Source organism: Dermacentor albipictus, unplaced genomic scaffold (genome assembly GCF_038994185.2).
Source record: "Dermacentor albipictus isolate Rhodes 1998 colony unplaced genomic scaffold, USDA_Dalb.pri_finalv2 scaffold_20, whole genome shotgun sequence".
Lineage (NCBI taxonomy): Eukaryota > Metazoa > Arthropoda > Arachnida > Ixodida > Ixodidae > Dermacentor > Dermacentor albipictus.
Genome location: NW_027225574.1, coordinates 6,991,861 through 7,136,039, shown reverse-complemented (window position 1 = coordinate 7,136,039; position 144,179 = coordinate 6,991,861). Strand labels below are relative to the sequence as shown.

General features: G+C 46.6%; 1 protein-coding gene and 2 long non-coding RNA genes across 4 annotated transcripts; 1 reads left to right on the top strand and 2 right to left on the bottom strand.

The window, feature by feature from the left end:
* Positions 1-38,407: 38,407 nt before the first annotated feature.
* Positions 38,408-46,143, bottom strand: LOC139052237 (uncharacterized). Its single transcript, XR_011509802.1, has 4 exons — positions 45,962-46,143; positions 44,376-44,417; positions 41,610-41,814; positions 38,408-38,934 (listed from the first exon to the last, which is right to left on the bottom strand). It is a non-coding gene; the product is annotated as an uncharacterized lncRNA (long non-coding RNA).
* A 19,928-nt stretch (positions 46,144-66,071) lies between these two features.
* Positions 66,072-107,890, bottom strand: LOC139052251 (uncharacterized). Its single transcript, XR_011509803.1, has 2 exons — positions 106,966-107,890; positions 66,072-68,332 (listed from the first exon to the last, which is right to left on the bottom strand). It is a non-coding gene; the product is annotated as an uncharacterized lncRNA (long non-coding RNA).
* Positions 89,191-98,321, top strand: LOC135921916 (uncharacterized). Of its 2 annotated transcripts, XM_065456329.2 has the most exons (5): positions 89,202-89,305; positions 91,565-91,687; positions 92,659-92,727; positions 93,788-93,868; positions 96,205-98,321. In XM_065456329.2, the coding sequence occupies exons 2-5, from the start codon at positions 91,639-91,641 to the stop codon at positions 96,579-96,581; spliced, it is 576 nt and encodes a 191-aa protein (XP_065312401.2). In that variant the 5' UTR covers positions 89,202-89,305; positions 91,565-91,638; the 3' UTR covers positions 96,582-98,321. The 2 variants fall into 2 exon arrangements, 1 of the variants encoding a protein (XP_065312401.2); XR_011509780.1 differs by lacking the exon at positions 91,565-91,687 and having other exon boundaries at positions 89,191-89,305.
* Positions 107,891-144,179: the final 36,289 nt, after the last annotated feature.

The window sequence follows — 144,179 nt, the reverse complement described above, 5'->3', positions numbered from 1 at the left end:
TGCGAGTGTGTGGGTGTGTGCATGCTAAGCAAAAACATGCACGCGACGCTTGCGCGCACGGACGGTTTGGCTCGTGCGGGCGTTTCGCCGATATTTGGCGGCGCGCATTCGGCGGCGGCGTCGGTCGTTAGCTTCTTTTATGCTCAACCGCTCTCCTTTCGGGTTGCCGCGCGCGCTGACCAATCGAGCGAGAGTGAGAAAATTGGAGCCGCGAGCGAGCAGAGAAAAGTTTGCGCGACCACTTTTGGGGTTTCGTCTATGCTGAAGTCGACTTGTTCTTGTGCTCCATTATCAGGTTCTTGTTCTACGTGTATACCTTATATGCGCTTTGGTTTCGGGGTGAAGAAGGCGAGTACCTTCCTCGTCGATTGCCTGCGGGCGTCCGGGAGCCGCAATGCAATCAATTTCACCAGTTGCGTTGCGTGGGGTACTTACAAAACGGCGGCAATCGCACCAGTGGCGGCGCAGCCTGGCCGCGCGCTTTTTAACCAGCGGTGTTATGCGGAGCCCGCAATGAACGACTTTCACCACAATTTGCAGCGCCTGTAGACGGCCGCCATGGTATTTATTGTAATGATGATGATGGTGAGAGAGTGTCCTAGAGCCGCATTTTAGCCTCTGGAGGCCGACAGTTGCACTTTCTTTAACGCGATCAAATTTCAAGTCACAGAACTATACCACAGAAATAATTTAGCCAGATCACCCTGCTGCGTCGCCTGCTCTAACTGCAGCGTTGCCTTCTTCTCTGCAGTTGCAACTTCATTCATGCAGTTGTCCAAGCTTTTTTCTGCGTGATGTGCGCATCTATATGGGTTTTGTTTAAGACCCGAGGCAATGTTCGAAAGAGAGTAGATGACATCAAGGTGGCTGAAGTTTGTTTTCTGGGAGATGAGCAACATGTTTATGCCGCGCGCTAGAGTCAAGCTTTGTGCTGAATTGGTACCTTGCTTTGTCATCTGGTTCATGGTATGCTAATTAAAAGCACGCTCGTGGTATGCTAAGAACATACCAAGAGTATACCATCTCGTTTCGCCAACGCATGGCAAACGCTAAATGCTGAGGTTTTATCTGGCAGATAGAAATTTAAGCATTTTTGCAGCAATGGTAGTCTCGTTTGTTAACCTGGTAGTGCCAAAAGGGCCACATTGTCAACTCTGACTGCCTTCGAGGGCTGCTTTGTTCTCTCTGATTGGCTCAAGATGCTGACATTGCACAACTTACCGATACAGCGAAAATGTGCATCCGCCCAAAAGAGCAGCTCTGGAGTGAAGGTGTTTTTTTCAAGCAATTCCCCGTCGCATTAACTACCAAGGAACTTTTTTTTTCGAGTGCAGTTTCATCCTCATTCGGGAGTGGCTCTGCCGTCCTCTCAGTTTACAGTCGAAGAAACGCTTAGTGAACCGGCTTGTTTGCGAACACGCGGCTAAAGGTCTCAGGTTATGGAATAGCGCATGCAAAAAAACGCAAAAACTTTAGGTAAGAAATACCTTTCTTTTTACTGCGCATGTCGTGTAAGTGAACGGGTTTCTTTGCTCACTTTCCCCAAGCTAGGTGACTTTATAGCGACGTTAAAGAGAGCAAATAGGATGAGCTGTATTTGTAAATTAGGCATCTATATTGCCAAAAAAGCCATCTTCTACGGGAGATCGATAGGCTTGGTAAGCAGGAAATCGCGCAAGAACAATAGATGGGCACTTCTATTTTTTTTTTTGGATGTACACTAAACTTTATCGTATACGATGCTCTTTGACTTTGGTGGAGGTCATGATGGTTAGAAATAAGAAATATTTTACGTCGCCGGGCAGCGCAAGCAAAATGGGGAAACCATGGTATTAACCTGTGTCGAGTGAGTTCTGTCATCGTTTTCATATTAGGCCGTTCGCATGTCATCAACGTTTTTATCAACAACACGGCCAAGCAGTAAACGACATCGGAGTTTAAAAGTTGCGTATATTCAAACAGGACCTGCTAGCGTTTCACACCCAGACATCAACCAGCGGTGCCCCCTGCGATGCAACTCTACACGCAAACAGATGTCAGCAGCCATTACAGCCGACAATGCGTGGAGAGAGGTACAGCTCATGTTGTCAGCAACTGCGAATGCGCCAGAGCTGCCGCACTACCAAACGATAAGCAACATTAATAGAGAAATTTATTACAAAAACATCGATACCACAAAATTTACTCATACTGCGTAGTTTGGTCAGATGTTATATGTGTTGAAAAAATATGGCAGAATCAATCTACGATGATAGTCTAAATTAAATGAGAGCGTGTGCTTTCGCTGGAGACATCGTGTGCTAGTACATTTCCGGCAGAAAAAGCTGCGGTACGCGCACATTTCTGCGAGCTTTCTTTTGGATACAAAAACGGTGTAGGTGTTGTATATTGTATTGGTAATGTTGGTGCTGTTCAAAGTGTTACTCTTGTGTCCTCAGCGACTGGATGAAACAATACTGTCAGAGGTGCAGCCTAGCACAAGTGTTTATGTGGGCGTGTAAAGGCGGTAGAGGGCCAGCCTGTACCCTTCTATGGTCCCCATCATATGGCGCGGCGCTCGAGATGCGCTTTATCCCTGTGGCGTGGGTCCGATGCTCGAACGACCAGTGTCAGGGTAATCGCCATGCTCAGGCAGAGCTGCACGGAGATGCACGATTCAGGCACCTCTTATATATATATATATATATATATATATATATATATATATATATATATATATATATATATATATCAAAACGTTTATTTAAAAGAAAAAAAGTGCAGACAGCGAGTGGGTGTAGCCCCTAGTCCAGGGCCCCACTGGCTTGAGCGGTCCGCCGTGCTTGGTCGAGGAGCGCTAGTTGCATCTCCCGATCCTCGCTGGCGAGCCAAGTCTCCTACTGCTCCCTTCCGGAAAGTTTGCCGGCTATTTTTGGTGTATTAATTTTGGGTGGCCTGTTCTGGCAGTCCCACATAGTGTGGGCGAGAGTTGGCCGGCCTCCGCACCAAGGACAGCGAACGCTGTACAGCGTTGGGTGAATGGCATTTTTCAAATAAAGGTTTGGAAATGTGTGCGTCTGTATTCGGCGCCAGTCATAAGAGTCCTGCCTGGATAGGTCAGGGTGTGGTGGACTGTACTTTTTTCGCTCGCGCCGCTGGTGCTCAAGGATGTCTCGTGGTAAAAAGGGGTTTTCGTCAGAGTGGTCGGCCGCTCGGTTCACAAAAGCATGAGCTGCGCCGTCCGCTCTCTCATTGCCCTCGAGTCCTGCGTGACCCGGGCACCAGATGATCATGTGTTTCTGCGTTAGGTTGGATCCTAATAGGTGAGTGGTGCTGTGTGGTAGCCTCCCGGTGAGGAATAGTCTACATGCGACTTGGGAATCTGCAAGAGTTATCGACGATTGTCCCAGAGCGTCCTCAGTTTTAATAGCTAAGCGATGGCTGAAGCTCCTGCCGTATTCGCAGATGCAACTCTAGCCGTGGCGCAAGTCACAAGCCCTTAATTTGCGGCCGCTCCTACCACTGCGAGGGCGTATTTGTAAGCACCACATCGAGCGACATCTGTGTAGACTGTATCCGGGTTTCCATTGAATTGCTGCATTAACTTTCGAGCTCGAGCACTTCTACGTCCCCGGTGGTATTTTGGACTCCTGTTCTTAGGGATTGGGGCTACTATGATCCTTTCACGAAGGACTCTGGGCAGAGATTCGAGTTCTCCTCCCGCATACTGTGGACGAGTAGGGTAACCCACCGGGCAAAGTAATTTTCTGCCAGAGGAGGTTAAGCTGAGCCGCTCCCGTTGAGATATGTGCGTCGCTGCCCGTTTCTCCTCGTAGTTATTGTGAATCCCGAGGGCCAGCAGGCGTTCAGTAGAGGTTCCCTGTGGTAGGCCGAGAGCCGCTTTGTACGACGCTCTAATTAACGCATCTAGGGCCTTTAGTTCTGTTTTCGTGGGGTCCTGGAAAGGGAGGCTATATGTGAGACGACTTAGCACAAAAGCCTGAACGAGCCGGATCGTCTCTGTTTCCTTTAAACCTTTTCGGTGATAAGTTACTCTACGGATCATACGGGAGATCTGTTTCACCGTAGTCCTAAGAGTTTTAATGGTGTGGTCTACTCGTTTGTTGCTTTGCAGCCACAGTCCGAGGACTCGCATTTTCTGGACCTCCTTTATCTGGCTGTCTCCTAGAAAGAGGCTCACCGGCTCGTGAGTTTGACGGCCTCGACCTCGTATCCTGATAAATTATGATTGATCGGGAGCGCAGCTCATTCCACAGCTGCGAGCGAAGGTTTCAACAATGGTCGCTGCTTCTTGCGGGATTTCTTCTTTTTGTCCTAACGAGCCGCTGGTTGCCCATAGGGTAATATCGTCTGCATATATCGCGTACCCTAGCCCAGGTATGACGTCGAGTGTTTTGGCTAAGCGTCTCATGCCGATATTGAAAAGAAGGGGGGAGAGTATCGCCCCTTGCGGTGTACCTCTATTGGGCATGGGAAAAGGGTCTGAGCGCGTAGTGCCAATGCCTGTTGTCGCGATGCGAGAGGTCAGGAAAGAGCGGGCGTAATCATAGATTCTTTGTCCTCAACCGATGTCACTTAGCTCAGATAAGATAAGTTCATGTGAAATAGTGTCGAATGCGCTTTTTAAATCAAGAGCCAGGACGAGATGTTCCGCACCAACCGTGGTGTTGCATAGAACTTCTTCGCGAAGTAGCAGGAAAACATCTTGTGTCGACAAATGTTGGCGAAAGCCGAATATGTTTGTGGGAAATAGGTTGCGGTCTTCAATGTAAGACGTGAGACGTGTGTGGATCACCTTCTCAAATAATTTGCCAAGACAGGAGGTCAGTGATATCGGGCTGAGATTTTGTAGATCATGAGGGTTTCCTTTTTTCGGAATAAGCACGATTTTGGCCTCCTTCCACTGTTGTGGAACTACGCCCCTCTCCCATATCTGTTCAATAAAATACTGGGTAAGCTGTTGTAGGTGCTCGTCGCTCAGGTTCCGGATCATAGCATTTGTGAGCTGATCTGGTCCTGGAGCAGTATTTCTCTTCGCAGCTTGCGCTGCCGCGAAGCGTTCTGCCTTAGTTATCGGAGCGTCTAGCACCGCGTTTTCTTGCCCTTGGTATGGCAAGGTGCATGGGGGAGTGATTACTGCTCCTACTTACTTCTCTTTAAGCTTAGTGAGGAAGGCCTGATCTGTTCCTGAAAATTCTGCGGCAAGTTTTTGAAGAGTGCGGTTATTGGCCGTTTTTGTTTTTCCTGGTTCCATTATGCTGCGAAGTATCGCCCATGTCTTGGAGATGTGTAACGTTTCGCGAAGTGAGTCGCAAAAGCTCGCCCAACTCGGTGTCTCTAACTGCTGTGCGTAAGCGTTTGCCCGCTCTGATATTTCAGCAATTCTGTGGCGCAGTTTGCGATTAAGTCGCTGTTTTCCCCATCGTTTAGTCAGCCCCCTTCTGGCTTCCCACATATGTAGCAGAATGTTGTCAACTACCGGCGTTTCCGCTGTGAGCGCTAGCCCCTTAGATGTTGCTTTATGAGCGTCTCATATGTGTGTTGCCCACTCTTCAGGGTTCTCAGGTGATATCTCCGGCATGGGGATTTTGCGATAATTTACCCAGTTCGTGATTACCACCTGGCGTTTCCGCTGTGAGCTACCGCCTACCGACACACTGATAATGAAATGGTCACTGCCTAGATTCTCTCCTAGATTGGTCCAGAATACCTCGTTGACATTATTTGTGAATGTGAGAACTGGAAAGGTGTCTGCACTGACGCTGTTGCCTAATCTTACCGGGTTTCGAGGGAGAATGATGAGTTGGAGATCATATGCTTCGGTCGCTCGCTCGAGCTCCCGGCTTTTGAGGGTGTCCGGTAACCCCAGCTGGTGTGAGGAGCATTGAAGTCCTCAAGAAGCAGTAGTCTATCCTGGGTGTCGGAGTGACACAGGACGTACCGAATGATGGCCTCGAAATCGGCCTTCCTTTCTTTAGGTGGGCTATACACGTTCGTGATTATGGTTTTTACCTTGCTACGCTTCTGCGGTAGTATCATTACAATTTGATGGTTGATGCTGCTAGTCGCCAGATAATCTATACTGATTGCTATGTCCTTGAGCACCATCGTCGCGACCTTAGGGTAGTCTGGGTGGGATATCGTGTAGTAGCCAGTCAATCTGACCGGCTTGTTACCGATCTCTTGCAAACAAATAACATCAGGTTTGATTGGCACCGTGTTAATGTATTGTTGTAGAGCTGCCGCCCGTTTGTGGAAGGTGCGGCAGTTCCATTGCCAAATTTCGAGATATTCGTGATGTACTCGCGTTCTACTCGCCATGAATAGTGCTTTCGCTGTCCGAGGTCGATATGGGTCGCGGACGGCGGTGAGATTGAGCGCTGGGGCTAATACTGGCTCGCTCAGGAGCCGCGCTTTTTGCACTGGCCAGATTCATCGACGTAAGTTTTTAGGCTTTGAAATTCTGCGTACATCTGCTGAAAATTTTGCATAGTTTGTAATTGATGCACAACTTGTTGGAGTGTAACCTCCACAGAATTCGGCGTCGTTATAACCTCGAGAGGCGTGCCTGCTGCTTTAGTATGTGCTGTTTTGTTCGTTTCGGTACAGCGACTAGCTTTGAGGGAGGCCAACTCTCGCTTAATTTCTACCAAGCTCTCACGGAGGAGCTTGTTCTCGTTAATGATCTTCCGATATTCGGGATTTTCTGTTATAGGAGCAGTAGGAGAAACGACTCGTGCCCAGCTTTCCGTGTTATCTTGTCGCGCTTGCTTGGTCACAGTGCCGAAAGCCCCCGATTTAGGCGATTATGGTGATTGGTAATGAGGTGGGTTTTTGGGATTGGAGTTCTTTCGAATCCGCGATCTTGACCTGGATCGACGGCGAGTCTCTGATACGTCCGGCGAGGGATCGGATGCGCATTCTCCATCATCGGAACTGAACCAACGTAGGCGTTGAGGTGGCTTCGTTGAGCGGTCCTTCCGGGTAGTCCGTTAAACGCCAGTCCTCGGCGTTCTTTTGCTTTGGTGTTTGAGACGTTTTTTACAACTTCGGTCTTCTGTCATGTGACCCTCCCCACACTCTTGACCCTCTTATATACACTAGCTCACTGTCACCCTTATATACACTGTAACCCTCTTATATACACTAGCTCAGCGAATATTTCTGGTGGTGTTCTGCCGGTCCGGGCACTGGAGCTTCTGGTGTCTCATGCTGTAGGAGTTGGAGGTCGTAGGGGGGAACTTGGGAGGAACTAGGCGTACAGAATTTATTTACATATTTTTACAATTAGAACAAGATACATTCGACAGTCTAGCGGGACTCCCAAATGGGTCACGCAAGACGAAGCATACAGCATACGAGCACGAAGCTCCAAACACGCACCACAGAGCACGAGCACACTGCTCGCGAGCACACCCTAGCAGCCGACAACAGCTGCTTATAAACACTCCGTCCTCCCTAGATCTCTAGGTGAGGGAAAACGGCAGTTCACCGCTAATTCGTAGCGTCCAATGTCATCGTAGTTAACCCGCCTTTTTGGAGGAAGGTTACACACACTTCCACACAGCTTTCACTGCCCCCACCGAGGCCAGACGGGCTTCGCAGAACTCGGGGCTTACGCCTTGAAGGGTGCGTGGGAAGGTGCTGCCAAATACTTTCCTTCGGGAACTCCCCGGCTCACGGCAGACCAGGTCGGCGGTGGCGAGTTCAGTACAAAGCTTGGTTCATCGATCGCGCTCAGTCATAGCGGCGCCGAGGGGGTGTTGACGTGGCACCTCGTGGTCCCTACGAAACGATTCACCGCAGCGGGGGTTGAAGGCTTCCATCGTCTCGTCGGGGAAGCACGCCACGCTCGCAGCTGCAGCGGGCTGAGAAAAGTTCGCATGTCGGCACCTCTGCAGGCCGTTACTAACAGCTCCTCCATGGCCCTGAAAATCTCGACTGACCAGTGCCGACAACCACTGGGCAAGAAGAGAATGGCTAGTGCGCAAGAAGATGGCTTTACTCTCTGCCATCCCTGCGCACTTGGAATGCTTTAAACAGTCTCACAACAACCGGCACAGAAGAGTCGATCCCGGCCACACAATACCACTCAGCGTGCAAACGCCCGGAATCAGCTGTTAACCCACTGGGCTTCCTATCAAAATTTCAATGTAAGCCTCTCAACTTGGAACCACAAATTTTGACCCCGAAATATTGTGCCGCCAAAGCGAGCTTTCACGTTCCCCCTGAGTTTAACCAGGGGTGCTATGCAGGATGCGCTGAGTTTGGTGAAACTCTGGATCTTCACGAGCTTTGGCGACACCCGAAGATGAAAGCACAAATGGCACCGAGACACAGTTTATCTTTCGACAAGCCTTCACTTTCATTGGTTTATCAAGGTTCACTCTGGGTGGCTATCATTCCTTGGTTGTTGCCTTCTGGGCGATCGACAAACTAGGGCTCACGTGATCATACTGTCGTGAAAAGTGTATAGCGCGGGCCCCTTTGCTGGATTTCGGGGAATTTGGGGGGCTCCTTGACGCGGGGGGCAAACCTTTGTGTACAAATGACCTCGACGGCGCCGCGGACAGTGCTGCCGCGCGGCCACCGCCGCACCTGCTGTCACACGTGCACTTGACGCGTCCTCGTCCTACGCTCGGCTGTCAAAAGCCGATTAGTTATGGTCAGAGTGCTTTTGTGTACGGAGTGTTGACGCGACCATTTCTTGACCCCTTGAACTCTGACGCTCATTGGATGATGTCGGCTTGCCTGATTGGTCGGAGTAGCGAAGTAGCCCATTGGTGGAGAGGCCTGCACCTCCCATCGGTCCGCGGGACCCTTGGATGCTGGGGAAACTTATTTAAGGAATAGTTTGGGGTAGTTTGGGAGTGAGCAAGTAGACCGCAGCAGACGGCGTATCTTCACCAGGGGAGACCAGGCCGGTCAGGCAGGCCGGCGACGACGGGTATGACATCGTTCTGTTCGTAAATATTTTTATACAGTGTTAACTTAAAGTAAATCTCAAGTGAATAAACTTAGATATGGAAATGCTACTTCTCGTCGTCGTACCTGTGCATTTGGACTTGCGCTTGCCAGAGCTCATCCCCATTCATTCTCCGTCTCCCTGGTGAGTTGATGCGTCTGATATCTCACGGCTGCGTCACTTCGCTACAATACCGTCGGTGCATGGTCGTGCCTTCTTTCACTTGTTTGTCGTTCCATCGAGTGCATTACATGCACAAGTGAGTTGTAAAACAAATGCATTTAGTACAATATTATTAGTGAGTTTAACATGGTTTAAAATTATTTTAAAGCTTACAAGATGTACACTGAATGTGTATTCGACTAATTTGTAATTTAGTACGCTTTGCATAATATCACGAGGGAACGCTGTGGTGACGTCATCGCATCCATTCACCGGGCGAGCATGGTGGCTAAACATCGAAGAGGCTCAGTGTAAACAAACTCGTACAACGACTTGCAGTGTGCTACGTAGTGATCAGGCCCGACGATGACCACTATTTCTTAAATAGTTTTTTTCCTCCGTGAACAATCTTTCCGTGCACCCCGAAAAACTGCCAATAGCTTCGACGATTTTACAGATCGCAACGCGCACCTACTGTTCACGGCACAATCTTGAAGAAAACCCTTATCCGGTCCTGCATCTGTGAGTGCGCTGAGTTCCTCCACCCTGCGTGACTGCGAGCGTCACGAATATTGCATAGTGTGTGCAAAAGGAAGACAGCCGATATAGCTACGATGCGACAAGGAGGTGGTGCCTATGATGGATCTCGCAACCAACACAGTGAAGGAGACATCGAGAAGCTGCAGATAAGTATATTTCTACTGTTTCATATTTAGCATAATAATAGTGCACGGATTAAGTCACTTTCGTAGTAGCGAACTGAATGTCCAGCAGTTTAAAAAAGGCATTGAGAACCAATGAGTGTTCGTGCTTCTACATGCACGTGGGCCAGCGAAAATATGGAAAAGATAAAGGTAACCTTCACTAACTTGGTGAGATAACAGAAATTCATCAGTGGCATTTAGCCCGCAGAATCTATGGAAGAGTATCTTTATCCAGGTGAAATATCAATATCAGGTACTTATATAAAACAGGAAACATACAAAAATTTCATGGGTTGAACGGCACATGGGAGGCTTTACCGAATACTGATCGCCACGTTTACGATATCCTTGAAAAATCTTTAGAATCATTGCATTCTACCAGTTATGCAAAATGGGACATGACCCTGGAGGTTAACAAAGAAACTTGAGAAGTCAAGGACTGTGCAGAAAGCGAAGCAACAAAAATTGTTGGAGATAGCGTTAAGGCAGGAAGGCAGTGGCGTAGAAAACCGTGGTAACTAATATGCTGGTTGAGATTAAGAAAAAAAATGGAATCGGTGGGCAGGCCATGCACCTCTTCAATCACTTGTTGCCAATTCCTAACAGGTGATTACATAAGTGTGACAGAATGGATGTCAAGGAGAGAGAACTGTCGCCGAGGATGGCAAAAAATTGCGTAATGGGACAAAAATATGATGTTTGTAGTCAAAGGATGCAATCAGCTCGCATAAGACGGAATTGTAGGGAGCGGCATTGGTTTTGCAGTGAACAAAAGTAGGTTTGTGGTGCTGAGAGTAGAGACTCGTGAAGGTGCGAGGACACCTCAGCTGCTGGCACACTAATAAACATTACAATTGGCTCTGAAAAAAGAAACTTGTTATGAAAAATGAAGCAACGTTGTCCCGACAAATAGTTTTATTATGCATACACTAATGCATACACTAAAGCCTTCCACAGTTAAGGGCATTTAGTACCAATAGTGCAACGAGCATTTTTCTTTGTAAATAATGGTTTATATGCGGTTGATTCATTCCAACAATCCACTTTTTTGCAGCAAAAGATTCTGCTGCTGGAGGCACTCAACCACCTGGTGGCAGTAGGCGAGCGCCATGCACGTGCTCTAAAGAGTGTGGCAAGGTTCAGAAGGCTGCTCTGCAACAGTAGCATCAGTGCCCTCACTGATCTCCAGTCGAGCCCCGAGAACACACTTTATAAAGGAACATTCAGTTTATTATATTGTTCATTATTCAAGAGCATGAATAAATTTATTGCAGTAAACATTGTGCTGTGCATATTGGCACGCTTGTAACATGCACTTGATGTCTCTTCAAAATGGGCAAAAACGTAAGACAACCTGTGCCACTCCTTGACCATGTAAATGAAAAAGACACTAATGCAGCATACGCGTCATTGTGCTGTTTGTTCTTTCTATGTGCAAGAATACAGTGGATGTTGATTAGCTACAAGATGAACGGTGTGTGTATTTCACAATGAAAAGACCGGAAACGGCATGACATTAATAATGCTATCACCTATAGACTGTGGATATGAATGCATCACTCCCCGATTTAAACGTGCCATACATGCATGTTCGATACCACATATTCTTTAACAATGTTCACAATGTCATATATTTGCATGTACTAATTTTCACACAGCTTAAGCCCATGCATAGCTCACTTGTGACGTATCCATTTCATAGGCCAAATAATTGTACACTTTGTCGTTTTGTGTTGTATGAAAAGCGGCATCCTCTAGTCGGTTACAACTTCAGAACACAGGAGAGGCCCCACCCAGATGACCAAAGCGCTGCAGGCGATTGCCTCCACGTCTAAAGAAATACTCCCTCTCCAATGAGCGGGTAGTATTCGTGCGTCCGGCGGCACTATGTCATTGTAGAGTGCGTGCCCATTTGTGCCGGCTTGTATTTACCTGCCGTTCAAGTGCACATTCTGCGGCCTCCTAAAGTTGTATCCGACTAGAGAAAAACGTAATGCCTTGCACTGGTTGCATAGACTTTAGCAACTTGATAGCACACAATGATCAGGAACAAAAATCTATAAAGGCATCCAAGCAAAGCTGGCTGGCCACACTTCCATTATGAGCGGCTGTAAAAAGGTCTCGCCAAATATTCCCATGACATCCTTGAAAAAGAGGTGGCGTTTGGCACTTCTTTAGAATAAAAAACAGATTGCAGTGAATGTTGGGTACCACGTTAAAATAAACTGAGCTTGGTTATCTGCACAGCATATGATGGAAGCTTGTGCTTCACATAGGAAACAAACTTCTCTGTCCAATACAATTGTCGAGTTCGGTGCGGTACCTATTATGTCATTACTGTCAACATACAAATTACACTTTTCAAAGGCCATTCATTTCACCATTATTTTTGTATGACGGTTCTTTCAAGCATTGCTTGTATTACATGAGCAGGTGGATTTGAAAGCAAAGCTTTGTTTGCAAACCTTAAGACTTCCATAATTGTGTAGCAAGGCACTGGCATGTTGTCAAATAGCTCACACTTCCTCGGTCCTGCACCAAAGAAGCCCAATGCTCTATTTGAAGTTGGATCGCACAACAATTCGAAGGCACACAAATAAGAGTAACACACATAGCAGAGCGTTCTGCTGTCTTTTTCTCGTCTATGTGTCCCGTCGAATTGTTGTGGAATTCAACTTCAAGCTTCTATACCAATATAACCAGTCTTCACCTCACCAATGCTCTAGTTAAGCCACAATGGCGCACATCTTTGAAATGTCCCAACACGATTTAGCTCCAACAAATGACCACAAGCGTAGAATGTAGCTGCACAGGTCTATGCACGTGCGATATTCTGTACCACTAAACTCGCAGGAATCAAAGGGGCAAGCATTAACCAGCCTTACGGCTGCCGTTACCATCATCATCATGAAACCAATGGAAAGACAGTGCTGCGTTTCAGTAAAGGGAGTGCCGGAGGGAAAGGTGCGACAGTGAGACTTACAATAAAAATAGCGGTTACAAGACATGTTGAATGCCAAAATATGCTGCATATCGCTCATAATACTTTGGCAATGCGGCAAGCTTTTACACGTTTGAGCATGTCACGGTTTGTGTAATCATTGCTCTAAAGCTGTGCAAAAGGTCTATTCGCTCTGCAATTTTTATTTTTATCATGGCGGGTTAAAGACCTACTTTTCATTGGCATCTGCACCACAATTCTCCCTATATGTAATTTTGCCTTGGTGGTTCACGACATCTTCACGCACACCAAGTTCTGCAGAGCATTGGATCTGTATTGTTCTACTGCTGAAGAATTAGGGCCCCATTATGAGACGAAAATATATGATTTGTCCATACAGAATAACGCTGCCCCCTCCCTCCCCCAAAAAGAAAATACACTGAACCACTGGCACATGCACCAACAGAGAACACAGCAAACACTCCTAAGTATTTTCTTCATGCAAGCCAGCACACTAAGATTCTCAATGCATTTTCATTTCGCCATAAATGTATAGGCACAACCGGCTTGGTGTGACATCCGCATCTCGCACAGCAACGAATTGTGCGATGCCTTGCTGTTTCATAGTGCGGCCGATAGATGACGCATGACCAAAATTCAGCGTTATGCATACTAAGTAACTTGTACTATGTACTGAGTAATCTCATGAAAAACCCCAAGTTCTTTATGAGATTAGCATTCACAGGGTACTTCACACAATTTGTGATATCCATTTATCTATTTATGCTTCATTAACCTCTTTCCCCAAAAAGTGAGCCATTTGGAAGGCACCCTTACTCACAAGTAGAACTATCGGCAAAAAGTCAGCAACCAGTGAAAAAGTCAGTATCATAGGCTGCCTCATGTGTGATGTCGGTAACACAAAGCTTATGTCGGCTACACAGAAGTGACAAATTTGGCAATATGGTGTGTCTAGACATTGCTTTAATGCTAATCACAGTAACGCTCACATTGAAGGCGCCTTAATACTTACGTACGCTCCGTCGACACACCCGACTACGTTCGTAATGTTTCCTAGAAGTAAGAAGCGTTGTTTTATAAATGCCCACTCAGTCACAGTCTTCGGGAAAGCCAGCCACGGATTCCGCACTGCCGCATCGATAAGCGCGTCAGAGACATCTCTGATACAGAGGCTCGCAGTAGTTTGATGACGTCCAATGTAACGCTTGGCGCCGACGTTTCCCTGAAAACTCTCAGTCCCGTAGAAACGGAGGGCACAGAAGACTTGCTCTTCGACGGTGAGCGAATGAAGCCCGCCATGGTCTCTCCACAGACGAGAGTCTTCGCCTATATCGTCACACAGCCAGCGCACTGATGACTTCGACAGACGAAAATTACGCTGAAACTCCATGGTGGTCATGTACACGAACGGGTCATTCTGCACGTTATGAGGGCACAACAGGTAACTGAGGAGGAATCGAAGAGGTTTTGAAAGAAATTCTCGAAGGAGAAGCGATAAAAAAATGCGCGAAGGTGTTAGGAATGGCCTGCTGCCGAGGTGGCAACGTGCAAGGTATTTCAGCCCGCTGCACGTGTTTCGATCCACCCGTGGTGGGGGCGCCCTTCAGAGAACCAGCGAGGACAGCGCTAACCAAGCATGATCTTACTTCTAAGAACTGCGGACAACCGGCAGCCACGCGGCAAGGGTCAGCTCAGGGGTGTTCTCGAGGGGAGGTAATTGGCGGAACCTCCCCATGCGCTTTCGGCACACCAGACAATGGACCGCGGCGGAGGCCACTGTGCGGGGTCCGCTCTGGAATTTAGAGGTGCCAGCTAGGGTCGGGCGTGACTACCTGGCTCCGCGACGAATGCGCTGCAAAGGTCGTCTGGCCGCGGAGGGGGCACTGAAACCTGCGTGTGCGTGTGTGTGTTTGTAAAAGGTCCCGCAGAGAGGCGGCTTGTTACGATGACGTCGAACGTTTTGCCTCACCTAGAGATCTAGAGAACACGCAGTGGATATAACCAGCTGTTGGCGGCTAGTGTGTGCTCGTCATCGTGCTCTGTGCTCGTCAATGTACTCGTGAGCTGTGCGCTCGTTTGCTGTATGCTTCATCTTGCGGGCTCCATTTGGGAGTCACGCTAGACTGTGTAAATGCATCCCATGTTCAACTGCAAATACTGCAAATAAATCCTGCTCGCCTAGTCCTGTCGCCCCAAGTTCCTTCGATCGTCCTACAAGCCCGACACCAAATCTTACATCTTAATGGCAGCAGTGAGATCGGCCTACGGCTCATAGATCGGCCTACGACTCGTAGACAGCAACGGCAGCTCACGGACTTTGGCACATTGTGACCGACTGGTATCCTGATCAAGTTGGAGGCGACTTGGGATTGACCACCTCTTGCAACTGACTGGATACGGCGGAGAAGGACTGGTGCATGGTGCTGCTTCAGTGGGTAAGCGTTTGGTTTTGGCTGTAAGATTTACCAGGCTTCGATTTCTCTGTGTTTGTTGATTTGGTTCGCTGGGATCTTTTATTTGTACTCTGATTGGCGCGAGTATCGCAGCAAGTATTGTGTGACAGCAGAGCCAAAGCTTAACGTAGCGACTATGGTCCTAATGTGTTTGACGGGAGCCGACCTGTTGTGGCTGTGTGAAGACCTCGACGTAGAGGTAGAGAAGGACTTTCCGGAAACAGAGATTCGTAAGACCATTTTGCAAAGTGACAATGATTTGGAATTCATAGAACAAATGGGCGAACGAATTGTAAGTAAAAGACAGGAACTGGAATCAATAAGGCAAGAACGCCAAGAGCGTGAGCAAAAACGGCAAAAGCTTGAAATATAAATGGCAACAGTAAAGAAACAGATACAGGATTTGCAGCAGTTAAACGCACGAAGTCAAAAGCGGCTTGAGAAATCTGTAGGCTGGACGCAGCGAAAGTGGGATGAAGCAGATAGCAGATTTTGCTCGAAAGCCGAAAGAAGTAGCAGTACCTGCGAGAGTAGCAGCACATTCGTAGGTGAACGGAAAAAGCGAGCAGCTAACGATGCCTTAGTGGCAGCAGAGGCCGTTAAAGGCCAGTAATGAAAGCGACGAGGTGCTGTGCCAAAAGAGAACTGCAGAGACAGCTAGGCCAGCTGTGAATGAATTGGCACAGTCACCGCGCGTGTGCGTCGCTTCTCATGGTAACGTGGTCGTTAGTGAGGTACAGGATACTGCGGACCCGACAGACGCGAGCACCCATGTCAGGTCAGATCTGCGTGCCGAAGTAAAGTGCCAGATGGCCGATGCAGTTGAGGGTAGTTCTCAGGATTGCGAGCTGCGTAGTTCAAGAGAAGACAACTGCATTGTTCAGGGATCGGTGCAGCTCTCCGCCAGTCTAGGTAGCCAAGAGAGGAATAATTCAAGGATCATTCGGACTGTGTGGGTAAGAGACCGATCCGGGGTGACGAGATGTGTACCGGCCAGCACGAGGCGCCAGAAGGCGACATGAAAGCGAGTTCCAAGAGAAAACGCCGCAGAAAGAACCGCGTTAAAGATAGAAATGCGGTGAGTGATGTAACGCAGCCAAAGTCGGCGACAGGCGCAAAAAGGCAGTGCGCAATAAAAAGAAAGGTGCGGTCGTCGTTGACGATGTTGTCGCATCAAGCACGTTCGAGTCACCGGTCAAAAGGAGACCAAGAAGCATGTTCTGCACGGACGCGGACAAAGGGCACGGGGCAGTTATGTTCCATGTCGGTCCGTCGTTCTTTTCGAAGTTCAGCGTGTAGTGCGAAGGAGCGCAAGGTGGCAGGACGAAACGAGGTGGTAGAAAATCGCGACGCGATCAGTCGAGATCGTGATGAAAGCACGGCGCCAGGACGAAAATTGGCAGAAGGCTGTAACGTCTTGAAGGAGATGATAGTGGGTCAGCCCTTTTGTTGTTCCTCGGTAGCCAGAGTAGCTTTCGAACCGCGACCACCTCGAGTTCGGCTCAAAAGTACGAGTCAATCGTAAACTTTTGAAACGGGAGGCCAAGAGAGCTTCCGTAGAAGGGAAACATGTTGTTTTGTTTTACTTTTGAACATTTTGAAAACTTTCGCAATTTAAGACTAGAAGTTTTTTCAATATGTAAGGTATGAGCTTTATTTTTTTGTTCGAGAAGCTCCGAGATTTGAAAGATGCGTTTCAAGTAAACATTTAGTCTCGCGAGGTGTAAATAATAAGTAGATAGGATTTTTTTTGTGTGTGTGATTAACCTGAAGGTTAAGGTTATCGTTGAGCGGCCTATGGTAACGCGCATGTGTATTAGTTAACTTTCGTTTTTTATGTGTTTTTTTTTAATTTCTAAGGCTAAGCGCGTGGGTTTTCAGTAAGTGCGTGGTTTGCCCTGAGTTTGTAGTTCCATTAGCGCATTTCCTGTGTGGGCGGGGGGAAGCAGAATGTTTATGACTAGGTGGCTCGTGTGTGTTGAGGGCAGCCGTATTCTGACTTCTCTAGTACGCGTGCGTAGAACGAGTTATTAACAGACGCATTTTTTAAAGGGTTCTGCGGAGTGCGTAAGTTGCGCAAGTTTAGTTGCTCGTTTACCGTACGTGTCCTGTATAGACTAAAGGAACAAATGTGAGTAAGCGTTATGAAAACTTTGTGTATGACGCAAGTACGTGTTCGGAAGAGGGACCACAAAGCTAGCGCGATTGTGATTACGTGCCTGTCGATTTGACCAGACTGTTCAGTGGCACCACTAAGTGCGATAAGTACGCCACTGTGATAGGGTAAGAACAGGCTGTTCGGGAACTTAGGCTGCTTAAGTTATGTTTGGGTATTGGTATTTGAGAGCCTTCGGTTTAGTTCTGCGTAAATGTTTGTGCTTGTGCAGCACAACAGTCAGATCTGGTTAAACTCAGGGGGAACGTGAACGCTCGCTTTGGCGGCACAAAATTTGGGGCTCCCAGTTGAGTGGCTTGCATTGAAATTTTGATACGAAGCCTGGTGGGTTAACAGCTGATTCCGGGCGTTTGCATGCTGAGTGGTATCAATTTGCCGGGATCGACTCTTCTGTGCCAGTTGTTGCGAGATGGTTGAAGGCATTCCAAGTGCGCAGAGGTTTCAGAGAGCAAAGCCATCGTCTTGCTCGCCAGCCATTCTCTTCCTGCCCAGCGGTTGCCAGCACTGGCCAGGCGAGATTTTCCGGGTGATGGAGGAGCTGGTAGGAATGGCCTGCCGAGGTGGCAACGTGCAAGTTATTTCAGCCCGCTGCACGTGTTGCGATCCACCCGCGCTGGGGGCGCCCTTCAGAGAACCATCGAGGACAGCGCTAACCAACCATGAACTTACTTCAGAGAACTGCGGACAACCGGCAGCGACGCGGCAAGGCTCAGCTGAGGGGAGTTCTCGAGGGGAGGTAATTGGCGGAACCCCCCCATGCGCTTTCAACACACCAGACAATGGACCACGGTGGAAGCCACTGTGCGGGGTCCGCTCTGGAATTTAGAGGCGCCGGCTGGGGTCGGGCGTGACCATCTGGCTACAGGGACGCAGGACAATGGACACCACGACGATTGCGCTGCAAAGGTCGTCTGCCCACGGAGGGAGCACTGAAACCTGCGTGTGCGTGTGTGTGTTTGTAAAACGGCCCGCAGAGAGGCGGCTTGTTACGATTTCGTCGAACGTTTCGCCTCACCTAGGGATCTAGAGAACACGAAGTGGATATAACCAGCTGTTGTCTGCGGCTAGTGTGTGCTCGTCGTCGTGCTCTGTGCTCGTCAATGTACTCGTGAGCTGTGTGCTCGTTTGCTGTATGCTTCGTTGTGCGGGCTCCATTTGGGAGTCACGCTAGACCGTGTATATGTATCCCACGTTCAAATGTAAATGCTGCAAATAAATCCTGTTCGCCTAGTCCTGTCGCGCCAAGTTCCTCCGATCGTCCTACAAGCCCGACACCAAATCTTACAAAGGATAGCAGAAAAGGCGCGAGGAGGCAGAGGAGAAAGAAAGGCGCGAAGAGAGAGATTATGCTCTTAAAGCGAGAGAACTGGAAATAGAGCAAATTCTAATCAACTCGGCGCGTTCCAGACCCCTTTCCGGTGGAGATAATATGCCTAAAGTGAGAATACAAGGTCTGATGCTACCGTACAGGATAGGCGGTGATATCGCACTTTTTATCGTGAATTTCGAAAGCACGTGTGAAAAGATAGGGCTGGACGAAAGCCTTTGGTCTCAAATACTTCTTTCAATTGTCCCAGGTGAGGCCACGGCAGTCTTCACACGCTTGTCTAAAGAAGACTACGAGAACTATGGAAAGGTAAAAGCCGTGCTCCGCAAATACCGCCTCTCTCCCGAGGCATTTCGACAGCAGTTTCGATAGGCAAAAAGGGGCAGCGACTCGCCCACTGAGTTCGCATACGAGTTAAAGTCAAACTTAAAAGAGTGGCTCAAAAGTGCACAAGTGCATGGTAACCACGACAAGGTGCTTGAATGCATAGCACTGGAGCAGTTTTATCGAATTCTTCCAAAAGAAGTTAGGTTTTGGCTGCAGGACCAGCCCCCAGAGGTTGACATAGAGAAGGCAGCGCAGCTCGCGGAGGAATATTACGCGCACCGAAACTTTCAAGAAACACTGATTCATCAAGATAGGCGACAAAAAAATGACTATTCTGTAAAGCGGTTTTCTCCTCACTTCCCCCTTTCGCCGAATAAGAAATCTTCCACGAGCGACGAATTCAGCAAGAGTATCGACTAAAGCTGAGGTCGCGAGGGAAGGGATAGCAGAGACAGCCAAGTTAGTTGGGGCCGCTAAAGCTAAGGCAGACATAGAACGCGTGTTCGTGGGCCGGAGACCAATTATCTGCTTCCGTTGCAACAAGGCAGACCATATTTCCTCAAATTGCAAGGACCAAATCGCGTTCGCCAGCACTGGCCATTCAGACCAAAATCTGAGGCTGCTCGAGCCATATACGTAGGAGGTCGTGGTAAACGGGAAAATGTGCAGGGCACTTCGCGATTTGGCCGCCACGATGAATGTTACTCATCCGTCCTCTGTTTCTCCCGCAGGCTATACAGGGGAATACAGCTGGATCAGACAAGTCGCAGAACAGCAGAGCGCATGCTTGCCATCTGCTAGGGCAACCGTCGTGGGCGCTTTTGGAAGGTTGCAAACGGAGGCAGCCGTGAGTCCAAGTTTACCCGAACAGTTTTCATATCTTTTTTCGAACAAGTAGGAGCAGCTTTTAGAAAAGGGGGACCGGTCGTTCTCTACCACTCTCGCTTGCATGACATTAACGCGGTCGTGGTCCCGCGCCTCCCAAAGAAACGTGAAAACACATCTTCGAACGAGGAAACTGACAATATAACTTCCTCACAGCGGCAGTCTGGGCTGGGACATACAGCTGATGAAAAGCAGATGACTCAGACTCGTGATGGATCAATTACCGGATAAGTGACAGTGGGGCAGGAGCCTTTCGAGACTCGGGAAAATGGGGCGCCTAGGGCTGAACTGGAAGGTGCACTGCTTAGTCCCGCATATTTTTGCTGGGAGCAGCTTAGTAGGGTTGAACGAGATGCGCTTATCGCGGCACAGAAAAGCGACCGTTCGCTAACTGTGCTGCAGGCTAATGTAAGTGAAGTATTGGCCCGAATAAACATCTCGCTCTACACCAGCTCAGGTCTCAAGTACCGGAAGTATCAGGATTTCAAGGATCGAACATACAACCAACTACTCATGCCAGAAAAGCACTGACCGCAGCTTTTAGAGTTAGCGCATAGGAATGCTTGGGCGGGTCACTTCGGTATCAAGAAGATAAAGGCTAGGCTAGCGCAAGATCTCTATTGGCCAGGATGCTGGAAAGAGGTTGAAACATTTGTTCGGTCATGCGACACTTGTCAGCAAGTTGGTAAACCCAATGACAAGTGACAGAATTTCACTCGGAGCGAGACCGGGCAAAATATAACTTTCTTCGATGGCCTCAGCTGTGTCTTGCCTGCCCGAATGACTGTTAGGAGATGCTTTGCAATCTATTCTTTAACTCTTTATTCTCTTTGAATGTCTCTTCTTTGAGAGTGCTGTTTGTGGAGGTCTGTATCCCGGGCTCTTTATCGGGTGCGTGTTTCGTGTTTAGCACAATAACTCTAATGGTGCTGTTGAGAGCACAGAGGGGGTTAGAGCGTTTGTTTTCATGGAGTTTGGTCTGGCGTTGTGGAGAGCATTGGGAAGGTGCTCCCTTTCACCGAAGTGGTTGGCGTTTATTTTCGGTCCCTCCATGAGTTTTCTCAGATCCAAGCAAAGGCAAGACCAGTGCATGAAAGGCCGGCAAAGCCATTTCTTTAACGCCATCAAGGACGCCACTCAATCAGAACATCACATACGTCGAGCCGCACCGAACAGCTCGACTTATGTATGTATTATCTGGCAACAGGGCGTGCTATTGTGTCATACTACGTGCACCACGTGCATATCAGCGAGGTGACGGGAGCTCCCACTTCGCGAAGAATCAAGAATTCGACACGGGAGGCGACTTCAAGAAGCGCCTACCCATCTCCGCGACGAAACAAGAATTTGACGTGGGTGACGCCAACACCCTGCCCCGCCTGGTTCCTGCCGACGAGGGTAGCCAGAAGGACTAAAAGGGAGAACCGGCCCATTGTAAGAAGAGAGAGTCGCTTCCAGCCACCCAGTCGGTCTGATGCGCTCTTACTGCTACCTGTACGCTATCTTCCACTATCTGTAAGTACTGTACAAAGTTTTTCGTTTCTTGTTCATCTGCGGAAAGAGTCCGTCTCTCTTCCTCCACCCCGAAGTCACAACACTGTATGTTCCAGAAGACACAAATAACGATGTGCTATAGTTCGCTAATTGCAAAGAACGCTCGAGTTTCCAAGCCCTTGATTTTCTGTCAGCACTGAGCTCTTGTTTGCAGTAATTTCTTACTAGCTAGCCGAATTATCTTGAGGCAGCACGCTGACACTACTGATGCCTTCAAATGCGGACTTTTTGGATTAAGACTCTTTGCTTTGCAAGCCTCTTTAAAGGAAAGGTGGCGCTTATAGATTTCTATTTCGAGACGGACCAGTAAGTCTCGGTCACAATGTTCTGTCAACAAGTTCGGTAGAAAGCGTTGTCAAGGGTTCGACGAAAATTCATTTCCTTGCGTAACATGATTTGTGAAGTTACGGTCACTGACCAAGTAACTGATTATCATCACGTTAGAGACGAGACGAATTTTCATTAAACCTTTACATCCTACACAACTAAACACAAGATGCAACCAAGATTTTCCACTTCTTTTCACTCACATCTAGAATAGCCACCTGCGAGTGTCACCGTTTCTACAACCGCACTTGCCAAGGCAGGAGGATTATCCTGAAAAGTCTGCATTTGAAGACATCAGTAGCCTAAGCTTGAGGCCTCAGAATAATTCAGCAAGCTGAGAAGAAATTACTGACAGCACAAGTATGTCAAAAGAAAATGAAAGGCATCAAAGCTGACCCCTTCTTGGCAATGCGCCAACTAACGGGTCATTGTTCAAACTTTTTTGGATGAACAACTTCATGGCAACTTGATGCCTTATGCTAAGGAAACAATAGTGACCCCCCCAGACAGTTGCAAAATAAAAAAAATCATCATCATCATCATCATCATCATCATCCTGGTTACGCCCACTGCAGGGCAAAGGCCTCTCCCATACTTCTCCAACTACCCCAGTCATGTACTAATTGTGGCCATGTCGTCCCTGCAAACTTCTTAATCTCATCCGCCCACCTAACCTTCTGCCTCCCCCTGCTACGCTTCCCGTCCCTTGGCATCCAGTCCGTAACCCTTAATGACCATCGGTTATCTTCCCTGCTCTTTACATGTCCTGCCCATGCCCATTTCATTTTCTTGATTTCAAATAAGATGTCATTAACTCGAGTTTGTTCCCTCACCCAATCTGCTCTTTTCTGATCCCTTAACGTTACATCTATCATTCTTCTTTACATAGCTCCTTGCCTCGTCCTCAACTTAGGTAGAACCCTTTTCGTAAGCCTCCAGGTTTCTGCCCCGTACGTGAGTGCTGGTAAGACACAGCTGTTATACACTTTTCTCTTGAGGGATAATAGCAACCTGCTGTTCATGATCTGAGTAAGCCTGCCAAACGCACCCCAGCCCATCCTTATTCTTCTGAATATTTCAATCTCATGTTCCGGATCCGCGGGCACTACCTGCCCTAAGTAGATGTATTCCCTTACCACTTCCAGTGCCTCGCTGCCTATCGTAAACTGCTGCGTAAAAAAAAAAAACTTTATGCCCTCAGATAAATACGCCCACTCAAAGCATAGAAGTTATGTTTAACATGTCGTCCTACAACTACACTCAACTTAAACCTCCTGTTTTGGGCAAGGAAACAAACATTACCACTGCTGCCTTGCCTGACTCAATGAAAATCATTTACACCGTGATTGGTGCCATTAGTGCCCATTAGTTCCAAAGATGAGGCCCACACCTGGACTTTTAGTGCACTGTACAAATTGCACAAGCATATCCCACAAGCTTGTCTGCCTTAGTGCGAGCGAGAAACCCGTATGGAGCTCCAAAAACCATCAAACAAATTAACGCAAACCCAAACCAACAAACCTAGCTTGTTCAGTCCCGAGAAAAGGAGACTCACGTCGGCTTTTCCTACAATGTTTCTCCCCATGAAAGAAGCTTGCATTGCTGTGTAGGCACGTAAATAATCAAGACGCATGCATCACTACCTATGAAAAAATCATGCAAAAAAGAGTACGTAGGGCACAGAGGTGTTGATGGATATTAATACTACCGTGCAGTAGACACTACGTCAGAAAAACAGGCGAATGTATTAATGACTGGATTTGCAACCATTTTAGCTTGATGCTCAGGTCATTTGGTGGTCACTTGGTAGTGCACAGCTCACTTGTAATATTTTGTGCGAAAACTGGGCAACTGAGGCGATGTATAAGAAGCATAGGGCTGGCGAGATTTGTGAGCCTTTCCTTATACGTGTGACAGGGAATCTGCGAGTTGGCTTCCCCTCCAGAGTATTATCAGATAGCAAGACTGCTTATTTATCATTGCAAAACAAGTGTCATAGTAGCCATGTGCCGTATTCGCTGTTGTGTGAGCAACATGCATTGTCGATTTATAGGTTCTTGCCATTTCACCTCTCGCTTTATATTGCTGTGCAAGCAGTAAAACTGGGTGGTTGTTAGACATAGGGAGGGGGGGGAGGGGTCCTGTCACTTTCTTAGCTTTCTTATGAATTGTGCGTTAAATAGGGCTTTTTTTCTTTGTGAAAATGTGCTACTTTAAGGCATAAACAAGCTCCATGGCAGTTTGCATTTAAGGAGTGTAAGCAGCCTCTGAAAACATGTACATGAGGAATACTGCGAAAAGAGCACGTTAAAAAAAGAGCATGAGAGTATTTATCACCAAGGCCAACCCTTCTGTCTTCTTAAGTATTTCTTCAAACTAAAACTCAAAACTGATATTGAAGTGCAAGGTGTGCATATCATATTACCTTGCCAAATCACAGTGGTGCCTGGATGTTGTGGAACCAACTCGGACGTGATCAGCACTGGTCAGCAACACAGCAGTCTGCTTACACTTCTTCTGCAGGCCCAGCCACACCTGCATTACAACAAGTGAGCTTAGTGTCACAAGAGTATAATATAAAAAGTGACACTATGAACAAAGCAGTACTCGTTAGGTATAAATAGGAACGAAATTCTGATATTCGCCCATTTGTAGGCTTTGGGTAACAAAGCCTGCAAGATAAGAAACATGCAATGTATGGGCCATCTGTGCAAAAACATTTTTCGAAGGTCCCGTTTATTGCTTCCGTCCTCTTCCTTGTGCATAGAAGGCAGTCAACTTAAGTAAACTGGACCAGACTGTCACGTAGCGTAAGCAAAGGTGGTCACTTCTTGGACTATGATATCATAGCACGACGTGCATCCTTACAGTTGTTTTAATGTGTTTTGTAATGCTAGCCACCCTGTAGGCTCTACACTGTAAGTTCACCCATAACCCTAATAGCATTACCCAGTAGGGCTAACTAATAGGTGTCCACAGCAGCACAACTCAGCATATCTATCAAGGAGTTTTCATCATACTTTTACACCTCTCCTCAAATGGCTTCAGCCCAATTTTTGTGAAGACATACAAGCTTGAAGCATCTGCACAAGCTGAATGCACCAGGGCACCATACAAAATACCACAATAGACAGTTTTAGTACTGCGTCATGGCGATACGTACGCAGCACGCAGGTGCTTTGGGGAACGTAGGAGCGCGTGTCGCGTCAGGGCTTTTAGTACTGCGAAATGCCTACATACGTAGGAGGGCGAGCGTTAGACGCCGGGCGCGTCGGAGCGCATTGGCCGCGTCCGCCAGTACGTCGAACCGTCGGTCGAACAAGACGCTGTTGATCTCGGTAACGTGATGTAACAAGTGGGCGCGTTCCCGCTTCATCGAACTATATTTAGGCCTTTAAGAGACTCTACTTTTAATACGGATGAAATACACGAATCATATCGAGAAAAATAGAAACCGTAGTCTTACTTTCTGAGGCTGGCATGGTCATTTGCGACGAACTGCACCAAAGGCAGGTCGAGGCTTTCGCGAAAACAGTACACACTGAACGCTTTCTCAAAAACAAATTTCCTATTTTGGCTATGCATTCCCACCGTGCAGGTTCCGCGAATGGCTTCTGCGCGTTCAGTTCACGCAGCAAAGCCAAATCGTAGGCCATTGAAAAGTACAGCCTTCCGCTGGTCGCCTTTGACACTGCCATTTAGCGAAAATCCTTTGTCTCGCGCTCTCTCTCGAACAAACAAGAACCACGAGCGCAGCACGCAAGGCTCCCTACGTACGCACGCAAGAATCGGATGCGTGCGTACGCAGCGGCCGCGTACGCATCACGCACCGTTCGTGTTGCGTTCTGCACATGCGCACTTTGCAGAACGTACCGATCTTACGTACGCAATGCCGTTACGTACGTTTCGTACGCAGTACTAAAACTGTCTAATATCTTCCTACCCAATTCCATGTTTAATATAAGACTGGCAAGTTCACTATAATGTGTAGAACATATCAACTTGCTCTGGAATCAAGTCATCATCACTTTCATAGATACAAATACGACCAGCATTACTACTGACATATGTGGGAATTTTGTGGACAAGAACACCAATCGCAAGAGCTGAAGTTTGGTCAAGTTGGTAACAGCTCATTTTCATGCTGTTTATAGCGCACACACACCCAAAAATACGCAACAAAGAGAGAGTGACGAAAAACTGTCCTCTTTAACACACTGAGTGTCCCTTACTGGATTTTGCATGCTGCACATTCCATCATTTGCCTGTCCCTTTTCTCTTCAGTATGTGTGCACTGTGAAGAGCATGGAAAGGAACACTGAGAGCATAGACTGCTACAATGGATAGAAAGAACAAGAATCATGCCCTCCGATACGGCGTACTTTTAAGCGATTTAATTTTTAACTAAGATCTTAAGCCTTCCATTGTGCTGCAAAAAGCTTACTCAAGTTGCTGCGCAAGACATAGTTTGCCTTTAGGGAAAATATAGTTACGGTAATTCTATTATTTCGGTAAATTGGTGGTTCTGCAGTATTGTGAAAAGGTGGCATCACTGAAAACTAGCTTAATTTTTTGTAATAAATAAGCTTAGTCCGCTACAGAGATCAGGCTTGATATAAATGTGCCACAGTTAGCACAGTAACTCAATCTTTCCATGACTGTTGAGGTAACAAGGATCGCAAACACATTTCTGACACACTGGAAATGTTTGAAGAAGATGGTGCTTTTCTGTTGCAATAATCTACCAGAGCTTCCGCAAACACAGTATGATATAGTTTACTGTAGGCATTTCAAATAGATGCTTTTTATGGCTTCTTAGTGACTTCGGAAATGAGAAGCAAGTGCAGTGACATGTCTGAGCACCTCGGACACTACTGGTGATTACATGGCCACACAAAACGCTGACATGCAAAATAATTTTTGGGCAGCATTGTCCCATGCCATGTCAGTCAGGCAAATATTTAAAGGGACAATGAAGAGGGGGGAAAATAATTTTCTGAGCTACATTATTAAATTACTCTTCGGCAACACTAGAAGAAGGCTGCATTTAGCAAAAGAGGAGGCTTGGTAAGCTACAAAAGAGATAAGAACGCAATAGAGGTGGTGAAACCACAATAATGTTGCCGCACTTGCTCACCGTCTGCTAAGGCCTAATTAATTTGTTTGTGGCAAATATTGACTTTATAGCCTTCTAAAAGAGACAAATAGTGTACTTTAGCCATTTTTGAGCAAATGTACTGAGCCGCAGCAGCCAAACTACAGTAAAATACCCTGGAATGCATAATGTCTCCCTGACATACCGGCATTGATGTTTTGGCACAACATTTGGTAGAAAATGAAGCTTCGACATTAACGCACTCTCCTATAAGTAACCTCCCATCAGAAAATAAGCACGAAATGAAAGAATACTTGATGCATCTGAACTAACTGAGTGTTTCTCTTTAGTGTTCCTTTAAGGACAAGTCCATAAGCTTATGCAGTGAGATATTTATCCGAACTCATATTGCACACATTCAAACCGCTTATCTTCGGTCTTGCTTAAAGTGCTTTTGTATACAAAACGACACGAAACTGAATAACAGGAGTCACTGTACAGAGAGAAATGAATGGGATTCCCCTAATTTGAAGCACCTGCACAGGCTAAAGAGGAACGTGGCTTCATGGCCTGAATGGAAAGATAAAAATGAAATTAACCTTTGGGTGGGGTATTATGGTGGTACCTCAATATCTTAACACATGCTTATTCAGTATGTACTTATCCGAAAAGCTTATTAATGACATACGCCCCCCTTTGCACTAATGCTGTCTATGCCATCCTGGTGTTAATAGCGCAAAATGTAGACGAGAGACGAGACGAGAAGACGACAGCACAAGCACTGTGGTGTCGCTTGTGGTGTGATCTTCTCGTCTCGTCTCTCGTCTATATTTTGCGCTGTTAGCACCAGGATGGAAAACCAACAAGCCCAAGCTGCTATTCTGTCTATGCCAGAGTGGGCTAAGGCTAAACCTTAGCAAGTCACAACATTTTAACCGTCAAATAAAAGTCCGTTGTGACCTTTGTTTGCCACTTTCAATAGTGTGTAGCTGTTGAAATAGCAACTATAATTATCGTAGGACAGCACGGCTTGAGCATGGCGTGCATAAAACACTTTTGTTCAGTGAGAAGATACATTCTGGTACTCTTTCGGGGATCAGCCTATAGGCTGCTCCCCTAAAGAGTACTAAAAAATGCGAATAATGCATATATGCACTACTCACAACAAGATGAATTGTTTCTGCATTATTCACAAAAAGATACCTTGTTTCTCTGAGAATGCCACAGCCAATTACATATTTCAAAGTGACCATTTTAAAATGCATGCAAAGTACAGCATGGCATTGAGGGTACCGCAAACTACTGAAATTCATATCAGCCAAGTTCAGCAGTCAACACCATAATCAAGCTTCTGAAAGTTGTGCATATTAGCAAGTTGACAGAATAATGAGGAGGAGAAGGTGAGGGAGATGGTTCCACTATAGCATTGTTCAAGCTCTATATCACATCATGTGCAGAAGGGCAAAGAATACCCAGCTTTCTGTTATACTTTCACCTGTTACCACTGCACCAAGTTGACTGACATGCCGAACAAGCAGTTTGCGATACCACGTTACCCTTACAAAAAAATTGTTGAAAGGTTATTGAGATATCATTGTTCAACGTCAACAAATGACCTTGAAAGATCATTGGGGAATTGTTGAAACAGCATTGAGGAAATTGTTGACAAGTGTTGATAATTGGCCCGCGACATTCTGTCGAAACATCATTGTGGCCTCTCAATTTGAAAGATCGTAGGCATATCGTTGAAACTATGGTGTATTTCAATGTTGAAAGCCCATTGAAGCATTGTTGAAGATGTGTTGCCTGTTGATATTGAAAGCTAATTGACGTATTGTTGAAATGTGTCATTTGTCAATGTTGAAAGCCCATTGAAGCATTGTTGAAGCTCAAACTTGAAAGCCCATTGACGTATTGTTGAAATGTGTTGTTTGTCAATGTTGAAAGCCCATTGAAGCATTGTTGAAGATGTGTTGTCTCAAAATTGAAAGCCCATTGATGTGTTGTTGAAATGTGTTGTTCATTAATATTGAAAGCCCATGGAAGAATTGTTGCAGATCTGTTGAACATCAACACAAATTATGTTGAAAGCCCTTTATGCCCCACTGGGTATTTAGCAGTTTAAACCTGCACTTTCCTTAAAATACTGCTGAGCTATGTTGCATATAGTTACCTTTGATGTCACGTTGGTATGTTTGCTGTGAGAGGGCAGGGATAAAATTTAAATACAGGGGTTTTGTATCGCAGGCCTCTGCCACCCTGGGCTCAAAAGCATGCTCCCAGATCGCCTGTAATAAACCATATTGTAAAACTGCTAGCAGTACTGTTATGCCACTTTTTTCAATTGTCAGAGTGGATGGACCTCCACAATATTAAGAGTGCTGAACTGATGCAGACAAAAACCATTTTTCTAGGTGAACTGTTTATTTGTAAACAAACATCTGTGTAAATGTACAACCATTTGTAGTTTGAGCACATCAGAAACTTCTTAAAAACTATTGCACAGTACAAACTTCCTGCAGCTTGACACCATAACAAAACAGAATACTGAAGATGTAGTCTGTGTGGCCCTCAAGTAAAACACATTTCTCAAAAGAAATAAATTTTTAAAAATAAATACCTAAATTAAATGTAGAAGCAGACTGACATGACTGTTAATAAGAGCACTCAAAAATGGCACTTGCTTTCTCTATTTGGGAGCCAGTGGTACTATTACCATGGCACGATTTGCTTGAGCCCACAGCACTCAACTGAGACCTGATATGCAGGGTGGTTATCTTTAAGTTTCATGGAATTTATTAAACACGGACTGTTGCAGCTAACATAATTCTAGATACAGAGTGCCAAACATTATTTGCATGAGAAATCAAGACACCATAGTCAGCTGATTAAGAAAAACTCAGTTCCTAATAAAGCTTTTCAAATTGTAGACGGTAATTTTACAAGGTGTATGCACTTAGAACGAACTTCCAGAATGACACCAGTAACGAGACACATGCCATCAAACTGGCTGTAGAAATGCACTGCTGTAGCACTTACTTTTTTTTAACAGAACGCACTGTTATGCATTGAAGCACAGAAGTAACCGGAATGCCCATGTATTTCTCACATTTATGGAAAAATTTCGCAACTGGTGTCATCCTGGAAATTAATTTCAAGTGAATATGTCTTTCAAAATCACTGGCTACAATTTGCAAACTGAAATATGTGCCGTGATGTGATAAGTGAATTAATAAATTTATGAGAATCAGTTTAATGTTTCCATTTCTTGTGCTAGTAATGTCCACCTCTGAATAATCCAGCTCAAGAAAAAAAATTATGCTACCTGGCACAGACAACTTAAAGATCTGTAAAACTGAAAAAGGATCACTGTACAATCCTTATTTGTTGCTTGAATGGTATGTGCCAATTTCGGTAAACGTTACATACTTCTGAAACATGGCAATCACAATAAGTGATGCTGATGGGAGCAATTTATTATGCTGCATTGCTGTTGCATGATCCAGTTGTGTTTTCCGCCATGATAACGTTCCTGCGCAGGTCATTCCATATCAAGCGACTTATTCATATTAACTACTTCAGATTTTTATATGAAAAAAAAACAGCTATTAGTGATGTGCTGGAATCAAAGTTACTCCTTGTGAGAGTTCCATTACAATTTTATTCACTGCCACAAAAAAATAACGAAAGAATTCAGAAAAAGATATGGTTTCATGCAAACATGAAAGGCACATCATGCCATTACCAGAGATCTTTCGTTGCATTTTAAATTGAAGCCGACTTATACCTATTAATTTTACTCATGTATTTTAGAAAGCAATAAGTTATTTTTACAAAGTTATGTCAAATGCAGTTTTTATTGAACTCTGACAATGGCACAGATGCACTTGCAGGTGTGCGATTCCATGCCGAATCGACCAGCGTTTTTTTGACAGCACACATATAGCTGAAACATTACTATATGTTTACTAGAGTTCAAAACTCGTTACCCACTTTTATTTATTTTTGCCAGATATTTTGTAGCACTTTGGTGACAGTTTAGTTTTCCTGCTCAGCTGAGCTAGAGGACATCAATCAACATTCTTCTTCAAATGCACATTGTATTGATCGAGGCCTTCAAATGGTGTGTGTGGAAATACGGTGAAGTGATGCAACTGCCAAAATAGCCAATTTTTTAAATATTTGAATACTTCAATTGCTTTCGGCACCGGCAAAAATGAGTCAAATTATTCCAATCCGTTAGTTTTTTTTTTTCGTAACGAAAATTCACAGGACAGAAATTAAATACAGAATGGTAGCCCAGGTGACATAGTATAGCAAAAAAATGTGAAGCTTTGAAGGTTCAGCTAATCGCCTGTAAAAAAAAAAACAAATTTTAATCTTTTGCAAGAAGCTTCATGTTGAAGAAAAAAACAGCTTTCATGGTTGGCCAAAAAGTATGTGATACATTATTGGATAGCTCTACATGTCTGCTATGCATGTGTGACGTTAAAAAAGGCATTATTTTTAAATGCGAGAAATTCTTTTTTGAAATTTTGTCAGCACCGACTTTTCTCGGATGTGCGCACTGCTTGCCGGCTGGGAATGCAGACCACAAAGCTGGCTTCGTCTCCACACAGATGACAGAGAAGCGGTGTTAGTGTCTGCATTTTATTGCCAAGGGACACATGCTCTAACGCAACGAGGCTTGTGTTTGGTGTGGGCCAGGTAAACCATACAGCCATTACACATAAAATATCAATACGAGGTCTGTTAGAAAAGTATCCGACCTTTGGCTGAAGAAAAAAAAACTGGGATAACTGGAGCGTTGGAAACCTAATCACTCTCAAAGTCGTCTCCTTGGGACTCCAGCCACTTCTCCCAGCGGTGCTGCCATTGTTAGAAGCATTCCGAGAAGGCCTCTTTCCGAATGGAGTTTAGCTCAGCTGTCGTTGCAGCCATAATGTCTTCTCTTGTCTGCAATTGTGCTTCTTTCAATGGCCTCTTGATTTTGGGAAATAGCCAGAAGCCGCAGGCGGCCATATAAGGAGAGTAAGGAGCCTGTCGAACTACAGGAGTCTGGTTTTTCGCCAAGAGTCTGAATCAAGTGCGAGAAAAACATTGTCGTGATGGATGCGCCAATTTCCTGTTGACAACTTTGGTATCTTGCGCCACACAGCATCACATAGGCCATGGAGGACATCCCTGTAGTAGTTAGTCTTTAGTGATTGTTTGACCCTGTGGTGCGTACCCGTGGTGTACCACACTGCGGGAGTCAAAGAAAGCAGTCAGCAACACTTTAACGTTGATGCGCACTTAGCGGTCTTTGGTTGATGCGCACTTAGCGGCAGCCACCGGCACGCACGACAAGTGAAATCTACTCTGTATATTTACAGGTTGATCGTCTTTACTAATAAGGATTAGACTCTTTTTTGTTGCCGACCCTGCCGCTGCTGCCACGAGTACATTGTTTTCCTGAAGTGTATTTGCCTTTGCACCGCACGACATGTCGAGATGTTGTACATGCCGCTCGCTTGTGCCTGAAAATGTGCCCTCTGCCAGCTGCTGTGAATGTAAGTTTAGTTTTCATTTTGGCGATTGTTCTGGTATAACCGAAGAGGTGTGGCAAACAAAACGTGTGAAAAAAAACTGGAAGTGCAATACATGCAAACATGGCCACACTGTGGAAGATGGAAGTGAGAAGCTTAGTGCAGAAAAGGAAGTGTTAACACGTTTGCTCAAAATTGAGGCTAAACTTGACGCTCTCCAAACCTTGCCCAAAATAATTAATGAATTAGAAGCCTCAGTGCAGCTTATCTCAGATAAGTTTGACGAATTTCAAAACCGGCTGACTGATCAAGAAAAAAACACCAAAGAACTTTGCCAGCGTATAGACAAACTTGAGAAGGCGGACTCGGCAAATGAAATTGCTCACCTAAAGCGTGAAGTCGAAAGCTTAGAGTGGCGAAGTCGCCGCTTAAATCTTGAAATACATGGCGTCTCTGAGTCCGTCGATGAGGACCTACTAGAAAAGATAAACGAAGTGGCTACCAAACTGAATGTACCGCATGTAACAAGGAAGGATATAGCTGCCGTGCATAGGCTGCCAGCGAAGGCCGACAAAACGCCTGCTATTATCACTCGCTTTTTGAGGCAAGAGGACCGTGACACTTGGCTGGCAAACAGACATTTGCTGCAAAAAGAGAAAAGCTTGTTTATCTGCGAAAATATCACGCGGCTCTCCCGCACATTGCTAACCTCGACAAAAGAATGGGCAAAAAAGAATGGCTACGCATACGTTTGGCATGCTAACGGAAAAGTTCTGCTGCGGAAGCAGACCGGCGACCCCGCTTTCGTCATTCGCAGTGAGCAAGATTTTATCAACTTGCAGTAACGTGCTCTTGTAGCACCCACGATGTGGGCGTTCTTTGTGTTCTTTAGTGCAAGATGATGCACTCATGTTTTGACCTTCCTTGTGAACCTGCTTTCTTAAAAAAAGACACACTTTCTTTGTTTCATCTTAACGCTAGGAGCTTAAAAACTAAACTTGATGAGGTAGACTTATTCCTAAATGACCTTAACTATTCTTTTGACATTCTTTGTTTCACTGAAACGTGGTTTTCCTCTGATGATGAGTGTGCTTTTCTTGATGGTTACGACTGCATATCCGTATGTCGCGCTTTCAAACGTGGTGGTGGTAGTGCGATGTATATTCGCTCACACTTCAAGTACAATGCACTCACAGAATATAATATTATAAATGAAAACATTGAATGTGTCGTTGTACAACTTTATGACATCCTGCTAGGAGTGTTTTATCGCCCGCCATCTGGATCCTTGAACCATTTCTTGAACTGTATGGAAGAACTGTTTGAACTAAGTCTTGAGTTAAAACTACAGTGTGCTTTTGTTGGCGATTTTAATCTCAATGTTTCATCAGATACCTCCGGCTATTCGCGCCTACAAGAGCAGTTTGTGTCATACGCGTGCTGTAACTTAATAGATATGCCAACTAGGATTACTCCTACCTCTCAAAGTATTTTAGACCTTTGCATTACAAGCTTTCCGCCTGACGTTGTCAAATCGGGTGTATTGAAGTGCGATTTAAGTGACCATTTGCCAATCTACTGCATTTTACCTCACAAAAGGCCTAATTCAAATAAGCAACCAGTTTTTATCCGCCATTACTCTGAAAAAAATATCAGCAAATTCAAATATCTTCTCTCAAATCAAAGGTGGGACTCCATTTTAATGGATACAGATGCAAATAAAGCGTACGAGGCTTTTCTTTCCTGCTTTATGGCTGCATACGAGAAGTGTTTTCCCCTCGAGCCATGGGTAAAACGAAAAAAGATAAGGAAGCCTTGGATCACTCATGAACTGCACATGAGAATCAAACAAAAAAACAGGCTGTTTGAAAATTTCCTGAATACCAAGCATGAAAATGACTTTACACTGTTTAAAAAAGTTCGAAACAAATTAAATGCAGATATTAGAAAATCAAGATTTGAATACTACATAACAAAGTTTGCAGACATTACGGGTAACTCACGGCTAATGTGGCAAACCGTGAGGGAGGTACTCTCGAAAAATTTCCAGCACAAAAAGGTTCCGTATCAAAACGACGCTATGACTGACAACGAAGTCGCAAATTTATTTAATGACCATTTCATTGCAGTCGGATCATGCGATGGGAATTCAGTTGATTCACCGTGCGAGCAGTTCATTGCATCAAACGCCGCAAACACATTGTTTTTAGCACCCACTGACGAACGTGAAGTGCTAGATATTATTCTGACACTAAAAAATGGCTGTGCTCCAGGAGCAGATGAAATTAAACCGAAACCTCTAAAGGCTGTAGGTGAAATAATCAGTTGTCCGCTCTCTCACATTTGCAACATTATTTTATCTACAGGCGTTTTTCCGCAGAAAATGAAACTGGCCAAAGTGACTGTTGTGCACAAGGGTGGCCCAGCGAACGAACTAACAAATTATAGGCCTATATCAGTACTACCAGTATTTGCAAAGGTAGCCGAACAGGTTATAAACAAAAGATTCGTCCGTTTTCTCACCGCGCAAAATATTATAGCCGATGAGCAATTTGGCTTTAGGAAAGATAGATCAGCCGAAACCGCACTCCTCGGGATAAAGGAAAAAATTCTAAACAACATTGAAGAAAAGGCACACACCCTGGGAATTTTCCTCGACTTCAGAAAGGCATTCGACTGTGTTCAGCACGATGTTCTAATAAGAAAGCTTCCACTTTACGGATTCCGTGGCGTGTCGTTGACCTTAATTGAGAGCTATTTAACGTCAAGAGAGCAATTTACTGTCATAAATGCTGCAGCCTCACACGTAAAAACAATAAAATATGGTGTGCCTCAGGGATCTATTCTCGGACCTGTACTCTTTATTTTATACCTGAATGATATTGTGAATATACCAGGCAGCGAAAACCTAGTGTTGTACGCTGATGACACTAATGTCTTTTTCTCAGGTAGTGACCCCTACGCGCTCGAAAGAAAGGCTAACTATTGGTTGACCGGCTTGAGTACATGGTTAAAACTAAACAAGATGCAATTAAATGCTAGTAAGACCAAATACATTCTCTTCAGAGCAAAAGGTGTAAAAGCTCCTGACAACCTAAACTTAAACTTTGAAAACACTCAGCTGAAACAGTGCTCGCAAATTCGTTTTCTAGGTGTACTGTTTCAAGAAAATCTCTCTTGGAATTCGCATGTTGATCAGCTTCGAAGTGATCTTTGTCGGGCGGTTGGCATTTTAAACAAATTGAGATATCTCCCGGCGTCCATAAAGCGGCAAATATACTATTCATTAATACATTCCCGTTTAAGCTACTGTTCCCTTGTATGGTTAACGACGACACAAACAAATCGAGATTCCCTCTTTGCAATTCAAAAGCGGGCGTTACGAGCTATTGGGAAAATACAGTTATTGCGCAGCTGCTGGCCCTTGTTTAGGTCTTATGGAATACTAGAAATAAGTAAACTGCACACATACAAATTATGTCTGGAAATATTACGCCAGTACAAACTAGACAAAAAAACCTTCGAAACCACCTATCACACTAAACTTAGCACATACGAACTTAGGAAACAATGTATGGAAACACCTCGTGTACGCACTAATTACGGTTTTCAGAGGTTAGGATGGCAAATTCCTGACTTAATTAATCAATACCCTATTATTCTGGATACTGTACGCAGCACTCCCTCTATACGTAAATACAAAATGTTAATTAAAGCAATGCTCATAAATGAACCTTAAAGGTGAAAACTGAACGTATACCTATCACTAGTGTGTTTGTAAATACTGCTATGGTCGAATTGTGCTTTGAAGTATGCTGTTTTGTTTTTCCGCCGAAAGCCTGTGTTTTTGTAAGGATGTCTTATGCATTGTGTAAAAAATATTGAATGTGTGTTCTATTATGTAATGCTCTTTCTTGATTTTTGTAACCTGTGGTGCCGCCTGTCATCCGGGTGGCGTGGCCTCGTCAGGCAAAGTATGCCTTTTGCCACGTCACCCTGGACAACCTTTTCGTTGTCTTAAATAAATTCTGAATGAATGAAATGAATGAATGGTTGGTGACGTGGAATGCTTCCACTGTAATGACTGGGATTTGGTTTCCCGGTCATAAACATACATCCAAGACTTGTCACCAGTGATTATGGTGTTCGTGAAGTTGAGGTCACTGTTTGTGGAATCCAGCATGTCTGTGAGACTTCAACACGAAGTTGCTTTTGCTCGACCATGAGCAGCTTGGGAACGAATTTCGGGGCAAATCTCTTCATGGCCAAATCTTCGGTGATAATGGAATGTGGATAAAATGTGCTGATGCCCACCTCTTCCACAATTTCTTGGATAGTCACACGACGGTCCCGCATCACCACAGGGTTCACTTAGGCAATGACCTGGTCATTTCGGCATATTGATGGCCGACTGGAGCGTGGCTCGCTCTCCACCGATGCGTGGTTGTCTTTAAACTGGTTGTACCACTCCTTAATCTGTGTGCTGCTCATAGCGCAGTCACCGAAAGCAGTCTGAATCTTCCGAATGGTTTCCACGTGGCTGTCGCCCAGTTTCTGGCAAAATTTGACGCAGTAGCACTGCTCCAGTCGCTCCGCCATTTTCCTTGCAATAAAAAAACGACGAGAGCACTGTGTACTACCTCATTCAAATGCTGCGTCCCAGCAATTCACGCTATTGGCAGGCAGGAAAAAATTCGTGCATGCGCGAAAAGGTTCAAGGGTGGCTGATGAAAACGCGCTTGTTTCATATTCATCAGGTGTCTGCAAAAAAAAGTCAAATACTTTTCTAACAGACCTCGTACGTATTAATATGCGAGGGAATCCTGCAGTGTTAAAAGATATCTTTCATGCAGTTTACAAAAAGAAATATCGGCTATTATGTAGACAGTAAATCCAGGAAGAGCGCTGATATTGTTCATACAAAGCATTTTAAAGGGCATGTCGCACTGCAATGCAACACAGAGGGAGCAGGACACTTCGTGCCCTGCTCCCTGGAGCCCAATGATGATGCAAGTAGAAAACACCTTTATAATTAAGACTGAAAACCTACATAAGTGTGAACAAATTCTTGTGGTGTTGTTTGCTACCACTGTTTCAGAGCCAGAACGTGTTCACCTATAAAAGTCATATTTGCCTTGTTCAGTCTGATGTGGTCAGACACCACTGGCGACCACTTTTTGCATTCATGTTAAAAAAATACAAGTTGAGACTGCAGCTGTAGCGCTTGACGTCACCTGCCTTCGCAATGATAAAAAAGGCAGTCAGTTTGTTGAGTAGTTTTTGTGGCTAATTATATTAACAATCTTTCCTTGCTAGCTGACATGGCTTCATATATTTATGCTATATTTATGCTGTATGTGTGATCCACAAATGAACATTACAGAAAATAATTTATTGCACTTAAAGAATACCTTTTTGTTACTTGTCACATGCATAGCAGACATGTAGGGCTGTGTAACGATGGGCGACATACTTTTGTGCCAACCTCCAAAGTTAATTTTTTACCTTCAACACGAAGCTTCTTGCAAAAAATTGGAACTTTAAGTTTTTTTAGCTGATCAACTGAACCTACAAGGCTTGAAATATTTTGCAGCTATCCCAAGTCAACCAGTCTGATTTTATATTTATTTTGTGCCTTCTGTATTTCCCTACATTAGAAGAAAATTCAAACTTTGCAAATTTTGGCAGTCACACCACTTGTCTCTTGACATGAACATCATCTGAATATCTGGATCATACAATTTCCCTTTCAAAAGAAACGTGTATCAGTGCCTTCTAGCTTAGCTGGGCAAGAACAATAAATTTTTGCCAAAATTCAAAAAAATTTTTGCGAAGGAAAATAAATGGGGAGCAAGAGTTCGGAGTTTCAACTATATCTGTGATGGTCAAAAAAACGCTGGTTGGTTGCCCTGGAATGACTCAAGTGTATGTATGAAAGCAAATTTTCTCAAAAATTTTCTTATTGTACCTACTCAAAATCAAGCAAACTTGAAATGCTTTGCCATAGTGGAACAGTTCTTGACAAAATTGGGTGGTTTGGCATGAAATGACTTAAGATACTTAAAAAATATATTAATAAGGAAACACTATCCTTACTGGAACCATATCAAAAACTAACATAAAAATGTAGTGAACTATAACAAAGCACAGCACTTGTATTCTGGATTAAGCAATCCAATGTGGGCTTCTCAGGAGACTTGCATAATTAGCATAAATAAAATTAACATAAAAATGTCAAGGCATAGAAAGGCACAACATTTGTATGCTCATTTGAGAAATCCAAATTGAGCCCTTCACGAGACTAACATAAAACATAAAAATGTCGAGAGTTACAAAAGCACAACACTTGTGTTTTGGTTTGAGCTGTCCAACTTGGGCTCTTGAGAGGCTATTGGTCCCATGCGAGAAGCGAGGCCAGAGTTCTTTACATAGGGCATGTTGGTACCAGGAAACTTGTGACACGTGAAGCCTGCAACAACAAGCCAGAACAAGTTTTAAAAAGCAACTTCTACATGCAAAAGAATGGCATGCAATATGCCCTTGTTATAATGAAATTGAATTATGTATTTGTGTAGCTTAATTCCAACTTTCCACGGGTACAGCTTTGCAGCATGACCATTTAAATTGATTCTGTGTGGCACGGGACTCCACTAAGTGTCAAATGCAAGAAAGGGCAAAGAGGAACAAAACACTGTAGCAAAATAACTTTACGAATATCCTCAATGTCGAAGATGTGAACTTTGCTTGCTGAGAAACAAAATGGTGAAAAAAATTCATGTTGTTCATAAATAAACCTGAACTGACAATTAAATTATTTCTTGTAACTTTCATAATTAAAATGTGCAGCATTTAACTGTGCTTTTCCATGCTCCAAATACAATACTGTCATGTCACTACAATTGAGTGTAGCTTCATTTGAAGTTAGGTTTCCTGAGTTCACATGCAATCGGAATGTACTTCTCGCCTTACAATGACTTAGGACTTTCTACATTAAAGAAGACACTGCTTACAGCAAAGTATGTTTTCTGCCTCAACGATTGAATTACTGTTATAATGAGGATTCCATGTAGTTGTGCACCAAGCTGCTTAGCATGAAACATGCAGAATGTGACAGATACGAAGAAATGCTGTCTTTTAAGAGCCATATGCCATAGGACTGACTTCTTTAACCCTTTTAGGGTTTACTGCCGTACATCTGTGGCTGTGACGGAACGTTCTGAAAAAATTTGCCGTTTCAGAACAAAGTGTTGCCTAGCATCCCACTGGAGGTGCTGCAACCTTCCGAGGCTTCTAGAAAATATTCTTAAAGTGCTGTCGCTCCATGGGTTTCTCCAAAACTGATTTTCACTTAGCTCCTTGGTGTCTGTCATTGCAGTAATTTGGGAGTGTTGCCACAAGTTTTTGTAAGTTTCATTACACAAAAAAATTATGCTGCTTTATCCTGCATAAAAAAATAAAACATCTAAAACTGCAAATACTGAAATGGTATTGCCACTTCATCATTATTTAAAAATATTATTTACCACTTCATTTTCTCGGAACGTCACTCTGAAGAACTTAAATCTGCAATAAAAATATTAAGAGTGCACGAAAAGTGATTTTTGAGGCTGAACCGAATAATGCTAGAAGCAAATCAAATAATGGATAGCTTCTGAATAATGAACAGCTGATATCACAATTAATGTAAGATGAGGCTCACAACCTAGTATTTTTAATGTTTGCAAGTTTCTGTCATTGTTATGTTATGAAGAGCTGTTTATTAAAAGCACAAATGTAGCAGCAAAAGGTTTCCTCACATGCACAGGACTCTTCAGTAAGCATAAATGATTGCTGTACAGCCTCTAAAGTACAGCTACTTAAGTAATGTAGCCTGGTCTGCTATTCTTACAAGTTCTTACGTTTTATGTCTATACTATGTTATTGGACGTGAAAATTTACCGTACTTTGGCTCAAATTTCATGTTTTATTGGTGTTTCGAAATATTAGAATACTCACATTTACAAATAGTGACCATTCAAAGACTAAATTGAATAGGACACTATTCAATTCGAAAGTTTTGAGCATTTGCAAACCACAAAAAATATTAACTCCTAAATTAGAGAGGCATATTTCTCCCCAAAATGTGACCCTCAACGGGCTAAACAAGAGCGACAGAAAAGCCCATTCATCTTTTTGATTATTTTAAGCCCATAATCTACTTGGCAATGGTTCATAATAACCCTGTTAACAGGTAGGTGAAGTAAGGAAGCAGGAATCAATTCTAACAATTTCAGAATGGGAGTAGTGGACATGTCTGATGGACTGTAAGAAGCTTTATACATTAGGCCCCAAGAGCCTATTTTCAATTTATTGAAGTATATGGGGAAAAGCCTCATAAATATTTTTTTTCATATCTTAGAATACAAAGTGATAAAGTGTGCGTTAATAAATACCAGTCACAGGTTAAGTGCTTAGAATGAGTAAGCGCCCACTAAACGTAGTACTGTTGACAGCAATGCTTGCAACTCTGTCCATGTTGTTTCTTTGATTGAAACAACCAAAAGAAAATTGCCACACCACTCAGGTTCCCTCTGCTAAAAGGCTGCTGTCTGGCATCACATGGACCTCCTTCAATATAGGAGCAACCTTAATTCGATGTGGTCTGTTAAAATTGGTGAATCTACTGTTTCACATCTCAGAACCTGGAGAGCTGTTTTGATTTCTGCAATTTGGTGAACGTGCTCCTGCTCGAGCTGAGCAGTAACCACACTTGAGCATAGCTTCTCCGCAATTCGTGTATTAGAATAACACTTTCAGGCTAATTAAACATGTCGTCCATGCCAATAGATTTGGAGTGTGCTTCACAGACAACTATTCCTTGCAATGACAGCCATGTAGCACTGCTAATGCGCCAATGCAGCTCATGTTATGTGGTGGAGCCACTAAAAACTTTCAGCAGTGAAGGCAGCTTTCAAATTTTAGAAGCATTTGTGTATGGCGGCATTACGCACTTATGATCACATGAACAGTCATTCCAAATAGTAGGCTATCGTAGCACACAACTGCACACACTTGAAAGTCGTTTGTTATGCCAATGGCAAGTTCATAATTTTAGAAAAAAATGTGAATGTAAAAATGCAACCAGAAAGGATATATGGTACTTGCCTATAACAGCACTGACCCTGGTGGGGTCAAGAGCCCTTTTTGCCCCTTGGTGTTATTTCCAAAGGCCAAATGGCCCATGAGCTCCTCCTCTGTGAACACATGGTGAAGCAAGGCCCTTGCAAACTTTCCTGGTCCACCATGGCAGGCCATGGTAAGCTGTGCCAGGATAACCTTCTCAATGTGCACTCCTTCAACCTATGTGAACCTGCACGTTTAAGTAAATGTTAGCAAAACAGTTTTAAGCCTTTCAAGCACATTCACACAACAGCCCTACTGCAAATAAATTAAAAAAGTACCTGTTGCAAATCTAGAACGCTAAACTGGACTTCTTACAAGCTTCTTATGCTGTCCGGATGCCACGTTTCAGAAGAACAATCCAGCACAAACAAGAATAATAAACCAAAGTATCCAAACATCTAGTACTTGAAAAAGGGGAGTACCAGCGAAACACAAATGACACGCACACAAGGAAACGGCATTAGACACGGACTCCCTGTCTAACGCCTCTTCCGTGTGTGCACGTCCTTTGTTTTGCTGGTACCCCCCTTTTTCAAGTTCATCATGCACCAACTGGCCCAAGAGCTTGAGCTAATGCACATCTAGTACTATTTATTGTGATTACCATTCTTAGGATACTTCATATTTTCAGGTCTCTATTTTCCCATCCATTTGTGTCAATAGGTAGCCCATGGTCTAATGGGGAGATTGGGCTGCTATGTTGAGGGAAGAGTTCAAAATCAACCGTCAGAACAGCTTGGGTGACTGGTTATGCGACCCTGGGCATATGCCACTTTTCAATGAATCTCTTTCCCGCTATCTTGGGCAACTGCTGCTGCTTGTGTTGGCAAGCAGCATTAGGAGCTCGAAGAGGGACATGATTGTCGATCATTACTAAGATTACCACTACACATCATGTTCACTTGCTGTGCTCCAGATGTAATGTGTGAGGATTCCACTCCACTGTATGAAATGTACATAAGTTGCAAGGACAGTATGTGCCAACCGCCACCTCAATTAAATTAATCGACTCGCAAAGCACAGGCTGCACAAGATCACGGAGTGAACTCAGAAGTTTGTGGACAGTCAGTTGATGTCCATGTCAGGGACTTCTAGGGAGACTCGGTCATTTCCTCGATGTGCATCATCGTGCCGTCACACATTGTATTACAATTCTGTCTGTCTTGTTGTACCACCGTTCTAATAGTCATCACGTATCACCACAATTCAATATATAAATAGACACTTATATCTACTGTTTATTTAATCTTTATGGAGATTACTTTGAGCATGAGTTTTTGCAGAGATCATGAATTCTACAGCTTAAAGGAGCACTAAAGAAATATAAATTAATTAAATTCTGGCATTTTAAGTGCCAAAATGACAATCTGATGTTTAGGCACGCCATAGTGGGGAACTCTGGACTAATTTTTACTAAATTAGGCTGCAAGGTACCTGGGCAGTTTTGTATTTACCCTCCATCAAAATGCGGTTGTTTGATCCTGTGACCTCGTGCTTAGCGGAGCTGTGCCAACACCCCTAAGCAACTACGGCATGAAAGCACTATAGAGAAAAATTATTTTAGATGTATCTGTACATTACCTTCCTACAATTCAAGAGATTCACTCATACCGTAACAAGAGGCCGAGTAAACTGTAAAAGCAGCAAGAGGAAAGATTGGTGGCAGTGCTGCCTTGAAGTTACCACACCCGCTTGCTGTGACGTCATGGATTTAGATGACGTCTGTTCAGGTGTAGCAATTTTTTTTACAAATAAAGATGTTCTTCATCATATTCCAAAAACCCAAATAAAAAGCGTCAGGAACATTTACAGAACCAATACAACCAAAGTATGAAAAAATACTTGGAATCCATGATGTGACAATGAGGTGTCAGCACGAAGATTTTGGGGCGATACTCAGAAAATTACACTTTGAGTTTTATTTTCTCTAATAATCAAGCAACTACCAAGAAATTTACAGTAGTTATTTAAGACGATGCTTTATTTAAAATTCATTTAGGGTGTCATTAGTGTCCCCTTAATACAAAACAAGGAATGCACTTGGCTGCGTAATAGGTTAACATGCATCACTGGTTCTCATTAAGGTAGGATTATCAGTATAGCAAAGGGCATGCACTGGCTGCTCCAGAGGGGAGCCCTTCCACTTCCCCTCAACCTTCCAATTTCCAATTTATGAGCAGTGATGCAATTTCTGTATCTTAACAAGACATAATGCCAAGATAGAGCATGTGGTGACCGGCACTTCGCACCATCCAGCTCGGCATCAATCTTTTTGGAATTTGGCCCTTGAAATGCAGAAAGCCCCGATCATTGCTCATTCTTCAGCCAACTTTCTCGAAGGGTGCTGCTGTTCTGGTTTGATACATCTAGCAGTGCACTGCTGTATGACATAGGCCATTATACCTTCGTTCTGGTAAAACTATAAAGATGTTCACTCATGTAGACCACTAATGTCCACACTAAGTTTCATATCAGGCATATACACTGAAAAAGACACATTCTGCGTTTAATATGTTCACAAGTGACACTGAATTCACTCCCAGTCCCGGTGCAGTTGTTAAGTCTTTCAGCTGAGTGCTTAAAGGCACCATGTCTCCTAATGAAGGCACTCTGCACCAATTGATCACTGGAGCAAATGCCTTGCAGTTGCATCAGCAATGTTTTTTTCCTGCTTCCTGCAATACATTTTCACGGCATCACTGTATTTGATCATGGTGACGCTACAGAATGGATGACCAAAGAATTCACCTTTAGCGTGCCAGCTGGGGCGTCTCCCAGCTCACTTTGAATCTGAAAAAAGATGTCAGTATTAAAACATGAAGCCACGATGCAGCAAAAGCGACAATCAAAAGAGCTACATGGACCATTAGGCTGACATAAATGGACAGATACAAATGACTAGTCATCGAATACACGAAAGTGTGGCTGCTCTTGCCAATGGCAGTGTGAGCTTGTCAAATAATTTATTTCACATTCCTCTACTTATATTAAAAATTATTTCCACGCATCTACTTAACTGTTATGGCCACATATTAAAGGCAGTTCCTTCATATAAGGCCCCAGTGTTACATTCTTTTACTCCCCGTCTACCTGATGCTACTGAAGTTTTGCTTACACTCAAAGAAAGAATTTCACAGACCTGCTCTTTCGACAAAAAACATTATTCCAAGCTTGTGGCAAAGCGTCGTCATTTAGTTCACAACGATGCGCTCCGCTTTCAATCTGCTCACTGTGTAGTGCTCGGATTCAAAGCAAAAATGGCTTTTCGACATAACTAGCTACTTCTATGGTCACAAGAAACAATGCTAATTATTGATGTTTATGTTGCCGATAACATATACATGCCGCCTCGAAACACAGTGGGACGACAAGGCAGATATGCCAGGCATTTATCTCGTTCCTTTACTGATTTTAAAACTTTGTTACATCAATCAGTTACTAAAGTGCGAAAAGCTGAAATTTCACGCTGTTACATTTCTTTAATGTTCTATCCCAGTAAAGTAGGACCTGGAGTGCCATGAAATCTGCCTTTCCGTGAATGCTGAGCACCTACGCGAAGCCGTTTGGGCGAAGCACTCGATGGCACCGAACGGAGAAGATAAAAAAAGAAAGTTGAATGCGCGCTAACAGGTGGAAAACAAAACACACGCGGTTGGCAAGGCGTGTAACTCGGTGATTTCGCAGCACTCTGTGGCATCACCCCTATTGTATGTCACGTATCGCATAGAATCGCGTGTACACACTTGAAATTTTTTATTATTGCGAGACAGCCTCCTCTGTGTTTTCCGGTCGCGCGAACGTCGGCCGCACGGCGTGACAGATAGTGGCGTTGAAGCACCGCGGTGTCACTCGATCCTGAAGGGAACACCGCAACAGAATACATTTTCGCTGATCCCACCGCCCCCCCCCCCTTTGTTGCTACAGCTCACTCACACGCCTTGTACTAGCGTGGCGCAAACGAAATATCTTCGATTACAGTACAGATCGGATGGTTTCAGGTCGCATTGTTATGCGCTCATTAATAAGGCTAACTCAATCGGTGCTCGAACACCGTATTAGAAATCATGGCGTACAACAGCCCTGTTTTAGCTGGCACCACATAGCTGCCTTACGTCACCACTAGCGGAGAGTAAAGTTAAACCAGGACAAAGCTCCACGTTATATATCACAAATCTAGTGCTGTACAACCAATTCTCGCAACGGAAGGATAGTGCTAGGAATGAAAACTAGAAAAGAGGCCCGCGGAAAACACGCACAGGCGCTGAACTCATTTCCGGGCTCCCGTACACCGCTTCGCAATGGACGAACAAGGGGAATTCGAAACATCAACTCACCTTTGATGACGCTGAATCGGAGGCGATCATGGCGATCTTCGAGGCAACAAGCCCATAAAAAGCGAGCAACACGCAGGAATATTCCAAAGATGTCACAGCGAAGCACACAAAGAACGCAGAAAAGCAGGAAGCTTTCAAGCGAACAGCGTACACGAACTCGCCGGAATGCTCCAAGCATCAACACCGCAAACGCGCAATCATACATGTACACTCATACAAATACACGCTTATATTATCATAAATTGTACTATTTGATAACAAATTCTGTCATGTCATGTTATTACAGAACAATTGTTGTGCTTTGCATGTGTATGAAAGTTTTTTGCTTCACTTCTTTGATGAACTACTTTCTTTGGCGCAGTAACGCGGTGCACCGGCCGGAGCTAATGGAGTGCGCTGGAAAAGGCGCCAAATTCAAACGTCGCAAACGCCGTGCTAATTTGTGCGCGCACAGTTTTCGTCGTTTGGATTTAAAAAAAAAGTAATGCGTGCCGCAACCATGCGAACTGAACTACTGACCAGAAAAGTACAGAAACGTCGCTGTTTGTGCTTCTTATTTCGACGTCACAGCAAACTGCAGGCGGTCTGTCGTCCCATTCTTTTAAACATTTGTGTGTGTGCTTCTGCGCTGTGCGATTTGTCACCGAGAACGTATAGCAGCGCAGATTCTGCTTGGTGGCCGAGCAGATTCCCAACACATTCGCCAGCACCCCGTCTACGTCACAGAAAAGAATGTGGCCTCCATGTGAAATATGAGCACGATGACATACATATCAGCCAAGCTTTTCGTTTCGTTCTGTGCGTGCTAACGGGTAACATCTAAGCGATACGCACTCTGTAAAAACGATGTTCACTCCTTTATCCGCCGCACCCGCCGTGGTGGCATAGTGGCCTGAGGTGTTGCGCTAATAACCCGAGTGCTTGGGATCTAATGCCGCTCGGGGCGGCTACATTTCGATGGAGGTGAAATGCAAGAACGTCCGTGTACTGTGCGTTCGGTGCAGGTTAAAGGACCCCAGATGGTGAAAATAAATATGGAGTTTCTTACTACGGTGCGGCTCATAATCAAAGCGTGGATCTGGCACGTCAAACCCCAGACTTGAATTTTGTTAACGTTCTCCGCCACCTTGACCATATTTAACATGGAGGCATGCAATGCCGTTTCCTAACACACAGCCAGGGCACTGCCCCCTTATAATGGATGCCGATGGAAATGCAGGATGCGTCCAATCATCGGTTGTTTGTCACTGCTAGTAGAGACGTTTGTCTTCTCAAACTGCATATATATATATGCAGGGTGTTTCTTCCTGCTAACTTTAGGCCGAGTGTAAACTCTATGCATTCTATGACGACGCGACCAAATGCATGTTGCTCCCTTTGGTATGTAGCGTGTCGCGCTATTTCTGTGTTTTGCTTAATTAGCTAATTAGTCAAGGATAATTAACCAACTTCTGAAGCAAGGAAGTTAGGAAAAAAATTCCAATTAGCAAGTTGCAGAGCAGTTGGCAACACGTACGAATAAACCGTTTCTGTCTTTCTGTGTGTTAAGCATTAGTGTTTTTCAGCTTACTGCGTATGCTCGCGAAATACAAAAAGCACCACATGACATGCCCGCCTGCGAGTCGTGATTGCACTGCTCCTAAGCCTTCCGCGCACAAACGAAAACATACCATTTAACCGGTGTGAACACTCGTCTGCTTATCGCCATCATGAACCGCAGCGAGGGAAGCACGTCGCTGGCGTCAATTATAATACCTCAGCCAACGCCTTCGTCACTGCCCCGTCGCCTTTTAAGCGGCAGCACACCCTGCTCGATGGTATGCTCGTTTGAGAGCGCTGCAAGCACGGCGCGCAAGCGGGTATGTCAGGTGATATTTTTTGTATTTCGCGGGCATCCGCAGTAAGCTGAAAAACAATAACACTTAATAGATAGAAAGTTAGAAATGGCCTAATCGGACGTTTTACAAAGTGCTCTAGAACTTTCTAATTGGAATTTTTCGCCTAACTTTGTTCCTTCAGAATGGCTAATTTTCTTGACTAATTAACTACTTAGGAAAAATACAAGAATAGCGTAACACATACAAGAGTGAGCAACATGCATTTGGTCACATCGTCTTATGGTGCATCGGCATATTTTTAAACTCTGAGTAAAGTTAGCTGAAACACGTGTATATACATCTATGGTTCAAGTAACGTGAAACAACACCCTGTATATATGCAATGGTGACAAGTGATCAGTAAAGCAACATATATATGCAAAAAACGCACACATACGTATGTTCGTGTGTTTTTCACATATACTTCGAAACTCAATATTGCTCGTGACTCAATCTTATTCAACAATAAGTTAACAACATTTAGTAAACGACTTTATTGTTGAAAACTACTCAACAATGGTTCAATACTCAATACTATTCAACACTATGTCAAGAGAATTTAGTCAACGACTTTATTGTTGAAAATTACTCAACATTGGCTCAATAATAGTCAATACTATTCAACAATATATCAACAGAATTTAGTCAACGACTTTATTGTTGGAAACTACTCAACAATGGCTCAATAATACTCAATACTATTCAATGATATATCAAAAGAATTTAGTCAACGACTTTATTGTTGAAAACTACTCAACAATGGTTCAATATAACTCAACACTATTCAACAATATACCAACAGAATTTAGTCAACGACTTTTTTGTTGTGAACTGCCCAACAACTTTACTGTTGAATTATTGCTCTGTGGTTTCAATATTTGTTGAGGTATTGTTGAAAGGCTATTGAGTCAACAATTCGTCAACAATACGCCAACAACATTTCAACAGTCATTTTCATAAGGGTATTACAACCTGCAACTGCTGCGACATCAGAGATCAGCTTCAAGCCTGACGCTAAGCTGTACTAGGGACACATAATCAACTGGCTACATTACAATCTAAAGCAAAAGTGTTGAATATTTTTTGCCACACCTGCCAGCCTGTGCTCTTTATATATTGCAAAAATCCCAGACAGAAATCCTATGTTGGAAAGACAGCACGTACTTTCTTAAAGCTTTCTCTTAGCACCCACATTTTTCTTTGCATACCTTATTAATCATTATTTACTTTGACATGCTGTACTCAAGCAGCACACTTGGAACAGCAGAAACTAACATGTTTTTAGATCAGCGAGTTTTTCTAAGTGCTTTTGTTGCTGCCAATTTGGCCTACTTCTTGAATGTATCCTAATAAACTTAACTAACGCAAGTGCCCCTCTGACATTTTCGTTAGGGATTTTTCATTGCTACCAATTAAGAAAGCAGCATAAGTGCCATGACTATTTTTACGTGCATTTTCGCAATCCCATGCCACTCCATCTCTCAACAGCTTTAAAACATCTTCACCCATAGAACTTCATTCTCATTACTTAATGGAACATTAGTAAAATTGTAGAATGAGCAAGAATTTGTAAATTGCACGAATGATTCGGGAAATTTGGCAGGTAGCAAATACACGAACAGAACCTAGAATACATAAGTGGCCGTGACCGTTTTGTACACACCTTGTCACAGCAAGCACATTGATGATTTGTCATGCTGTTCAGGTTGCATTAGTGCCGCAGACTCCTATGTGGTGCAGAGATGCCTTCATCTCAGGAAATTGTGACATCCCTAAACAATAAGAAAGGTTCAGCTTATTGTAATCACTGCTGAAACTGCAAACTTGTGATTAAACAACATCGCGTAAAATTGACAAAAGCTCTCGTACAGCCAGCTACATGAAGCTGCATCCGCTTAAAGAAATTAAATATCTCATTCTTACATCAGGCGGTTAGTCAACGTGTCAGAGGCACGAAAATACACAGACCACTAAACACAAGAAATACAGGTTGCCTTGACGACAATCAATCAGCAGAAAAATTTGCATACAAGCTAAAATATTCTCACGAGTCGGCGCATCGGGTGCCGTCGCGCGTTGATGTTATCTGCGAAAACAACACATCAATGTACTTCCAGAAATGTCTGTACGATTTCTGGACCGAATGTTTTTCGGTCCAAGCGACTGTCAGCCTTCATTTTTACACGACTTCTTCGTTCAATGCAACCGCTATGTGTACGCAGCACACTTACATGCGAAAGATTTCACAGAGCATACGGGATTAAGCGCAAGCAAAGAGCAAGGCTCGCGCGGTGATTGAGCGCAAACGAACGAAATCTAAACGTGCGGAATCGAGGCGATCAAGCCCTTATTAAGCTCTCTTGACCTATTTTCTTGGAGCGCTCATTTGAAATTAAAGGACAAAATTTAGCAGTTCGGGTCCTTCTTTCGTTTTTCGCCGTAGTCAGGCACAGCAGGTTTTATTTCCGCGTGTATGCAGATATTTTTTCACCTCACGAATGCCGCGGCGGCGCGGTTTAGCGTGGGCGCCGTCTGCTACAGGAACTTCCTAGATGGCGCGCGCGGCAGATGTCGCTACCATAGAGTTTCCTACAAAAATTACAAGAGGGAACTCTGGCGCTAGTGTCTACGAGAGCTGCAATGGGAGCGGTTGTCCCAGTATGGGAATTACATGGATATGCGTAAACTTCGTCCTTTTGGCTTCAAATACGGCTTTGTGACTTTGTAAACTCGTCATTTTCAACAGTGTATTGCGTAATAAATAATTATGTAAACATCATTAAAATTGACCGACGGCAGGACTCGAACAGGGACCCTAGCACAGAAGCCTGATGTTGAAACCATTAAGCCACGAACGCATGTATCGACAAGCGAATGAAACGCCCTTATGAATTTATCGCAGGCATGCCAGTGCCTTGAGACGCTTGGCGCGTTTCGATTTCGCCACCTGGACGAGCTCAATCGTTGCAATTAATAGCAGTTGCACGCGTTCCCGGTGTCTTCTGTACTACGAAGAATATAGATTGCGCTGAAATATACGACAATAAGATTTATATAGCGTAATATACAAAGCCACAAGAACGTCTGAATTAATTAATTATGGGGTTTTACGTACGAAAACCACTTTCTGATTATGAGGCACGCCGTAGTGGAGGGCTCCGGAAATTTCGACCACCTGGGGTTCTTTACGTGCACCTAAATCTAAGCGCACGGGTGTTTTCGCATTTCGCCCACATCGAAATGCGGCCGCCATGGCCGCGATTCGATCCCGCGACCTCGTGCTCTGCAGCCCAACACCATATCCACTGAGCAACCACCGCCGGGTGAAGAACGTCTGAATCCACAAGCACGGAGATCAGACAAATCCATGTACTTCCCATCATTCCCATGGTAGGACAATGATTGCAGCGCCAGAGTTCCCTCCAGTAATTTTTGTTGGAAACTCTATGGTCGCTACCTTGAAAATTATAGACGGACCTCAGTCACAACAACGTTTATAGATTCTTTTGAAGTACCTCAACTCCTCTCCTCGCCTACGCGCACCGAGAGGCCCGCTGCCGTTCCCGCCGCCACAGCGATGCCATCGACCTCCAGGCCAAGCGTACGAGCGTCGTCTGCTATTGCCTGGCGCAGTTATGGTTGTTTGTCGCGGCACTCGGCATTGACATGGTGCTCGCTGAATAAAGCAGCCGTTATTTCTTTCTGTTGTTCTTTAAGCAGAAGTATAATATTCTATAGAAACCATACTTGAGTGTGCACGTCCGAAGAAAGGAATGAGAGGAAAAAAGTGGTCCTACAAGCCGAAGTGCTCACGCAATATTGACGCTCGGTGACCCACACGTCGCCGGTACTGGCATCTCCGTAAGCGCAGAAATCCGACCGGACGCAAAAGGCCTCAGCCGCCGCCACGTCCGCGAGGACAGTGACAAGGCACACACAATGAGAAAATAAAATCGGCTACACCACAAGAAGCGCAAACACCCGTCACTAGCGTACACACGTAAGTCGAACAGTGCCGCTCACTTGGCGCAGATATCGACCGCGGCACGCTCACAGTCCAAGGAACAAGTCGCGCTCTGCTCGAAAGGAAGAGTCGTGCAGATGAGAAAGTAGCAATAAGTCTCAGTCCGAAATGAGGGGAAATGACGTCATTTCCTTACAATAGAGGATGGGTTTCTTCGATTTTCCATTTCTGCCCGCGGGCTGCCAGAGCCAGCAAGAGCGTCTTCGTTTTTCTCGGGTTGCTCTGCCCACCGCGCAACGCACTTCCGCCGGGCGTTCGTTTTGCTCGCGCTGGATGGTTCTGGCTACCCGCGGGCTGCCAGAACCTGCCAGGACGATTTTGGTCTGGCTGCTCTCTGGGAGTTCTCTGGCTAGCAGACGACTAAAAGAGGCGATGGGCGCTCGCCGCCATCTTTGCGGGGACTTCACGGATTGCAAAGCGGGCGCTTGGGGACTTAAGTTTACCTCGCTCAGGGAAATGTCTACGGTCATCTTCGGATTTCCTTACTTGTAGCGTTATCTTCTTTAAGGGCTTACGCTCCGTTCCGCATTGCGAAGCGGTGTGATACCAGCAGTGGTGAACCGTTTGAAGCCTTCGTGTGTTTGTGTGTGTGTGTGTCCCCTGAAGGCTTATTCGCGGCGGTGATCAGCGCGCTGCGCTCTCATGCGTGCGTGTTATCTGCATTGTGTTTCACGCAAGTTATAGACGCTCATTCACACATTGCGGTACATTTTGGGTTCATCTTTCTCTGGTGGCCTTCCTTTTCTCATATATATGGCGCATTATATGTATAAATCTCCTTTTTCAACGGTTAGCGAAGGCTTTGCAGCTAGCCCGTGTTCGCGCCGTCTCTGTCGTATGCTTAGGTGGCAGCTCGAAACCTATATGTGTTAAACTGCAGGCCGTCGATCTGAGAATGCACTGGTTGCACTCGATACATTAGACACACGTACATTGGCTTATTCTTATGATCGCGACCAATGTGTGAAACGTTTCGCGGGTCACAGGCGGCGTGCATTTTCATGCGCCAGCCGCGTCCCCAGCTCCTTAGGGTCAAAATGAGAAGCACAATCAGCCACACCAAACTTTCTGAAATTGAAGCGAAAGCAGGTCGGCACGAAATTTTATGCATATGAGACGTACCCGATAACCTGCTTTTTCATATCTTGTGATGACATGACGCCAACTCGTCAATGTCACCGGTGGGCGACGTGATCGCTGCGAGCAAGGATCCTCGAGATATCGCCTTCGAGCATACAAGCATACAGGCCATCTGTTGCGCTGCTCAAGGTGAGGTTGCGAGGTTGCCCAAGTGCGCGTCCTGCGCCGAGTCGCGCGAAAGTGATCGTATCCCTGAATGCAACTGTACATGTTGAAGCTGGCAACGCATAAATGGACTGACTACGCCCAGCGCGCGCCGGCCTCGCCAGGCGCTGTCATGCTGGTAGCATGTTTACCTTTGGCCAGCTGTACCGGCGTTAGATTTTGCAAACTTTGGGCAGGGCGTATTTGCAATTGCTAGTAGGTACAGAGGGGCGTGGCATATGCGGAGACCATGAATGTTTGCGCGCATACGCGAGTAAGTGCGGGTGCGAGAGAGGAAATGTGGGGACTTTTGCTCCTTGAAAATACTACTCTGGCTAGGTACTACGAAGGAGTTTCTTGGGGCGCGTTGTATGTGCTTGTTCCTAGGCGCGCCGGCAGAAGTCGTGGGGCGCGGTAGTGCTGAACTTAGCATGGCAAGTTGGCAGTTCGACGCATTTATATCTATTCTGTCATGTTTAATGAAAACAACGTGTCATTATTTCACATTATTGGCGGCGAATCCAGGACACCAAAGCGGCAACGGGGGCATCAAAGCCAGAAGCCGGACTGGCCCGTAGGTCGGGGCTCGCAGAGGCCTGCGCGTGCCAGGGTATATAAGATTGGCTGTCCGCTATTGCGGACAGCCAATTTTTTATGCGAACACCCCCTGGCACGCTTCGGCCTCCGCAGCCTCAACCCACTGGCCACCCTGCTTCCAGCTTTGATCTCCCCGCGACCGCTTGGGAGCCCCGGAGATCCTGCACCGCCTGCTTTAATATAACCCCAGGTGCACTCCTGAGGCCTCCGTTGGTCGGTTACATGTACCCTCCTGGAGCAGTGCTTGTAAAAAAGCCGATCTATCGTCGCGACGGAAAAGGCGACCCGCCGCTTATGCAACGCCATTAAGAACATTAGGTACTTTTAGCGTGTCCGGTATTCGGGCAAGCACGGGCAGTTTTCCGGTTTAGCGGGGGCGTCAAGGTGAGCGGCCCGATTGGTGACGCCAGCTGGTGGCGCAAAGCTCAACCACACAAACACAGAGCTAATTACTGTATTCTGCTTAGCTGCTGGGTTAAATTTTTGACAGTGGCGTAATCGTGTTCACAATTACGCCGCTGCCAAGAATTTGCACGAGTGGCGAAGCAGGATATGGTGAGTTACTGCAGTTTTAGCTATGCGTTTGTCTGGTTGAGCTCTACAACACCAGGCAGCTTCACCGCTCACGTTTACGCCCCGACCATCCGGTAATCCGCCCAAACCGCTCCCGTTTACTGGAATAGCGTACAAGCTAAAAGTCTCTATTGCCCGTTCAGACACAGCGACCACCAAGCGGCGTTTCCGCCAGCTGCCACACTGCGCGGGCAGCCAGCGGCGCAGCCTAAACAAACTCGCTCCGCATTGCCGGCATGTCTAGGGGACAAACGAATAAAACGCGCGCGAAGTCTCCTCCGTAGTGCTTGTGCTGAGTCATATATTGAAGGAGCAAAAGCCCCCAGATTTTCTCTCTCGCGCCCGCTCTTAGTCGCGCATGCGCTGAAACGTCGAGAGCCATAAAAAGGGACACGTACTTCTGTACTTACTAGCAATTGTAAAAACGCGTTCCGCTAACCGTGATCGCATGGGTAGCGTGGGTAGTAGAGGCGTATTATTTCCATGTTTTGCGTGTTTTAGGCGGCCTGTTTCTACAACTTTGCTGACATTGCTTTCAACAGCGAGGACACCAACCTGCACACACAGAATTTAAACCAATGTTTTGAACTTTCTCGTGAACGATGGCTTGCACGAGGGCAACTGAAAAAAATGCTAGCATCAAGGCTGCGTGAACAGAAAGCTCCTGTCGCCGTCGCATCCAGTTCACGCAAAACGATTCGTGCCATGTCCTCTGACGGCGACGAATGCTGCTGTGCGACCGCATACGTCGACGCTGCGGCAGTATTGGGAAGTCTGGTGAATAGTTGCACGACGCATCGGTTTCGGCCTGCTCGGATTGTCGGCAATCTTTGATGATGCCATCAACTGGGGAGCAGCTTTTCCACGTGAGCAGATTAAAAGCACGCTTGAGCATGTGCGCGACCTTCTCACCTTCTATTATGTCGTGGCCGGCTTAACCCCAAAACAGCCGCACATCCTGGATGTACGAGAGAGAGGACTCCGTAGGGATTGGCCAGGGCAAGCCAGTTCATGCTTTGTGGTAATTTTACGGCCGGCTGGATTGCCAAGCAACTCCGTTAACTTCTCTTTGCATTGGTCCCAGCTGCTTAGCTCCTCTTCTTGGTTTTCCTTCCACACTTTTGCCGTGCCACTTAGGCAGAACAACTGGTTAGCTAGCCTAAGTAATGGGTCCCGTCTGTTGATTCCACTCACGCGTTCCTACATAGCTACCCGCTCTTCAACGTTGGCGCCATCATTCCCGCAGAAAGTTCTGGATCCTTGGATTGAACAACCACAACGGAAGGCGACAGCGACGTGGCTGGTGACGGTGACGATGGAGGCGGCAACGACGTGGATGCCGCGTGCTCACCGTTATTCATGGTGATTATGGTGATGCGACGTCCACTGCGGAGTTCCGTTTCCTGCCGTACTACCCAGTATATCAACCAATATAGTACGGGGATGTTGGGAGTATAGACACACTGTATTTACAATATTGACACGTGTACTTATCTTTATCGGGCGACCACGTTTCGCCGCCTAACAAATGTAATCGCACAGCGCGGGACGCGCCTGCATGTATCAGAAGTTTCTGGAAAGTTATCGATGCTTCTACCCGGCTGTCTGTTGTCGCCGAACCTTGTGCTATCAGATTTTATCGCGTGACGCGAATGGTGTAGAACTTTGTGGAAGGCACGCGGGTCCCAACGATTAGTCTGGAACATTCGACGACTGTTGTATAAAAGCCGACGCGCTTGACCCGCTGATCAGATTTTCGACGATCGCCGAGCGTGTTCGCCGCTATCGTTGTGCTATAAGTGTAGCCTGTTTTGTGGGCACAGGTTAACCCAATAAAAGTTAGTTTTCTTGTTCACAGTATTGCTACTGTGTTATTAAACGTCACCACCACGTGACATCTGGTGGAGGTGCTTGTGCGTTCATGTACCGAACGCCCCCGCGAAGCCGCGATCTAAGCCCGAAGCCCGAGGAAAAAACCGACATCGTCCAAGACCAGTGTGCTAGCCGCAGACTGCAAAGACTGCCCCCAGAGCACGGACTTCTGCTAGAAACGACAAGGAAGATAGTGGTCAAGACAACCCAAATGGCTGCCCCAGTGTCCCCGTTATCCTACAGCAACCTCGGGACCCACCAACCTTCCATGGAGCAGCAACTGAAGACCCGGAATCCTGGCTGGAGACGTACGAGCGAATCGCGACTTTCAACAACTGGGACTCCGAGGACAAGTTGCGGCATGTATACTTCGCCCTTGAAGACGCCGCCAGAACGTGGTTCGAGAACAGGGAGTCGACATTGACAACATGGGACCTGTTCCGTACCGGCTTCCTACGCCCCTTTACAGGCGTCGTGCGCAAGGAAAGGGCTGAAGCTATGCTGGACGCCCGAGTACTGCTAAATAACGAGAACGTTGCCATCTTTACGGAAGAAATGAGCCGTCTCTTCCGCCACGCCGAACCGAGTATGCCCGAGGAGAAGAAAGTCCGGCTACTTATGCGTGGTGTGAAGGAAGAACTTTTCGGCGCAATGATACGAAGTCCACCGACGACCGTAGAAGAATTCCTTCGCGAGGCCACCAGCATCGAGAAGACACTCGAAATGCGGAACCGGCACTTCAACCACCGCACGAGCTCTACAAACTACGCAGGAATTCAGTCACTGGCCGCCGACGACCTGCGCGAGACTATCCGAGCGGTCGTGCGGGAGCCTCAAGTGACTTCGATTGCCGACGCCGTGCGTGAGGAGCTCCAAGAACAACTTGGAGCAGCCCCTGAATCGCCGCAACCTCAGCCGCAAGCGATGACATACGCCGCTGTAGCCCGCCGTCATGTTCCCCCTCCGCGCCCACGGCTGGGCCCAGTGACGACACAGTTCCGTCGTCCACCACCACCCCCGCCGCCAGCACGCCAACCCGTCAAGCCATGCGGCATTCCAAGGAAGACTGATGTTTGGCGGGCCCCCGACCACCGCGCGCTCTGCTACCACTGCGGAGAAGCCGGCCATGTGTACCGCCGATGCCCATACCGAGAGATGGGGCTGCGAGGTTTCGCCGTTAACGCGCCGCGGCCACAGATTGGCGAACGACCTCGCGATATCGTCGACTACTTCGCCGCCACTCAATGGAGCCCTCCACGACCTTCGCGTTCGCCATCACCAGGCCGCTACCTGTCGCCGCAGCGCCGACCATACACTGGCCCAGCCCGGGGCCGGTCCGTCAGCCCATATCCGGAAAACTAAAAGCAGCAACCGATGGAGGTGCGGTTGCTGTTCGTCGAACTGACGAAGATCCGCCGACGAAGACGCCGAATAGACTACTTCGACGACACAATGACACGCCGCCGTTCCGACGAAATGTGGAAGCAAAGAGTACGACGACGAAAGGCAACTTAACGACGCAACGTTCTAGCTTCAGTTCATCACGACGCAGCCGTGATCCGACGCCAAGACCTAATTGCAATGCCAGACAAAGAACCACCGACCTCGATGTGCTTCTCGACGGCCACGCAGTCACCGCTTTAGTGGACACAGGAGCCGATTACTCCGTCATGAGTGGACCCATCGCCGCTCAGTTGAAGAAAGTTAAAACTGCATGGGAAGGCCCTCAAATTCGGACCGCTGGAGGACACCTCATCACGCCGACTGGAATCTGCACGGCAAGAATAACCATTCATGACCGGACTTACCCTGCTACCTTCGTTATCCTCCAACAGTGTTCACGAGACGTCATTCTCGGTATGGACACCCTGAACCAACATGGCGCTATCATCGACCTGAAGTCGAAGTCAATAACGCTGTCGGAAGATAAAGCGATACCGCCGGGGAGCCTTCGTAGTCACCGCGCCTTGAGTGTGCTCGAAGATCAAGTAAGCATCCCGCCTCGCTCCAGCGTTGTTATTTCGGTCGGCACTGAAATGCCCGCTGACGTAGAAGTTGTCATCGAAGGCAACCAACGTCTACTGCTAGACCGTGAAATTTGCGTCGCAAGAGGGATCGCTCGACTGCATGGAGGGAAAACTGAAGTGTTGCTGACAAACTTCAGCCAGGAGTTCAAGCACATCAACAGCGGCATGACGATCGCGTATATCGAGGAAATTCTGGAAACCAGTAATGCGTTTGTCCTCTGGGACTCCACCGCATCTACCCCGACGATCATGGTTCCCGAACCAGACTACGACATTATTCCAAGTCTCCCCGTGATTAAGCAACAGCAGCTCAGAAGTCTGCTCCGACGATACAAAGGCTGCTTTTCGACGTCATCGAGGATTCGATAAACACCAGTCGCCAAGCATCGCATAATCACCGAGGAGTACACTCGACCACTCCGCCAGAGCCCTTACCGAGTTTCGCCGCGAGAACGCGAAGCTATACGACAACAAGTCGACGAAATGCTGCGCGACGACATCATCCAGCCGTCGAAAAGCCCGTGGGCATCCCCTGTTGTCCTGGTGAAGAAAAAGGATGGAACCCTACGTTTCTGCGTCGATTATCGTCGTCTGAACAAGATCACGAAGAAGGACGTATACCCCCTCCCACGGATAGACGACGCATTGGATCGGCTCTGCAACGCTAAATACTTCTCCTCGATGGACCTCAAGTCTGGCTATTGGCAAATAGAAGTCAACGAAAAAGACCGCGAAAAGGCCGCCTTCATCACTCCAGACGGCCTCTACGAGTTCAAGGTTATGCCATTTGGACTGTGCTCGGCACCTGCAACGTTCCAGCGCGTGATGGACACGGTTTTAGCAGGATTGAAGTGGCAGACCTGTCTCGTTTACTTGGATGACGTCGTTGTATTCGCCCGAAATTTCGACGATCACCTTGGCGGCTTGGCACAGTACTAGAGGCCATCAAGTCATCAGGGCTCACTCTGAAGCCAGAAAAGTGCCGCTTCGCTTACGATGAGCTTCTTTTCCTAGGCCACGTCATCAGCAAGTCTGGAGTCCGCCCTGACCAGCAGAAGACAGCTGCCATCGCAAAGTTCCCGCAGCCCACCGACAAGAAGGCAGTGCGCAGATTTCTTGGCAGGTGTGCCTACTAAAGGTGATTTGTCAAGGACCTTTCGCGCATCGCTGAGCCGCGGACACAGCTAACTAAATGTGACGTCGAGTTCAAGTGGGAAACGCCGCAGGCCGACGCATTTCAAGAACTAAAACGACGTATGCAGTCGCCGCCCGTACTTGTGCACTTCGACGAACACGCCGATACCGAAATCCACACTGACGCCAGTAGCCTAGGCATCGGTGCCGTCCTAGTCCAGAGAAAAGATGGACATGAACACGTGATAGCTTACGCTAGCCGGTCGTTGTCAAAAGCGGAAGGCAATTATTCTACAACCGAAAAAGAATGCTTCGCCATCGTTTGGGCTACAGCGAAATTTCACCCTTACCTATATGGCAGGCCATTCAAAGTGGTCAGCGACCATCACGCGTTGTGTTGGCTAGCTAACTTAAAGGACCCTTCAGGACGGCTGGCACGGTGGAGCCTCAGACTACAAGAATACGACATCACTGTAACATACAAACCTGGACGAAAACACTCAGATGCTGATTGCCTATCAAGTGCCCCCATTGACCCGCCGCCGCAACATGACGAGGATGACAACGCCTTCCTTGGAATAATAAGCGCGGAAGACTTCGCCGAAAAGCAGCGAGGAGAGCCGGAGCTAAAAGCCCTGGTCGAGTATTTGGAAGGGCACACCGACGTTGTCCCTAGGACACTTAAGCGTGGATTGTCTTCGTTCACGCTACAAAACAACCTGCTCGTGAAGAAGAACTTCTCACCAGTCCGCGCCAGCTACCTTCTTGTTGTACCGTCAGCGCTGCGTCCAGAAATACTGCACGCCCTACACAACGATCCAACCGCTGGGCACCTCGGATTCTCCCGGACGCTGTCGAGAATACAGGAAAGGTATTACTGGCCGCGTCTGACCGCCGACGTCGCCCATTACGTCAAGACATGCCGAGAGTGTCAGCGACGCAAGACACCACCGACAAGGCCAGCAGGATTATTACAGCCGATCGAACCTCCTCGCCGACCATTCCAGCAGATTGGGATGGATTTGTTGGAGCCGTTTCCGATGTCAACATCCGGGAATAAGTGGATCGTCGTGGCGACGGTCTATCTCACCCGCTCTGCTGAAACTAAAGCTCTACCAAAAGGCAGCGCAGCCGAAGTGGCGAAATTTTTCGTCGAGAACATCCTGCTGCGACATGGGGCCCCAGAAGTCCTCATCACCGACAGAGGAACGGCTTTTACAGCAGAGCTCGTCCAAGCCATTCTGCAGTACAGCCAGACAAGGCACAGGAGGACAACTGCCTACCATCCGCAGACGAATGGCCTCACGGAACGGCTGAATAAGACCCTCGCCGACATGCTGGCAATGTACGTCGACGTCGAACACAAGACCTGGGATGCCGTCCTGCCGTCCTGCCGTACGTAACATTCGCTTACAACACGGCGGTGCAAAAAACAATACGGATCACGCTGTTTAAGCTGGTTTACGGCAGGAACCCGACGACGACGCTCGACGCCATGCTGCCCCACGTCACTGACGAAGAGAACGTTGACGTCGCTAGCTATCTACAGCGCGCCGAGGAAGCCGCACAGCTCGCCCGCCTACGGATCAAGAATCAACAAAGGACTGACAGCCGACACTACAACCTCCGACGACGCTTCGTCGAATACCAGCCCGGCGACCGTGTTTGGGTTTGGACACCGATACACCGACGAGGACTGAGTGAGAAACTATTGCGCCGCTATTTCAGACCCTACAAGGTCATTCGACGTATTGGTGCGCTGGACTATGAGGTCGTGCCAGACGGAATTTCGCATTCGCAGCAGCGCCGCGTACGATCTGTAGTGGTCCACGTGGTGCGTCTGAAACCCTTTTACGGACGCTGACGAACTTCCTTATTTTTGTTTACTTTGCTACAGGTGTTTTTCTTTATTACTGTCATTTGTATGCAGCATCGGGTCGATGCTTTTTAAGAGGGGGGTATTGACACGTGTACTTATCTTTATCGGGCGACCACGTTTCGCCGCCTAACAAATGTAATCGCACAGCGCGGGACGCGCCTGCATCTATCCGAAGTTTCTGGAAAGTTATCGATGCTTCTAACCGGCTGTCTGTTGTCGCCGAACCTTATGCTATCAGATTTCATCGCGTGACGCGAATCGTGCAGAACTTTGTGGAAGGCACGCAGGTCCCAACGATTAGTCTGGAACATTCGACGACTGTTGTATAAATGCCGACGCGCTTGACCCGCTGATCAGATTTTCGGCGATCGCCGAGCGTGTTCGCCGCTATCGTTGCGCTATAAGTGTAGCCTGTTTTGTGGGCACAGGTTCGCCCAATAAAAGTTAGTTGTCTTGTTCACAGTATTGCTACTGTGTTATTCAACGTCACCACCACGTGACAATATATATACAAGGAGTCAATGTGGTTAAGATGGCCGACCAGTAGCAGTAGATCTGCTTCCTTTTCCTTCTTTTTCCTTCCGTCGCAAGATTATATATATATATATATATATATATATATATATATATATATATATATATATATATATATATATATATAAATATATATATATATATATATATATATGCAGGGCAGCCGAGGGGGCTAAATTTTTGCTAAGCATGACCGTATCCTCGTTTGCTTCATTTGGTGATGTATATATGTAAGGCTGAAATGTGCAATGTGTGACAATAGCATTTTCTCTCTCAACTATGCGCGGTGCTATTCAGCATGCTCCCGATTTCTAAAGAGAATGACAACCAATGTTATGGAGCATATTTTCTTTTATGCGATGGAGAGATTACCGTGCAGAATGCCCAATTTGGAGCAGTAACGAAGAAAATTCTGCGGAATAGCATTATTAGAATATTAAAATTTTTATGGATGGTGCAAACAATAGTAACGCCATGATGGAAGAATAGAGAGAAAAGCCGACCACGATTCCGGCCGCAGCCGTAAAAAATCATCCCCTGTTTACAAATGCAGCCTTGACGCGGTTCTCCATTTTCGAATTGAATTGCTCGATTAGTTCGCCGATAATATATGCGTCGTTGCGCCATTTTCTCTCAATCTCTTCTTGTACATTCCAAGTCCAACCCTTAAACAAATTCTGTGAAGATTTCAAGAGAGAAAGGGTGCTTTTATTCATGTTCTTTTATCCACGGTGCTACTATGGGGAGCACGTGATAGTAAATGCGAGTCGTGTTCGTATCGCAGTGCAATTGCGCCTCTTCAGCAGAACGACCATAGGACAAGTCAAGCAAACTTACATGCGTGTACAATTAAAACAACTTATACAGGCTGCCACGAAATTAGATGCGCCGTGGTTCTGCTACACTGGTTTGCAAACGTGAACTTTCTCTACATTAAGATACAAACGGATATAAATTACAAAGAATGGGTCTCTTTGAGCAAGAAGTAAGTTGCACCTAGTAACAGCTAAGTTCCCGTACACAGGTTCACAGCCATTCAGGGTGACGGGGTGGGGCATCCCGGGCACGTGCATCCTCCCCATAATTCATAATTTGCCCACTTACATGCATAAGACTACAGCCAATTGATAGAACTGACTCCAATGACTTTCCTACTTTTTAGCGCATATATATGTACATATAAAGAGTATTGATTGGGGCGACCTCGAAGTTTGGCGAAAGCGAATGGTTGCAATTTTTAAATTTCGAAGTCGTGTTACGAATCGCAGGCGAAGTGTTACCTCTGCTAGCGAAAACGCCGCACCGTCAGCTGTTAACACGCGGGTACTTTCTACCAAGAGCTGCAACTTCACGCTGCCGGTGATTCTTCGCGTTAGAGGTTGAGGGCGCCTAACGATTTTTTATACATCCTACTTTATGGCCGTCTTGCATTCCCGCTATCTATCGATGTGCATTGGTTTATGCACCGTGTCTCTTTTGAAGATGAAAGGCAAGACCTCTGCACAGCTCTCAATCAGCTAGATGGAAAGCCGTTCACCTTGAAGAAGATCTTGGGACCATGGCCTCGCATATCGCACCTACAAAAGCCCACAATAGCGCTGCTGCAATATTTGGAAGATACCGGATTGAGTCAGCGTCTGTGATCCGGACTGAGTGACCGACTGATATCCCCAGTGGACTTTTTCTTATTTTAACCTTTCCGTCCCCCTTTCCAACGTGTAGGGTAGCCAACCGGGCTCCGTCCTGGTTAACCTCCCTACCTTTCATTTATCATTTTCTCTCTCTCACTCTCTCTCCCCAAATGAACCCACCCTGCTCTACGTTAAACGCACAATTGACGCAATGATCTTTGAACTAAAGTGATACCTCAACAGTTTCCTGTTTTTTTGCTAGAACCAACCGTGCAAGCCATATAACAGTACAAATTAGGTGCCTGCGTATAGAGGGCCACTCTACACATGTGGTCATCTGACCGATGTGTTCAGTTAGCGCGCTTTACCGAAAATGTAACTAGAAAACGTGAAAAATGTACTGAGGAACGTTTTAAGGAAGTACGTTGTACGACCATGCAATTCCTTCCGACACTTATGTTCCGGCAAAATTATGTTCTGCCACTCCCAAGCGTACTAGCTGCGGAGCGTGCTATTCACTTATAGCCACAGCTGATTCAGTTAAATGACGCAGATAGTCTTAATGCGAAAGCATGTCAAGCTGCCGACAACCATGCCTCTTTGTGATGCAGATTGCAAAACAAAATGATTGCAAACCTGCAACCAGAGCGTTCTAGGCGATTGTGCGAAGGGAAATAATTAGCATGCCTCTCTAATAAAATAATTTGAATCTATTAAAATACAATTGGAATGGCCTGCTAATAAAGGATGTTGTTCCACGAATAAAAAAATAATAATATGCGGCTTTACGTGCCAAAACCACTTTCAGATTATGATGCACGCCGTACTGGAAGACTGGAAATTTCAACCACCTGGGTTTTTTTTTAACGAGCACCTAAACCCAAGTACACGGATGATTTCGCCCCACATTGAAATGCAGCCTCCATGGCCGGGATGCCATCCTGCGACTTTGTGCTCAGCAGCCCAACACCATAGCCACTGTGCAAATACGGCGGGTTCCCACGAATTCACGCCGCAAATATGTTTCGCATTCTTCCACTATAAGTGCAGTTGTCGCACCGATACGCGGCCTTCTCTCTCTTTTCGCCTCCGCTAGCGCGCTGGACGCTACACAGCCCAGGGGTCAAAGCCTCGGCCACAACTTCAGTGGCGCGGTGGCGAAAGGACTCGTCGCGGCACAACGTGGCTGCCCTCGTAGACTACGCTACGCAGCACGCCACTGCATCTCGGAGACCACGCGCAGCACACGCACGTACGCGCAGTGCAAAAATGAGAGGATTTTCCGGTCTTTCTGAAATCGTATATATATATATATATATATATATATATATATATATATATATATATATATATATATATATATATATATATATATATATATATATATATATATATCTGTATGTCTCGTTTATTTAACTCACAATTAGTCATTAGGCATTGCTGAGAATGCGACCAGGATCACGAAATTAGCCTTCGAGCACTGTTGGGTCAGTTACTTCCGAGGGCGTAGCATGACGGGCTTGCGGAAGCGGGAGCAAGCGATTTTTCCCTTTGGTTGACAATACTTTGATTGGAAGTTCCCTGCTGTATGCGGTGGATTAATATTCACTCACATGTTTCCAGCGGCATCTACGACAGATCGGCAACCTTTTCTTACAATATTCAAAAAATATTTCAGTGCCCCTTGACGGCCCATATATTTACTTACTCTTCGCCATGCTCATTATTTGGAAATGATGGAATGACAGATAACGAATCTCATTTTTTGGGCGTGCTGAACGGCATCCAAACAATACTCTCGATTTTTTTTGTAGCGTCGCTTTGACGGCATCAAAAGAGAGCTTGAGAAGTGGCCCATCTAATAACAGACGCTGTGGTTTCGGCATTTACTTCGACGTGCCTTGATGAAGTGCTGCGTTTGTTTCCACGCATGATGCCTCAGTTCAAAATCACTTCGCTGGCCAGCGGCGTACCTACACTTCGCTGACCAGCGGCGTACCGACACAACAGGTAGGCGAGCGGGGCGCAGTTTACTGGGGAAGAGGAGAGAGTGGGGGACGGGGCAGGTGGGAAAGTTGCAAAATAACTCAAAAAGTTCAAGGGCGGGGGAGGGTGCAGGTTCATGGTTACGTCACTTCCACAGCACACATGGAGCGACCTGGGAAAGCTGTACACAACTATACGCTTTTACAACTAAATGTGTGATTTTGGCATGCCGTGTGGCTTTGATAGTATTCATCATGCGTGTCTGCACCGGGTTCGTCTAAACGTGGCCAATACAGAATGCTTGCATAAAATCCAGCGCCTCGTGTCGTAGGTGGGCCCACGTGCAACGTATTAGAGGACAGCGCACTTAATCTGCCATTGCAGCCTTTTCACACTACGAAGGACTATATTAAGCTCCGCACTGAATGCACCCGAGATACTTCATCTTTAGCTACAATATTACGTTAGATCATGAGCTTTCTGGGAGACATTGGAGTCAACAACATATCTTAATTCTGTATGTTCTGTGTGGGTCACTTTATTTATCGTCATATTTAGGTGGAATTGCATTGTCGTTTGGCAAACCTCTCTAGTTATCATTAGAGCTCCTCTATCTTTTTAAATTTTTCGTATCTGTATTGATACATGCATGTCGAAGAAACAATACGAACTATTGAAGAAACAATGACATATTAAAGACTTCTATAGTCAGAGACATTTATTGCATTAAGGCTTCGAGTTGCAGGCTAAATAAACAAGAAGAGAAGTGCTGCGCACGATCCATGTCTACCATTCTAGCCACCTTCGGGCGGCTGGTCTTCCATGCCCTGTAAAGCATCCTCCTCTAGCATTGCAACGTCTGCCTCCATTTGATCCAGAATGCTTTGATCCAGAATGTCCTCTCTATCCAGCCTGTGTTTCAGGTCTTCGATAAGAGCCTCAATTTTATCCATTTCTGATTTATGCCGTTCCAAAACTTTTTGCTGCTGTTTAAGTTGCGATTCAGCGGCCTTTAAAGCACGCATCTCATTCTCCTGACTTGGAAGCAAAGCATGTAAGGACGCTTGTCCCTTCCTAAAAATGATGTTTGCCTTCAACTGTGACTCAAAGTCAGCCTCCTCCTGGTTGTACACTGCTTCTTTATAATATTCTGTTGGCTCCTCCGTCGCATTGTACTGGAGTAGTAGCGATTTCAGCCTTTGCTCCTCCTCTTGCTGCCATGCTGTCTGCATCTGTTCAATGGAGTCCAGTCGAACACTACGATGCTTTTCGATGGTGTTTATCACCTTACCCTGCCCCTGTTGCTTTTTCACTGACTCAAAGCTTTCACTGAAGCTATTGCGGCTTGCCTCAAGACCAAACTCATGCAACTCCTTCGAACTTATAAGTCCTTCATCGCATGACCATGAATAAGCCCCAAGCTGGTTACTGTGGGCAGTTTCGAGCTCTCTTATCTTCAAAGGGCCACTTTCATTTAGCTCGGTTATAACTGATTCAGTTAGCTCATCATTGGGCCGCTTTATTTCTTCCATGGCGATACTGCATTCGTCGGCTAAAGCAGGGGTTTGTCTCAACGCTTCTATGAACTTCTCGTGTTGTGAGAGTTCGGAAAAACAGAATACACAGTTTTCTCCGCGTGAGTAACGAATTTGAACTGATGATCTGGCATCAGATGGCCTGAGATGCACATTCATCATGTATGTGTCCCTAGTTCTCGGGTCATGAGGGTCACCTAGCCGTTTCGTCTCTTTTATGCAGGCCTTAGTTCTAGCGCTGACTCGCGCTGCACCGCTCTTAGGGCGTGCGCCAGCTACGGCACCCAGAGAGCTCGATGGGGCTGCAACGGTTGCACTCTTCCTGGTATTAGAGGGCACTGCGCGTGCACCAAGATCAAGCGCGGGAATTTGCGTCGAAGATTGAGCAACTTCCACGACCGGATAGCGGATAATCGCGAAATCTTCTACCACAGTCGAGGCTCCTGGATTATGGCCATTAATTGTAGCGAAGCGCTCCGTTGCATCATTCACGTTTCTGCACGGGGTATCTGCGTTTGATTCGGGTAACTCCTCGGTGTAAGCTTCAGGAGCTTGCGAAAAACTTGACCGTACGACTTCCTGTTTCTGCGAGTCATGGGTAAGAAACGTATCAGAGTGCAACAGCTGTTCCGAGTATTCTTGAAGATGGGCTTCATTGCTCTTGGCTGGGCTCTCTGGTGTCTCTTTCGCTGTATTGCTGACGTTTTCCTTTGTGTCAGGAATAAAAAGTGCACCCGTGTCGTCCAAACAATCTTTCTCCGAGACACCAGCTATGGCATTTGATACGGGTTTCTTGACGTCAGTATGGAAGAAGCAGTTCTTTCGTGGCAGCTGCTTATGTATGACTTCCCCAGTAATGCAGCAATGGCTGGGACCCATGGCCCTTTCAGAGCTTTTGTTGATGGGCGAAGCAATTGGATAGATTTTGTCGGACAGTGTCGGTGTCCACGAAAAACAACTTCCATTATGCATACGAGGCTCACGCGTTGCTTGTTGGATCGGCAAAGGTTCAGTGGCGACCACGTGGAAACACTGCAGCTTTTCGTGACAGCTACCACTTGCAGACTCTGATATCTTTGATTCAGGCATTTCCGTGTTGCCGTAATGCTGCCTATTCGCGTCAAACGCATCCTCTAGCTGTGATGGGACTAGGCGCACAGGTGATATCTCGCGGTCATTGACGCTTATTTGCTCTTGCTCAATGTAGCTACGGATGGGCATGTCAGTCACGACCTTTGCTTCAGACATTTCCGTGTTGTCGTAATGCTGCCTAGTCGTGTACCACACGCCCTCTAGCTGCGGTGAAACTAGGCGCACACATGACATCTCACCGTCATGGACGCTTAGTTGCTCTTGCTGAATGTTGCTACGGGTAGGCATGTCAGTCACGACCTTATATTCAAACCCAATTTTTTCCTCTCTCACCCTCCCGGTGTTGTTCATCCCACTGATGTCGTCTGAGTGTTGAGTTATCAAAATATTACCGTCTTCTTGGTCACTTAGCCCTCCAAAAACCGGCGACATTGATGATTCTGAAGTTGGGGCATCCGTGCTGACCGACTTGAGAAAAGAGAAAGTTACCTGCTCTTCAGCTGAACATTGATAGGCAACAGCACTGTCTAAGCCAATAGAGCGTCGTCGCTGTCGTAGAGCGTACTTTATCCCATTCGCCATTGCAGACTTGCCAATGTTCACCTGGGAAGAGTAGCACTCGCCGCTTCGTTCCTCGTTTCCCGTCTCGGTAGCCTCGCGATTGGACGTGGCAATCCGGGGAGACTTGTCATGTCCCCCGTATTTCTTGCCTTTAGAAAAGTGGACGAGTCGTTCCCACAGGCTCTTTTCGTCGTCCAGGGCTGACACACATTTGGCTTTGCTTGTTCCTTCAACATTCGCGAAGCTGGACGACATGCGTATTTCTGTAGACTTCACTATGCTGGAAAGCTGTGATGCGTCGGGTAGCGACGCCCGCCGTTCAAGGGCTCGTCGTGGTCCGTCGCTGCCCTCGATGCATTTGGAAGACAGATGTGGCGAGTCCGGGCTCCATTTAGTGGCCATGATCGTTTTGCACGAACAAGCTTGGCTCAAGCCACAATTACTACACACAGGCTGAGCGATCGGCTGAAGCTATCTTCTAGCGATGGCACGGCCTCGTGATCCACGTACAGTCCATGGTACGGCACTTCGGAATTCCAAGGCCTAGGACACCATAGGGGTGGCGATGATGATGATCCTCATCCCCAGCGCGCACCCACTTTAGGGCGATAGGCCAGGATTTCGCGGTAGGAAGTAGCAGTACAAAATTAGTAGTTAGGTGAGGAGAAACGGAAAAATGAAAAAGAAGAGAGAGGAATAATTTTATGCCCCTGAGCTGTTCGACTAATCGAAAAAACATCTATTAGAAACGTAATAATGAAGGCGACATTAAAGACAGCATCATTAAAGAATTTGAAAAAAAATTTTCAATAAATTTATTAGAGAGCAGGGAAGGAGAGTAACGCTAAAAACGTGGCATGGTAAGCGTTTTGTTTCGCCTGAAAAAATGAATGGAGCGCAATGAACATTTCTGGTGTTTTCTTCGTCGTTCTATGAAGGCGCAGAACACCCTCTGGCAGCGGGGAATAGCATGCACAGAAATAAATTTTTGATTTTATTTTTTAGGGCTGTTCGTTCAAAATCGCGACAAAACATACCTCACTAATTTTATTAAACCAAAGAAGATCCAGGAGCCATTAAGACTGTTCGTGATGAGCAGCAGGGTAACTTAAAGGCGGAATGCAACGTAATTCCATGTTTGTTATATTGCTTAAAAATCTGCAGTATATTCTACACATGGAACCTCCGTAAAATTGAAGGAGTCGCATGCCTCTAATTGCTCATTGACGCCCTTTGAATGCCACCTCAGCCGATGAATCAAGCACCCGGTGGACAGCGAATATAACGCCTATAGCAGAAGATGCCCCTGAAATATCGCCACTGGTGGTGCCCAATTTAAGACGCCATGCCAAGCCACCCGCCCTTGTTTTTTAGCGTTCATTGTTTGGCTGCATTTTCGGCGAAAATTAAGGCCGGAATCGCTGTTGAGTTTTAGTACTAAATCCTTTCATTTTAGAGAAGTTTTTGTGATGGGTCACTACGTAGTTCAAGATCAAAACACTATACGGAGGCGGCTCTATTACCTACTATGTGAAGCTATGCTAACTACACGTAACAATGGGTACGCTGAAGATAGCATGAAAATTTCGACCACGCAATTAGTATAGCTTCAAATAACGTAGAAGCAGCCTCCATGCAAAATTTTGTGTTTTAAGTGGGTATCGCTCTGTCAAGTATAGCTTGCAAAAATATGTTTCATACTGAAACAAACAAATAATTGGTGGATCCCATGTATATGCGGCGGTCGCTACCAAAATCTTTGGTGCGTTGCGCAACGTCACCTTTTCATTATTCTTGGCAAATGTTAGGTCTCGGGTCGTTACTCTTTAGCGCCGTGCCTACTCTCGTCTGAGTGCCTGGGACTATGACGAGCGTGAGGCCTGATTCTTGCGAATCGCTTTATAGGTCCGTTCCATTTGGTCTGGTAAATAAATATCCCCACGTCTTCCTTAGGTCATTAAACTCTCCTCCTATAACTACCTTATTTTCTCCAGCTAGTATTAGTGTTTCGTGGAATAGGTTTTTGAATTTGTGTTCGTGTAGCGTGGGGTTGCTATAAATGTTGAGAATAAATGGGCCACGTCCCGTCTGCTTTTGCGGGATGAGTTCCAATAGAATGTTGTCAATGTGCGTTATGCCGGGGTTGTGTTGCACGCACGCTATCTTTCTTTTTACCAGCGTGGTTAATGCCCTCGTCTCCCCTTAGGCATAGCCAAAAGATCTGTATACTACAAATTTTCGGATCCCATGTGTTACCTGCAAAATGATAACGTCCGGTGTATTCGTCTCTATAAAATACTGCTGCAAAACTGGACTTTTGTTTTCGTAACTTCTATAATTCTATTGCCATATCCTGAGCCCTTTTTTAGCGCACCTCATTTCGGGTGCGACCATGGGAGGGAGACGGGATGTTGGAGGGAAGATGACCTAACGTAATTATGTGGTTGTGAAGTGGGTTGGGGCTTACAGGGGTTACACGTCAAAAAAGGGCCGAATAGATGCGAAGAACGACAAATCAAATTAGTAGACTGGGAACTATTTCGTGGAACGCGACAGACGACACAATAACGTTGCATCACACAGAGAACAATGAAATAAAGAGTTAAGCGATGACGTCAAAATTGACACAAAATAGCACCAACTGACTCACTTGCAGAAATGCGACAGCAGACTTCTCTACCTGTGGGAAGCTAAGCAGTCACAGCAGAATAGATTTAGAGGTCATGAGCATAACAGGAAGAAAGTCCTTAGCGCACCTCTACAAAAAAGAAACATTCTAAAGAATTGACCATTCAACAATGGGCCGAGATGTGTAATTCCATAAATGGCCAATTAGGCACCGGCAAAACCTGGCACATGCTCAGGTACTTGCTTGACCATGAGAATAACAAGAAAAAACACAGGCAAGCCATTAATAACTTAACACACCCACATGAAGGCACAGAAGAGGAATTTCTCAAATAATTATAGCAGAAAAACTTAACACAGGCATTCCCCTTCAGCCATCCTTGCTACAACGGGAATATAAACGCAAAATTAGACGACGAACTCATGGAGGCAGAAATACGCGCGTCCCTACAAACGTTCAACCCCTAATCAGCAGGAGACCCACCCCGTATAACCAACAGGACTCTCGGGAAGCTCGATGATGAATCAATCGCCAGACTAACAGAATACTTAAACGAGTGCTGGATAAATGGAGAAGTACCAGCTCAATGTAAGAAAGCAACGATAACGCTCTTTTCAAAACGTGGTAAAAAGCTTGAGATCGACAACCTCAGACCAATCTCCGTAACATCCTGAGTGGCAAAATTAATGGAACATGTAATTATAAACAGAGTGAGTGAGTGAGTGAGTGAGTGGCGAAACTTTGTTCTGAACGCCTGCAGAACGGTTAGCCTTCCCCTGTTAGGGAGGCGTTACCGTGACGCGGCCATGACGTCTTCGCGGCGTGTGGCGCCTCTACTTCGGCCGCGGCCGCACTATTCCCTTTGGTCGACCGCGCCTGCCCCTCCTTTGGGGTGGCAGCCTCGCTCCGGTTTCGCTCGGTCGTTGCCTTTCGAGGGCCGCCGAGATCTGCTGGACGGCCTGGGTTTGAACATCTTGGTCATAGCATCTCGTTGCGGCCTCGAGCCGCGGCGGGATCGTTGTTAGTGTTGCAGCTTCATGCGGATTCTTAGCACAGTCCCAAAGGATGTGAGCTGCAGTGGCTCTTTCCTTTCGGCACACACAACACAGATCACTTTCATAAACACTTGGACACACGTGCCTCATCAGCACCGGGGTGAATAACGACCCCGTTTGAAGTTGTCGGTATAAAACCGCCTCCTTACGGGTCAAGCCCGGATGAGGTGGCGGCATATTCCTTCGCTCTAGTCGGTACCATTTCACAATTTCATTGTACGAAGTCATTTTGTCCTTGGTTTCCCACCACCACGACGGGTCGGCTGTAGTAGCAGCGGCACGTAGATAATTTCTTAGAGGATAATGGCATATACCCAGATACAATGATAGGATTTCGCAAACTCTTTTCGACACAAGATGCGAGGCTTCAGCTTAAGCATCAGATAATCGAATATAAAACGCTTTCTACAAGGGCCATCTGGGGCATTGATCTTAAATAGGCTTTCGATAATGCCAATCGCACAACCATATTGGAAAACATCGAACGAATAGGACTAGGGCAATGGAAGTGTAACTACATCAAGAGCTTCCTATCAGATAGGAAACCATCACCTCCGTCGGAGGGCTCACGTCTTCTGTGATCGACATGGGACGAGGCGGAACGCCGAAACATTAAACTCTCCGAAACATTAAATCGCATAGACTCTGACTCACGCAATCTACGCGGATGATATAACTATCTGGGTCTATCATGGCAGCGACAGATCAATAGAACGACTCCCAACTGCTTAGTGCAGTACAGGACCACCTCACAGGAACAGGCCTCACATGATCTGCAGAGAAATGCGAACGTCTCTTATACAGCCCCACACCTAAGGGCAGCCCTTCCAAAGGATACGACAGAAACGTGGTTCATGAGGAAATCAAGCTACAAACCAAGAACGGGTGCAATATCCCAATAGTCAGCAAGCTGAAAATGCTTGGTCTAGTAATAAAGACCAAAGGTACAAATGGGGACGCCATAAAGAAATTAGAAACAAAGCTAAAGAACACCATGAGAATAATCAAACGGATTAATAAGAAGCACCAGGATATGAAGGAAGAAAGTATTATACGGCTGATACAATTATTCGTAATCAGTCGGACCACATACATAGCAGCCTTCCACAAGTTGGTTGCAACTGAAACGAGTGAAATTAACCTGGTAAAGAAGGCATACAAACTAGCACTGGGGATTCCCTTCAGTATGAGCAAAGATCTCTTTCTAACGTTCGGACTCCACAACACACAGCAAGAAAACCCAACAAACATCTCAGGCGGAATGACTAACCAAACTCAAAACGGGATGGCATATACTAAGCAAGCTAGGAATGAATTACCACTATTTATACCGGGAAAGAGGACGATAACGAGAGAAATTCGTGACAAACGCCTAATGTCAAATATACCCGAGAACATGCATCCAGGTTAGAACGAGGGCAGACGCATGAGTAGAGCAGTGAAAATGATACGAAACTATGGGTCAGACGACAGAGTAACCTTCGCATGCGCGGGTGAATAGCCACACAGAAATAAATACCTGGGAGTAGTAATAGGATACACCCAATAACCCTCTGCAAGCTTGTCAAGTAATATCAAACATTCTGACACAGCAGAGAAGGTAGCCATTGCACTAGCATTTGTCTCCACGAATGATCAATACATCCTTAGTGATTCTCAGACGTGCATTAGAGGTTATGCAAAAGGTGGGATCCCTTCTGAGGCGTGGCACATCATCAAAAGGAACGAACAAAAATTATCGAACGCACAGAAGAACGGCAGTCAATTGCTCTGGTTCCCTGCGCATACGACCATAAGCATTCTCGCATTCAACCCCAAAAGAGATAGCACACCGCGAAGCTCTTTGTCCTACTTGTCGAGCTGAGCAAAGGGTGGCTTCCATCGGCCAGGGGAACGTGGAGGAGGAGCTCTTGAGAGAACGATAGATTAACAAGATTGAGCGATATTACCAAATTTTATTAATATCGGAGGTGAGTATTACCACCGCCTCACACTAAACTGAACAGATCTGAATCCTTTGCTTAGAGGCGATTACAAACAGAAACTTATACGAGTCCCGAGCAATTAAAAGCGCCTGCGGCAGAAAGGATATTCCACATCAGCCGCCAAGGTTTGTGAGTAGCGGCGCTGGCTAACACACCGAAGGTTAGTTCCAGCAGTAAGACATGAATACCCAAGAAGGTTAAGTGGATGGGAAGATAGTGCCGCGGTAGCTCCAATGATTAAAGCATCCCACGCATAAAGTGAAGAAGTGGTATGGTTCGCCACCCGTGGCCTGTTCTTTTTTCCTCCATTTTATTCGTCAATAATTTATAATTTCTGAAATTCCATTAGTAAGTACAAGTCATTTCCCCTATGTTGTCCTTGGTGTCTTCTCTTGGCTTCTCATCATATCATTACTAAAAAGCAGGCCCCTTGGTTAATCCCCTTTGTTCTCTAAGCCTTATTGTACTCACGTATCTTTTTAATTTCGCAACCGGAGTGCCTATGAGGCATTCGGATATTTAGCCGCAATAATTTGTGAGCAGAGATAAACCGACCATATACAATGAAATTGCGCAGCACTTTTGTCTCGGCAGGAGGGTTTCCCCTTCCACACAAGAAGTTAAATAGAGCACAGGCATTGATCCTCAGATTATTGCAAACAGGCACGTATCCCAGCCCGGCTTTATTCCACAAAATTTATCCCGACACTTATGCCACTAGTTCTTGCAGGCACTGTAATGACATCGCTAGCCTAGACCATATGCTCTGGCGTTGCCCCTCGTTTCGAGGCACAGAACAAATTAACTAATGAGGGCAAGCGGCTCTCCACTATCAAGAGCCCCAATGGCGGGGCGCAGCTATGGGCTGTCCAGAGGGCCCAGGATGCGGCGGTCGGGCATGGCTTTACTGTGCCAGCGTGGGAGCGGCCCGCAGCCTGCTGAGTCGCGTACCTCAGGACCTCCATTAAAGTTTTACATTCATCTATTATAGTCGTAAAAATATGCAATGTCGCTTATGGTATCAGTATCGCTGCTGAGAATTAGGGCAAGAGCATTCAGGTCACGTGTAGGATGGTTAACAATTTAGAAAGGTTTAGGTCCAAGGTCTTATTTAGAAAGTTACTTGATGTGGTGTTAGCGGTAGATAAACTAGGCAAATACATATTTGGTAAGTTGAAGTCAACAGAGTGATTTATGTGCTAGCACGGGTATTGAAAGATAGCCGTTTTCATACTATGGCGGAGATTGCCAACAACGCAATGACAGTGGTGCGGTGGACGGTAATATACATCAATAAGTAACTTTGTCGAAGATGAGACAAGGGCCGTCCAGACAATTTCATTGGTGAAACTGTGTCGGGTACAAATGTTTCGACGTTTTTTTTTTTTTTTCAACGACTATCGAAACGCCTCCGCGTTTATTTCTTGAGCGGGTTGATTGATTGATTGATTGAAAACATCTTTATTTACAGGATATTCGTAGAACTCGTGGGTGGGCCGCCTATTCCGGTAGCCCACTGGTTACTGCTGCTGCGCTGGCCCTCTCCACCAGCCAGTGCTGACGGTCAGGATCATCGCTGAGCAGAATAGCCTCCCACTGCTCTTTTGAGGGATTTGGAATGGGGTCAACTATGGGATTAAACTGGCAAGCCCACACCATGTGGTAGAGGTTAGCTACCGCTCCACAGTGCGGGCATTGCGGGGAGTATAGTGTAGGGTACCACTGGTGTAACTTAGCTGGCGTTGGGTATGTATTAGTTTGTAGCCTCCTAAGAGTGTTCTCTTGCAACTTATTGAGGGATTTATGTGGTGTCGGGTACTCCTTCCTGGCTGTTCTGTATGGTGCGAGAATGTCCGCATACAGTGCTAAAGCAGTTAGGTCCCAGCACTCTTCACGGTCATCAGGGGGAGACGCCCGGTATAGAAGAGCTCGGGCATGCCTGTGAGCGGCTTCGTTTCCTCCTGGTAGTTCCAGGTGACCGGGAAACCAGATGACTGAGGCTTGGCTGGGTGGATGCTTAGTCAGCAATGACAACCCTGACCTGTGAATTAATCCATTATTGAGGTTGCGACAGGCGTTCTGGGAGTCAGTGAGCACATCGGCGTTGGGGTTAGATGCTATAGCTAATGCAATAGCTGCTTCCTCTGCGTGAGTGGGGTTGGAAGTTTTCATCGAGGCGCAATTCACCATCGATCCTGAAGGCGTTGAGACCACAATAGTCATCACTCCATTCTTTGGCCCTGCGGCGTCCACATAAAGGGTGTTAGGTTGCTCGTCCCATTTCTTCTGCAGGGCTTCCCCTCTTGCTTTTCTTCTTTCGATGTTATATACGGGATGCATGTTCCGCGGAATGGGGTACACGTTGATGCGTCTCCTCACATCACGTGGTACCTCTTCCCTTTGGTCTATCGTATAGGGCAGATTAATATGGATCTTTTCGAGCAGATCTCTACCTGGTTTTGTGAGTGCGAGCCTATTGAGTTGTGAGAGGCATTGTGCTTCCCACATCTCTTTCAGGGTATTATGTACTCCTAGAGCCATGAGCTTTGCCGTTGGCGTGGAGTTTGGTAGCCCCAGTGCCGTCTTGTAGGCCTTCCGGATCAGCGTCTCCAACTTTTCTATTTCCGACTTGGAGAGGTTAAGAAATGCCGTCCCGTACATTATCCGAGAAATCACGAAAGCCTGCACTAAGCGGATGGCGTCTTTTTCCTTCATGCCATGGTGCTTATTTCTAATACGATGCATCATCCGGAGGATTTGCTCGGTGGATGTTGTAAGCTTCTTCACAGTGGTGGTGTTCTGTCGCCCCTGCGGGATATACAGCCCTAGGATCTTGATCTCCGTGGGTTTCGGTACTGAGTGGTTGTCTATATACACCGTGATGTTCTGCGCCAGGGGTGTCCTCGGGTTCTTCAGGATGAGCAACTCGGACTTTTCCGGCGCACACTGGAGGCCTCTTTCTCTTGCGTACTGGTCCACCGTGTCCGCTGCTGCTTGAAGACGCTCCTCGATCTCGGCGTCACTGCCCGAGTTGCACCAGACAGTGATATCATCCGCATACAATGTGTGTTTGATACCCGGGATTTCGGAGAGAAGGCGTGGGAGATCTTTCATAGCCAAATTGAACAAAAGGGGTGACAGTACCGCCCCTTGCGGAGTTCCTTTCGGGCCTAGAGTGATGGGATCAGATTTTATTCCACCGAAGTTTATAGTGGCTTGCCTTGCTGATAAGAAGTTTTTGACATAGTTGTAGGTTCTGGCGCCACAGTTGGTGTCGGCGAGGCTTTGAAGAATATTTTTATGCAGAACGTTGTCAAACGCTCCTTTCAAATCAAGTGCCAGGATGGCCCTTGTCTGTGACTTGGGGGGTGTCTCAAGGAGATCCTTGTACAGGTACAAGAGGGCGTCCTGGGTCGATAGGTGAGGGCGAAAGCCGAATTGAGTGTTAGGTAGGAGGTTGTTCTCTTCTAAGTATCTACTGAGTCTCGTGTTAATGACCCTCTCTATGAGCTTGCCCAAACACGAGGTCAGCGATATCGGTCTTAGATTATCCAGTTTAAGGGGTTTGTTCGGCTTTGGAATGAACCGAACCTCGGCCGTCTTCCAGGATATTGGTAGCGTTCCTGTAGCCCAATGCTGCTCGTTGAAGCATTCCACCAGCGAGGTGATGGTGTCATCGCTGAGGTTAAATAAGAGCTTAGCTGTTATTTGATCTGGACCTGGAGCTGCATTTTTTCTCATGGCCGCTATTTCTGCTTTGATCTCTTCCTTCGTGAGTGGGATGTCCAGCTTCGCATTCGGCAGCCCAGAATACTCCGGTTGTTCCACGACTGGGTCCGTGCACAGATACCTGGTCTTGAGCTTTTCCATCAACTCTGTGTCCGTACCCGGGATGGTGTGTACAATCTTCGTGAGCCTGTCTTTAGTGGCCGACTTGCTGCTGCTGGGGTCGATTAGGACACGCAGGAGCTTCCAAGTCTTTGACACACCTAGCTTCCCCTGAATACCATCGCAGAGCGTATTCCAGTTCTGTCTAGCCAAGGATATGGCGTAGGATTCTGCCTTTTTGTTTATCTCGTCTATTTTTTTCCTGAGTTTGCGGTTAAGCCGTTGTCTTCGCCATCTCTTTGTCAATGAGTGTCTTGCTTCCCATAAATGCAGAAGGTGCGGATCGACCGCTGGGCAATCTTCTGTCGTGCAGACCTCTTTCGTAAAGGCTTTCAAAGCTTGCACCTCACCTTTAACCCATTCCTCTAGGTTTGTAATAGAGTTTGCAGTAGATGCCCGGGCCTGTCTCCACCTGTCCCAGTTCGTAAGTCTTGCGACACCTATTTTGCGTTTGCACGCGTTTGTGCTTATCTCCAGAGAGAGGATGAAGTGATCGCTTCCCAGGTGCTGTTCGGTATTCTTCCAAATCGCGCTGTTTATATTCTTGGTGAACGTCAGGTCCGGACACGTGTCTCTACTAACACTGTTTCCCAGCCTCGTAGGGTAAGTGGGATCGGTGAGGATCGATAGCCCTTCTTGCGTCACCACTTCTTCCAGTTTTCTGCCCTTTGGTGTCGCCGCCGGGTAGCCCCATGAAGGGTGCGGTGCGTTGAAGTCGCCCCCAATCACGCAGGGGGCATGGCCCGCTAAGCTCAGAAATTTCTTTATGAGGGAACCCAATCTTGCGTGCCTGTCTTTGGGAGGGCTGTAAACATTCAATACATGCGTGCTTGTCGCTCCTCTTTGGAGAGGAAGAATAGTAATGTAGCAGTGCGCAATATCCGGCTCGAAAGGGTCGTGCAGTATGGCAGTGTATAGTTTGTGCACTAACGTGGCAGTTAACTGGTCTTGCTGATAAGTCACATAGCTTTGGAGTTTGATAGGTATTAGGTGGGGTTCTTGAATTAGGATAGCTGCCGGTGGGTCAGATTCCTGAGATAGTAGGAGATTAAGAACCGCCTGCTTTCTCCTGTAGCCCCGGCAGTTCCACTGCCAGATCTTTATTCTAGGTTTGGCTGGCATGGTGAGTCTGTATCGGAGGGCTCGTCCACTTGCACTGTACGAGCGAATTTGGACTTATGTCTTTTATCCGCATGTTCCTTCCGAAGTGCAGAAATTGCCGTCTCCGTGTACCGTCTGTTGTTTGCAATCTGCTCTCGAATTTCTTGGAATTGGGCGTTCACGTAAATTGGAAAGGCTCGAAACTCCTCCTTGAAGGATCGGAGTTCTTCGATAATTTGTTGGTAGACCTCGCCTAAAGCAGGCTGGGAGCTAGGTGCCTGCTATGTTTGGCTTTGAGGAGTCGGCTGAGTTACCGGCGTTATTGCATTAGTAGTGGCTCGCTTAAGCTCTTGGTTTTGGATTGTTAAAGCGCTGACTTGTTTTTTAAGACTTTCTATCTCTTTTTTGAGTGCTGCCAACTGCGTGTTATTATGGGGCGGGGAGGACGAGGCGAGGGGAGGCCACTCTGCAAAGCTCACCTTCGAATCTGAGAGCTGACCCGAGGACGTCTTCTTCAGCGCCCCGGTGGTCTTCGTGTGGTTCTCCTTCCCTTGTTCTTTACCCGCCTCCACGTGACTGGCGTTCTGGTTGGAGCCGGTTGCCCGGCGTCTCGAGCTCGAACGGCCGCGAGAGGTGGAACGAGAGTGGGAGACTGATGACGACGCTCCTCGCCATCGCTGTTCAGGTTGCTTCTTCTGCCTTGGCCTGCTCCTACCTTCTTCAAGTTCCGTTGTTGATGCCGCGTTTGAAGACGTGGCACTGGCGTTCTTGTTCAGTGGTCTGTGGAATTTCTCCTTGCAGTCCCTTGAATAAGTCTTGTGCGGACCCTTGCACAGCGCGCAAACGGGTGCGCACTCGTGCGTCTCATCTGGACTCGGCGTTCCGCAGTTCTGGCAAGCAGCTCCCTTGGGTTTCGGGCAGACGTCTGCTCGGTGACCTGGCATTCCACAGTTGATGCAAGCCGCCCTCGTTTTCCGGTAGATGTAGCAGCGGCGCTCTGACCACCCGTAGTTGACCGTGAATGGAACTTTCTGGCCGGCGAAGACGATGACTGCCGACGTAGTCTTGCCCAGACGGCGCGCTCCCAGGATTGTATGGCTGGGTGAGGAGACGTCTTGGAAGATAGAGTCATCACCTACTTCAGGCTTGATATTATGTATTACACCCCTGCAAACATCCTCTGGCAAGGCAACGTAGGCGGTGACTGTTATACTCTTGCCGTCGAGGTGCAGACTATTAAGCTTGGCGAGGCGGAACGCATCGTCCTCACAGTGAGTACATATCATTATAATGTTCTGCTGGCTAACAACGCGCAGAGTTGGCTTTTCTTGTAGCGGTGTGTCAAGGGCCGCTTGGATCCCTAATTCGAGATCGAAGGAGCGTGGAGCCACAGATTGCAGATCCACCGTGGTTTTAGGTCGGATGATGACCTTGTATGGAAAATTCTTTAAACTCGGTAGACGCGGAGGTCTCGGTGCGGGAGGCTCTCGGCGTTCTTTCCGCTCCGGCTCTTGCTTGGGAGCTGTCGATTTAGCTTGCGCCGCTCTTTCGTTGTTGCGCCGGGACCATATGTTCCAGCCATGGCTGTTGTCTTCCTTCGGGAGATCCTGCGGGGGCATCAGCTGCTGCTGGGATGTTGGTACATGGCTGAAGTCCATCTCCGTCGGGTCGTAGCCTCTTAGGGAATTCATAGTAGTCGCGGTAGTCATGAGTGAAGCGGGAGCACTCGCCGGCGAACGTCGTTAGACCCAGCGTTGCGCGAACGCCATGCCGCGCATTCGCGGGCGCACCTGCGTCTCTGCTGCGGTGATGCACCCAAACCACTCGGCCGTTAGGGTTAGCGCTCTTCGCGTGGTGCTGAGAAGTCACACAGTCTTTACCGCCGAGAATATGGCACTCACAGGTTCACTGGTGGTATTAGGCGGTGCCAGGCGTTGAAGGGAACCCGTGAATGGTAAATATACGGTGATCCAATGTTGTAATCCGCCGCAATCGAAGATTGTCAACGGAGCCCAAGCATCGAACGTCCGCTCTTGACGAACGCTTGCAGCGCCCCCTTCTTGAGCGGGCATGACGATTGTGGTGAAACAGAACAACGACGACGGCGATAACGACAGTGACTACCTGTGCAGCGCTTCGCAGGCAAAAAGAAAGCACGAGGTAGTGGTGGCAGGGAAAGAAAAGACAAAGAGGAGGTAGTAGCTCGAGCACAGTGTGAGCAGGAAAAGCTAGACTCTACGGCCCTATCATATCTGTTTTGCCAACATCAGCTGATGTCACCGCGGCTAGGCACACCAATTTCTCAAAACTCTGCAATATCTATGCTAACGCCGTCTTCTGAATTCCACCATGTTGGCTTCCCATGGAACGATAATCGGTGTCCTTCAACGTAATTGGAAGTTTCTTTTACAAAATTGAGATAACGTATATCTCCTCAAAATGTTTACTTACACAGGTCTGGTTCCGCTATGTCCCCTCTATATTCTTTTTGCAGTGCACCTGAAACTATTGAACATTATTTTCTCTCGTGCCACGCCTTCCTAAGATAGAGAAGACTATTACAATACTCATTCATCAATCTTCGGCTATGGATAACCCCGCCAACCATTCTTTCTTCTGGGGCAACTTTATTCTGCTTTTCTTGCAGTTTACAATTTTATTAGAGAGAGAAAAAGGGTACCTTGCTCAATGCCTATAATTATGGAATATTTTTATTATTTATGTTATTTACGTTAACTTATTTTATAAAATTCTTGACAATATATTCAGTAAACTTCTAAATTTCAGCTCTATAGTCCCAGGAACCACAATTAAAATCTAGTTTCGCATTACTTCTAAGGATACAGAAAACCGCCTGCGTTGTGGCCAAACCCCTCTTGTGGGTACACGCCGCTGGTTAGGATAAAAGGCAAGACAAGACAACGCTAGGCTCTACAGCACTTCAGCGCAGGTGGACGTTGCCGAAATGAGCCCCGCGAGCGGAGAGGAAGCGGCGACCGCAGAGACCGCGACTACGGCAACGACGCATATCCCGTGAGAAGGAGAGCTGACGGCCATTTTGGCCGCAATTTTCCAAATTAATGAAAGGCTAGGCAAAATGGGCGCCTTACTCGAGGCTGTCCAGAGAAAGCCTCAGATGCGATCGGTGAAGCACAAGCGCTTAGCACCAAAAGTAGCCTCAACATCGGCGAGGAAGCGCTTCGCGTCCCTGAAAAAGGAGCGGTCCGAAAATATCAAAGGCGCGATTGCGAAAAGGCGCAATCGACTCGGGACGGCCGGAAAGGATGATGCAGAAGCCAAGTGAGAAGCACAAGAAGAAAACCGGGGGGGATACCACCGTAATTTACTAATGAAACTGCCGCGGGAGTCACAACAAAAAAGCGGAACTATTATTACACATTGACGGGCAAGAAAACAAGCCCGATGTAATTGCTTTGCAAGAAACAAACGGGAAACCAAGACTCCCGGGGTACGTCACTTACACGGACCCCACGGAGAACGGAACGGCGGTGCTCTTCCGCAGCAACGTGGTGGCAACTCAACATGTCACGGCGCAGGGTGGGTGCGGGCGCACGCTGGTTGCAATTCATGCGAGAGAAATTATCAGCTCGGGCAATTTATTTGTAATGAGCGCGTACTGCTGGCCGTCACAACGGCAGTACGAATTTGACCGCATCGTGAACCAGGCGAAAGGGTTGGCGGGCACCAGACAGCTCCTGATCCTCGGCGACTTTAACGCCCCTCACACAACGTGGGGCTATAAGTTTCAGTCCAAGAGAGGCAAAACATTGGCCAAAGCAATGGAGGATCACGAGATGGCCCTCCTGAACGAGCCGGACTTAACCACCAGGAGAGGCAACAGTGCCGCGAGGGACACCACGCCAGACCTGTCGTTGTTATCAGGCACGCTAGACGTCTCCTGGAGAAGCGAAGAAGTGGACTTGGGGTCTGACCACAGCGTGATCGGCATCACGATCCGAGGCTTCCGATATAGGGCTGTGCTGGGGACGGCGCGGATCACGGATTGGGACAAGATGAGAAAGTTTACCCAAGAACAAGAAGAGGCGTCCAAGGTAGAATCGGGACAAGCTGAAACACAAAGGACCTACACCGAATGGGTGAGGGACCAGAAGAAGGCCCTCGTTAAATTTACCCAAGAAATCGCAACGACGTCGCAGACACCGTACGTGGACGCCAGACTGACCCACATGTGAGCGGCCCGACACTCGTTAACGCGGCGGTGGAAACGTTAAACACACAACAGAAAGCTGGCCAAGCGCATAGCAGTCTTGAACAAAGAGATCACCGAGCACGCGGCCAACCTATGTAAGGAAAATTGGCCGAAGGCCTGCGACGGCCTACAGGGCAAGCTTTCGACGTGGAAGACGTGTTGTCTCTTGAGGCATCTCATCGACCCGCTGAGTACAAAATCTGCGACCAATCGCAGCCTCACCAAAGTATTGAACCCGTACAAGGGAGACGGCCGCAGACTCCTGGAAGACCTGAAGGCCAAGTACTTAAAGACAGAGAAGGGCCAGTACCCGGTGCCCGAGAGGTACGAAGGACCCGACAACGAAGAACTGGACCGGCCGTTTACCATGGCGGCACTGTGGACAGCGATAGATGACAGTAACAAGAGAAGTGCACCCGGCAGGGATGCCATAACTTACAAATTACTCGGTAACATGAGCGGTACAGGGGCCAGGGGCCTCCTAGAGCACATTAACGACGACTGCGAGAGCTCGCAGTTGCCGAAGGAATGAAAGGACGCCGAGGTCCGCTTCATTCCAAAGCCCGGCAATGCCCTCACGATAGACAACATGCAGCCCATATCCCTCATATCCTGCGTGGGGAAGGTGATGGAGCGCAAGGTCCTTCGACGGCTGCAGAAGCACCTCGAAGAAACCGATCAGATGCCAGAGACGATGTACGGCTTCAGGCAGCATCTCAGCACCCAAGACGTGATGATCCAACTCCACGAACTGGTCGTCAAGCCGGCAACGATGCACGCGCGGCGCGGGATACTCGCTCTCGACTTGAAGGGAGCGTTTGACGTGTCCCACGCAAGCGTGTTGCAGAATCCAAACAAAACTCGGTGTTTGGATTCTGCAATCAGCCACACCAAACTTTCTCAAATCGAAGCCAAAGTAGGTCGGCACGAAATTTTATGCGTATGAGACGTACTCGATAACCTGCTTTTTAATATCTTGTGATGACACAAGGCCAACTCGTCAATGTCACCCGTGGGCGACGTGATCGCTGCGAGCAAGGATCCTCGAGATATCGCTTTCGAGCATACAATCACTTACGCGTGATATCGCGTCTTGTAATCCACCGCGTCGGAGGCCATCTGTTGCGCTGCTCAAGGTGAGGTTGCGAGGTTGCATAAGTGCGCGTCCTGCGCCGAGTCGCGCGAAAGTGATCGTATCCCTGAATGCAACTGTACATGTTCAAGCTGGCAACGCATAAATGGACTGACTACGCCCAGCGCGCGCCGGCCTCGCCAGGCGCTGTCATGCTGGTAGCATGTTTACCTTTGGCCAGCTGTACCGGCGTTAGATTTTGCAAACTTCGGGCAGGTTCGGGTTGTCTTGGGATCCCAGCGCAAGTGACTTCCTATCAGAACCGGAACTAGATGGGTGCAAGCGGGCTGCCAGAACTCCGAAAATCGAAGAGGCCCGATGTTTACTTTGCTGCCTGTGGTTTCGGTAACGTATTTCCTATTGCGAGTAGTTACAGCGGGGCGTGGCACATGCGGAGACCATGAATGTTTGCGCGCATGCGCAAGTAAGTGCGGGTGCGAGAGGAAGCATGCCAGGGTGTAAAAGATCGGTAAAAAGAGAGCCAATTTTTTATGCGAACACCCCCTGGCACGCTTCGGCCTCCGCAGCCTCAACCCACTGGACACCCTGTTTCCAGCTTTGATCTCCCCGGGACCGCTTGGGAGCACCGGAGATCCTGCACCGCCTGCTTTAATATAACCCCAGGTGCACTCCTGAGGCCTCCGTTGGTCGGTTACATGTACCTCCTGGAGCAGTGCTTGTAAAAAAGCCGATCTATCGTCGCGACGGAAAAAGCGACCCGCCACTTATGCAACGTCATTAAGAACATTAGGGACTTTTAGTGTGTCCGGTATTCGGGCAAGCGCGGGCGGTTTTCTGGTTTAGCGGGGGCGTCAAGGTGAGCGGCCCGATCGGTGGCGCCAGCTGGTGGCGCAAAGCTCAACCACACAAACACAGAGCTAATTACTGTATTCTGCTTAGCTGCTGGGGTAAATTTTCGACAGAGGCCTAATCGTGTTCACAATTACGCCGCTGCCAAAAATTTGCACGAGTGGCAAAGCAGGATATGGTGAGTTACTGCAGTTTTAGCTATGCGTTTGTCTGGTTGAGCTCTACAACCCCAGGCGGCTTCACCGTTCACGTTTACGCCATGACCATCCGGTAATCCGCCCAAACCGCTCCCGTTTACCGGAATAGCGTACAAGCTAAAAGTCTCTATTGCCCGTTCAGACACAGCGACCACCAAGCGGCGTTTCCGCCAGCTGCCACACTGCGCGGGCAGCCAGCGGCACAGGCTAAACAAACTCGCTCCGCAATGCCGGCATGTCTAGGGGACAAACGAATAAAACGTGCGCTAAGTATCCTCCGTAGTGCTTAGGCTGAGTCATATATTGAAGGAGCAAAAGCCGCCAGATTTTCTCTCTCGCGCCCGCTCTTAGTCGCGCATGCGCTGAAACGTCGAGAGCCATAAAAAGGGCCACGTACTGCTTTACTTACTACCAATTGTAAAAACGCGTTCCGGTAACCGCGATCGCATGGGTAGCGCGGGTAGTAGAGGCGTATTATTTCCATGTTTTACGTGTTTTAAGCGGCCTGTTTCAGCAACTTTGCTGACATTGCTTTCAACAGCGAGGACACCAACCTGCACATGCAGAATTTAAACCAATGTTTTGAACTTTCTCGTGAACGATGGCTTGTACGAGGGGAACTGAAAAAAAGGCTAGCATCAAGGCTGCGTGAACAGAAAGCTCCTGTCGCCGTCGCATCCAGTTCACGCAAAGCGATTCGTGCCACGTCCTCTGATGGCGACGATTGCTGTTGTACGGGCTGATATTCACACGTCGACGCTGCGGCAGTATTGGGAAGTCTGGTGAATAGTTGCACGACGCATCGGTTTCGGCCTGCTTGGATTGTCGGCACTCTTTGATGATGCCATCACCTGTGGAGCAGCTTTTGCACGTGAGCAGATTAAATGCACCGTTAGCAATTCCCTTGAGCATGTGCGCGACCTTCTCACCTTCTATTATGTCGTGGCCGGCTTAACCCCAAAACAGCCGCACATCCTGGATGTACGAGAGAGAGGACTCCGTAGGGATTGGCCAGAGCGAGCCAGTTCATGCTTTGTGGTAATTTTACGGCCGCCTGGATAGCCAAGCAACTCTGTTAACTTCCCTTTGCATTGGTCCCAGCTGGTTAGCTCCTCTTCGTGGTTTTCGTTCCACACCTTTGCCGTGCCACTTAGGCAGAACAACTGGTTAGCTAGCATGAGTATGGGGTCCCGTCTGTTGATTCCACTCACGCGTTCCTACATAGCTACCCGCTCTTCAACGTTGGCGCCATCAGTCCCGCAGAAAGTTCTGGATCCTTGGGTTGAACAACCACAACGGAAGGGAACAGCGACGTGGCTGGTGATGGGGACGATGGAGGCGGCAACGATGTGGATGCCGCATGCTCACCGTTATTCATGGTGGGGATGGTGATGCGGCGTCCACTGCGGAGCTCCGTATCCCGCCGTAGTACCCAGCACCTCAACCAATATATTACGGGGATGTTGGGTGTATAGACACACTGTATTTACAATATATATACAAGGAGGAGTCAATGTGGTTAAGATGGCTGACCAGTAGCAGTAGCCAGCGTCTGGCGATCTTCTTCCTTTCCCTTCTTTTTCCTTCCGTCACAATATATATATATATATATATATATATATATATATATATATATATATATATATATATATATATATATGCAGGGCAGCCGAGGGCGCTAAATGTTTGCTAAGCATGACCATAACCTCGTTTGCTTTATTTGGTGATGTATATAGGTAAGGCTGAAATGTGCAATGTGTGACAATAGCATTTTCTCTCTCAACTATACGCGGTGCTAGTAAGCATGCTCCCAATTTCTAAAGAGCATGACAATCAATTTGATGGAGCATATTTTCTTTTATGCTATGGAGAGATTACCGTGCAGAGTGCCCAATTTGGAGCAATAGCGACGAAAACTTTGTGGAATAGCATTAGTAGAATATTTAAATTTTTGTGGACGGTCCAAACTATAGTAACGCCATGCTGGAAGAAAAGAGAGAAAAGCCGACCACGATTCCGGTCGCAGCCGTAAAAAATCATCCCCTGTTTACAAATGCAGCCTTGACGCGGTTCTCCATTTTCGAATTGAATTGCTCGATTAGTTCGCCGATAATATATGCGTCGTTGCGCCATTTTCTCTCAATCTCTTCTTGTACATTCCAAGTACAACCCTTAAACAAGTTCTGTGAAGATTTCAAGAGTGAAAGGATGCTTTTATTCATGTTCTTTTATCCACGGTGCTGCTATGGGGAGCACGTGATAGTAAATGCGAGTCGTGTTCGTATCGCAGTGCAATTGCGCCTCTTCAGCAGAACGACCATAGGACAAGTCAAGCAAACTTACATGCGTGTACAATTAAAACAACTTATACAGGCTGCCACGAAATTAGATGCGCCGTGTTTCTGCTACACTGGTTTACAAACGTGAACTTTTTCTACATTAAGATATAAACGGATATAAATTACAACGAATGGGTCTCTTTGAGCAAGAAGTAAGTTGCACCTAGTAACAGCTAAGTTCCCGTACACAGGTTCACAGCCATTCAGGGTGACGGGGTGGGGCATCCCGGGCACTTGCCTACTCCCCCTAATTCATAATTTGCCCACTTACATGCATAAGACTACAGCCAATTGTTAGAACTGACTACAATGTCTTTCCTACTTTTTAGCGCATATATATGTACATGTAAAGAGTATTGCTTCGGGCGACCTCGTATTTTGGCGAAAGCGAATGTTTGCAATTTTTAAATTTCGAAGTCGTGTTACGATTCGCAGGCGAAGTGTTACCTCCGCTAGCGAAAACGCCGCACCGTCAGCTGTTAACACGCGGGTACTTTCTACCAAGAGCTGCAACTTCACGCTGTCAGTGATTCTTCGCGTTAGAGGTTGAGGGTGCCTAACGATTAATTATACATCCTACTTTATGGCCGTCTTGCATTCCCGCTATCCTCTATCGATGTGCATTCGTTCATGCACCGTGTCTCTTTTGAAGATGAAAGGCAAGACCTCTGCACAGCTCTCAATGCGCTAGACGGAAAGCCGTTCACCTTGAAGAAGATGTTGGGACCATGGCCTCGCATATCGTGCCTACAAAAGCCCACAAAAGCGCTGCTGCGATATTTGAAAGATACCGGACTGAGTCAGCGTCTGTGATCCGTACACTCTAAAAACTAGGAAGGGTATCGCAGGAGTGAAGCGGCCGGTTCACTCTTCAAAGCGTCGTTTTACTCTCGCAAAATGTCGAGGAGAGTGAAATGCATTGTTCACTCTCTCACCAAGGAGAGAGTGAAATGTGCTTTTCACTCTCCCCTTCAGAGAGAGAGAGTAGTTCTACTCTTGCGGCAGTAGAGAACAAAACGTAGCGTAATCTTCTGCTTCAACTGTAGGTGGCTGGCCCCGAACATGGCAATGTATCATTCATGCGCGCTCGCTGAGCAAAGAACACATCGTTTTACTCCTAAGAGAACAGGCCGCTGCAGTTCAAAGGAATGCGTAGCGAGCGCTCTACTTTTTCACTCGGAGTTCTCCACCGCGCGCGCGCGCGCTCAAGGTCGCGGAACAACACAGCACCGGAGAAAGGTGATCCGTACAGCGAGCAGTACAGCGACGCAGGCCTGCAGCCAGGGGAGATCGTGTATCAGCGATCTCGCGTTGCCACGAAAACACGACAGTCGTTCGTCATGCCTTGGATATAACAACAAATCCTCCACGGTAAGTGAATTCTAACTTAGGTGCACATTCTCCGTATATGTCATGTTATCGCCAGGAAGTCGTCGGTGCGCTTAGCCGACGCGATTGACAAAGGACTAGGCATACGCGCTGTGTCTCTCGATGTCAATCGAAAAAGCCAGTCGTGGCGATAACTGCATGTGATTTTATCACTTTGCCGTTGTCCGTAAGAGCTTTAAAGATCGCAAACGCTGCCAGAACTATGGTATGTTCAATAAGACGCCAGGCAAGAGGACGCTTAAAATGGTTCGTTCACCAGCCCGTGATTCAGAGCCTATGCGGAGCGTGATTAGCGTGCGTTTTGTGTGTTTGAAGTTATTCAGTTTGGCAGTCTGCTGTGTACGGAACGCTGTTGAATTAAGGAATCACATAACAAAAGGCGTCGTTTTGCTGGCAGCGTGCTTTTTTTCTAAATAAACCGCGCGCTTGACGGTGTTTCGCGCAGGGGGAATCTGCGACCACTGAAGTTACGTGCAGCACCAGTGCTAGTTAGAAACTTTGCCGCAGGCATTCAGCTGCATGCTGCAAGAGGTCAGTTAGGCGCGTTATCTTGAACTTTCTGAAAACGCATGAGGAATCCATGTTTTATGCTGAAAAAAGTATAAACCCCATATATAAGCGATCTTGCGCGCGGCAGCTACAAGCGACGCGATGGAGATGGCTGTCGCGTTCGCTCGTCGCCTACAAGTCGTACTCCGTGCGAGCGACGATATTGAGCGACGCCTCCCCGGTGTTGCCGGCATGAGGGCTGCAATCACGCGTGACGCGTGCTTTAGTAATTTACGTTGATGTATTTTACTATAAAAGTAGCATAAAATATTTGCGGAAGTCTTGCCGTAGGTTCTTATCCTTGCACGTATAAAAACTGAATTATTCGCTCGTTCCGCGTGACAATCGGTAGTATTTGAGCGATGTACATACATCCAGTTCCGGCTTCGCGCTATTGGCTAGTCGCTCATAGCACTTTCGGGCGACGAGCGACGATTTCTAGATTTCCAGAACCGAGCCATCTGTTCAAGCGACGGCCCGTTTTGTCGCTCGAAGCCGTCGCTCGTCGCCGTCGCGCACTAAATCGCTCTCAGTGTTTATCCCTAAGACTGAACTGTTTTTGCTCATGTATTGAAATGGTGTGATTATAGGTAGGTCTGGTTTTGTCTCCTGTTGCGGTTTTCGTGCCCGGTGCGAAACTGAAAGGATGCTTATGTCTACGAACTCGGTGAATTGTCGAGCAGCTAGTTATGCATCGGCATTGAATATAAAGGCTGCTGTGTGGAATTACAATTGCAAGGGTGCTTTGCATACGCTTGTTGTTTTCGACATGCCTGTGCATTTGCTAATATGAGTTGGCGTGTCAGAGTTATGTCATATGAATAGCTAAATCAGCCTTCCTCTGGGGGTTACAAGTGTAATGTGTGTATTTTGCTATTGCATGGCAGATCAAAATGTGTTTATCGCTTGAATATTTTTAGTAGAGAAATAATATCAAAATAAAATGTTGCTTTGATTCCGTGTTACCAGTCTGTCGTACACAGAACAACAGGTTGGTGTAATAAACTAATAACTGCGGTTTAACTGCAACTTTTACATGCCTTCAAGAATCTAAAATGCTAAATTTCAAACTGCAGCAGTAGTCGGGTCTGTCAAAAATGAACTCCATTGCGCACCTCATACATGAAAATAAGTTCATGCCTTTTAGTAAGTTTAGATGCAGGCTGCAGTGAGCTTTCTATTTAGTATTGAAATGTGGGTAAGCTTGCCATAATAAGCCTTGTTGCCCTTTTTTATAGGCACATCCATATATCCATTGAACTGAAGGACAATATTTTCATCCCTACTGAGCATCATGTTTGCAGCTATAATCCTCAAATTATGGCTTCAGCAGTGGCACAACCAGGGATGGTGCGGGGGGCACACTGGGCACGTGCTTAAGATGTGTCACAAGTGGTGTTTGCGATACACCAGACTCATGACAGACCTATGATGTCTGAGAATGACCAATATTCTATTCATTAGCAGGGGTATTCTAACATTCGTGCCAAATGAGGATGAACTGTCCGTTATTTCTTGTTTGTTTAAATCTAAAATTGAAGTTAATTTAGCAGTTGACTGTTGCAGTCATTTGGATGTTTTGCATGCATTTCACTAAGAGCTAAGACTTTCTTTTATTGCCATGGCCTTGACTGTCTTGACGTTGTTTTGCACCATGCCCTTGTGTCGACTTTTGCATACAATATTTTTCAGGCACCCGCTTTATATAACGCAAGAAAGCAGCTGCAAGGACAGGAGGATGTGAAAGAGCCAGTGCAGAGGAGCCAATGCCAAAAAATCAAAACGCATTGGCATGCAATTTGGACAAGAAAACTAGTATGTGGATATATTGGGTGTACCATTTGACCAAATGTAAACAAAATCAAGATACAGTATGTTACACCAAGATGAAAATTCTTACGTGCTCCAGGCAGTCATCTTAACATGGTATATTTATGTAATGTCTCCGATTGGAAAGTCAAATCAAGTATGCTCTCTGGAGACAAACACATAGCAGCAAGTGTCATTGAAAGGTTAGAAATGTGTTTTAAAAAAGCTGATTAGTTCTGAGAAGTGACTGCTTTTTGTCTTGCCTCTCAACAGATACATCCATATGATAAAAAAATAGTGGTACAATGAAATTGCATATTTGCTTAGTGACATGATACATACTTGCAGTGAGCACGGTGACTGTGTTTACTATAAAAAAGAACAGCCCATGCTTGGTTAGGTTAGGCCCACTACAACATGCAGGCATGGGTGATTGGCACTTTTTTTTTATTTCTGTGTCGTGAGGTTTATTTACGTGCGTATAGGTGCAATGGCACGCAGTATGGCTAGTACAAAAAAAGGGGGGGGGGGCTCAGATATATGTAGCTCACTGTACACGACACAGGGCAAAGGAAATCCGTGTTCAGCAACTATGTTAAATGCCATGTACGTAAATTTTACAACGCTACTCATTCGAAGCACGCACAGGTGCATATTGAAGAAAAGTTTTCCAGGGTACATAATTTAGTGCGTCATTTACACTAATTTTGCTCTAACCACAAGACATAATGATTTGAATATACTGCACGGAAAAACCTAGAGCGAATTAAATTGTGTGTCAGCTTCGTGTGTATACATAAAGTCATTCCTATGCATTAGGTTTTTCGCGTAATGCATTACCTGTTGACAGCCTATCTTATCATGTGTACTCTGTTTACATTACAGTTGTTTATTAGTTTACTCATTTGTTTTGCAACTTATGAAATGCCGGTGTATATGTATTTTCAACATTTGACATAACCCTGTATGTTTTGTAGGGACAACCCAGGACGTGCATTTCTCAGCACCCAGTCAACTGCCAGAAGTGACTCGAACACAGGCCACCAGTAATGGACATCAGTTGCAATTTCACATTATGAAGTTGGCTGCTGCCTTGTACTGAGGCTTTTTTTTTAATGAGATGGTGGTGTCGTTCTAATGTACATTTTGACCACAAAGGTGCGATCATGTCTCACAGAGGCATATATGGTTGCTATTCTCTGCGAGTGACGTGTTCTCGTGTTCGTGAAGCATTTGTGTTTGGCAGTATTGTCGCCCAATGAATCAGATATAAACACTGTAACTCGTCACTGCCGGCAAGTAGTTGCGAGAAACACAATATATTATGACGCTGTAAAGTTATCTCATTAATTCGAAGGAAAATTTTCCAGCGGGAAAAAAGGTTGCTATTCCAGATAAACATGTCTTTTTCTCACAAGGTATTTAACCAAACTGTGGGTGCGCGAAATTCGTGACTTATGAATAGATTTTAATTCATCCTTTAGTAATGCTTCTAAAAGAGACTAGAAATAGCATGTGACTACCTCTCCAATCAGCAGATCATACACTTAGAGTCATAAGTGGTAGTTCCATGCAGTCTCGCACTCTATATAACCTTTCCTTTTAGCACCATTGGAACTGGCGGCTGCGTTTTCAGAAGGAGGAGTGCACTTGGCACTGTATATGTATGTGTGAAGTCGGTTTTCTTTGTATGTGTTGGTTCACTGATACAAACAGTGCAAAAATCAGTTGTACCATGAGGCTGACGACGCCTTCTGCTGCTAGAAATGCGGCACTTCATATTTTACAGTACTGCATGACATTTAAATCAAAGCTAGCACATAAAATGATAAAAAAAACTAACCGCTGTTATAGCTAGTTTCCTCAAAGAAAGCTTGTCCTTTACGGGCTGTGTTAATCTGAGCTCTCCACCGATGTTTCAGTAGTGAATCCCTTAGTGAGTGAGAGATTGGGGGAATTAATTGTGTTATTCTTTAAATGGTGTCCTAATTATGTGTATTTGTTCCAACAAAGTTGTCTAGATTACTTTATTGTGTAGTGGAAAGCTTATGAAACCATAAGCAACTAGTGAGTTACTAACATGCATATGCATTTGTCACTATACAGGTGGCACTCGGCTGTACCACTGCAGTGCTGTGGAAATTGCCAGCACCAGCGGCTTTGCAACAGCTGTTTCACAGCATGTCGGTATGTGCTAATTTATGGTTATGTTGGGATGGGTTAGTATTATGGACTACTGCTACTCTGTATTGTGACAGATCCATATGATAAGTGATGTAATGGGCACAGTGAAAACCTGTGAATGTTTTACTATGGTAAATAAAAAGGCTCTCTTTTTCGTCACTGGAGCAGGGAAGAAGAGCATGCAGGCACTCCTGAATGTATATATATTTCAAAACATGAGAGAGACATATATATATATATATATATATATATATATATATATATATATATACACATACAATTAAACTAAAGGCAGGGACATTCCATCTTTCATTTTGAATTGACTTGTACAGCGCAAAAATACAACACTGACCACAGAGAAGCCCACATGTTAACAGGTTTGATACACACAATAATTCAACAGATTTGATACTTCAGGTGTGCTATTTTACGCCAGGGGAAGGGAAAGGGGACAAAACCAGAAAAAAGTGGAGTGGAAAAGAAAGGAATCGTGCCAAAAAGCATGAGAAACATCGTGCAGCCAGGATCGCCAGCAGGACATCTGAAAAGCACTCTGATAAAATTACATACAGGGCAACCTTACCTATTGTTTGTTTCAATCAACTCAGATCACATGCAGCCATTACTGCAATCAAGTTGTTTCCTTATGTCATGAGGGAATGATGTGGGCCCAAAAAACTGTTTAGAGCTGAAGGATTATGTTCCATGCTAGCCTCATTACCTGCTTTTTATCATATTGTTATCAGCTGCTTATGTTAGGGACAAAAAGTAAGAGTACGAGGTCTTTCCTGATTCGCCATTCCACACAACATGTCTTTGTGACTATATGTACATGCAGATGATCCATAGATGAAAAATATTCAGTAGAGTAGAATCTCATTACAAGATACACTTGGTTGTAAGAGACATATGAAAATGGTTTGGTTGGTTTTTCGATGTTTGCCACGTTAACAACACTGTACACAAGAGACACCTTTGTTACTAACGACTTTTTAAGTATTCACTACTTCGAAGGCACACAACCCAGACACATTCACTTCATGCACCTTGTGTGCTCTGAAGGGCGTAAAGATCACGCAATCCTCACACAAGTCAATTGCGCATGTCTCTTTAGCATGGACTAGAAAAGGAAGGCAACGAGGACAGTGCAGGGCAGAAAGTGTCGACAGTTGAAGCTGACGAGCGTCTAAGAGCACCTCAAAGGCACTGCGAGCAACAAGGCTTGCAAAGTGAAGTGTTTAACTTCCAGAAGTTAGGAAGGAAGCTAACACAATCTACAGTCACTAAAAAGCTGTGAATGTCTTCTTTAAAGGGCCCCTAAGCCACCGAGGTTGAAATTTATTTGCGGTGTTGCAGTTGTACATGTTAAGGCAACGAACACGTAGCCATGAGAGTTTTTCGAAACGGTGCAGTAATAGTGGAGCTACGTGTTTGATTATCAAAAAGTAGTCCCCGCTCATTTTACTCTTTCATCTGGTACACGCCATCTGGATAGTACCGTCTTTTCCTCGCCTAGTACACCTCCAAATGTTACGGGACAGGCCATCACCAACGAGCTCTGTTGCTGCCGCGCAGGCCCGTCGTCCTGCGAGGGGTGGCGCTAATGACCTCGCCAATACAATGGAACTGTATGGTGACTCTAGTTGAAGAGCCTCATAGGGAGACCCTTCTGTTGGCATTTCTGTTCTTTGCCCCCATTGGCTGCCCACAATGGCATCGCGAGCAACGCGACGAGGAAGGAGTGTGTTTTTGCTTGCAGGCCTTGCCGGCAGTCGTACACTTTCGTTCGACCAATCGACAGCACCGGAAACTGGTGAATCATCAGAGACAGCCTGGTGATGTCAGGACAAACTGGGGGGTGCAGGATAGGTCCAGAGAGGCGCACGGAGTCGTTTTCTTCATATTGTGGTGCTCCCACAGTGCTACGCACTGTGGCATTTGCCATCGTCAATTGTGACGGCATTCTGATTTTGATGCGCGTGTTTACTTGAAATGTTCAAAAAATGTCGAGAAGTGGTTTAGGGGCCCTTTAAGCCACCCTGAGCAATTATTCCTTCAGATATATCTAAACATACTTTAGTGATGATGTATAATAAAGTGATCTAGTCTGGCTCCTCAGTGTTTTAAAATTTTTGGTATTGAGAGACATGTTTCCCGTGCCTCTTGAGTATCTCTTCTGAGGCTTAACTGTAATGTACACACACAATTGTGTAACTCCTCCTGCAAGTATATTCATTAAGCCTGGTCACTGATGTGCAAAGCTTGTGGTTAAGTTTTGATGTCCGTACGTTTTAGAGCTATGTTTATTAATTCATGCTGTTATTGGTTCTTCGATGCAGGAGACAATGCCTACGAAATTATTGGCCCTGATGACGAGAGCCCTCAAGGGGCAAATGACATCTCTGTTGCAGAAGTGAGCCCGATACCACCTGAAGTTACCATGACAGGTGGCACGGCAGCAATAGATACAGAGACGGCCATGTCTACTGCAGCTGCAACAGTGTACGAGGCAAGCAGCAGTGTGTCAGCATCAGCAGCAGTGTCAGAAGGAACCGCACCAGGCCTGGTAGAGCAACATGTGTGCTATCACTGTGACTTTTTTTGTAGTGCATACAACTCATTTGCTCAACATACGAAAGCTTTTCACCACGACTGTGAGCCATTGTTCTTGTGCAGCAAGTGCAAAGTGTGCAACAAGCATCACTTTAAGATATGAAAACATATTACAGTTGTTGCCTCCCCAGCAAGCCCACATAGCGACAACAATGTGGAACACATGGTGGGACACACCTCTTCCCCATTAGAAGATAGTAGAGACTGTCAGTGTTGTTGTTAGATTAACTGGTCTTTGTAGGCAACTAGAAGGACAACACAGGTGTCATAAGATTGTTGTTTATGTTGTCATTGAAGAGGTAAAAAAGAAGTTTGATGCAGCTGAAGTGCCAACTGATATTGAGCAAATCGAGAACAAGCACCTGAAAAAGCAACACTATCGAAATTTGGGTATCTGTGCCGCCGACTCTGGTAAGGATGGCATAGGACAGAAGTGTGATGAAAATCACATAGACACTGCTGTTCCATCACTGGTCACAGTGAGCAGTGACTTGTAGGGCAAGAGAGTCAACTGAAACGAACATTATGGCATAGTGTCATGCTCCCATGTGACCACTTTCCATGTTATTTTGCATGATACAGCTCAACCTCCAGAAACGAGACTGCAACTTGTCTGTAAAAAAGCTTTCACAAAAAATTATAACACTATTAACACAGCAGTATCTTCTTTTTTTGTGGGTTCGAGGTACCCGGGTGTCCATTAATGCAAAAATTGCGGAAAAAAAGAACATGTGTCGTACTTGCACCTTTTTAACACGTACGAGGGGGACAGAACTTTTCTAGTCATGCATCTTCATCATAGTATCAAGTTTTTAAATGCCTTTTATAATTATTATTACCAGTTATATCTGAGTGCATTGTATGCATTTAGCAGGTGTAAAATCAGGTCAGTTGGATCAGATGCCTTATCTGCAAGGGAGCCCTATATTCAAGAAATTGGAATTAATATAGGTACGTTAGAGACGCAGTCTTTCAGCACTTTATTGCGTGTGGTTTAAGCATTGCTCAATACTTTTGTGGATGGCAGTTTCAACCGGCACAGCACTGCGCTTTGTCACGGTCATGTATCTTCAAAGCGGTGTTTACCATTTGTGTTGATCTGTTTGTGTATTCATAGAGCAAGTTCTTAATTTATTTTTCTCCGCATTCTTGTGCTTGTACTAAGCTTGTATAAGGCAGGTACAAAATGGGCGTCACTATAACGAACTGTTCTGTTGAGCTTACACTTGCAAATAATAGTGTTGAGATGGCCGCACTTCTATGCAGGTGCACCGATAGCTTTGTGTATGTTCTCATGTTTGTATAAAGCTTATATAAGCTAGTTACAAAATGTATGTCACTAAACATTGTGATATTCTTTGAAGAACTGCTTGGTTGGTTTTACACTTGTGAATTAGTATTGAGGCGGTGGTATTTCTATGTAGGCCCACTCCTAGCTTTCTGTGTGCTCACGTGTTCGTATTAAGCTTTTACAAGGGAGTTACAGCATGTACGTCACTAAGAGCTGTGATATTTTTAAAGAACTGCTTTGTTGGTTTTACACCTGTGAGTAATAGTACTCGGGTGGCACTAGTCATGTGTGGGTACACAGGGACCATTTGTATACATTATGCTCATGTAAAGCAGTTACAAAGTGTATGTCACTAATCACTGTGATATTTGTTGAAGAATTGCTGTGATGGTTTTACACTTGTGAATAATAGTGGTCAGGATACAGTACTTGCGATGTATAGTTGAATTTATACAGTGCCAAGACATGGGCTGTATACGTACCAAAAGAAATGTCTGTCATTATATTGTTGTGATTATTACTGCTTGGATTTTATTAAACTCTAATAACATTTTTTCTTGTATCTATTGAGGTATGGCAATTTGTCATGCAACCAAACTGATGACCTGAACTTGTGCATACAAATAAACAGCTAATTTAAGAGTATACTGCTCATATTCTGCGAAACCAGTTTAACAAATCTTGTACTACAATGCTGAAAAAATGACAGAGCTGACAGGGATTTACAGAAAGAGTTCTGCACTGGCTGAAGGACTGCCCCACACTGGAGTTGGTAATGTTGCGTTTATTGGAGTAGAACAGTAAGTGAGCTTCTGTTAAAAATGTGACAGTCAATGCAGAAACATAAGGCAGACGAGCAGATGTGGCACATTTTTTTCAGGGCCCTCCATGCCTACTACTGCATTTCTAGTCTTCCTGTGCTCTTCGTATAAGCCCCTGTTCAGCCAAGGTTTTTACTCCATGACAGTTGTTCTACTGGGTTCGTAGCAATATTGAAGAAAAAAATGCAATGGTTTTCAAGAACTTTCGAGGCCCCGACACAGTAACTTCAAGGACCTCGTGCGATTTTTTTAGTAGTTTGGACAGGCGATAACTTGTTCAACAACATCGTTAATTTTAATGCAAACAAAAGAATACAAAACAAATTGCAATTCACTGATTTCAAAAATTTGAAAGACTGCTAATTTGCCTTTCACCGCCCATCACTAAATGCACACAAGGAAGCATTTCAAGAAAGCGCTCAGTTTTTCTGCAATAGCACAATTAACTACTTGGACCTGCAACATTTGCAGTTTTTGAATACTGTTTGGTTTGAGAGTGTATGGGATGTCATCTGTTGCCTCAGCTTTTCACCACCAAATAAGCAATAGTCATTTGTAATTTCCTTTTATTGTGTCTGTAGCTCTCAATTTACTCATCACGGCTTTTCTTTGAATGCCTCAACTGTTGAGCTTCCTGCTTCTGCTCCTCCAAGTACATTTGTCGCCGGTTCCATGTGCCTAAAACTGGTATCTGCAGCTCCTTTGTAATTTCAACTTTAAGGATGTCGCTTTCCTTCTATTACCTCCACAGACAATTCTCTGTGACATGCGAAGAGTGTCACAGAAGGGAAAAAATAACACTTGGCAATGTCTGCTATGTCTAGCCAAGTGTACAAATTTAAGGACTTTCCAGTACTTCTAAAAATTCCAGGGTTTTCAATGCCTTGAAAATGGCATTTTAGAAATAAAGGGTTTTCAAGGATCGCTACAAACGCTGGTTTCTAGCACCTAAATAATTTTACAAGCTTATTTTGGCATGGAGTTCGGAAATTCATGCTTTTTAGCTAACGCTGCACTATCTCTGTACATTGAAGCCACGAGAGCGCAACCATTTTGGAGTAAAGAAAAATACTGAAAGCTTTTAATACCACTCTTTTTCTATGGAGCTTCCTATTGCCTAGTTAGGTTTACGAATGTGCCTGGTTTTGGTGGGCGTTTCTTCGACATTTTCTGTGAGAAGTAGATGACTAACCCCCGTATTCAGAAATGTATATTAATACAAAGCTCATGCTTGACTTTATATAAACGACGCCTGGTGCGAACGTCCCCCAGACGCTCACTGCCTTTCTTTTGGTGCGTTCACGACTTGCGTCATTTAGATCAAGTCAAGCATGGGCTTCAAGTTATGATGCATTTCTGAATATGGGGGTAAGCGTGCGCAATTCCGGGCAGCGCATTGTGCCACTGACACTGAGAGGAAACGGGGAAAACAAAGTTAACGCCCTATACTCCTAAACTTTAGCCTACCTGTGGTGTGCGTGTATCGTGGAAGAAAAAACAGCGCAAACACCAGGACGAAAAAAAGCATCAACCACACCAGCGCTTCGTGGTGTTGTCCATATTTTTGCGTCGTCCTTGTGTTGCGCTGTTTCTTCTAAAATGCTCAACCAACTAGCCGGCAAGTCTATCCTGTGCATATATATTGAACACACGTATGAATGTAGATGGTCTTCGAAGCTTTTAGAACGAGCACTGCCACAGGATACGAGCAGTGCACGCGTAACAAGTGGACACATCAGTCATGTAAACATGCGTGCCAATGCATGTGACGCGGCTATCGGCATAAGCAGTCTCCAAATGCTGGAATACATGCTCTTCAAAACGCTAACGATCCGCTGCTAATGCAGGACAACAGCTCACAGCGGACTGAACCAAACTCTAAACTAATGCACTTGAAAAGAACGCCTACACGGCACTGTGAGGCACGTCGAAATGCCTGGTACTGGCGTCGCAGTTGACCACATACGAATGGAACTGGCGGAAAAAATAAACAGAAATGCTCACCAGTATACGCGCGACTTAAATTCACATACGTGGATGGTTGGCACGATACTTTGTATCCGCGTATTTTCGGAGAACATATAATGCATGAACTGGAAAAGCACTCGATCGTGAGCTGAACGGCACATTTGTTATTTTCCTGGGGTGACGACAAGCCGTGAATAGTTCTCACCTCGTCGTCTACGTTGTATTCCTCCGTTAGTCGTAGCAAGGAATGGAAATGATGCAAACGCAAACGTATTCCAGTACACAACAGCACAGCACACTGCAGAGAAACTCCACCCACTGCAGCCGATTCCTCAAATACATTTGTTGTGTATATAAGATCTAAAACAACACGACTTAGCGTGGTGGCTCTGTGGTGTAATGGTTAGGATGTGCGCTTTCAATTGTATAGATGCGAGTGTATGCGGGTTCGAATCCACGTGATGTATAGAGCAATATGGTTCTCCAGATAAGTGTGTGATTCCCTCGACTACTGTGTTCTAATTAGACCATGTGTCTCCTGATTGTGAAATATGCGAAGATATTTGCGGATTGAATGTGCATTGGCTTTTTTTTCTCCGCAGTGGCGTTCGGGAGACGCATAGGCCGATTCCGAGCAGTGACGACTCATGGTAGGCAGCAAATAGCCAGGAAAAATGACTTTAAAATCCTGCATAACATTGCTCACGCCTATTCTGAAGGCCGCTTGGAATTGGGCCACTGAGTCTGAGGAAGCCGCCTAGGGAACAGTGTATCAGCGACCCTAATTTGATCTGATTTCCTGCCTGCATGCGTGGCCAGGACTTCGCTAAGAAGGTATTGGGAAGAGTACTAGCACTCTGTTTGGGGGAGGAGAAGTACTCGGTCTGGTGGAGTGCCATTACCCTTACGGTGAGAGTATTACCACTCTGCGGAAGAGTACTAGCACTCCCTGTGGGAAGAGTATTATCACTCTGCAGAAGAGTACTAGCAATCCCTCGCGGTGGAGTAACAAAACTCTGTCAACAGGAGTTGACCTACTCTCTCTCAAAGAGGGTCGATCTACTCTCGAAAAGAGAGTGAAATATGGGACAAGCCGCTACTCCCTCAAAGGGAGTGCCCGGCACTCTCTTAGTTTTTAGAGTGTACTGAGTGAAAGACTGATATCCCCAGTGGACATTTTCTTATTTTAATCTTTCCGTCCCCCTTTCCCAAGTGTAGGGTAGCCAACCGGGCTCAGTCCTTGTCCGATACGCGGCCTTCTTCGGTCTCAGTCCGATTCGCGCCCCTCTCTCTCTTTTCGCCTCCGCTAGCGCGCTGGACGCTACACAGCCAAGGGGGCAAAGCCTCGGCCACAACTTCAGTGTCGCGGTGGCGAAACGACTCGTCGTGGCACAACGTGGCTGCCCTCGTAGACTACGCTACGCAGCACGCCACTGCATCTCGGAGACCACGCGCAGCACACGCACGTACGCGCAGTGCACGTGCATGTTTCCGGTCCTTCTGAAATCCGGTCTTTCCGGTCTTTCTGAAATCGTATATATATATATATATATATATATATATATATATATATATATGTCTCGTTTATTTAATTCACAATTAGTCATTAGGCAGTGCTGAGAATGCCACCAGGATCACGCATTTAGCCTTCTAGCACTGTTGGGTCAGTTACTTCCGAGCACGTAGCATGACGGGCTTGCGGAAGCGGGAGCAAGCGATTTTTACCTTTGGTTGACAATACTTTGATTATAAGTTCCCTGCTGTATGCGGTGGAAGAATATTTGACTCATGTTTACAGCGGCATCTACGACAGATCGGCAACCTTTTCTTACTATTGGCCTCGAGCTCCACCACTGGAAAAGCTGGCGCCACCGTCGGCGTGACGTGCTAGGAGGGATCACGTGGACATAGCGGCCGCGTCGGCTGCTTCGGGCGCGCCGAAGCGAGCTGAAAACGAGTTTAAATTCCCTCGTACGCTGCGGTTTTCATTTAGTGGCGAAATTTTCCCGCTTCGAGTGTCTCCTTTACAACGCTTGAAAGCACTACAATAGGTAGTGGCTGCCTTTGAAGGCGCGCAACATGGTAGGCTACTGCTCGGTGCCGCAGGGCCGGACGCACGTAACGGAGGCCGGTGTCGGCCTTATTCACACGTAGCCGCAGGACAAGAAACTGTGTGAAGCTTGGCTCGCGAAACATAAAACCGGCAGTCATCGGCTACAACTCGGGTATGCAGCAAGCACAGACGCGAGGAAGATTTCTGCTACGGCGCCCGGTCTGCGATGTTCTCAAAACGCGCACTGAGACGCTCGCCTGAGTCCGCTGCCCGACTAATGTCATGACGGCTTGGTCTATGAACTTGTCGATACTATAGATACTGCCAAGTTCAGTGGAGTGGAAAGGCAGCGGTGAGAAGCACATTTAAAGAAAGCATGGCACATGGTCATGTTTGTGTTGTGAATTAATACACTGGATTACAAAAAAGGAGCAGCGGGAAATTGCACGCTGAGAACACCGATAAACATACAGTGCGACGCAACTCGAGAAATAGTATTGAAAGGTCAAAGAATTTAGAAGAAAAAAAAGATTGCATCGTCGCGACGGCACATCACAGTCCCCGTAGGCGTCGAAGTCTCTACAATGAAATTATTTTTGAACAGCTCTGATAGCGCCCACGCAACAATGGTTGCCTGTGTACTGTCAAATGCTCATATTCTGCGGGCTAAAGCTCATGGCACGGTGCGAAAACGCGCGCGCGGAGAAAGCGAAACAGTGCGCGGACAAGCATGCAGACGCGTAGTCGGTCGCTGCGAATCTGCGCGATCGCTGCATTGAGGCTTCATTCTATTACGCTCCATTTAGTTATACAAACACTATAAGAACATATTTCACATAGTTTGCTCTCGGCGTTTACCTACCTTTCACGCAAGAAGCCGGTTCGGGAGACTCCATCGCGGCGACCGCGCGCAGTGGCGTTCACTGTACGTATTCGGTAAAGAGATAGCGGCTGTAAACGATTGTGTGCTTTCAGCTTGCCCAAGATTATTATTTAGACAGTAAGAAACTTCTCTCGTTTCGAAAGTACTTACAAAAATGTCCGGGAGAGCTCGCGCGTGGTGTTTTCAGTGAGCGCTGACAGCAAAACCTATGAGGAGCGCGTCACGTGATCCCTCATACTACGGCATCGAGGCGCTTCCGATAGAGGGCGACTCCGTAACTCCTCGCCGCCAATATTCAAAAAATATTTCAGTGCCCCTCGACGGCCCATATATTTACCTACTCTTCGCCTTGCTCATTATTTGGAAATGATGGAATGACAGATAACGAATCTCATTTTTTGGGCGTGCTGAACGGCATCCAAACACTGCTCTCAATTTTTTTTTTTTGTAGCGTCGCTTTGACTGCATCAAAAAAGAGCTTGAGAAGTGGCCCATCTATATAATAGACGCTGTGGTTTCGGCATTAACTTCGACGGAGCCTTGATGAAGTGCTGTGTTTGTTTCCACGCATGATGCCTCAGTTCAGAATCACTTCGCTGGCCAGTGGCGTACCTACACTTCGCTGACCAGCGGCGTACCTACACAACAGGTAGGCGAGCGGGGCGCAGTTAACTGGGGAAGAGGAGAGAGAGGGGGAAGGGGAAGGTGGGAAAGTTGCAAAATAACTAAAAAAGTTCAAGGGCGGGGGAGGGTACAGGTTCATGGTTACGTCACTTCCACAGCACACATTGAGCGACGTGGGAAAGCTGTACCAACTATTCGCTTTTACAACTAAATGTGTGATTTTGGCATGCCGTGTGGCTTTGATACTATTCATCATGCGTGTCTCCACCGGGTTCGTCTAAACGTGGCCAATACAGAATCCTTGCATAAAATCCAGCGCCTCGTGTCGTAGGTGGGCCCACGTGCAACGTATTAGAGGACAGCGCACTTAATCTTCCATTGCAGCCTTTTCACACTACGAAGGACTATATTTAGCTCCGCACTGAATGCACCCGAGATACTTCATCTTTAGCTACTATATTACCTTACATCATGAGCTTTCTGGGAGACATTGGAGTCAACAACATATCTTAATTCTGTATGTTCTGTGTGGGTCAATTTATTTATCGTCATATTTAGGTGGAATTCCATTGTCGTTTGGCAAACCTCTCTAGTTATCATTAGAGCACCTCTATCTTTTTAACTTTTTCGTATCTGTTTTGATACGTGCATGTCGAAGAAACAATACGAACTATTGAAGAAACAATGACATATTAAAGACTTCTACACTCAGAGACATTTATTGCATTAAGGCTTCGAGTTGCAGGCTAAATACACAAGAAGAGAAGTGCTCCGCACAATCCATGTCTAACATTCTAGCCACCTTCGGGCGACTGGTCTTCCACGCCCTGTAAAGCGTCCTCCTCTAGCATTGCAACGTCTGCCTCCATTTGATCTATAGCATTGTCCTCTCTATCCAGCCTCTGTTTGAGGTCTTCGATAACGACCTCAATTTTTGCCATTTCTGATTTATGCCGTTCCAAAACTTTTTGCTTCTGTTTAAGTTGCGATGCAGCCGCCTTTAAAGCACGCATCTCAATCTCCTGACTTGGAAGCAAAGCATGTAAGGACGCTTGTCCCTTCTTAAACATGATGTTTGCCTTCAACTGTGACTCAAAGTCAGCCTCCTCCTGGTTGTACACTGCTTCTTGATAATATTCTGTTGGCTCCTCCGTCGCATTGTACTGCAGTAGTAGCGATTTGAGCCTTTGCTCCTCCTCTTGCTGCCATGCTGTCTGCATCTGTTCAATGGAGTCCAGTCGAACACTACGATGTTTTTCGATGGTGTTTATCACCTTACCCTGCCCCTGTTCCTTTTTCAGTGACTCAAAGCTTTCACTGAAGCTATTGCGGCTTGCCTCAAGACCAAACTCATGCAAATCCTTCGAACTTATAAGTCCTTCATCGCATGACCATGAATAAGCCCCAAGCTGGTTACTGTGGGCAGTTTCGAGCTCTCTTATCTTCAAAGGGCCACTTTCATTTAGCTCGGTTATAACTGATTCAGTTAGCTCATCATTGGGCCGCTTTATTTCTTCCATGGCGATACTGCATTCGTCGGCTAAAGCAGGGGTTTGTCTCAACGCTTCTATGAACTTCTCGTGTTGTGACAGTTCGGAAAAACGGAATGCACAGTTTCCTCCGCGTGAGTAACGAATTTGAACTGATGATCTGGCATCAGATGGCCTGAGATGCACATTCATCCTGTATGTGTCCCTACTTCTCGGGTCGCGAGGGTCACCTAGCCATTTCGTCTCTTTTATGCAGGCCTTAGTTCTAGCGCTGCCTCGCGCTGTACCGCTCTTAGGGCGTGCGCCAGCTCCGGCACCCAGAGAGCTCGATGGGGCTGCAACGGTTGCACTCTTCCTGGTATTAGAGGGCGCTGCGCGTGCAGCAAGATCAAGCGCGGGAATTTGAGTCGAAGATTGAGCTACTTCCACGACCGGATAGCGGATAATCGCGAAATCTTCTACCGCAGTCGACGCTCCTGGATTATGGCCCTTAATTGTAGCGAAGCGCTCCGTTGCATCATTCACGTTTCTGCACGGGGTATCTGCGTTCGATTCAGGTAACTCCTCGATGTAAGCTTCAGGAGCTTGCGAAAAACTTGACTGTATGACTTCCTGTTTCAGCGAGTCATGGGTAAGAAATGTATCAGAGTGCAACAGCTGTTCAGAGTATTCTTGAAGAGGGGCTTCATTGCTCTTCGCTGGGCTCTCTGGTGTCTCTTTCGCTGTATTGCTGACGTTTTCGTTTGTGTCAGGAATAAAAAGTGCACCCGTGTCGTCCAAACAGTCTTTCTCCAAAACACCAGCTTTGACATTTGATACGGGTTTCTTGACGTCAGTATGGAAGAAGCAGTTCGTTCGTGGCAGTGGCTTATGTAAGGTTTCCCCAGTAATGCAGCAATGGCTGGGAGCCATGGCCCTTTCAGAGCTTTTGTTGATGGGCGAAGCAATTGGATAGATTTTGTTGGACGGTGTCGGTGTCCACGAAAAACAACTTCCATTATGCATACGAGGCTCACGCGCTGCTTGTTGGATCCGCAAAGGTTCAGTGGCGACCTCGTGGAAACACTGCACCTTTTCGTGACAGCTACCACTTGCAGACTCTGATATCTTTGATTCAGGCATTTCCGTGTTGCCGTAATGCTGCCTATTCGCGTCAAACGCATCCTCTAGCTGTGATGGGACTAGGCGCACAGGTGATATCTCGTGGTCATTGACGCTTATTTGCTCTTGCTCAATGTAGCTACGGATGGGCATGTCAGTCACGACCTTTGCTTCAGACATTTCCGTGTTGTCGTAATGCTGCCTAGTCGTGTACCACACGCCCTCTAGCTGCGGTGAAACTAGGCGCACACGTGACATCTCACCGTCATGGACGCTTAGTTGCTCTTCCTGAATGTTGCTACGGGTAGGCATGTCAGTCACGACCTTATATTCAAATCCAATTTTTTCCTCTCTCACCCTCCCGGTGTTGTTCATCCCACTGATGTCGTCTGAGTGTTGAGTTATCAAAATATTACCGTCTTCTTGGTCACTTAGCCCTCCAAAAACCTCACAGACTTGGTAAACTTGATTCGGCGACATTGATGATTCTGAAGTTGGGGCATCCGTGCTGACCGACTTGAGAAAAGAGAAAGTTACCTGCTCTTCAGCTGAACATTGATAGGCAACAGCACTGTCTAAGCCAATAGAGCGTCGTCGCTCTCGTAGAGCGTACTTTATCCCATTCTCCATTGCAGACTTGCCAATGTTCACCTGGGAAGAGTAGCACTCGCCGCTTCGTTCCTCGTTCCCCGTCTCGGTAGCATCGCGAGTGAACGTGGCAATCTGGGGAGACTTGTCATGTCCCCCGTATTTCTTGCCTTTAGAAAAGCGGACGAGTCGTGCCCACAGGCTCTTTTCGCCGTCCAGGGCTGACACACATTTGGCTTTGCTGGTTCCTTCAGCATTCGCGAAGCTGGACGACATGCGTATTTCTGTAGACTTCACTATGCTGGAAAGCTGTGATGCGTCGGGTAGCGACGCCTGTCGTTCAAGGGGTCGTCGTGGTCCGTCGCTGCCCTCGATGCTTTTGGAAGACAGATGTGACGAGTCCGGGCTCCATTTAGTGGCCATGATCGCTTTCCACGAACAAGCTTGGCTCAAGCCACAATTACTACACACAGGCTGAGCGATCGGCTGAAGCTATGTTCTTGCGATGGCACGGCCTCGTGAGCCAGGTACAGTCCATGGTACGGCACTTCAGAATTCCAAGGACTAGGACACCATAGGGGTGGCGATGATGATGATCCTCATCCCCAGCGCGCACCCACTTTAGGGCGATAGGCCAGGATTTCGCGGCAGGAGGTAGCAGTACAGAATTAGTAGTTAGGTGAGGAGAAACGGAAAAATGAAAAGAAGAGAGAGGAATAATTTTATGCCGTTGAGCTGTTCAACTAATTGAAAAAATCTATTAGAAACGTAATAATGAAGGCGACATTAAAGACAGCATCATTATAGAATTTGAAAAAAATTTTCAATTAATTTATTAGAGAGCAGGGAAGGAGAGTAACGCTAAAAACGTGGCATGGTAAGCGTTTTGTTTTGCCTGAAAAATTGAATGGAGCGCAATGAACATTACTTGTGTTTTCTTCGTCGTTTTATGCAGGTGCAGGACACCCTCTGGGAGCGCGGAATAGCATGCACAGAAATAAATCTTTCATTTTATTTTTTAGGGCTGTTCGTCCAAATTCGCGACAAAACATACCTCACTATATAATTTTATTAAACCAAAGAAGATCCAGGAGCCATTAAGACTGTTTGTGATGAGCAGCAGGGTAACTTAAAGGCGGAATGCAACGTATTTCCACGTTTGTTATAGTGCTTAAAAATCTGCAGTATATTCTACACATGGAACCTCCGTAGAATTGAAGGAGTCGCATGCCTCTAATTGCTCATTGACGCCCTTTAAATGTCACCTCAGCCGCTGAATCAAGCACCCGGTTGACAGCGAATATAACGCCTATAGCAGAAGATGCCCCTGAAATATCGCCACTGGTGGTGCCCAATTTAAGACGCCATGCCCAGGCACCCGCCCCGCCCTTGTTTTTTAGCGTTCGTTGTTTGGCTGCATTTTCGGCGAAAAGTAAGGCCGGAATCGCTGTTGAGTTTGAGTACTAAATCCTTTCATTTTAGAGAAGTTTATGTGATGGGTCACTACGTAGTTCAATATCAAAACACTATAGAGAGGCGGCTCTATTACCTACTATGTGAAACTATGCTAACTACGCGTAACAATGGGTACGCTGAAGATAGCATGAAAATTTCGACCACGCAATTAGTATAGCTTCAAATAACGTAGAAGCAGCCTCCATGCAAAATTTTGCGTTTTAAGTGGGTATGGCTCTGTCAAGTATAGCTTGCAAAAATATGTTTCATACTGAAACAAACAAATAATTGGTGGATCCCATGTATATGCGGCGGTCGCTACCAAAATCTTTGGTGCGTTGCGCAACGTCACCTTTTCATTATTCTTGGCAAATGTTAGGTCTCGGGTCGTCACTCTTTAGCGCCGTGCCTACTCTCGTCTGAGTGCCTGGGACTATGACGAGCGTGAGGCCTGATTCTTGCGAATCACTTTATAGGTCCGTTCCGTTTGGTCTGGTATATAAATATCCCCACGTCTTGCTTAGGCCATTAAACTCTCCTCCTATAACTACCCTATTTTGTCCAGCTAGTATTAGTGTTTCGTGGAATAGGTTTTTGAATTTGTGTTCGTGTAGCGTGGGGTTACTATAAATGTTGAGAATAAATAAGCCACGTCCCGTCTGCTTTTGCGGGATGAGTTCCAATAGAATGTTGTCAATGTGCGTTATGCCGGGGTTGTGTTGCACGCACGTTATCTTTCTTTTTACCAGCGTGGTTAATACCCTCGTCTCCCCTTCGGCATAGCCAAAAGATCTGTATCCTACAAATTTTGGGATCCCGTGTGTTTCCTGCAAAATTATAACGTCCGGTGTATTCTTCTCCATAAAATACTGCTGCAAAACTGGACTTTTGTTTTCGCAACTTCTACAGATCTATTGCCATATTCTGAGCCCTTTTTTAGCGCACCTCATTTCGGGTGCGACCATGGGAGGGAGACGGGATGTTGGAGGGAAGATGACCTAACGTAATTATGTGGTTGTGAAGTGGGTTGGGGCTTACAGGGGTTACACGTCAAAACATGGCCGAATAGATGAGAAGAACGACAAATTAAATTAGTAGACTGGGAACTATTTCGTAGAACGCGAGAGACGACACAATAACGCTGCATCAGACAGAGAACGATGAAATAAGGAGTTAAGCGATGACGTCAAAATTGACACAAAATAGCACCAACTGACTCTCACTTGCAGAAATGCGACAGCAGACTTCTCCACCTGTGGGAAGCTAAGCAGTCACAGCAGAATAGATTTAGAGGTCATGAGCATAACAGGAAGAAAGCCCATAGCGCACCTCTACAAAAAACAAACATTCTAAAGAATTGACCATTCAACAATGGGCAGAGATGTGTAATTCCATAAATGGCCATATAAACACCGGCTAACCTGGCACATGCTCAGGTACTTGTTTGACCATGAGAATAACAAGAAAAAACACAGGCAAGCCATTAATAACTTAACACACCCACATGAAGGCACAGAAGAGGAATTTCTCAAATAATTATAGCAGAAAAACTTAACACAGGCATTCCCCTTCAGCCATCCTTGCTACAACGGGAATATAAACGCAAAATTAGACGACGAACTCATGGAGGCAGAAATACGCGCGTCCCTACAAACGTTCAACCCCTAATCAGCAGGAGACCCACCCCGTATAACCAACAGGACTCTCGGGAATCCCGATGATGAATCGATCGCCAGACTAACAGAATACATAAACGAGTGCTGGATAAATGGAGAAGTACCAGCTCAATGTAAGAAAGCAACGATAACGCTCATTTCAAAACGTGGTGAAAAGCTTGAGATCGACAACCTCAGGCCAATCTCCATAACATCCTGAGTCAGAAAATTAATGGAACAGGTAATTATAAACAGAGTAGATAATTTCTTAGAGGATAATGACATATACCCAGATACAATGATAGGATTTCGCAAACTCTTTTCGACACAAGATGCGATGCTTCAGCTTAAGCATCAGATAATCGAATATAAAACGCGTTCTACAAGGGCCATCTGGGGCATTGATCTTAAATAGGCTTTTGATAATGCCAACCGCAAAACCATATTGGAAAACATCGAACGAATAGGACTAGGGCAATGGAAGTGTAACAAATCAAGAGCTTGCTATCAGACAGGAAACCATCATCTCTGTCGGAGGGCTTACGTCGTCTGTGATCGACATGGGGCGAGGCGGAACGCCGCAAGGCGCTGTCATCTCCCCGACGCTGTTTAATCTAGTCTTGAAGTTACTCCCCGAAACATTAAATCGCATAGACTCTGACTCACGCAATCTACGCGGATGATATAACTATCTGGGTCTATCATGGCAGCGACAGATCAATAGAACGACTCCCAAGTGCTTAGTACAGTAGAGGAACAGGCCTCACATGATCAGCAGAGAAATGCGAACGTCTCTTATACAGCCCCACACCTAAGGGCAGCCCTTCCAAAGGATACGACAGAAACGTGGTTCATGAGGAAATCAAGCTACAAACCAAGAACGGGTGCAATATCCCAATAGTCAGCAACCTCAAAATGCTTGGTCTAGTAATACAGACCAAAGGTACAAATGGGGACGCCATAAAGAAATTAGACACAAAGCTAAAGAACACCATGAGATTAATCAAACGGATTAATAACAAGCACCAGGATATGAAGGAAGAAAGTATTATACGGCTGATACAATTATTTGTAATCAGTCGGACCACATACATAGCAGCCTTCCACAAGTTGGTTGCAACTGAAACGAGTAAAATTAACCTGGTAAAAGAAGGCATACAAACTAGCACTGGGGATTCCCTTCAGTATGAGCAAAGATCTCTTTCTAAAGTTAGGACTTCACAACACACAGCAAGAAAGCCCAACAAACATCTCAGGCGGAATGACTAACCAAACTCAAAACGGGATGGCATATACTAAGCAAGCTAGGATTGAATTACCACTATTTATACCGGGAAAGAGGACGATAACGAGATAAATTCGTGACAAACGCTCAATGTCAAATATACCCGAGAACATGTATCCAGGTTAGAACGAGGGCAGACGCATGAGTAGAGCAGTGAAAATGATACGAAACTATGGGTCAGACGACAGAGTAACCTTCGCATGCGCGGGTGAATAGCCACACAGAAATAAATACCTGGGAGTAGTAATAGGATACACCCAATAACCCTCTGCAAGCTTGTCAGGCCAAACATTCTGACACAGCAGAGAAGGTAGCCATTGCACTAGAATTTGTCTCCACGAATGATCAATACATCCTTACTGATTCTCAGACGTGCATTAAAGGTTATGCAAAAGGTGGGATCTCTCCTGAGGCGTGGCACATCATCAAAAGGAACGAACAAAAATTATCGAACGCACAGAAGAACGGCAGTCAATTGCTCTGGTTCCCTGCGCATACGACCATAAGCATTCTCGCATTCAACCCCAAAAGAGATAGCACACCGCGAAGCTCTTTGTCCTACTTGTCGAGCTGAGCAAAGGGTGGCTTCCATCGGCCAGGGGAACGTGGAGGAGGAGCTCTTGAGAGAACGATAGATTAACAAGATTGAGCGATATTACCAAATTTTATTAATATCGGAGGTGAGTATTACCACCGCCTCACACTAAACTGAACAGAACTGAGTGCGCTACTTGGAGGCGACTACAAACAGACACTTATACAAGTCCCATGCAATTAAAAGCGCCTATGGCAGAAAGGATGTTCCACATCAGGCGCCAAGGTTCGTGAGTAGTGGCGCTGGCTAACACACTGAAGGTTAGTTCCAGCAGTAAGACATGAATACCCAAGAAGGTTAAGTGGATGGGAAAATAGTGCCGCGGTAGCTCCAATGATTAAAGCATCCCACGCGTAAAGTGAAGAAGTGGTATGGTTCGCCACCCGTGGCCTGTTCTTTTTTCCTCCATTTTATTCGTCAATAATTTATAATTTCTGAAATTCCATTAGTAAGTACAAGTCATTTATCCTATGTTGTCCTTGGTGTCTTCTCTTGGCTTCTCATCATATCATTACTAAAAAGCAGGCCCCTTGGTTAATCCCCTTTGTTCTCTAAGCCTTATTGTACTCACGTATCTTTTTAATTTCGCAACCGGAGTGCCTATGAGGCATTCGGATATTTAGCCGCAATAATTTGTGAGCAGAGTTCTACCGACCATATACAATGAAATTGCGCAGCACTTTTGTCTCGGCAGGAGGGTTTCCCCTTCCACACAAGAAGTTAAATAGAGCACAGGCATTGATCCTCAGATTATTGCAAACAGGCTCGTATCCCAGCCCGGCTTTATTCCACAAAATTTATCCCGACACTTATGCCACTAGTTCTTGCAGGCACTGTAATGACATCGCTAGCCTAGACCATATGCTCTGGCGTTGCCCCTCGTTTCGAGGCACAGAACAAATTAACTAATGAGGGCAAGCGGCTCTCCACTATCAAGAGCCCCAATGCCGGGGCGCAGCTATGGGCTGTCCAGAGGGCCCAGGATGCGGCGGTCGGGCATGGCTTTACTGTGCCAGCGTGGGAGCGGCCCGCAGCGCGCTGAGTCGCGTACCTCAGGACCTCCATTAAAGTTTTACATTCATCTATTATAGTCAGGAAAATATGCAATGTCGCTTATGGTATCAGTATCGCTGCTGAGAATTAGGGCAAGAGCATTCAGGTCACATGTAGGATGGTTAACAATTTAGAAAGGTTTAGGTCCAAGGTCTTATTTAGAAAGTTACTTGATGTGGTGTTAGCGGTAGATAAACTAGGCAAATACATATTTGGTAAGTTGAAGTCAACAAAGTGATTTATGTGCTAGCACGGGTATTGAAAGATAGCCGTTTTCATACTATGGCGGAGATTGCCAACAACGCAATGACAGTGGTGCGGTGGACGGTAATATACATCAATAAGTAACTTTGTCGAAGATGAGACAAGGGCCGTCCAGACAATTTCATTGGTGAAACTGTGTCGGGTACAAATGTTTCGACGTTTTTTTTTTTTTTCAACGACTACCGAAACGCCTCCGCGTTTATTTCTTGAGCGGGCATGACGATTGTGGTGAAACAGAACAACGACGACGGCGATAACGACAGTGACTACCTGTGCAGCGCTTCGCGGGCAAAAAGAAAGCACGAGGTAGTGGTGGCAGGGAAAGAAAAGACAAAGAGGAGGTAGCAGCTCGAGCACAGTGTGAGCAGGAAAAGCTAGACTCTACGGCCCTATCATATCTGTTTTGCCAACATCAGCTGATGTTACCGCGGCTAGGCACACCAATTTCTCAAAACTCTGCAATATCTATGCTAACGCCGTCTTCTGAATTCCACCATATTGGCTTCCCATGGAACGATAATCGGTGTCCTTCAAGGTAATTGGAAGTTTCTTTTACAAAATTGAGATAACGTATATCTCCTCAAAATGTTTACTTACACAGGTCTGGTTTCGCTATGTCCCCTCTATATTCTTTTTGCAGTGCACCTGAAACTATTGAACATTATTTTCTCTCGTGCCACGCCTTCCTAAGATAGAGAAGACTATTACAATACTCATTCATCAAACTTGGGCTATGGATAACCTGGCCAACCATTCTGTCTTCTGGGGCAACTTTCGTCTGCTTTTCTTGCAGTTTACAATTTTATTAGAGAGACAAAAAGGGTACCTTGCTCAATTCCTAAAATTACGAATTATTTGTATTATTTCATTTATTTACGTTAACCTATTTTATCAAAATTCTTGACAATATATTCAGTAAACTTCTAAATTACAGCTCTATAGTCCCAGGAACCACTATTAAAATCTAGTTTCGCAAAAGTTCTAAGGATACAGAAAACCGCCTGCGTTGTGGCCAATCCCCCCTTGTGGGTACGCGCCACTGGTTAGGATAAAAGGCAAGACAAGACAACGCTAGGCTCTACAGCACTTCAGCGCAGGTGGACGTTGCCGAAATGAGCCCCGCGAGCGGAGAGGAAGCGGCGACCGCAGAGACCGCGACTACGGCAACGACGCATATCCCGTGAGAAGGAGAGCTGACGGCCATTTTGGCCGCAATTTTCCAAATTAATGAAAGGCTAGGCAAAATGGGCGCCTTACTCGAGGCTGTCCAGAGAAAGCCTCAGATGCGATCGGTGAAGCACAAGCGCTTAGCACCAAAAGTAGCCTCAACATCGGCGAGGAAGCGCTTCGCGTCCCTGAAAAAGGAGCGGTCCGAAAATATCAAAGGCGCGATTGCGAAAAGGCGCAATCGACTCGGGACGGCCGGAAAGGATGATGCAGAAGCCAAGTGAGAAGCACAAGAAGAAAACCGGGGGGGATACCACCGTAATTTACTAATGAAACTGCCGCGGGAGTCACAACAAAAAAGCGGAACTATTATTACACATTGACGGGCAAGAAAACAAGCCCGATGTAATTGCTTTGCAAGAAACAAACGGGAAACCAAGACTCCCGGGGTATGTCACTTACACGGACCCCACGGAGAACGGAACGGCGGTGCTCTTCCGCAGCAACGTGGTGGCAACTCAACATGTCACGGCGCAAGGTGGGTGCGGGCGCACGCTGGTTGCAATTCATGCGAGAGAAATTATCAGCTCGGGCAATTTATTTGTAATGAGCGCGTACTGCTGGCCGTCACAACGGCAGTACGAATTTGACCGCATCGTGAACCAGGCGAAAGGGTTGGCGGGCACCAGACAGCTCCTGATCCTCGGCGACTTTAACGCCCCTCACACAACGTGGGGCTATAAGTTTCAGTCCAAGAGAGGCAAAACATTGGCCAAAGCAATGGAGGATCACGAGATGGCCCTCCTGAACGAGCCGGACTTAACCACCAGGAGAGGCAACAGTGCCGCGAGGGACACCACGCCAGACCTGTCGTTGTTATCAGGCACGCTAGACGTCTCCTGGAGAAGCGAAGAAGTGGACTTGGGGTCTGACCACAGCGTGATCGGCATCACGATCCGAGGCTTCCGATATAGGGCTGTGCTGGGGACGGCGCGGATCACGGATTGGGACAAGATGAGAAAGTTTACCCAAGAACAAGAAGAGGCGTCCAAGGTAGAATCGGGACAAGCTGAAACACAAAGGACCTACACCGAATGGGTGAGGGACCAGAAGAAGGCCCTCGTTAAATTTACCCAAGAAATCGCAACGACGTCGCAGACACCGTACGTGGACGCCAGACTGACCCACATGTGAGCGGCCCGACACTCGTTAACGCGGCGGTGGAAACGTTAAACACACAACAGAAAGCTGGCCAAGCGCATAGCAGTCTTGAACAAAGAGATCACCGAGCACGCGGCCAACCTATGTAAGGAAAATTGGCCGAAGGCCTGCGACGGCCTACAGGGCAAGCTTTCGACGTGGAAGACGTGTTGTCTCTTGAGGCATCTCATCGACCCGCTGAGTACAAAAACTGCGACCAATCGCAGCCTCACCAAAGTATTGAACCCGTACAAGGGAGACGGCCGCAGACTCCTGGAAGACCTGAAGGCCAAGTACTTAAAGACAGAGAAGGGCCAGTACCCGGTGCCCGAGAGGTACGAAGGACCCGACAACGAAGAACTGGACCGGCCGTTTACCATGGCGGCACTGTGGACAGCGATAGATGACAGTAACAAGAGAAGTGCACCCGGCAGGGATGCCATAACTTACAAATTACTCGGTAACATGAGCGGTACAGGGGCCAGGGGCCTCCTAGAGCACATTAACGACGACTGCGAGAGCTCGCAGTTGCCGAAGGAATGAAAGGACGCCGAGGTCCGCTTCATTCCAAAGCCCGGCAATGCCCTCACGATAGACAACATGCAGCCCATATCCCTCATATCCTGCGTGGGGAAGGTGATGGAGCGCAAGGTCCTTCGACGGCTGCAGAAGCACCTCGAAGAAACCGATCAGATGCCAGAGACGATGTACGGCTTCAGGCAGCATCTCAGCACCCAAGACGTGATGATCCAACTCCACGAACTGGTCGTCAAGCCGGCAACGATGCACGCGCGGCGCGGGATACTCGCTCTCGACTTGAAGGGAGCGTTTGACGTGTCCCACGCAAGCGTGTTGCAGAATCCAAACAAAACTCGGTGTTTGGATTCTGCAATCAGCCACACCAAACTTTCTCAAATCGAAGCCAAAGTAGGTCGGCACGAAATTATATGCGTATGAGACGTACTCGATAACCTGCTTTTTAATATCTTGTGATGACACAAGGCCAACTCGTCAATGTCACCGGTGGGCGACGTGATGGCTGCGAGCAAGGATCCTCGAGATATCGCTTTCGAGCATACAATCACTTACGCGTGATATCGCGTCTTGTAATCCACCGCGTCGGAGGCCATCTGTTGCGCTGCTCAAGGTGAGGTTGCGAGGTTGCCCAAGTGCGCGTCCTGCGCCGAGTCGCGCGAAAGTGATCGTATCCCTGAATGCAACTGTACATGTTGAAGCTGGCAACGCATAAATGGACTGACTACGCCCAGCGCGCGCCGGCCTCGCCAGGCGCTGTCATGCTGGTAGCATGTTTACCTTTGGCCAGCTGTACCGGCGTTAGATTTTGCAAACTTCGGGCAGGTTCGGGTTGTCTTGGGATCCCAGCGCACGTGACTTCCTATCAGAACCGGAACTAGCTGGGTGCAAGCGGGCTGCCAGAACTCCGAAAATCGAAGAGGCCCGATGTTTACTTTGCTGCCTGTGGTTTCGGTAACGTATTTCCAATTGCGAGTAGTTACAGCGGGGCGTGGCACATGCGGAGACCATGAATGTTTGCGCGCATGCGCAAGTAAGTGCGGGTGCGAGAGGAAGCATGCCAGGGTGTAAAAGATCGGTAAAAAGAGAGCCAATTTTTTATGCGAACACCCCCTGGAACGCTTCGGCCTCCACAGCCTCAATCAACTGGCCACCCTGCTTCCAGCTTTGATCTCCCCGCAACCGCTTGGGAGCCCCGGAGATCCTGCACCGCCTGCTTTAATATAACCCCAGGTGCACTCCTGAGGCCTCCGTTGGTCGGTTACATGTACCCTCCTGGAGCAGTGCTTGTAAAAAAGCCGATCTATCGTCGCGACGGAAAAAGCGACCCGCCACTTATGCAACGTCATTAGGAACATTAGGGACTTTTACCGTGTCCGGTATTCGGGCAAGCACGGGCGGTTTACCGGTTTAGCGGGGGCGTCAAGATGAGCGGCCCGATCGGCGGCGCCAGCTGGTGGCGCAAAGCTCAACCACACAAACACAGAGTAAATTACTCTATTCTGCTTAGCTGCTGGGGTACATTTTCGACAGTGGCGTAATCGTGTTCACAGTTACGCCGCTGCCAAAAATTTGCACGAGTGGCGAAGCAGGATATGGTGAGTTACTGCAGTTTTAACTATGCGTTTGTCTGGTTGAGCTGTACAACACCAGGCGGCTTCTCCGCTCACGTTTACGCCCCGACCATCCGGTAATCCGCCCAAACCGCTCCCGTTTACCGGAATAGCGTACAAGTTAAAAGTCTATTGCCCGTTCACACACAGCGACCACCAAGCGGCGTTCCCACCAGCTGCCACACTGCGCGGGCAGCCAGCGGCGCAGCCTAAACAAACTCGCTCCGCAATGCCGGCATGTCTAGGGGACAAACGAATAAAACGTGCGCTAAGTATCCTCCGTAGTGCTTAGGCTGAGTCACATATTGAAGGAGCAAAAGCCGCCAGATTTTCTCTCTCGCGCCCGCTCTTAGTCGCGCATGCGCTGAAACGTCGAGAGCCATAAAAAGGGCCACGTACTGCTTTACTTACTACCAATTGTAAAAACGCGTTCCGGTAACCGCGATCGCATGGGTAGCGCGGGTAGTAGAGGCGTATTATTTCCATGTTTTACGTGTTTTAAGCGGCCTGTTTCAGCAACTTTGCTGACATTGCTTTCAACAGCGAGGACACCAACCTGCACATACAGAATTTAAACCAATGTTTTGAACTTTCTCGTGAACGATGGCTTGTACGAGGGGAACTGAAAAAAAGGCTAGCATCAAGGCTGCGTCAACAGAAAGCTCCTGTCGCCGTCGCATCCAGTTCACGCAAAACGATTCGTGCCACGTCCTCTGATGGCGACGAATGGTGCTGTGCGGGCTGATATTCATACGTCGACGCTGCGGCAGTATTGGGAAGTCTGGTGAATAGTTGCACGACGCATCGGTTTCGCCTGCTTGGATTGTCGGCACCCTTTGATGATGCCATCAACTGTGGAGCAGCTTTTGCACGTGAGCAGATTAAATGCACGGTTAGCAATTCCCTTGAGCATGTGCGTGACCTTCTCACCTTCTAGTATGTCGTGGCCGGCTTAACCCCAAAACAGCCGCACATCCTGGATGTACGAGACAGAGGACTCCGTAGGGATTGGCCAGGGCAAGCCAGTTCATGCTTTGTGGTAATTTTACGGCCGGCTGGAGAGCCAAGCAACTCTGCTAACTTCTCTTTGCATTGGTCCCAGCTGGTTAGCTGCTCTTCGTGGTTTTCGTTCCACACCTTCGCCGTGCCACTTAGGCAGAACAACTGGTTAGCTAGCATAAGTATAGGGTCCCGTCTGTTGATTCCACTCACGCGTTCCTACATAGCTACCCGCTCTTCAACGTTGGCGCCATCAGTCCCGCAGAAAGTTCTGGATCCTTGGGTTCAACAACCACAACGGAAGGGGACAGCGACGTGGCGTGTGACGGTGTCGATGGAGGCGGCAACGACGTGGATGCCGCGTGCTCACCGTTATTTATGGTGGGGTTGGTGATGCGACGTCCACTGCGGAGCTCCGTATCCTGCCGTAGTACCCAGCATCTCAACCTATATATTACGGGGATGTTGGAAGCATAGACACACTGTATTTACAATATATATACAAGCAGCCAATGTGGTTAAGATGGCTGACCAGTAGCAGTAGGCAGCGTCTGGCGATCTTCTTCCTTTCCCTTCTTTTTCCTTCCGTCACAATATATATATATATATATATATATATATATATATATATATATATATATATATATATATATATATATATATATATATTGCTACGGCATGAGCCGGGCGAGGAGAAGAAGAAGAAGACGTTAGCGTGTGCATGCGTGTGCAGCCTCGGGACGCCATCTTTACTTCGCCATCAATCTCGGTCCTTAAATAAAGCCTGTTTAACTTTAACCGTAACAGTTTTGTGGTGGAGGTGCGGGGTACTTCGACCAAGACGACGGAGCTGCTGCAGCAAGTACCACGCCGGAGCCGACGCCTTGCTCGACTGCCCCCAACACCACTTGAGATCCCGATGTCCCACAGCGGTGACCAACAACCTTCTCTGGCAGCTCCAGTGCGAACAACCGGCGCCTGGATGCATCAGATGGAGCCCCGCCCTTTCTCAGGAAAATTCGGCGAGGACGTGGAGGAATGGCTCACCCACTACAAGCGTGTGAGCAAGTACAACGGCTGGAATTCCACGGCTCAGCTCGACAATGTGGTTCTGTTCCTCACAGACACTGCGCTAGTGTGGTTCGAGAACCATGAAGATATCTGCACAACGTGGGACAGCTTCGTGACTCACCTTACCGAATGCTTCGGCGATTCCACCACGAAGAGGAAGCGGGCGGAGCAGACATTGCTGCAGCGCGCTCAAGTCCCAGGTGAGACCTGTACCACGTACATTGAAGCAATCCTGAATCTTTGCAGAACGGTCAATCCTCGAATTTCCGAAGAGGACAAGGTTGGACACCTTCTCAAAGGCATAGCCGAGGATGTGTACAATTATTTAATCGGCAAGGAGAGTCTCGCCTCGGTCGCCGACCTCATCAAGCATTGCCGCACATTTGAGGCCTTGAAGCTGCGCCGTATCACGCCTAAGTTCGGCAGGTTAGCAAATGTCGCAACGGTGGCAAGCGTTGAAGACAATGACTACAGTTTTCAATTTGACCTTGCGGCAACGATAAGGCAAATTGTTCGCCAAGAACTTGAAAGACACAACAAAGGGGCGGATGTCGAACAGCTTGGGTGGGCTCCCAACCAACCTCAAGAACATGCATCTGCTGTGTCCGCATTGTCTGCCATGCCAGGCGTTGCAGAGTGTCGAGTCGATCAGCTGCGACAGCACCGGCGTACCTTTCCCGACGACGTGACGCACGATCAACGAACTCGTCGAGCTACCACCACGAATCGGAATTCGGAAGATCGCATTTATTATTCGCAGCGTCTCAGGGTTGACCCCGAGGCTTACAACGTCGGTCGCGCATCGCCTGTGTGTTACAGCTGTGGCGCCTCAGGGCACATTGCTCGTTTTTGTCGCCGGCGCCGACAGACAAGATATGGCCCACCACCAACTTGGCCTAATTTTGAACGTGACAGTTATGACGACCGTTGGCCGACAGACCCTGATGGTGCAAACACCACAGGCGCGCCACCCCGGAATACCTTCCGCCAATATAGTAGAAGGAGTGGCTCGCCAGCTTCGGACCGCAGCCTGACGCCCCCAACCAGTCGCCCACGCCGTTCACCGTCACCACGGCGACGTGCTGCGTCACCTCCGCCGTCGGGAAACTAGCCGGCGCGACCGATGGAGGTAAGGTCGCCGGACCGTCTGCGTCTCTGCGAAATACTCCTCTGCCTATTATGATGGTGAAGAACAAAGTGCGTGTGTTAATTGATAGTATACCTGCAACAGCATTAGTGGATACTGGTGCTACCGTTTCCGTCATGAGTGTGACTTTCAAGGAGAGGCTGGGTCGGAAAGTTATGTTCCCGTGGAATGGTGATGTGACGTTTCGTGGTGTCAGTGGAGAGTGCCTAGTGCCCCTTGGTATCTGTGTTGCAAGTGTTTTGTTCGGAGGAGAAGACCTTAAAACAGAATTCCTCGTATTACCGCGGTGCACTCATGACGTAATTCTCGGGATTGACTTTCTTCAGGATTGTGGTGCATCTGTTAACTGTGGCACAGGCGAAATTACTTTGAATAGCGCACTTCTCGCCACCCTTGCCGACACATCCTTACCAGTGAAAAACTATTGTGTTGTTTCGAAGAATTTGCTGGTACCGCCTTGGTCGCTGTCACGTGTCCCTGTCAACTTCACTGCTGCCGACCTTTCATCGTTTGACGCGCAAGTCCAGCCACTTACGTCGAGCTGCGCAAAGAAAGATGTACTCGTGCCACGCTCTGTCGTGAGAGTAGTGAATGGCGTCTCAAATTTGTGGGCTTTCAATTGTTCTTGCGTCCCTGCCGTTCTCCCGCGTGATATGAAGCTTGCTGAATTTGACAAGATTACTTATAGCTCCATTACAGTTCTAAGCGAGGAGGAGCAGTCTCATACTAGCGATCCCCAACGATACATTTCTGAAGAGCAGATCCTACGAATGATCAACAAGGCACTGCCCTCACATGAGCGCCGCGCGCTCGCACAAGTATTGTGGGCACATCTTTCTGTGTTCGATTTCACACAAGGCGACAAGCAGGCTTCACTCCCGCGTTCTCGTGCTCGCCACAGAATTGACACCGGATCTGCGCACCCCATTCGGCAAAAGCCTTACCGCGTTTCTTCAACCGAGAGGACAGTTATTGCTGAACAGGTGAAAGACATGGTGCGGAATAACGTCGTTCAAGAGTCTTCTAGTCCGTGGGCAGCACCAGTGATCTTAGTAAAGAAGAAGGATGGATCGTGGCGGTTTTGCGTCGATTACAGGAAACTGAATGCGGTCACCAAAAATGATGTGTATCCACTTCCTAGAATTGATGATGTCATCGATTGTTTACATTCCGCTGCCTACTTTTCATCACTGGATTTGCGATCAGAGTATTGGCAGATACCCATGCACCCAGACGATAAGGAGAAAACGGCCTTCGTGACACCAGACGGTCTTTATGAATTTAACGTTATGCCGTTCGGCCTTTGTAACGCGCCAGCAACATTCGAACGATTCATGGATACTATCCTCCGAGGACTTAAATGGGAAATTTGTTTGTGCTACCTCGACGATGTGGTGATTTTTGGCAGCACATTGAGTGAGCATAACAGCCGTCTCAGTCTTGTTCTGGATTGTGTCAAACAAGCCGGCTTGATCCTAAATTCCAAGAAATGTCGTTTCGGGGAAACCGAGACGTTAGTACTTGGGCATCTGGTCGACAAAAACGGTGTGAGGCCAGATCCACGGAAGATTGAGGCAGTCAGCTCCTTCGAAGCACCGAAGTCAGTGCGGGAGTTGAGAAGTTTCTTGGGCCTGTGCTCGTATTTTCGTCGCTTCGTCCCAAGATTCGCCGACGTGGTGTACCCCCTAACATGTCTTCTCCAAATAGCCGTCCCTTTCAACTGGACATCGGCTTGCGACGACGCGTTCCGCCAGCTAAAATTTCTGCTAACGTCAGGGCCCATATTGCGTCACTTCGATGCATCCGCACCTACGGAAGTGCACGCTGATGCCAGTGGCATCGGCATCGGTGCCGTACTTGTGCAACGTCATCAAGGAGCTGAACACGTTGTGGCTTATGCTAGTCGCTCTTTGACTAAGGCGGAACGCAATTACACTGTGACTGAACAAGAATGCTTGGCAGCTGTTTTCGCTGTCCACAAATTTCGACCCTATATCTATGGACGCCCGTTCACTGTCATTACTGACCACCACGCGTTGTGCTGGTTGGTGAATCTCCGTGACCCGAGTGGACGACTGGCACGTTGGGCTCTTCGACTGCAGGAGTACGACTTCGTTATTTCCTACAAGTCCGGGCGTCGCCACGCAGATGCGGACTGTCTCTCCCGCCTTCCTCTGACGACGACGGAGTGTGACGAAGACAATTTTGATGACTGTTTTGCTCCCATTTCTTCTACATTCCCAGATTCGATGACTTTCAAAGCAGAGCAGGAAAATGATATTAGTTTGGAACCTCTATTTGTAGCCGCATCGCGTCCTGGAGCCACCGGTCGATTTTGTGTCCGTGACGGCCTGCTTTACAAGACCAATTATGCTGTTAAAGGAGCACGCTTCCTTCTGGTGGTGCCGCAAAGTCTGCGAACGGACATACTGAGAGCCATGCACAACGATGTAACCTCTGGTCATCTAGGATTCGTAAGAACTTTGAACCGGACACAGGAGCGTTTTTACTGGCCCAAAATGCGGGCCACAGTCAAGCACTACGTCGCCAGTTGCGAACAATGTCAACGCTACAAGCGCCCTACGACCGCTCCGCCAGGTCTTCTCCAACCTCTGCCGCCACCTTGCCTGCCATTTGAACAAGTGGGTATCGATCTTCTGGGCCCATTTCCCCGATCATCTAACGACAACCGATGGGTGATCGTATGTGTCGACTATCTGACCCGTTACGCGGAAACGGCGGCCGTACCATCTTCAACAGCTGCGTCCGTTGCGACGTTTTTGCTTCGATTCATTATTCTTCGACATGGTCCCCCCCGTGTCATCATTAGCGATCGCGGTCGTCAGTTCGTTGCGGACGCCGTAGAAGAACTGCTTCGTCTCTGCAGTTCGCAGTTCCGTCATTCAACGCCTTATCACCCTCAGACAAATGGGCTCGTGGAACGTACGAACAGAACTCTAACTAACATGCTGGCCATGTACGTATCTTCCGATCACAAGGACTGGGATGACGTACTCCCCTTCATCACCTATGCTTATAATACTGCAAAGCATGAGACGACCGATTACAGTCCTTTTTATCTCCTTTACGCACGTTCACCGCTAAGCTGCATTGACACTATACTACCGTTTGACTTTCACAGCGAGTACTCTGTTGCCAAGACGCTTTGTCTTGCCGAAGAAGCCAGGCGTATCGCTCGTCTTCGCACTGTGGCATCGCAAGACCGATCGAAAGAGCGCTATGACAGCCGACATCAGTTTGTCTCGTACGCCAAAGGAGACTTTGTATGGTTGTGGACTCCGCAACGTAAACGTGGCTTATGCGAAAAGTTTTTACCCCAGTACACGGGCCCATTCGTCATTATAGATCGCTTGAGTGACTTGACGTACGTGGTGGCACGCTTGACGTCGGCTGGTCGTCGGTCTAGCCGGACCCAGTTAGTACATGTTGCCCGTCTTAAGCGGTTTCACCCTACGCTTTCCGAGTGATTTGGACTTGCCCAGCGGGCTTCGTCTGGCAACCGGGGATTGCTACGGCATGAGCCGGGCGAGGAGAAGAAGAAGAAGACGTTAGCGTGTGCATGCGTGTGCAGCCTCGGGACGCCATCTTTACTTCGCCATCAATCTCGGTCCTTAAATAAAGCCTGTTTAACTTTAACCGTAACAATATATATATATGCAGGGCAGCCGAGGGGGCTAAATTTGTGCTAAACATGACCATATCCTCGTTTGCTTTATTTGGTGCTGTATATATGTAAGGCTGAAATGTGCAATGTGTGACAATAGCATTTTCTCTCTCAACTATGCGCGGTGCTATTAAGCACGCTCCCGATTTCTAAAGAGAATGACAACCAATTTTATGGAGCATATTTTCTTTTATGCGATGGAGAGATTACCGTGCAGAGTGCCCAATTTTGAGCAGTAACGAAGAAAATTCTGTGGAACAGCATTATTAGAATATTAAAATTTTTATGGACGGTGCAAACAACAGTAACGCCATGCTGGAAGAAAAGAGGGAAAAGCCGACCACGATTCCGGCCGCAGCCGTAAAAAATCATCCCCTGTTTACAAATGCAGCCTTGACGCGGTTCTCCATTTTCGAATTGAATTGCTCGACTAGTTCGCCGATAATATATGCGTCGTTGCGCCATTTTCTCTCAATCTGTTCTTGTACATTCCAAGTCCAACCCTTAAACAAGTTCTGTGAAGATTTCAAGAGTGAAAGCGTGCTTTTATTCATGTTCTTTATCGACGGTGCTGCTATGGGGAGCACGTGACAGTAAATGCGAGTCGTGTTCGTATCGCAGTGCAATTGCGCCTCTTAAGCAGAACGACCAAACTTACATGCGTGTACAATTAAAACAACTTATACAGGCTGCCACGAAATTAGAGGCGCCATGGTTCTGCTATACTGGTTTACAAACGTGAACTTTCTCTACATTAAGATATAAACGGATATAAATTACAAAGAATGGGTCTCTTTGAGCAAGAAGTAAGTTGCACCTAGTAACCGCTAAGTTCCCGTACACAGGTTCACAGCCATTCAGGGTGACGGGGTGGGGCATCCGGGGCACGTGCCTCCTCCCCCTAATTCATAATTTGCCCACTTGCATGCATAAGACTACAGCCAATTCATAGAACTGACGACAATGACTTTCCTACTTTTTAGCGCATATATATGTACATATAAAGAGTATTGATTGGGGCGACCTCGAAGTTTGGCGAAAGCGAATGTTTGCAATTTTTTAAATTTCGAAGTCGTGTTACGAATCGCAGGCGAAGTGTTACCTCTGCTAGCGAAAACGCCGCACCGTCAGCTGTTAACACGGGGGTACTTTCTACCAAGAGCTGCAACTTCACGCTGCCGGTGATTCTTCGCGTTAGAGGTTGAGGGCGCCTAATGATTATTTATACATCCTACTTTATGGCCGTCTTGCATTCCCGCTATCCTCTATCGATGTGCATTGGTTCATGCACCGTGTCTCTTTTGAAGATGAAAGGCAAGACCTCTGCACAGCTCTCAATGAGCTAGACGGAAAGCCGTTCACCTTGAAGAAGATGTTGGGACCATGGCCTCGCATATCGTACCTACAAAAGCCCACAAAAGCGCTGCTGCGATATTTGAAAGATACCGAATTGAGTCAGCGTCTGTGATCCGTACTGAGTGAAAGACTGATATCCCCAGTGGACTTCTTCTTATTTTAATCTTTCCGTCCCCCTTTCCCTTTCCCAAATGTAGGGTAGCCAACCGGGCTCAGTCCTGGTTAACCTCCCTACCTTTCATTTTTCATTTTCTCTCTCTCACTCTCTCTCCGCAAATGAACCCACCCTGCTCTACGTTAAACGCACGATTGACGCAATGATCTTTGAACTAAAGTGATACCTCAACAGTTTCCTGTTTTTTGGATAGAACCAACCGTGCAAGCCATATAACAGTACAAATTAGCTGCCTGCGTATAGAGGGCCACTCTACACATGTGGTCATCTGACCGATGTGTTCAGTTAGCGCGCTTTACCGAAAATGTAACTAGAAAACGTGAAAAATGTACTGAGGAACGTTTTAAGGAAGTACGTTGTACGACCATGCAATTCCTTCCGCCACTTATGTTTCGGCAAAATTATGTTCTGCCACTCCCAAGCGTACTAGCCGCGGAGCGTGCTATTCACTTATAGCCACAGCTGATTCAGTTAAATGGCGCAAATAGTCCTTATGCGTAATGAACCAGAGCATTTTAGGCGATTGTGCGAAGGGAAATAATTAGCATGCCTCTCTAATAAAATAATTTGAATCTATTAAAATATAATTGGAATGGCCTGCCTAATAAAGGACGTTGTCCCGTGAATTAAAAAAAATATTATGCGGCTTTACGTGCCAAAACCACTTTTTGATTATGATGCACGCCGTAGTGGAAGACTCTGGAAATTTCGACCACCTGGGGTTTTTTAACGAGCACGTAAACCTAAGTACACGGATGTTTTCGCCCCACATTGAAATGCAGCCTCCATGGCCGGGATTCGATCCTGCGACTTCGTGCTCTGCAGCCCAACACCATAGCCAATGTGCAAATGCGGTGGGTTCCCATGAATTCACGCCGCAAATATGTTTCGAATTCTTCAACTATAAGTACAGTTATCGCACCGATACGCGGCCTTCTCTCTCTTTTCGCCTCCGCTAGCGTGCTGGACGCTACACAGCCAAGGGGGCAAAGCCTCGGCCACAACTTCAGTGGCGCGGTGGCGAAAGGACTCGTCGCAGCACAACGTGGCTGCCCTCGTAGACTACGCTACGCAGCACGCCACTGCATCTCGGAGACAACGCGCAGCACACGCACGTACGCGCAGTGCACGTGCGTGTTTCCGGTCTTTCTGAAATCGTATATATATATATATATATATATATATATATATATATATATATATATATATATATATATATATATATATATATATATATATATATATATGTCTCGTTTATTTAATTCACAATTAGTCATTAGGTATTGCTGAGAATGCCACCAGGATCACGCAATTAGCCTTCTAGCACTGTTCGGTCAGTTAATTCCGAGCACGTAACATGACGGGCTTGCGGAGGCGGGAGCAAGCGATTTTTCCCTTTGGTTGCCAATACCTTGATTATAAGTTCCCTGCTGTATGCGGTGGAATAATATTTGACTCACATGTTTACAGCGGCATCTACGACAGATCGGCAACCTTTTCTTACCATATTCACAAAATATTTCAGTGCCCCTTGACGGCCCATATATTTACCTACTCTTCGCCTTGCTCATTATTTGGAAATGATGGAATGACAGATAACGAATCTCGTTTTTTGGGCGTGCTGAACGGCATCCAAACACTGCTCTCGATTTTTTTTTTGTAGCGTCGCTTTGACGGCATCAAAAGAGAGCTTGAGTAGTGGCCCATCTATGTAACAGACGCTGTGGTTTCGGCATTTACTTCAACAGAGCCTTGATGAAGTGCTGCGTTTGTTTCCACGCATGATGCCTCAGTTCAGAATCACTTCGCTGGCCAGCGGCGTACCTACACAAAAGGTAGGCGAGCGGGGCCCAGTTTACTGGGGAAGAAGAGAGAGAGGGGGAAGGGGCAGGTGGGAAAGTTGCAAAATAACTCAAAAAGTTCAAGGGTGGGGGAGGGTACAGGTTCATGGTTACGTCACTTCCACAGCACACATGGGGCGACCTGGGAAAGCTGTACCAACTATTCGATTTACAACTAAATGTGTGATTTTGGCATGCCGTGTGGCTTTGATAGTATTCATCATGGGTGTCTCCACCGGGTTTGTCTAAACGTGGCCAATACAGAATGCTTGCATAAAATCCAGCGCCTCGTGTCGTAGGTGGGCCCACGTGCAACGTATTAGAGGACAGCGCACTTAATCTGCCATTGCAGCCTTTTCACACTACGAAGGACTATATTAAGCTCCGCACTGAATGCACCCGAGATACTTCATCTTTAGCTACAATATTGCCATAGATCATGAGCTTTCTGGGAGACATTGGAGTCAACAACATATCCTAATTCTGTATGTTCTGTGTGGGTCAATTTATTTATCGTCATATTTAGGTGGAATTGCATTGTCGTTTGGCAAACCTCTCTAGTTATCATTAGAGCACCTCTATCTTTTTAAATTTCTCGTATCTGTTTTGATACGTGCATGTTGAAGAAACAATACGAACTATTGAAGAAACAATGACAAATTAAAGACTTCTACAGTCAGAGACATTTATTGCATTAAGGCTTCGAGTTGCAGGCTAAATAAACAAGATGAGAAGTGCTGCGCACAATCCATGTCTAACATTCTAGCCACCTTCGGGCGACTGGTCTTCCATGCCCTGTAAAGCGTCCTCCGCTAGCATTGCATCGTCTGCCTGCATTTGATCTATAGCATTGTCCACTCCATCCAGCCTCTGTTTCAGGTCTTCGATAAAGACCTCAATTTTTGCCATTTCTGATTTGTGCCGTTCCAAAACTTTTTGCTTCTGTTTAAGTTGCGATGCAGCCGCCTTTAAAGCACGCATCTCATTCTCCTGACGGCGAAGCAAAGCACGTAAGGACGCTTGTCCCTTCTTAAAAATGATGTTTGCCTTCAACTGTGACTCAAAGTCAGCCGCTTCCTGGTTGTACACTGCTTCTTGATAATATTCCGTTGGCTCCTCCGTCGCATTGTACTGCAGTAGTAGCGATTTGAGCCTTTGGTCCTCCTCTTGCTTCCATGCTGTCTGCATCTGTTCAATGGAGTCCAGTCGAACACTACGATGTTTTTCGATGGTGTTTATCACCTTACCCTGCCCCTGTTCCTTTTTCAGTGACTCAAAGCTTTCACTGAAGCTATTGCGGCTTGCCTCAAGACCAAACTCATACAACGCCTTCGAACTTATAAGTCCTCCATCGCATGACCATGAATAAGCCCCAAGCTGGTTTCTGTGGGCAGTTTCGAGCTCTCTTATCTTCAAAGGGCCACTTTCATTTAGCTCGGTTATAACTGATTCAGTTAGCTCATCATTGGGCCGCTTTATTTCTTCCATGGCGATACTGCATTCGTCGGCTAAAGCAGGGGTTTGTCTCAACGCTTCTATGAAGTTCTCGTGTTGTGACAGTTCGGAAAAAAGGAATACACAGTTTTCTCCGCGAGAGTAACGAATTTGAACTGAGGATCTGGCATCAGATGGCCTGAGATGCACATTCATCCTGTATGTGTCCCTAGTTCTCGGGTCGCAAAGGTCACCTAGCCGTATCGTCCCTTTTATGCAGGCCTTAGTTCTAGCGCTGACTCGCGCTGTAGCGCTCTTAGGGCGTGCGCCAGCTCCGGCACCCCGGGAGCTCGATGGGGCTGCAACGGTTGCACTCTTCCTGCTATTAGAGGGCGCTGCGCGTGCAGGAAGATCAAGCGCGGGAATTTGAGTCGAAGATTGAGCAACTTCCACGACCGGATAGCGGATAATCGCGAAATCTTCTACCGCAGTCGACGCTCCTGGATTATGGCCCTTAATTGTAGCGAAGCGCTCCGTTGCATCATTCACGTTTCTGCACGGGGTATCTGCGTTTGATTCGGGTAACTCCTCGATGTAAGCTTCAGGAGCTTGCGAAAAACTTGACTGTATGACTTCCTGTTTCTGCGAGTCATGGGTAAGAAACGTATCAGAGTTCAACAGCTGTTCCGAGTATTCTTGAAGAGGGGCTTCATTGCTCTTCGCTGGGCTCTCTGGTGTCTCTTTCGCTGTATTGCTGACGTTTTCCTTTGTGTCAGGAATAAAAAGTGCACCCGTGTCGTCCAAACAATCTTTCTCCGAGACACCAGCTATGACATTTGATACTGGTTTCTTGACGTCAGTATGGAAAAAGCAGTTCTTTCGTGGCAGCGGCTTATGTAAGATTTCCCCAGTAATGCAGCAATGGGAGGTAGCCATGGCCCTTTCAGAGCTTTTGTTGATGGGCGAAACAATTCGATGGATTTTGTTGGACGGTGTCGGTGTCCACGAAAAACAACTTCCATTATGCATACGAGGCTCACGCGCTGGGTGTTGGATCCGCAAAGGTTCAGTGGCGACCGCGTGGAAACACTGCAGCTTTTCGTGACAGCTACCACTTGCAGACTCTGATATCTTTGATTCAGGCATTTCCGTGTTGCCGTAATGCTGCCTATTCGCGTCAAACGCATCCTCTAGCTGTGATGGGACTAGGCGCACAGGTGATATCTCGTGGTCATTGACGCTTATTTGCTCTTGATCAATGTAGCTACGGATGGGCATGTCAGTCACGACCTTTGCTTCAGACATTTCCGTGTTGTCGTAATGCTGCCTAGTCGTGTCCCACACGTCCTCTAGCTGCGGTGAAACTAGGCGCACACGTGACATCTCACCGTCTCGGACGCTTAGTTGCTCTTGCTGAATGTTGCTATGCATAGGCATGTCAGTCACGACCTTATATTCAAATCCAATTTTTTCCTCTCTCACCCTCCCGGTGTTGTTCATCCCACTGATGTCGTCTGAGTGTTGAGTTATCAAAATATTACCGTCTTCTTGGTCACTTAGCCCTCCAAAAACCTCACAGACTTGGTAAACTTGATTCGGCGACATTGATGATTCTGAAGTTGGGGCATCCGTGCTGACCGACTTGAGAAAAGAGAAAGTTACCTGCTCTTCAGCTGAACATTGATAGGCAACAGCACTGTCTAAGCCAATAGAGCGTCGTCGCTGTCGTAGAGCGTACTTTATCCCATTCGCCATTGCAGACTTGCCAATGTTCACCTGGGAAGAGTAGCACTCGCCACTTCGTTCCTCGTTTCCCGTCTCGGTAGCCTCGCGAGTGGACGTCGCAATCTGGGGAGACTTGTCATGTCCCCCGTATTTCTTGCCTTTAGAAAAGCGGACGAGTCGTGCCCACAGGCTCTTTTCGCCGTCCAGGGCTGACACACATTTGGCTTTGCTGGTTCCTTCAGCATTCGCGAAGCTGGACGACATGCGTATTTCTGTAGACTTCACTATGCTGGAAAGCTGTGATGCGTCGGGTAGCGACGCCTGTCGTTCAAGGGGTCGTCCTGGTCCGTTGCTGCCCTCGATGCTTTTGGAAGACAGATGTGACGAGTCCGGGCTCCATTTAGTGCCCATGATCGCTTTCCACGAACAAGCTTGGTTCAAGCCACAACTACTACACACAGGCTGAGCGATCTGCTGAGGCTATGTTCTAGCGATGGCACGGCCTCGTGATCCACGTACAGTCCATGGTACGGCACTTCAGAATTCCAAGGCCTAGGACACCATTGGGGTGGCGATGATGATGATCCTCATCCCCAGCGCGCACCCACTTTAGGGTGATTGGCCAGGATTTCGTGGTAGGAGGTAGCAGTACAGAATTAGTAGTTAGATGAGCAGAAACGGAAAAATGAAAAAGAAGAGAGAGTAAAATTTTACGCCGCTGAGCTGTTCAACTAATCGAAAAAAAATCTATTAAAACGTAATAATGAAGGCGACATTAAAAACAGCATCATTATAGAATATGAAAAAAAAATTTAGTAAATTTACTAGAGAGCAGGGAAGGAGAGTAACGCTAAAAAGGTAGCATGGTAAGCGTTTTGTTTCGCCTGAAAAATTGAATGGAGCGCAGTGAACATTACTTGTGTTTTCTTCGTCGTTCTATGAAGGTGCAGGACACCTGGCAGCGGAGAACAGGATGAACAGAAATAAATCTTTGATTTTATTTTTTAGGGCTGTTCGTCCAAAATCGCGACAAAACGTACCTCACTAATTTTATTAAACCAAAGATCCAGTAGCCATTAAGGCTGTTCGTGATGAGCAGCAGGGTAACTTAAAGGCGGAATGCAACGTATTTCCACGTTTGTTATATTGATTAAAAATCTGCAGCATATTCTACACATGGAACCTCCGTAAAATTGAAGGAGTCGCATGCCTCTAATTGCTCATTGACGCCCTTTAAATGCCACCTCAGCCGATGAATCAAGCACCCGGTAGACAGCGAATATAACGCCTATAGCAGAAGATGCCCCTGAAATATCGCCGCTGGTGGTGCCCAATTTAAGAGGCAATGCCCAGCCACCCGTCCTTGTTTTTTAGCGTTTGTTGTTTGGCTGCATTTTCGGCGAAAAGTAAGGCCGGAATCGCTGTTGAGTTTGAGTACTAAATCCTTTCATTTTAGAGAAGGTTTTGTGATGGGTCACTACGTAGTTCAAGATCAAAACACTATAGGGAGGCGGCTCTATTACCTACTATGTGAAACTATGCTAACTACACGTAACAATGGGTACGCTGAAGATAGCATGAAAATTTCGACCACGGAATTAGTATTGCTTCAGATAACGTAGAAGCAGCCTCCATGCAAAATTTTGCGTTTTAAGTGGGTATCGCTCTGTCAAGTATAGCTTGCAAAAATATGTTTCATACTGAGAGAAACAAATAATTGGTGGATCCCATGTATATGCGGCGGTCGCTACCAAAATCTTTGGTGCGTTGCGCCACGTCATCTTTTCATTATTCTTGGCAAATGTTAGGTCTCGGGTCGTTACTCTTTAGCGCCGTGCCTACTCTCGTCTGAGTGCCGGGCACTGTGACGAGCGTGAGGCCTGATTCTTGCGAATCGCTTTATAAGTCCGTTCCGTTTGGTCTGGTGTATGAATATCCCCACGTCTTGCTTAGGCCAATAAACTCTCCTCCTATAACTACCTTATTTTGTCCAGCTAGTATTAGTGTTTCGTGGAATAGGATTTTGAATTTGTGTTCGGGTAGCGTGGAGTTACTATAAATGTTGAGAATAAATAAGCCACGTCCCGTCTGCTTTTGCGGGATGAGTCCCAATAGAATGTTGTCAATGTGCGTTATGCCGGGGTTGTGTTGCACGCACGTTATCTTTCTTTTTACCAGCGTAGTTAATGCCCTCGTCTCCCCTTCGGCATAGCCAAAAGATCTGTATCCTACAAATTTTGGGATCCCGTGTGTTTCCTGCAAAATTATAACGTCCGGTGTAGTCTTCTCTATAAAATACTGCTGCAAAACTGGACTTTTGTTTTCGTAACTTCTACAATTCTATTGCCATATCCTGAGCCCTTTTTTAGCGAACCTCATTTCGGGTGCGATCATGGGAGGGAGACGGGATGTTGGAGGGAAGGTGACATAACGGAATTATGTGGATGTGATGTGGGTTGGGGCTTATAGGGGTTACACGTCAAAAAGTTCCGAATAGATGCGAAGAACGACAATTCAAATTAGTAGACTGGGAACTTTGTGTTGCACAACCACAACCATAGAGGATAGTGATGTAGCTGGCGACGGTGACGTTGGAGGCGGCAACGAGGTTATCCCGCGTTATCAACGTCATTCATGGTGGGGAGGGTGATGCGACATCCAATGCGGAGCTCCGTTTCCAGCCGTGGTACCCAGCACGTCCACCAATATACTACGGAGATGTTGGGAGTATAGACGGACTGTATTTACAATATATACACAAGCAGTCAATGTGGTTAAGATGGCTGACCAGTAACGACACGCTGCAGCCAGCGTCTTGCGATCTTCGTCATTTCTCTTCTTTTATCCTTCCGTAGCAATATATATATATCAGGAACGTACGTGGTTCCCCCCCCCCCTGAAATTAAACGGTATACCTCCCCCCCCCCCCCATCCGCCCCCGCCACCACTCCTAACATCCTAATACACATTCCTAAAGGGCCGCCAAATCAATTTACTTCGGCGGTCAACATTCTGCTGCCTTTTACAGCGAAAGCAGTATATGGCTATCTTTCGTGGTTTTTTCGGCGTCCATTAATAGAAAAAAAGATCATGTGGGCTGATCCTGGTAGTGAAAAAACGAGTCGAAGATCACTGGCACATGCCCATGTGGACTCGAGAACCTATAACGTGCCGTTCGGCATCTTCGGGATGGGCCCAAGTATGGGACGTGCTTAACGCCTGCCTCACTTCCACCGCGAGTCAGCCAGGCATAGCGCAACCTTCCGGATGGACCCACGTATGGGGAGCGCTTACGCCTGCTTCACCGCCGCGGGTGGGCCCAGTATTGCACTATCTTCGGGAGCGGCATGCGTGTGGGGAGTGCTTAATGCCGGCTTCACGTCCGCCGTGGGTGGGCGCGGTATTTCACTATCTTTGGGAGCGACCCACGTATGGGAAGTGCTTAACGCCTGTTTCACCTCCGCCACGGGTTGACCAGATATTGCAGTATCTTCAGGCCGACCCGCGGCGGCGGGCAAACACTTTCCTTTTCGTTTGAGAGCTTTGACTGTCGTCAGCTTTCACTGCCATTCCATCTTCACAGAGTGGAAAGCGTGTATATTTTTTTCACTGCGTTTGGACAGTGGTCGTTATCGGAAATCCTAGGGTGTGGAGGCCAATTTTGGCATCGATACGGTCCCCATGCGATTAACTCAGAATGAGTTAGTTGTCAGCATCTATTGGAGCATGCAGGGCATAGTTTATTGTTTTAATTATAATATACTATTTTATTTGCAATGCCGAACACAATCTTTATGTCACCATCTATTCGCGCGCATCGCTGTTGATTCATTAGTTCAACCTTCTTTGTTTATACTTATCCAGGGGCCAGGAAAGAGATTTGGTTCATAATCAGCTGGTCGGTACACTCATGGAACGAATTGTGGCCTGAGAAAGTGCCAGTTGTGTTTAACATTTCTTTTTTCCTAATTGTTTCCTCAACTGACAGTTCACCGCAACACTGGCAGGTGCTAGGTAGCATATACCTGCGATATGGGTCAGATAACGTGGACAATAAAACCATGCGAAACAGCGTCCATTATCAGATCTTGCCACAACCATTAAACCCATAAGCAATATCACTGTCACCCGTTACCTCGTCTGGCTTTTCATTAATTGTAAAGCACTTTATGTGCAAAATTGGCAACTGGAAACAAGAGTCGGAAGGAGTTGAGAAATTAGGCGATCTACTAAAGGAGAGAGCAAAGGCAACAGCCAAACAGGGAGAAAAAGCGAAAATGGATTGTGAAAATATTTATAGATCAACATCCTTTTATTTAAAAAGGAAGCAGAGAAAATACCGCCGGAAGAGGACAATAATTCCGTGTCTTTGGATGACGCTTCTACAGTCATCAATCGAGCCACTTCTCTGCTGTGGTAATGGGGGTGTTTTTCTAACCTTCCGGTGGTGGGTGCAGTGCGTCTAGAACCGCAGCGTCCTGCGATCTGGTTGTACGGAACTGGTGACCACGCATCGTTACGCAACTTCCCAAATAATAACTGGAGTCCATTTTGGCACTTGGTAGAGCCGTAAATGACGGATCGAAAAGAACTGTGTTTGTTCCGAAAATATATATTTCTCTATCATTCTTCCAGAGCTAATTCAAAAAACGTTGCTATAAATCCTTGTTTTTCACTTTCGGTTGCTAACTTGTTCTTGGCAAGGTTATTCCTGCGCATCTTTCATAAGTAAGTCCATTTGATGTGCTTCTTTCTTTGCCATGTAAAGGAGGGGTGTACCTCATAGGTGTAGCTGTGAGATACACGTAATTTCAATTCTGTTTTGCGGGTTTGCGCGTCTTTATGACAAATGGTGGGCATTATTCACATTTCTACTAGTAAAAGTACCTCCCCCCTCATTTGCATAGGTTACCTATGCGTATCCTGTGTATGTGCCTGATAAATATAAACACACACAAACGCGCGCACACACACACACACATATATATATGAGCGATAGATCATGGGCAACCATGGGGGCTCAATGTTCGCTAAGCATGATCATATCTTGGTTTGCTTTATCTGGTCATGTATATACCTAAGGCTGACATGTGCAATGTGCAACCATACAATTTTATGTCTCAACTGGGCGCGCTGCTTTTAAGCATGCTCCGGACATTTACAGAGACGGACAACGAATTTTTATGGAGCATATTTTCTTTCATGCAACGGAGTGATTGCCGTGCAGAGTGCCCAATTTTGGAGCAGTAAAGAAGAAAACAGAATAATAGAATTTCCACATTTTTAGGGCCGGTCATATCTATAGTAATCCCATGCTGGAAGACAAGAGACTGAATCGGACCACGATTGCTGCCGCAACGGTAAGAAATCTTCCCCTGTTTAAAAATGCAGCCTTCAAGTGGTTGTCGATTTTCGAGTTGAATTGCTTGATTAGTTCTCCGATAATATATGCATGGTTGCGCCATTTTTTGTGAAACTGTTCTTGTACAATCAAAGTCGAACAAGTTCTGAGAAGATTTCATGAGTGAAAAAATGCTTTTAATCAAGTTCTTCCATCTACGGTGCAGCTATGGGGGCACGTGGTAGTAAAGGCGAGTCATGCTCCTACGGCAGGGCAGTTGCGCATCTTCAGGAAAGAACGAGCAGCAAAAAATGAGCAGAATGACCAAAAGACAAGTCAAGCTAACTTACAGGCGTGAACAATTAAGACTCCTTATGCAGGCCACCACGCAAAGGGAGGCGCCATGTTCTGCTCTACTGCTTTACAAACGTGAACTTTCTCTACATTAAGACATACACGCCTATATATGACAAAGAATGGGTCTCTTTAAGCAAAAAGTAAGCTTCGCCTAATAACCGCTTAGTTCCCCTACGCAAGTTCGTAGCCATACAGGGAGACGGGGTGGGGAATGCCGCGCACGGGCCTCCCGCACCTTCCCCATAATTTGCCCACTTACACGACACAACTGTACCGCCCATCGATAGAACTGACTGGAATGATTCTCCTACTCTTTAGTTCACAGATATGTATATATGAGAAGTACTGCATGGGACGAGCTCGTCGTTTGGCGAAAGCGAATGTTTGCAATTTTTAAATTTTGAAGTCGTGTTACGAATCGCAGGCGAAGTGTTACCTCTGCTAGCAAAAATGCCGAACCATCAGCTGTTAACACTCGGGCACATTCTACCAAGAGCTGCAACTTCGCGCTGCCGGTGATTCCTCGCGCTAGAGGTTGATTGTGCTTAACTATCCATCATACATTTTACTTTAGCGCTGTCTTGCATTCCCGCTATCCTCTATCGATGTGCGCTGGTTCATGCGCCGTGTGTCCGCAAATGAACGCAGCCTGCACTACCTTAAACACATAATTGACGCAATTGTTTTAGAACTAACGATATACCTCAACAGTTTCCTGTTTTCTGCTGGAACCAAAGCTGTAATCGATTTAAAAGTTCAAATTAGCTCCCTGAGTATAGAGGGCTTCATCAGAGCACACAGTAAAATGCAACTTTACACATGTGATCGTCTGACCGATGCATTCAGTTAATGCAGTTTGTCGAAAATGTAACAAAAACATGAAAAAGTACTGAGAAACGCTTTAAGAAAGCACGTTGTACGTTTATGCAATTCAATCGGCCACCTATCTTCCGCCAAAGTTCTGTTCCGCCACTCACAAGCGTACTAGCCGCGGAGCGTGCTAATCATTTATAACCACAGCTGATTCAATTAAATGACACTAATAGTCTCAATCTGAAAGCATGCCAAGCTAGCGACAACCATGCCTGTTCGTGATCCACGTTTATTAAAAGATGTTCGTAAACCTACAACCAGGGCGTTCTAGACGATTGTGCGAAGAAAAATACTTAGGGTGCCTCTCTAATAAAATAATTCGAATCTATTAAAAATAATTTGAACGATCTGTCTATCAAAGGACGTTGTCCCACGAATTCAGGCCACATATATGTTTCGCATTTTTCAAATATAAGTATAGTTACCGTTCCGATACGCAGTCCCCGACTGGTAACGTCACTGCCACAGGCAACATGGAGCGACATTGAACAGCTGCACACAACTATTTGCTATTGCAACAAAATGTGCGATTTTGGCATGCCGAGTAGCCATGACAGGTTTAATCGTGCGTGTTTCTATGGGATCAGTATAAACCTCGCCAACACAGAATGCTTGTATAAATTCAAGTGCGTTGTATCGTCGGTCGGACCTTTGTGCAACGTGAAAGAGGAGAGTGCGCTTAATCTGCCATTGCAGTCTATTTGCACTTCGAAGAACTATATTAAGCTGCTTATCGAATGCAGCTGACATACATTATGTTTAGCTATAGAATCACCTTGGATCATGAGCTTTCTCGGAGACATTGGTATCAACGACATATTTTTATTCTTAATGTTTTGTGTGGGTCGCTTCATTTATCGTCATATTTACCCAAAATTGAATTGCCGTTTGGTAAACCTCTCCAGTTATTATTAGAGACCCTCTCTCTCTTTAAATTTATCGTATCTGTTTCGATACGGGCATGTCGAAGAAACAATACCAACTATTGAAGAAACAATGACATATTAAAGGCTTCCAGGTTCAGATACATTTATTGCATTACAGCTTCGAGTTAGAGGCTAAATAAACAAGAGAAGAAGTGCTGCACAGTATCCGTGTCTAACATTCTAGCCACCTTCGGGTGGCTGGCCTTCCATGCCCTGTAATGCCTCCTCCACTATCATTGCCACCTCTGCCACCCATTGATCTATCGCATCATCCTCTCTATCCAGCCTCTGGTTCAAGTCACCGATAATGGCCTCAAATTCTTCCACTTCTGCTTTACGTCTTTCGAACTCTTTTTCCTTCTGTTCAAGTCGCAATGCAGCGGCCTCCAAATGACGCATCTCATCCTCCCGTGTGCGAAGCAAAGCATGCGACGACTCTTGTGCCGTCTGAAAAGCGAAGTCTTCCTTGAACTGTGAGTGGAAGTCACCCTCATCCTGGTTGTACACTGCTTCATCATACGCCGTCAGCTCATCCGTGGCTTTGTACTGCAGTAATAGCGATTTGCGCTTTTCCTCCTCCTCTTGCTTCCATGCTTGGCGCATCTGTTCAGTGGAGTCCAGTCGAACACTACGATGTTTTTCGACGGTGTCTATAATCTTACCCTGCCCCTGCGCCTGATCCAGTGACTGAAAGCTTTCACTGGCGCTATTGCGGCTTTTCTCCATACCAAACTCATACAACGAATCCGAACTTATCAGTCCATCACATGACCATGAATCAGCCGCAAGCTGGATACAGTGGGCATGTTCGAGCTCTCTTATTTTCAAAGTGCAACTTTCATTTACTTCGGTTATACCTGATTCAGTTCGCTCTTGACTGTACCGCTTTATTTCTTCCATGGCAATAACGCATTTGTTGGTTGAAGCGCAGGTTTGTTGCGACGCTTCTATAAACATCTTCTCGCGTTCTGACAAATCGGGAAAAGGGAATAGACAGCTTTCGTGCCGTGGGAAGCCAATTTGAACTGATGATTCAGCGTCGGATGGCCTGAGATGCACACTCATCCTTAGTGTGTCCCTTGTTCTCGGGTCACGGGGGTCAACAAGTCGTTTGGTCTCTTTTATGCATGCCTTAGTTCTAGCTCTGACTCGCGCTGTACCACTCTTATGGCGTGCGCCAGCCCCAGCACCTAGAGAGCTTAATGGTGCCACTACTGTAGCACTTTTCCTAGTATTACATGACGCTGCGCGTGCGGCCAGATCAGGCGCGGGAGTTTGCGTCGAAGATTCAGCATCTTCCACGACTGGATATCGGATAATCGCGAGGTCTTCTGCGACACTCGACGCTCCTGGATTCTGGCCATTAATAGCAGCCAAGCACTCCGTTCCACCCTTCACGTGTCTGTGCTGATTCTCTGAGTTTGATTCGGGTGACCCCTTGATGTAAGCTTCGGGAACGTGCAAGAAACTTGACTGTATGGCTGCCTCTTTCTGCGAGTCGTGGATAAGAAACGTACCAGAGTGCAAGAGTTGTTCCGAGTAATTTTGATCAGGGGCTTCATTGCTCTTCGCGGTACTTTCTGACGTTTCTTTCGCTATATTGCTGACGTTTTCCTTTGCGTCGGGAATAAAAAGTTCACTCGTGTCATCAGCACAATGTTTCACCGAGACACCAGCTATCACATTTGATACCCGTTTCTTGACGTCAGTCTGGAAGAAGCAGTTCTTTCGTGGCAGCTGTGTCTGTAAAATTTCCCCAGTAATGCAGCAATGGTTGGGAGCCATGGCCCTTTCAATGCTTTTGTTGATTGGCAAAGCAATGGGTTGGATTTTGTTGGACAGTGACGGGGTCCCCGAAACACTACTTCCATCATGCATGCAAGGCTTCCGCGCGTCTTGTTGGATCCGCAAAGGTTCAGCGGCGACCGCATCGAAACACTGCACCTTATCATGACAGCTGATACTTGCAGACTCTGACATCTTTGCTTCAAGCATTTCCGTGTTGCCGCAATGCTGCCTAGTCGCGTCGCACGCGCCCTCTAGCTGTGGTGAGACCAGGCGCACAGGTGATCTGTCACCGTCATGGACGCTTATTTGCTCTTGCTCAATGTAGCTACGGATATGCATGTCAGTCACGGCCTTATATACAAACTCAATTTTTTCCTCTCTCATCCTCCCGGTGTTGTTCATCCCATTGATGTCTTCTGAGTGTTGAGCTATCAAAATGTTACCATTATCTTTGGCAGTTAGCCCTCCAAACACCTCATAGCGTTGGTAACCTTGATTGGGCGACATTGATGATTCTAAAGTGGGGGCCGCCATGATGACAGACTTGAGAAAACTGAAAGTTACCTTCTCTTCAGCTGAACATTTGTAGGCAACCGCAATGTCTGAGCCAATAGAGTGACGTTGCGGTCGAAGAACGTACTTTATTCCGTTCACCAATGAAGACTTGCTGACGTTTACCTGGGAAGAGTAGCACTCGCCGCTTCGTTCCTCGTAGTCCGTCTCGATAGCCTCGCGAGTGGACGTGGAACTTTGGGGAGACTTGTCGCGTCCGCCGTGTTTGTTGCCTTTAGAAAACCGGGTGAGTCGTGTCCACAGGGTCTTATCGCCATCCAGGGCTGACACACATTTGGCTTTGCTGCTTCCTTCAGCATTCGCGAAGCTGGAAGACCTGCGTATTTCTGTAGACTTCACCATGCTGGAAAGCTGTGATGCATCGGGTAGGGACGCCCGCCGTTCAAAGGGTCGTCGTGGTCCGTCACTGCGCCCGATGCTTTTGGAAGACAGCCGTGACGAGTTCCGGCTCCATTTAGTGGCCATGATCGCTTTCCACGAACAAGCTTGGCTCAAACCTCAACTTCTAAACACAGGCTGTGCGACGAGCTCAGACTATATTCAGGCGATCGCTCGACCTTAAGATCCGCGTACAGTCCATAGCACGGCACTTCAGAATTCCAAGGCCGAGGACACCGTAGGGATGGCGATGATGATGATCCTCATCCGTGGCGCGTACCCACTTTAGGGCGGATAGGCCATGATGTGGGGCTAGGAGTTGCAGTAGAGAAATACTAATTAGGTGAGGAGAAAAAAAATTGAAATGAAGAGAGTGGAAACCAGTAATTGTACACTGATGAGGTGTCCGACTAATCAAAACAAATTTATTAAAAACATAATAATGAAGTCGACATTTAATTTTTCCATGGGGCTGGGGCCTAGTCAAGCTGTTCTGAAAAACAGCTTTTTGTCACAGTCCTTTCTGTATCATTGACAGAATGAAAAGAAAGATTCATTGAAAGACATCATGAAAAAATTTGACGGAAAAATTTCAATGAATTGACTATGGGGCAGGGAAGGAGAGGCCAGCTAAAGAGTGGCATGGTAAGCGTTTTTCGACGCCTAAAAAATTTAATGCAGCGCAATGGCGACAACTTGTCTTTTTATTCGTCGCTCTATACAGGGCATGACACCCTCTGGCAGCGGGGAATTGCTTGAACATAATAAATCTTTCGTTTTATTATTTTGGAATGTTTGTCCACAATGTAAACAAAACATAGCTCACTCAATTCAATAAACCGAAGAAGATTCAGGAGCCATTAAGACTGTTCGCGATGAGCAGTAGGGTAACATAAAGGCGGACTGCAACGAAATTCCACGTTTGTTATGTTGCTTAAAAATCGGCAGTATATTCTACGCAAGGAACCTTCGTAAAACTGCAGGACTCGCACGTCTCTAATTGTTCATTGACGCCATATAAATCTCACCTTAGTCAATGAAGCAAAGACCCGGTCGACAGCGAATGACGCCTATAGCAGAACATACCCCTGAAGACTCGCCACTGGCGGCGGCCAATTTCAGAAGCCATGCCCAGTTGCCTGCCCTTGTTTTTTAACCTTGGTGGCTCGGCTTCATTTCCGGTGAAAAGTGTGGACAGAGTTCCTGTTGAATTTGAGTACTAAATCCTTCCATTTTAGAGAAGTTTTTAGAAGGGTCACCACGTAGTTAAAATGCAAAACATAAAAAGGAGGCCGCTCTATTACCTACTATGTCAAACTATGGGAACTACGTGTTACAATTTGTACGGTGAAAGTAGCACAAAATTTTCGACCACTTAACTGGCATAACTTCAGATAACGCAGAAGCACCCTCCATGGGAAATTTCACATTTTAAGTGCGAGTCGCTCTGACAAGAAGCGCTAGCAAAAATATGTTTCATGCCGAAACCCCCAAAAATATTAACTGGTGGATCTCATGTATATGCGGCGGTCGCTGCCAAAATCTTCCAGTGTGTGGCGCCAAGTCACCTTTTCAATATTGTTCGTATAGGTTAGGTCTCGGGTTGTCCCTGGTAGGCGCCGCTTCTACTGTGATTGGAGTGCAGGGGTCTCTGACGAGCGTGCGCCCTAATTCTTGCGAATCGTTTCTTAACTTCCCTCCTTTTGGTCTGGCACATAAATATCACCGCGTGGTGCGTGGGGCCTTAAAGTCTACTCCTATAACTGCCAGGTTTCCGCCAGCTAGTATGGGCGTTTTCTGGAATAGGTTCTTCAATTTGTGTTTATGTAGCATGGGTTGCTATAGACGTTCAGAATAAATAGGCTTTGTCCCGTGTTCTTTTGCGGGATGAGTTCCAATAGAATGTTGTCAATGATCTTTATGCATGTGTCGTTTTGCATGCAGGTTATGTTTCTTTTCACTAGTTTGGTTAATGCCCTAGTCTGCCCTTCGGCATAACCAAAAGATCTGTATCCTGCCAGCTTTGCGATCCCATGTGTTTCCCGCAGAATTACGACGTCCGATGTATCCGTCTCTATGAAATAGTGCAGCATACCTGGCTATTTGTTTTCGTAACTTCTACAATTCTGTTGCCATATCCTGTACCCATTTTTAGGACACCTTATTATGGGTGCAACTCTGGGAGCAAGACGGGTGGTTAGAGTGAAGGTGACCTAAGGTAAATATGTGTTTGTGAAGTGGGTAGGGACTTATCGGAGTTACACGTTAAAGAACGGCCGACTAGACCCACGGAACGACAGATTAATTTAGTAGAAATTGACCTATTTCTTAGAACGTGAGAGACGACACAGCAGCGATATATCAGACATAGAACATTCACCTAAGGAGCTCA

Bases quoted from the DNA above. Each gene is read 5' to 3' on its own strand.
- LOC135921916 (XM_065456329.2), top strand. From the start codon at position 91,639: ATGCCAAAAAATCAAAACGCATTGGCATGCAATTTGGACAAGAAAACT. The intron at 92,728-93,787 runs GTAATGGACATC...GTCACTATACAG, and splicing joins GACTCGAACACAGGCCACCA to GTGGCACTCGGCTGTACCAC. The intron at 93,869-96,204 runs GTATGTGCTAAT...TCTTCGATGCAG, and splicing joins AGCTGTTTCACAGCATGTCG to GAGACAATGCCTACGAAATT.